General features: G+C 38.1%; 7 protein-coding genes and 1 pseudogene across 21 annotated transcripts; 7 read left to right on the forward strand and 1 right to left on the reverse strand.

Moving 5' to 3' along the window:
• Positions 1–7,543: 7,543 nt before the first annotated feature.
• RKF3 (receptor-like kinase in in flowers 3) lies at positions 7,544–14,878 on the forward strand. Of its 3 annotated transcripts, XM_077362540.1 has the most exons (3): positions 7,544–10,094; positions 14,497–14,601; positions 14,689–14,878. In XM_077362540.1, the coding sequence occupies exon 1, from the start codon at positions 8,086–8,088 to the stop codon at positions 9,961–9,963; it is 1,878 nt and encodes a 625-aa protein (XP_077218655.1). In that variant the 5' UTR covers positions 7,544–8,085; the 3' UTR covers positions 9,964–10,094; positions 14,497–14,601; positions 14,689–14,878. The 3 variants fall into 3 exon arrangements, with proteins under 3 accessions (XP_077218655.1, XP_077218654.1, XP_077218658.1); XM_077362539.1 differs by having other exon boundaries at positions 14,497–14,878; XM_077362543.1 differs by lacking the exons at positions 14,497–14,601; positions 14,689–14,878 and adding an exon at positions 13,354–14,490.
• A 4,735-nt stretch (positions 14,879–19,613) lies between these two features.
• On the forward strand, positions 19,614–48,935 carry LOC143853551 (sugar transporter ERD6-like 16; annotated as a pseudogene). The gene is made up of 18 exons (XR_013237171.1): positions 19,614–19,989; positions 20,254–20,316; positions 44,888–44,977; positions 45,118–45,178; positions 45,302–45,367; positions 45,504–45,569; positions 45,675–45,750; positions 46,054–46,118; positions 46,211–46,303; positions 46,404–46,484; positions 46,580–46,664; positions 46,759–46,805; positions 46,882–46,944; positions 47,032–47,091; positions 47,176–47,229; positions 47,360–47,419; positions 47,533–47,647; positions 48,551–48,935. The product of XR_013237171.1 is annotated as a sugar transporter ERD6-like 16 (transcript).
• LOC143853552 (uncharacterized) lies at positions 32,826–40,320 on the reverse strand. The gene is made up of 2 exons (XM_077363362.1): positions 40,226–40,320; positions 32,826–33,775 (listed from the first exon to the last, which is right to left on the reverse strand). The coding sequence occupies exon 2, from the start codon at positions 33,702–33,704 to the stop codon at positions 32,868–32,870; it is 837 nt and encodes a 278-aa protein (XP_077219477.1). The 5' UTR covers positions 33,705–33,775; positions 40,226–40,320; the 3' UTR covers positions 32,826–32,867.
• Positions 48,936–62,343: 13,408 nt separating the features above from the next.
• Positions 62,344–77,829, forward strand: LOC143853324 (sugar transporter ERD6-like 7). Of its 3 annotated transcripts, none has more exons than XM_077363052.1 (19): positions 62,344–62,942; positions 63,934–64,123; positions 71,260–71,322; positions 74,193–74,282; positions 74,725–74,784; positions 74,906–74,971; positions 75,099–75,164; positions 75,262–75,337; positions 75,490–75,554; positions 75,649–75,741; positions 75,981–76,061; positions 76,176–76,260; positions 76,342–76,388; positions 76,462–76,524; positions 76,603–76,662; positions 76,751–76,831; positions 76,939–76,998; positions 77,104–77,218; positions 77,465–77,829. In XM_077363052.1, the coding sequence occupies exons 2-19, from the start codon at positions 63,947–63,949 to the stop codon at positions 77,599–77,601; spliced, it is 1,485 nt and encodes a 494-aa protein (XP_077219167.1). In that variant the 5' UTR covers positions 62,344–62,942; positions 63,934–63,946; the 3' UTR covers positions 77,602–77,829. The 3 variants fall into 3 exon arrangements, with proteins under 3 accessions (XP_077219167.1, XP_077219165.1, XP_077219166.1); XM_077363050.1 differs by having other exon boundaries at positions 63,938–64,123; XM_077363051.1 differs by having other exon boundaries at positions 63,938–64,123; positions 76,751–76,804.
• A 3,167-nt stretch (positions 77,830–80,996) lies between these two features.
• Positions 80,997–112,296, forward strand: LOC143853325 (sugar transporter ERD6-like 7). 6 transcript variants are annotated; one of them, XM_077363054.1, is made up of 18 exons: positions 80,997–81,306; positions 81,925–81,987; positions 83,221–83,310; positions 83,422–83,481; positions 83,606–83,671; positions 83,807–83,872; positions 83,970–84,045; positions 84,239–84,303; positions 84,397–84,489; positions 84,586–84,666; positions 84,800–84,884; positions 84,968–85,014; positions 85,088–85,150; positions 106,591–106,650; positions 106,738–106,791; positions 106,929–106,988; positions 107,106–107,220; positions 107,676–108,072. In XM_077363054.1, exons 1-18 carry the CDS (start codon positions 81,112–81,114, stop codon positions 107,789–107,791), a joined length of 1,455 nt encoding a protein of 484 aa, XP_077219169.1. In that variant the 5' UTR covers positions 80,997–81,111; the 3' UTR covers positions 107,792–108,072. The 6 variants fall into 6 exon arrangements, with proteins under 6 accessions (XP_077219169.1, XP_077219173.1, XP_077219168.1 ...); XM_077363058.1 differs by lacking the exons at positions 106,591–106,650; positions 106,738–106,791; positions 106,929–106,988; positions 107,106–107,220; positions 107,676–108,072 and adding exons at positions 85,229–85,288; positions 85,376–85,429; positions 85,567–85,626; positions 85,741–85,855; positions 90,527–90,657 and having other exon boundaries at positions 80,998–81,306; XM_077363053.1 differs by lacking the exons at positions 106,591–106,650; positions 106,738–106,791; positions 106,929–106,988; positions 107,106–107,220; positions 107,676–108,072 and adding exons at positions 85,229–85,288; positions 85,376–85,429; positions 85,567–85,626; positions 85,741–85,855; positions 86,453–86,707 and having other exon boundaries at positions 80,999–81,306.
• Positions 112,297–116,951: 4,655 nt separating this feature from the next.
• Positions 116,952–122,798, forward strand: LOC143853327 (sugar transporter ERD6-like 7). 3 transcript variants are annotated; one of them, XM_077363059.1, is made up of 19 exons: positions 116,952–117,074; positions 117,160–117,356; positions 118,297–118,359; positions 119,558–119,647; positions 119,745–119,804; positions 119,929–119,994; positions 120,130–120,195; positions 120,293–120,368; positions 120,559–120,623; positions 120,717–120,809; positions 120,905–120,985; positions 121,117–121,201; positions 121,285–121,331; positions 121,402–121,464; positions 121,543–121,602; positions 121,690–121,743; positions 121,875–121,934; positions 122,049–122,163; positions 122,464–122,798. In XM_077363059.1, exons 2-19 carry the CDS (start codon positions 117,162–117,164, stop codon positions 122,577–122,579), a joined length of 1,455 nt encoding a protein of 484 aa, XP_077219174.1. In that variant the 5' UTR covers positions 116,952–117,074; positions 117,160–117,161; the 3' UTR covers positions 122,580–122,798. The 3 variants fall into 3 exon arrangements, with proteins under 3 accessions (XP_077219174.1, XP_077219176.1, XP_077219175.1); XM_077363061.1 differs by having other exon boundaries at positions 122,049–122,117; XM_077363060.1 differs by lacking the exon at positions 116,952–117,074 and having other exon boundaries at positions 117,081–117,356.
• A 2,261-nt stretch (positions 122,799–125,059) lies between these two features.
• Positions 125,060–132,120, forward strand: LOC143852571 (sugar transporter ERD6-like 5). 3 transcript variants are annotated; one of them, XM_077362007.1, is made up of 18 exons: positions 125,065–125,378; positions 125,650–125,712; positions 128,254–128,343; positions 128,439–128,498; positions 128,654–128,719; positions 128,906–128,971; positions 129,044–129,119; positions 130,217–130,281; positions 130,354–130,446; positions 130,535–130,615; positions 130,701–130,785; positions 130,856–130,902; positions 130,998–131,060; positions 131,141–131,200; positions 131,292–131,345; positions 131,448–131,507; positions 131,616–131,730; positions 131,821–132,120. In XM_077362007.1, the coding sequence occupies exons 1-18, from the start codon at positions 125,226–125,228 to the stop codon at positions 131,952–131,954; spliced, it is 1,431 nt and encodes a 476-aa protein (XP_077218122.1). In that variant the 5' UTR covers positions 125,065–125,225; the 3' UTR covers positions 131,955–132,120. The 3 variants fall into 3 exon arrangements, with proteins under 3 accessions (XP_077218123.1, XP_077218122.1, XP_077218124.1); XM_077362008.1 differs by lacking the exon at positions 129,044–129,119 and having other exon boundaries at positions 125,060–125,378; positions 130,240–130,281; XM_077362009.1 differs by lacking the exons at positions 125,065–125,378; positions 125,650–125,712 and adding an exon at positions 127,928–128,026.
• Positions 132,121–136,668: 4,548 nt separating this feature from the next.
• LOC143853219 (proline-rich nuclear receptor coactivator) lies at positions 136,669–137,202 on the forward strand. Its single transcript, XM_077362955.1, has one exon. It carries the CDS (start codon positions 136,669–136,671, stop codon positions 137,200–137,202), a length of 534 nt encoding a protein of 177 aa, XP_077219070.1.
• The last annotated feature ends 6,658 nt before the right edge of the window (positions 137,203–143,860 follow it).

The raw sequence follows: 143,860 nt of genomic DNA on the forward strand, positions 1-143,860 counted from the left end.
CTTATCCATTTACAGTCTGAAAACCAGAGAGTTAGGAACTAGGATCACTGATTGGGATATTTTCAGTCATAGACCATCCACAATGGGGTCTACCAGATGAATGGTTGAATTATGAAAAAATGATGAATAGAAATTACATTAAAGGCAATATTCTTCTGCTGACTAGCATTATCGTTTGGAATAATATGACAGACCACTTGATGAATTCTGCATGAAAATTGTGTCAGATGTATCAGTTTGATATTAGAACCAGAAATGATGATTGCATTTTCCTATTAACATTGGTGTTTCCAAGTCTTAAATGCCTATGTACTAAGTTGCATGGGTTTGGTTTGGTTTTAGAGTGGTTATATGATTTACATGTAGATAAAATTTTATACCGATCATCAGAGAGTTCTTGGAGCTAACCTGTTGGGACCCTGTTTCAAGAGAACCTGACATTAAACTGTGATGTTTTGATGACACAGAAGAAAATAATAAAGATCGATCACAAACATGTTCCTTGTGGCTGATAATGAAATTGAATGTCGTCTTGGTGTCATTGATGTAGAAGTTCTTGTTGGTGAGACCGAAGCTGAAAGCCATGGTGGGGAATCTGGAGGATTAAGTCTCGGTGTACTACTATGTGATGCTAACAAAAAACCATTTGATACGCCATGTCTTGAGGCTGCCAACATAACCCAAGTAATAAGAAGAAAAAAACATAAATGCACACCAAAATATATTCTCGGCATCTCCAATATGCTTTACCATCTGACTCAATGAGGCCACCATCTTCTGAAAATGAACTTCCTGTTTCTGAGAAATGACTATATATATATATATATATATATATATATATATATATATATCAGGGTACACGATATATTACTCAGTAATACCAACAATTGGCAAACAATGAATGGGTTATGTAGAGAGTAACCCACATCTTAACATAATATTTCAAAAATTTTAATGAACAAGAAATAATTACAAATTTCATGATAATAAACAGTCAAGGTATTGCATATAAGTAGTGGTTCAACACATCAAAGGAGTGATCCTGTTGCAAAACTAGTGTTGTTTGATATTGTCTTCACCACAACATGGGGAGCTCCTGTTTTCTATACAAAGATGATTAATTAAACTACCAAAATTTGATTCTAAGGCCATGTCTGGGATCCAAGAATTTTTTTTCATGATAAATCAGTGTCTCCAAAGTGGTGAGAGAGGGGGCAGGATGGGTGAAGTGCTAAAAATCAGGAAACAAAAAACTCTACTCACAATAGGATTGAATTTTTGCTGATTTTAGCCAAAATAGGGTCAACTTTTTCCTATATTTTAGCCACTTCTAACCCTCATCCCAATCATGCCCTCTCAAATCTCTCTCCTTCTCCCACTGCCCTACCCCCTAACTCAACTTATAGTGTAAGCATGGGGCAGAAAACAACTAGCCAGTGTCATCAATTTCTTAAATTTGTTTTATCAAACATGACACTCAAACTCAAATAAGATATTTAAAGTCACAGAACCTTCTTCTGCCTCTTGAAGTGACTGCATGAGCGTTTTTCTGAAGACCTCCAACTGCGTATGTTGACAACAGTAAAATCTCACATAACAGAGGAGACATAATCTCCAACACTAGTTCGATAGAATCACATAATGCTTTTCCTTTTCCATTTTTCTAAGTATTTCATGTGTTTAAAATTTAAGTATGATGTTGATGCATCAAATCTAGGAAGCAAATAGCTGAGGAAATAGAATTCATAAATAGATGGTTGATGCAAACAGAAAAATATTGGTTACATATCTATTAAAACTAGTTCCACTGATCATGCCTCAATACTTGCAGCAATGAAGTTATTCTTATGGGGAAATTAGGTAGGTAGTGTACTAAGGAAGTCCGCGGCAACACATTTACTAGAATTTGATCGTACTTCAACACTTGCAGCAACACTTACTAACCATCTCCAATATGGAGATAAAATTATTCTCTTTATTGAGAGTTAAGACCAACCTACTCAAGGTGAGAACCATCTTGTCTCCCTCCTTTCCCTTGATAAGTCATCTCTGGCCAGTGCACAATATCATAAAATGTCTAGTTATGGCATAGATGTCTGAGTACATTTTTGTTCGGGCCATTGCAGAGTTTATTGTCTTGGTCGTCTCTCAAGTTAGGGAGTCTATGTCAGCAAGAATATGATTATTAAATGTTAATACACCATGCTGATTATTAAATGTTAATGCACATAATACAACTTTTAGTTGCCAGGAAACTGGAAAAAGTATGGAGTCCAGACAAACATTGGTTGGAGTGGTGAAAGTTGTGAGGCAAAGTAGAACAAAACGACGAAGATGGTTTAGGGATTATAAATTTTCATACCTTCAATCTAACAGAACTGCATTGGTGGTGATAAAAAATTTAAAGTGCAACAACAGATCTTTGGTTTGATAGAATAAGCATGAGAAGTGTCTCTATATATAGCCTCTGTGCCTTGACAGATGGAAGTCATTGGAAATGTTAGATACTTATCAGCAATTCTCTAAGCCTTCAGTAACTAAAAGTAAGTGATGGTTTTCAGATCCTTTTCTGGCAATACACCAAGGTGGAATCCCTAATTTTTTTTATAGGGAATTTGAGCAAACCCAGACTCCACGCAATTACGAATGTAAGCCCACACCTTGGACCTCTGGTTGCCATCTTGCAATGTACAAAGACATGGTTTTCCCGACTCCTTCGCTTTCCTGCACTGTCTAAACTTCTATTTCTTCAACATGTCACAATTGTTAATACTTCCCCTCCAGCCATCGCATAAAAAGTCACAACACAGGTAGGTACTAGTGTAACCACAGCTTGGAAAGAGGATTTGAAGGCCATCAAAGAGAAGGAAGAAGAAAGATCTAACCAAGAAGGTACCATCACTAGTATTCCAGTCTCAACATCTCCATTTTTAAAAGGAGACACATAGGACAGTTGTCACACGCCTTATGACAAGGTATAGGAGGTGACAAGTGTCACGGGGAAACAGTTCAGGACGCAACCGGTATTAAAATCCATCCCGTCTTGTCTCGTTGCGTCTTGGAAATGCGTTGTTTATAGCACCTTTGGTCGCCACTCGCCGCTAAGCTGGTTGGTTGGCCAAACTCTATAGGAGGAGTTGACCCCGTGACTTGCTGACTCCTCTCCCGTTAGGCCCAGCAGGTGTGGGCAGGAGCCTTGGTGGCTTGCTCATGGGTTGCAAGAGGACTTACTTGTGCATCTGTTGCACACAGTAGGAAATCATACTTCAACTCGTAGGCGTGCCCTAAGGGAGCTTTGGGTGCAGACTGCGAGCTATCCATAGGGATGCTCCAGTTTCTTTGGTCGAGGATGGGGGCCAAAGACAGTGCATGTAGGGTTGGGTTCCCACATGTATTGCGCGTACGGACCGGTGCAGGGGGCTACCTATACTGTTTGCCCCTCTGCACCGCGGTACGTCTTGTGGGTAGGCCATTCTCTAGGTCTTCCATGGGTTCGTGCCGGGGCGACTTCGGTTGCCCTAGCGAGGTGTACACCTTGCGGATCAGTCCATAGAGCATCTTGCTCCTTGGATGACCAAGCCCCAGCGCTTGGCGGATTGGTGCGTGGCATCGTCATGCCTCGTACCCGATGGACTTTGGATTAGGCCCCAAGGCCTTATGTTCGATGTACTCGTGATGCAGGCTGATCATGAGTGTGGGTATCTAGAAGTGCATGTCAAGATCTGAGCCAAGTAGCCTGTTGAACAGCTTAGAGTCTGTGTGCTCATTCGAAGCATCAAGGGGTGTTGGTGTGTAGGGCCTTTAAAGCCTTGCACGATTGAAGGCTTGCCCTAGCATCGGTGCATGTTAGGGCGCCGCACGGGTTATTCCGTTGCTCAAATATTTGGCCCGTGACACAAGGCTCCCATTGTCAATCTATAAATTCATAAGGAACTTTAACCAATGCTCGTGCATTTGGTGTCACTATAAAAAAAATGTAGTGTAAAATCTGCTAACTCTGAAGAGTTAATTAACATATTTCAGTATTAATAGCTTAATTCTAAAAAATTTCATCTATAAAAACATAGCAACTAAAATGTATGTAGGTCATCTTCTACTAAGAGGGTTTAGAATTCTGATATACGGTCAATAAATTTATTTGATCTTCAGCTTCTCCTAGGTTCCAAATCTATGTCAGTTTCTTTCATATCTCGTTTCTTCCTTTCCAATTCTTGCTTTCCCCCTATTGGAACACTATGAATGCTAGATGCAAATTCAAATTAGGGTTCTATGGTTTAATCCATGTAGATTTTTTAAGAGTAAACAAATCATCAAAAAATTTTGGATTGTCCATGGAGCCAAAATCCACCCTCATTGGATGCTTCCTTGCCTTTAATTTGGAGAGGTTTTCTTAATGAATATAGATTGTTGTTTTTTATTTTCTCACTGTCCTATTAGTGGCCACAAATTTGAGGGTTAAAACCATGGTTTTAAATTTCGACCGAAATTTCGGATTTCGGTGGAGACCGACACCGAAACCACCAAAAACCGAAACGGTCATTTATTTCGGTTTTTCCAAAATTTAACCCAAAAAATCAGTTTTTTTAACATTAAGTTAATATTTCACCGAAATTTCGACCGAAAATGAATATTGAATAAAATATTGGTTTCGGGTTTTGTACCAGATTTCGACCGAAATTTCAGGGTCCGAAACCGGTACCGAAACCGAAATTTTAAACCTTGGTTAAAACCCTCCATTGGAGAGGATTTTTTTTATCTATGGCCCATCAATATCATTGTCCAGGAAATAAATATCTATGTCCAGGAAAAATATGAGTTGCCTCACTTGTACTTTTGGCACCACTCATATTTTTCATTGGAAAAAATATACACATCCACAGTAAGGTCTAGAAAACAAATAGTGTGTTTGAATGAACAAGTTGTTGTCCTCGTACTTTTGGCCGCTCATATTTTTCCTCGTGTAACCCAATTACGAATGTCAAAAGCAGTAACTATGGAAAAACTTATGATTCTACAAAAATTGAGGAATAGAGAGAGCTCAGAGAGAAAAATTAAAAGAGTTATAAGTGAGACAAACAGAAGGATAAAATATTTTAAGATTAAAGCGTCCAGGATTAGCTTATCTCAATTTGACCTCTTACCATTTTCAATTTAAGTTGCTTTTCAATATTATTTTGAGACTATAGCCATTTCACAGGAAAATAAAATAAAAGGAAAGCCTCGTCAGGTAACATTGGTCAATTCATAAGAACAAACACAACCAGCAAGGACCATCTTAAAAAAGAAAGCATGTTCATGAAAAAGAAATAAGAGTTTTAACACCCATTTTTCCTCTTAAAATTGGGGGTATAAAATTTGTTTTACACCCATTTTACGTAGCCTTACGGAAAATGATAATTTTTAGGGGTAAAAACATCATTCCCTGAGCTATAACGACGGCATTCCTTTTAACTAAATTGTTATCTTGTTTTAGCGATACAAGGTTTAATTAGCAATATATTATACATATACATAAATTTCATATATTCATGGTTTTATTGGTGATATTGGCTGATACAAATTCAAACTTAGAAAGTCATTGCCGATGATTTAAAGTCAATATTTCTAACTTATCAGTTGATTTCTAAGATTTATCAGCTGTATTTTCCTCCAAGAAAAGTCCAAAAAAAGCTTTTTCAACCAACAAATCGCTATTAGCAATGTGTCCATGATACAAATGGAGTTAATATATTTTCAATTTAGGCGGCAATGCGGACGACTCACTCACTAGCTACAAATGGCCATCGAATCAGCCGCATTTACAAACTGGTTTTAAGTTGCAAAATAGACAGAGAGAGGGAGACGTGCTTCTCTTAAGGTCATGTGTAATAACTAATAAAGGTTATGTTTGTTATTTGGAAAAATGATAGGAAAACGTGCTTGCATCAAGGTTGTCCAAAACAACACTCCTACTTTATCATGTGCATGGTTTTAAATTTCGACCGAAATCCGAAATTTCAGACTGAAATTTCGGTCGAAATTTGACCCAAAAAATCTATTTTTAAAAAAAAATTAATTTAATATTTCACCGAAATTTAATATTGAATAAAATATTGTTTTCGGTTTTCGTACGAGATTTCGACCGAAAATTTGAAATTTCATGGGTCCGAAACCGGTATCGAAATTGCAATTTTAAACCTTGATCATGTGTACCTAAATATGGGTATATTTGTCATCTTATAAAAGATGTAAGAGTATTTTTGTTCTGCTAAAAGGGTCATTAACGCGTCATGGGAAAGTGGCATAATAGGGAGGGTTGTTAAGAAACTCCCTAACACACTAACACATGAGGTGTCTTCCTAACAATTCTATTGCGTGTACTCTATTGTTATTCCTTAAGCACTTCTAAATAATGAGAGATAAATATTGTGTTTTTCTGTAAGAAAGTGAGTTAAGAGCAATGGTAGATGCAAGGGAGCCCTTGCATAAAGAGCTAGAAAAGGGCCTTTGATTGGTTCCGCATCATTAAGTGTAAGTGAATTTACTTTTTCAAGTGACGTGGAACCAATCAAGGGCCCTTTTTCTGCTCTTTATGCAAGGGCTCCCTTGCATCTATTATTCCTCGTCAGGTAAATACAAAAAAAAAAAAGGATAAAATGTCTCACTTCAAAAAATGGGATCCCATTCTGAAAATGACTGATTTAGTGAATTGGTCATCTTCACATGTTTTTTTTTATTTGGGGGATCAGTGTTCTCCTTTTTATTTTCTTGTGCACATGTCACGTAGAGGATCTCGTGCTTTTGTGCTTCTTCTTTTTTCCCATAATGGATTTTCATTTCGCCTCCTAAAAAGGTCAAAACTAGCCTACCGATGAAGAGTCAAAACTTGAATTTGAGAATCCTGTTATACCTGATAGATTACATCTTCGCCACAATATTTACACCACAATGTTTTGATAATGGGCCGAACTCACCTTATCTTTTACTATTTAACCAGCTCTCAAAGGCTATTATAATTTCCTTAATAGTAATGCTAGGGAGACCGAGAGTACGACGGAGAAGGGGACCGAACAAATGGCTTTTTACCGTAACATCAAAGTGACATAAGCTAGGGATGCAACCCGGGTCGGGTTCAACCCGATAAAACATCGGGTCGGATTCAAGTTCCGGTTAAGTTTTCCCAACCCGGGTTGTGTTCGGGTCGGGTTGGAAAAAAGGGCTCCTCAGGTCAGGTCGGGTCGGGTTGAACCTCATCGGATTGGAACTCGGGTAAGATTAGGGTTGACTAAATGGTTTCTAGGGTCGGGTTTGGGTTGGCCTCAACCCAACCGAACCCAACCCGACCCGAGTTGCACCCCTACATAAGCCCAGCCAATAGTATGAAAAATCTATAAAAAAGCAATTTTTTTGCATTCTAATTGTTTAACTCGTACCATTTTCATTCTCAAACTGCTCTCAGAAGCCAAGCAAATAATAAAAGACAAGGCAAGTTCGTCCCGTTATTAAAACAAACATAGTAATGAAAATGTCAGTAGATCATTCATTCTAAAACATTAGTTGTTGAATTTGAAACTGTCCTATTTGAAATGGAGCGTGATCAGTAGATCATTCACTTTTTTGTCTTGTCTCAATAGCTTTCCACTCTTGAATCATTTTTTTTTCCCCAAATTGCATTTCTATATTCTGCCCACAACCACCTTACCACCCACCTTGGTGTGCTGGTTTCAGGAATACCCACCTGGCGCGTCTTGGCATTTCCCCTCTACAGTCTCAGAGATAAGATCTTATCACTGCTTCTGAGAAGCTGCCCATTTCTCTAGAACCTTTGCCGGCTGAAGGTAAGACTACTCACTTTCTCTTTGTTTTCTCTCACAACTCAAAACAGTAAAACCCTAGAAAAAAGAGAGTGAGAGAGAAAATATAGTTTTTCTAGGTTTTTATCTCTCAAATCCCACATGAAAACAATTCAAAATTCGGCTTCTGATTATGATTGGAGGTAAACCCCTTCTTCATCTTCCTTTTCTTTTCTCGTTTCCTTGCATTTTGAGTTACATTCAAGGAACAAAAGAAAACCCTAGTTCTAGAAAACCCTAACCCTAGCTATCGATGTCGGTCTGCATTCAGTCTATTTTCCTTGTATTCTTCCTTTTAGGGTTTTCTGATTTTAGTGCAACTGTTAATGGCTACAGACCTTTGAATCGGAAACTCGCCGATTCGGGCTGTCCGATGAATTTTGGGGTTCTCCAGAAATTCATCGAATCCGCTCCTTCGAATTCTCAAAATTTAAATCTTTCCACACGGTGTCAATATGTTCTTCAGGGTCTCCACCTCGTCCAAGCTGAATACCTAAAAACTAATGGCCTTTTCCTCCCCCCTTTAAATTCATCCCAAGCCTGTTGGGATTCTTATCAGACCCTAGCCAATGGGTACTTCCCAGATTTCAGCATTCGATCTCGCTGTGGATTTCAAACCAATTGGATTTCAGAGGGCTGCATGAACATAACATCTCTGACCCAGTTTGAATCCATAGTCCCACAATCGTCCCTCCAGGACGTGCAGAATTCGTGCAATCAGTCCCTTTCAAACAATTCACCCTGTTCTTCGTGCACTACAAGCTTGTCTAGGCTCCAATCGTCCTACCTTCCCGGCCCTGAAGTTGGGAATGTGACGGAATGTAGTGCGTATCCCTTCATATATGCTGCTGGTGTGGTTAATCAGTTTGGGCCCACGGATGATGGGACCGCCATGTGTATGTTCCTCCTTAGTGCTTCTTCACCTTCTTCTAATAAGAGTAACACGGGTTTGATTGTTGGAGTCGTGGTAGGTTGTGTTGTCGGCCTTCTGGCCCTGATTTTAGGGTTTTGGTTTTTGTTGAGAAAATGGAGGAAATGGAAGAGGAAAAAGAAGTTGGCTAAATTCGATACGACTCTAGTTTCGGGGTTGGACTCTATGAGCGCAAGTACGACTCTTGTTAAGTTTACATTCGAGGATATCAAAGTGGCGACGAAGAATTTTTCTAGGGACTATATAATTGGCAAGGGAGGCTATGGGAATGTGTACAAGGGAGTTTTATTGGATGGGACTGAGGTGGCATTGAAAAGATTCAAGAACTGCTCTGCTGCTGGGGATGCGAGCTTCACGCATGAAGTGGAGGTTATTGCCAGTGTTAGGCATGTCAATCTTGTTGCTTTAAGGGGTTATTGTACTGCAACGACTAAATTTGAAGGCCACCAGAGGATAATTGTATGTGATCTAGTGCATAATGGAAGCCTTCATGACCATCTATTTGGATCAATGGAGGAGAAGCTTAGTTGGCCGATACGCCAGAAGATTGCTATTGGGACAGCACGAGGCTTAGTTTACTTGCACTATGGTGCACAGCCAGCTATTATTCATAGAGATATCAAGGCTAGCAATATTCTATTGGACGAGAGCTTTGAGCCCAAAGTGGCGGATTTCGGCCTGGCGAAGTTCGCACCGGAGGGGATGACTCACCTGAGCACAAGGGTTGCAGGTACTCTTGGTTATGTTGCACCGGAATATGCTTTGTATGGGCAATTGACTGAGAAGAGTGACGTTTACAGCTTTGGGGTTGTGCTTCTTGAGCTTTTAAGTGGGAAGAAGGCACTCATTTCGAGTACCGATGGTAAGTCGTGGCTCGTTACAGATTGGGCTTGGTCACTAGTGAAGAAAGGGAGAGCGTTGGATGTTATTGAAGATGGTATGACTGAGTGGGGTCCAGTTGAAGTCATGGAAAAATATGTATTGCTCGCCGTTCTTTGTTCTCATCCACAGTTGCATGCTAGGCCAACAATGGATCAGATTGTGAAGATAATGGAAACTGACTTACCGGTCCCTTCAATTCCAGAGCGTCCCATCCCTCTTGTAGCGCATATTGATGACATCGAGAAATCAGTGAGTAGCAGTGGCTCTGGTCATATCTCCAGTTCTGCTGGATACCAGTCGTTTACCAATACCACTTAGAACGATAACCTAAGCTCTTATTATAAGGAAAAGGAATAATCCTTACCACAGCTGAAAGTAACTGAGCAGAACTTGATGTTCTGATTTAAAGGGATCGTCTAAAGTCACAAAGTGCACTTGTTTCCCCTCTGGTATGAGCCTGTTCTTCCATCGTGGATCCATATTTTCCACTTCCTGAATTTGAATTGTGACCATCTTTGTAAATAATATTTGATTCTTTTCGTTATAAGAGGTGGGTCGTTTATTATATGTTTTTTTAGTTCTTTTTTTTTTATTATCAAATCATGTAACATAGATTTACGATGGACATAGATTTACGATGGAACATGATTCTTTATCAAATCATGTAACATAGATTTAGAGGACGAGCCTTCACGCAGCGGTAAGGTTGCTCCATTTTGACCTGGTGGTCATGGGTTCGAGTCACGGAAACAGCTTCTCTGCAACGCAGGGGTAAGGCTGGCGTACATCTAGCCCTCCCAATGTTGGGACCCTCGTGCACTGAGCCGCCCCCTTTTTTTTTTAAAATCATGTAACATAGATTTCCATTTCATTCAAGGGCTTGCATTTTGTGGTTTCATGCTATATGTTAAGACTGCAAGCTTGACCTAATGGTATTTGGAAGTGCTAGTTTTGCAGTTTTATCACTAGTTGCTAATATATGTTTTGAGAGGATTAGTAGAGCCTGAATGATGTCTAATGTTTCATTTATGCTGTTTTCCAATAAATAATCCAGTGATTTACATTAAATGGCGTGCCCTTTTTTTTCTTACAAAACTGTAGTGGCTTAGAATATCTTGATTTATGATGAAATTGGTAAGATTTCTGAGCCAAGAATATTACTTATGCTTGGTGTTGTGTATTGATCTAAGATGTTTTGGAAAGAATGTTTGACTTGTATGACGTGGTGTTGTGTATTGATCTTAGAAGTTTTGGAAAGAATGTTTGATTTGATAATTCAGCAGCAACATTTCACATTTTTAATTAGAAATTTTGTGCTTTTCTATCGCGCTTCGGTGTGTGTTGGGTTTTTCCCAACTCCATCTCTGATTTGATTAAAAGTTGAGAGCTGTGTCCGTGGAAAAAGAAAGGGAAAGTGCTTTGGAAGATTTGTCTTCTAGCCACTTGGTGGGTTATTTGGAAAGAAAGGAATTCTAGGGTGTTTGAAGGGGTGTCTAAAACCCCCTATTGGTTGTATGTAAAGATCATAGTTGCTTGTATTCTGTGGGCTAGAAGTCTTCATCTCTTTAGGTTCGTTTCGGCTTTTGATCTTTGGGAAGGGTGGCAGATTATTTGTAATGAAGGAGTGAGTAAAGTTCAAATATCACAATAGTGGGAAGCACCTATGTCTGATATGGGAAAAATGAATTTTGATGGATCGAGCTTAGGTAATCCCGGTCCAGCAGGTATTGGCGGCTTGTGCAGAGATTCAGAGAGTGCGGTTCTGTGGGCCTTTTCGGGGCCCATTGGTTTCTCGGATTCAAATGAGGCGGAAGTAAGGGCCACATACTGTGGGATAAAGCATCTGGAAAGTGGTTCTTACGATAAGGTCATTGTGGAGGGCGACTCTTCAAATGTTATATCTTGGCTTTCGGGACTTGCAGCTCCTCCCTGAAGTTCCTATCTTTAATTGAGGAAATCTCTGATCTAGTGTTAGGTTCCTCTATTATTTTTAAGCATGAAAGGAGGCCTGCTAATAGTGAAGCAGACTCTCTAGCAAGAGCGGGTGTGAATAGGTTAGAATTGGAGTGGTTTGACTTCCTTTCTTCTTGACTTTGTTTTATTTTTTGATCGCTTAATGTAATCTTTATGGACCATCTCGGTTCTATATATTAATATATTTAATGTTGCCATTTACAAAAAAAAAAAAATTTGTGCTTTTCTCCATATACACAATTATTAAGAAATTATCTGTTAAAAAACAGAAAATACAAAGAACTAAATATGAAACCATGAACTTATTTTTTAGGGAAAATTACATTTACACCCCCTCTAGTTTCTGACACGTCCACTTCTACCCCTATAGTTTAAAACGTGACAACTACACCCCCTGTAGTTTCAATTTGTGTAAGGTAGGCCCCCTCAGTTGACGGTTCGTCCACAGATTGATGGGTTAGGATGATCTGATGGAGCTGATTTTTTGGGCACACCCTATCTATGTCAGGGCCCATCAAATGAACGCTTTGGATCATCCAAACAATGTGGGCCCATACCCGAATCCAAACACTACCAAAAACACAGTGGGGCCACATTGTTTGGATGATCCAAAGCGTTCATATGATGGGCCCTGACATAGATAGGGTGTGCCTAAAAAATCAGCTCCATCGGATCATCCTAACCCTTCAATCTGTGGACGAACCGTCAACTGAGGGGGTCTACCTTACACAAATTGAAACCACATGGGGTGTAGTTGTCACGTTTTAAAATATAGGGGTAGAAGTGGATGTGTCAGAAACTAGAGGGGGTGTAAATGTAATTTTCCCTATTTTTTAATGGCCACATATCTGAAATAACTATATTTGATTTGCCATTCCTTGTCATTGTATTGTTGTAAACGAGGCAATACGCAATGGGGAATGCCAATACTAGTGAATTTAGTTAGGGGTAGAATATTTCTTTATGCATGTAGTCACAGTGATGCCATCTTCGAGAGCTCGAAATTATCGTCATATTTTTTTTTTCTATACATTCAAGAAAAACGATTTTCCCAATAATTTCAAATGTTTGATTACGAGTTTTCCAATAATTTCAAATGTTTCATTTTCCCAAGTTCTAATTTTTTCATGATAATATCATAACATTTTTTTTTCCTATTGCAAAGAAAGCTTTAAGTGAAAAATGGAAACAAACAATTAAAAATTTATTAAGTGAAAATGGAAGGAAACATACAATAATGACTCAGATGGATACCAAAGAGACACAGAACAGCTGAAAAACACTGCTTATCTCCATAATTGGAAAAAAAGGGCTGACAATTAGCTTGCCATAAAACTCCATCTCGAGCCATCGCATGTCCAGCTTGATACTGGCCTCGCAAGGAGAATGGTGAAAAGTCACTCAAAGCAATCAGGGCTTCCTCTATTGAAATAGCTATTCCCCAAAGATACTTCTCCTTGGACTTCATCCACTCGACAACATTCAAAGAATCACCCTCCACAACTAATGTACCCAAGAACTAAGAAGCCATAAACTTGGGGTTTCCATTTTGTTATTTATCTGTTTTAGTTTTTACTCCTGAAAAATTCTTGAGCTGAGAAATTTGTAAGAATGGTAACAATTTGTTCAATTGATCATCACATCCTTTACATACAGATGCTTTTGAAGAACCTTTTATTTACATGTTCTTGCAAACTCAGTATTGTAACTGGTTAGTTTCCTTTTCGTCTGCAGCCGCAAGCCCTTGTGCAGATTAGGTCCTAGATTTTACAGTTTAAAGTTGGTTGGAGCCATGTTCTCATGCCCTAGATTACCTGATTATCACAAGTTGCGTCAACTTTTTGCTTGGTTGCAGTTGATTCTTCAATTCATCACTATCAGGTTCTATCTATTTTTACTCTCATCTCTTCTTCCCTTTGCCCATCTTTGCTAAGTATCAGTCCTATCTCCTGATATTTTGTTAGAAGTCTTCACTGAAGTAATTCACTGAAGCACCAAATCAATGATCCGTGATTAGGGGGGTGGGAGACTAGAATGCAGATGTATGTGTCCCTGTATGGGCATATCCACAGGCAGACGAGCTCTTCAACTGAGCCAGATATGCATGCTTTCTAGTTCATCAGGGACCATCATAGAAGGAGGAGCATAGATTGTGGGATATGCTTCCTAGGGATGCACCAGTAAGATCTCAACAATGTCCCCTATAATGTCTTCTTTGGCCACTATAAGTGCATTTCAGCTTATCCTGTTCCTCGGAGAATCTTCTTTCTCCCCCTTTATTACCCTTTTGGAAACTACCGGTGGATGCAAGGGATGATTTCTCAATATGAGGAGAGTAATATTGTTTTGCTAATGCAAAACAATAAATGACAACTCTTTTGGTTAATGTGATAGAATGGGATCTTTTTCAACTTTGAAGACAACTCCGTCAGTCTAAAAATGACAACTCCCTCAGTCTAAGAAGGGGATCCATTACTACAGACATTATCACAGGTTCTAGGATTTCTGTAGCTTTTTTTTTTTATTGAATGGTTAGGATTTCTGTAGCTCATTAGTAGTTAATAATACTGAATGTCGGTTACTCTTTGTGAATAATATCATGGGAAAAAATTGTGATTTTGTTTGATAAAATGTGGTTATGTTACTGGTGAGACCAATCCAATCCTTTTCAGTGCTGCTTGCATTTACATTGAGTCTGGCTATGTGGACCATCACCGTAAGGATCAACATTTGGTCAACTACATCTGTATGTATTCTGAACCGTTAATCTGGTGGGCCATCATGAGGCGACCTACTTGGTACTGGTCTGATGCAGGTAAACAGCCCATCCATAAGATTAAGGTCTACCAAAATCAACACTTCATCTTGTCTTTGCAGGGACTAGGATTATCCGATCAAGATGGGTCCAATGTGCGGAACTTGTTTTCTTCAGTTGGATCAATCAACCCAATCCCATCCAAGTGTCACATGTGGGGCCCAAAGGTGATCATTTAGAAAAAAAATACTTAAGTGATCTTCTTTTTAGCTTTTTTCTTTATACAATTGTTTGTTCTGTTTTCATGGGATAAGATACTCCGCCATTTCATTGGGAAAGTGATGGGACCTGGATATGAAATGGGGCACCCTCTTGTTCTCTTCTCAAACCTGTTCACAGGAGTTTGTCCTCCTGAGTACTGAAAATGTGCTCTTATGAATATGTTGATATTATTATTGTTGGAGTACATTTTGCTTTAATAAAGCATTTGAGATTCTGGATGCATATTGAATAATGCAGTTGATTTGTGGTGAGACTTTAACTGAATAATCAAAATCTGGTACTAATGTTGCTTATTTTATAAGTGTCATAAATTTTCTGAAAGGATTTTCAAAAGATTATCCTTTCAAGTTTAACAGATCGATTGATTGACATGCACTTTGTTTCGAACAGCTTAATTACAAATGAAAGATGAGACACCTAAACATCACGCCTAAGTCTGTCACCCTTTGCACAAAGACCTGCAATGATCAAAGTGTTTTATGGGCCAATCAGAAATGTTGATTTTGATGAGTATGAATCGTTGGTATCAGAATCGATAGCCCTCCTAACCAGTTTCTTCACCTTTCACTTAGATCTGTCACTCATTATTAGTGGAAGAATGGTCAAGAATGTGATCACATGGCCTTTTTAAGTTTTTTCCAGGTTCATGGAAATTCTTAGTATGTGTTCTATCTGATTTAGTTACTGATTTTTAATTTTGCTGTGAGAACGTCTCTGCTTTAATTATTACAGTGGATGCTTTCAATCCATTGATTTTCTTCCTGCTTGTAGGTGGTTTGTTGATCCAGCTCCAGACAGTTGCCTGCGCATAACTGCATAAGATAAGAAGAGTCATTAAGTGGGGCGGGGGGTGTCTGTTAAGATAGGGATTTGCTAGTCTCGAAAGATTTTTTTTTCTCCCTGTATGCGTGAACATTAATGGGAAAAATAAATAAATAGGTGAGTGATAAATCGACCCCTTTTAACAGAAAAGTTGGGGCGTGTGAGTTGTACACTTGTACGGTGTTTAGCGGCAGATGAAAACTTTATTCACAAGCCGTAACGTTTTCCGTTAAAAGGGGTTGATTTAAGATATACGGGGTCGGTTTGTCACTGCCCAAAAAATATCAATATCTTATGACAAATCTTATGAGCTAAAAGAGAGCCACATCCTTGAAATGAATGTATTTAATAGGTATAAAAAAAAGGCTACTGATATCAGACCATGCCATGCTTTGACAATGGGTCGAACTCAGGGTCGGGTTTTTCAAAACCCTAATCCAACCCTGGATCCGCCCTAACTCGCCCTAACCTTGAGTCAGGGCCGAAAAACCTCAACCCATTTCCCGCCCTACAGGGCTCAGCGTGGCCCTGGCCCGCCCTGATTGGACCCTAGTGAAAATACCTGTTAAGAGTGCCAAAAATAAAGCAACGACATATCATATAAAAGTATAGAACAAAATGATCAATAAACAGAGAAGGGGGAACAAAATAAGACAAAATGAATTCAACAACATGTCGGGCAGCAGAGACAATTAACAACAATAATCTAAAGAAACATCAATCCAATATATAGAAAACATTAGCAAAAGAAACATGCACAGATTGTTCAATTCTATAATAGAAAACTTAGGGTCGGGCCGGGTCAGGGTGACCCGAGGCATTAACCCAGAACCCGACCCGACCCTAAGTCAGGGCCTAAAAAATGAACCTTGACCCGCCCTCAGGGTCGGAAAATCCAGCCCAGACCCTGTTCGGGCTCAGGGCGGGTCAGGGTTGACAGGGCCAAACTTGCACCCCTAGGTCGAACTCACCTATTTTACACTCTGAATTGGCTGTTGAGAGCTTTTTGGGAATTAAATAGCCTTCGAAAGCCGGTTAAACAATTTTAAACAAGGTCAGTTTGAATTAAACAGGGTCATGTGGTATCGTGCAGCAGATATCCGTAGCCTAAAGAAATTTACATCTAGAATATATTTAAGAGATTGACATATAGAAGATACTTAATAGCTATGTAAAATGCATTTATAAGGTAGTAACAGTCAAAAGTTCTACATTTGTATAGTTTTATAGGGTCATCCAAATTTCTCATTAGATACAGGGTAACGATTTCTGCTTGCCATATTTTGATAATGGAACTATTCACTTTGATGAGGAAGTCTAAAATTAAGGGAGCCCTTGCAAAAAAGAGGTGAAAGGGCGCTCTCTTATTGGCTACACATCACCATCATACATTAATAACGGCTGAAAAGTAAAACATGCTGCTGGTGTCACCTCTTTTTTACAAGGGCTCCCTTCAGTCTAGAATTCCTCCACTTTGATTTACACTATTAATTAGCTTTCGCCTTTCAATGTCACACTCAAGATCCTATCAACATCCAATCAAGAAGATAACTAGTCTTATCTATAATTATGTATAAGGCCAAGAAATCCAACCAAGATTTTGAAGATTAAGAAGTCAAAATACATGGTCATCTAAGTACTAAAAAGATGAGATCACAAACTTTATAGTTCCCTTCACACGGCTGGTTACTTACTTAGCCCTTTTTAGCCCCATCTTCTTCAAGTACAGTGAGGTCAACAAGTTAATGCCATGTGTGGGCACACAGGATGTCATCACGCTTTATGCTCTGTTTGGTTGCACAAAGGTGGCTGGGAGATTAGGAGATTCACAAATCAAAGCAGAGTCCTGATCATAACTGCATTATTTATATTGATGATAAATGCACCCATTTTGTTTACTTGGAATGTGCACTTTTTAGTATTTTATCGAGTGAAGACAAAAATTGTTCAATCAAATTTCTCTCTAGATGTTAAATATCTGACCTAACAAATAAGTCTGCATTACTGTATACCAGGTTGGATCTAACATATGTTATAAGCTTTCAGTACAGCTCACAAGCTAAAAGGAGAAAATAAAAATGGTCCCTATAGTAAGTAGCCCATGTGTTGCTGCTCGGAGAGATTTCTGCCTTCAATTATTTTCTACGACGTTTGTCACTAAGCTTACACATCTTCTGTTTCTATTGAGATGTGCAGAAAAAAAATTTACTAGAAAAAATTTACCACGGAAAATGAATTTTTTAGGCTTTAGTTAACTCATTTTATATGAAAATTGCAAACTCTTATAAATAGGAAAAGGATAGTGTAGGAATTATTGGAGCAGGTCACCATTCATTTTTTTTTTCAATGGTCTCATGTCACCACCATCCATTAGAGATGCAATTTATGGATGACATAACAGATGATTAAATTTTTTTTTTACAAATGATTATTAGACTTTCTATGAAAGTTCCTGCCGACAGAGAGGAATTATTTAGGCTATGTTCCATTCAAATAAAAACAAATTTTCCTCTCATTTTTAACTGGAAATATGGACATAAAATTTGTTTTACGCCCATTTTACATTGAAATAAATGCAGCCTCAGGAACAAGAGACTCCGCAGATGAAGATGAAATCATTTAAGTCATAAACCTATCCAAGTATCAACTAAGAAAAATACAAAATACATAGACCCTCCTTAGCATGGTTTTAAATTTCGACCGAAATCCAAAATTTCGGATTTCGGTCAACCCCGAAACCGAAATCGGGTATACCCGAAACGTTACATAATTTCGACCGAAATTTGCAATTTCCGAAATTTTATCCGAAATTTCAGGTATTTCAACTAAAAATCTCGATTCTTTTAATTTTTTTAAATTTTTCCTAAAAGGTTAAATCGTGTGGGAGAGAAAGAGGGGAGAGACACGTGGATAGGTTTTATCATCTACCAAAGGATGAGGACAGAAGTTTCGAGAAAGGGTTTTGGATAGAGGGATAGAGACGCGTGGAGGGAGAAACTTCTCACTGGAATATGATATATTAAGGGGCTGGACGGTTAAATCACATGAGACATAGTGTGTTTATAATTGTTTAATTTTTATTAGCGGGTTTAAAAAATGAAATTTCGACGAAAATTACCGAAATTTCGATAATTTCGGCCGAAATTTCGATAATTTCGGCCGAAATTTCAACCGAAAGAAAATGACGCAAGTGCTTGATTTCGACCGAAATTTCAGAAAATTAAAGGCCCGAAACCGGTTCCGAAACCGAAATTTTAAACTATGCTCCTTAGTATGGGAAGCTGTCCCATCCATTAGAAAATGAACTAAACGAAAGTTTGATAAAACAGAATACCCTTCTTCAACAAACAAAATAAAGGATCAGACTTTTCAAAAAGTTTGCCATCAACCAAAAATAACTATTTAGGAATGACACATTCAACAAATGAAGATGAGATAGATTGACAGGTAAACATCTCCAAGTCTATCACTATGTGGGGCTACAAATCAAAGATATATAAAAGGTAGTCTTGTCATGTTTCTATGTTTATATTGTTATTATTCCAAATATTTACCACCATGTGCTGAATTCTGATCATGACTAGGCCAACCTAGATGGGAGCATCATCACTACCTGATTGTGAGTATATAAGCCAAAGGTTTAGTGTATATCTCTTTAGAATTATAATTTCATAATGTGTTTTTCACTCCAAATTTACTTCGGAATGTTAAAGATAATGCTATTCAACAACCTTCCGTGTATTTTCGTTAACTCATTTTTGACCCGTATGTATCATGTTGCCATTCGTGACCGGCTCCAAAACATTAGCCCATGGTATTCAAGGTGGTAGGACCCATAGATGAACGGTCTGGATCTCTTGCACATGAACGGTTGTGTATGGTAAAGGACCCAATGATGATGAGATTGTAAAGGCGGACCCAATGTTTCAGTTGGACAATTTTTAGATTAGGGAAGTAAGTTAGATGAGGTAAGGAAGATAAATTAGTCAACTAGATTAGAATAAGATTACGTATAATAAATGATCCCCCTCCAATGTGATAAGTACAATCCCTGTTTTAAAAAAATGATTAGACATCTTTGTCAAATCTACGTCAGGCTGTCAGAGTGAGCTTATTTTTAGTGTAAAAATGGGCCAACAATGTTAGAAGAGAACCCATCTCTAGTGTTGACAGCTATGAAACACATGCTCTCCCCCCCTCTCTCTCTCTCTCAGATATATCAGACCTACATCCTTAGCCATTTTTTCTGAGACAATAGACTCCTCTCACACTACTATTTTTGGGTTTGAATTCAGCCTCTTTGATCATTCTATTTGTTCTTTAGATAGGTTGATAAATTGATTGATATGGGTACTCCCATAGACGTAGAAATTGGAGAAGATGGGATGAGAGAGCCTCTCATCGAGACCCATAGCCAAAAAGATGAGTCACAGGGCAACAACGAATCCATATACATGGTTCTCCTCAGTACTTTTGTTGCGGTTTGTGGGTCTTTCGAATACGGAATATGTGTGAGTACTCAGCTTTTTTTTGGACCCAAATCCTCCATTCATCATGAATTTTTTTTTTTAAAAAGTACTCTTTATTTGGGATTTGATAAACCCACATCCGGTTTTGATTACATTGGTTGAGATTAAGCTCGACTCGGTTGGACTATATTGGTGCCATGTTTCTAGGACCAACTCACTGAGTCAAATTGAGGGTCTTCACCCAGTTTTGTAGCTCTTTTTTTCTTCCTACAATGTTTTTCTCACCTTGATTCTTTTGTTTTACAGATGGGGTTTTCGGCACCTACTCAATCTGGTATCAGTGAAGATCTTCATTTATCTCTTGCACAGGTTTGCTCATGGCTATGTTTTGCAAGTAATTAACAGATGGATCTGATATTTCCAATTTCCAGCTTTGATACTTACATCCTATTCTTTAAGGGATAGATACATTTACACCCCCTCTAGTTTCTGACACATCCACTTCGACCCCTGTAGTTTAAAAATTGACAAATACACCCTGTAGTTTCAATTTGTTTAAGGTTTGCCCCCCTCAGCTGAAGGTTCGTCCATAGATTGAAGGGTTAGGATGATCCGATGGAGCTGATTTTTTGGGCACACCCTATCTATGTCAGGACCCATCAAATGAACGCTTTGGATCATCCAAATAATGTGCGCCCATACCCGAATCCAAAAACTACCAAACACTTTGGATTCGGGTATGGGCCCACATTATTTGGATGATCCAAAGCGTTCATTTGATGGGTCCGGACATAGATAGGGTGTGCCCAAAAAATCAGCTCCATCGGATCATACTAACCCTTCAATCTATGGACGAACCTTCAGCTGAGGGGGGCAAACCTTAAACAAATTGAAACTACAGGGGTGTATTTGTCAATTTTTAAACTATAGGGGTCGAAGTGGATGTGTCAGAAACTAGAGGGGGTGTAAATGTATTTATCCCATTCTTTAAATAGAGGGGGTGTCGATATTAAAAAGGTGGTACCATATCTGCTAATATATCTAATATGATGAATGATAAAATGAAGGGCGCCGTTGCAAAAACCAGCTACAAGGGCGCCCCCATTGGTCCATCTCATTAAAGAGCATTTATAAGGGCACATAGAAGTATAAACTTAAATGGAGCAATAAATGCACTTTGATGTGATTGACCAATGGGGGTGCCCTTTCGCCTGATTTCTGCAAGGGCATCCTTGAGTCTAGCATTCCTTTTTAAGGGCGCCCTTGCAGAAATCAGGTGAAAGGGTGCACCTGAGTTTAGCATTCCTCTTTTTTTGCTTGTCATTTGATTGATTACATACTTAGCAATGTTGTACTTACTTGGTTAATTCGGTTCAAATTTTATTTTAAACATTTGGATTAAATCATAACGAACAACCTTGGGTCCCACATGGGACATGTGTGTGATCGGAACTCTTGATCTTGTGGGCCATAGTTTCATCCTGAACAGACATCCGATATGTATGACGAAACCGTGCCTTATAGCTTAATCAAAGGTCTAGGATCATACAATCGAGGTTGGACCCACAGAAATGGATCGCAAATCTGGACTCCAGGCCTCCAGCCACATCAATGGATGAGATAATTTACGATTGGAGGCTCTTAACCAATAAATGGGCAGGCAGTAAATGGACATTTAAAGCAGGAAAACACTTGTTGTTTTAGTGGTTCGATTGGAGACCACTAATTGGATGGTCCAGATCATTTTGTTATCCTGAAAAGATCGTCACCTTTATCCACTCTAATCTTTACTTACAGTGCGTGGAAACAGGTTAGGTGTTTTTACATGGTACTTCCTGCAAATCACCAAATAAGCATGCACCCTCCCCCCTCAATGTAATCAGAAACTGTTACAAATTTTAAAGTCAAAAGTTACTTTTTGAACTTAAAATTTGGAGGGAAGATTCAAAATTGAAATCTCCCTCTTGTTATCAAAGCTCTTATCTTTCGTGGTTTGTTGTGACTTGAACCCAATACCTAGGGGTGTGTGGAGTGGGTTTCAACTCCAATGCAAGAATGTTTAGTCCCACATTAGAACTTTGAAGAAAGTTTCACCTCCTTATAAGAGGTGGAGTGGAGGAAAGGCTTGAGCCTTTCCGGGGGCATTGAAATTTGTTGGGTGACCTTGTTTTACATGAGCCCAAGTTCTTATAAACAAGCGGGCTGGGCCGTGGTCCAAGTTTTGGTGTGGGTTTGGGTAAATAAAAAATAATTTTTTGGTAAAAAAATATTTTTTCCATTAATTCCCAAACACTTTAACCCCTACACGATTTTGTATTTTTTTTGGGGGGAATGGTAAGTAGAATATATTGAAAAATAGATCGAGAAAGTCTGGGAAAATGATACAAGAGAAGCTACAATACAATAGATAAAGAGGGAAAAAAAAATCAAGGGAGTAGATAGTCAAACTTCTCCAGACTATCCCTGAGAACCCCATCCTTGGCTAGCTTATCCACTATTCCATATGCAGACCTCCTCACATGATAAGAATTTATATGTGCATCACCAACTCTATCTTGGATTTCGTAAAACAAAGCAGCAAATCTCCTGAATTGAGTGAGTCTCATTGATCCAACTTATTGTTTGAGAAAATCCGTGAAGTGGTTGAGAAGAAGATAAGAAGATGCTTCAAGGCGCGTAAACACTCTCCTTAAGACGATATTCGCCCCCGCCAGTAGTGTGCAAAGGGGACCACGGACTCGCCTCCAAGATACAATGAAGCCCGGTTCCAAACCGATTGCTTGACGACATTCTGCACTGAACGGAATCAAGCCCTGAATCACCTTTGAATTTTGCAAGTATTTAAGACACAAGTGTCTGTTTCTGCAGAAAACAGAACACTTGAACAAAACTTCTGAAACAGTAAAACAGAAACTTTGTAGGGGATTATAGAGAGAGAATTGTGCTGGAAATAACAATTTTGGGTATTGTGGGAGCCGATCCCGCGAGAGGGGTGGGGCGCGAGCCGCCGCGCCCTCTCTCTTGGTCTCTCGTACCCACGCGATTGGCGTGTGCATTTTATTATTTATTCGTCTTTCATGTGAACTTGGGATCACTAAGGCAATCCGAATTCCACACGAAAGAGACTGACAGAGTCGCCACCTAGATGTGGGATCTAGGACCCGAAATTAACCAGAAATCTAGACTCGCTACCTGGTTACAAGAATGGAAGGTGTGGGGAGTTATCCACCACATGCACCATTCCTGCCAGATAATCGGTCTAGTCACCATGGTTCAGAAAACCCTCTATGACTCAATGTAGAGTTTCTCCTGTTATCTGCCCTATTTCTGGCTCTTCATCACCTCTGACAGTGAACAACTTCCCATCTTTGATGAACTTCAGTTTTTGGTGAAGAGTTGAAGCAACAGCACCTTCCTTATGCAACCAGGGACGTCCTAGAAGCATATTGAACGAGGCTTTGATATCAATAACTTGAAACTCAACCTCAAATTCTTGACCGCCCATAACGATCTTGGTGGTGAGGATTCCGACCACATTTCTGCGGGTGTTGTCATATGCGAGGATACCAAGGGTTGATTCGGCAAAATCAGTGGGACCGAAACCCAAGGTAATGGCAGTTCTTAATGGACACACATTCAACGCCGATCCGTTATCTACCAACACAGATGATACTTTCTTGCCTCCACAGACAATAGTGACATGAAGAGCTCTAGCATGATTCCGACCTTGAGGAGGCAGCTCTTGATCTGAGAAACTAATGGCCCTGGTGGCCTGGGTTAGAGCAACAACTTCAGCCAGTTGCTCCGGAGATATCTCTGAGGATACCTGTGTTGTATTCAATTCTTTTAACACAGCCTCTCTGTGTTTCTTTGATGCTATCAATAATCCCCATACAGATATAACAGCCTGAGTTTTCTTTAACTGCTGCACAACCTATTTGCGATGGCCTTTGTCATGTTTCTTTGCCAATTTTTGACTTGGGCTGGAGGGGACTTTTTGAAATCTCTGGGGTTTGGGTTGCTACGGTTGAATACACCTTGAGCCATAGCCTCCTCTATCTGGGTGCCAGCCACAATGAAGTGTTTGAAGTCTGGATAGTATTGCAAAGACATGTGATACTGGAGCTGGGGGGAAATATTTTTCATGATTATCTGGACTTGTTCTTCCTCAGACGGGCGCTCCATCATCTGAGCTGCTATTCTCCTCCATCTTTTCACAAAAATCAAAAAGGATTCCCTCAAGTTTTGCTTTGTTCTCTCTAAATCCTTTCTGGTGATTTCTGTCCCATCATCATATTTGAATTGCCTGATGAACTGCTCGCCGATATCCTTCCATGTCCTGTAACGAGTCTTGTCCAAGACCATGAACCATCTCCTCGCAACCTTGGTTAGGGAAACTGGGAACAATTGAGTCATTTGCTCAGAAGATAAGCCTTGAGGCTGACACATGATGGTGAACATTTGCAAATGTGTGATTGGACAACCCACACCATCATATTTGTCAAAATCGGGCATTTGAAAATTGGCAGGAAGGCGAATTTCAGGAAATAAAGTAAGATCACCGGGATTGAAACCACCCTGGTCTTGAAACTGAATGCCTTGAACTTTCCTGGTAAGAGTCTCTAATTTCTCCATAACAGACTTATCAACCATGGACTGAGAAGGCCTACTGTGATTCTCGCTGTACTGCTCTTTTTCTAAGTCTTCTTCGACTTTATCAGGGATATTGATGAACACTGTTTGGGCAGGTGCTACTGGAGTGGCTGCTTGGTGCATAGGCCCTTTGTCTTTGGACAACGACGGTCCGACCTTCTCAGAGAGCTGAGCCTTGATAACTTGGTTCTCTTCTTTGAGCTCTTGAAGCTGCCGAAGAATCAAGGTGAGAGTATCGGTGATAGCAGCGGGTGGAGGACCATCTTGGTTGTCTGCCATTGGTGAGGATGAGGACGGGAAAGAAGGAGATGCTGGGGTTCTTAAAGAAGGTGGCGGGGATACAGATTTCCTCTCCAATCGCGAAGAGACCCGAACCCAAGGAGTAGTAGGGTTAGCTATGATGTTTACTGCCCTGTGATATCCGAAAGACATATTTTAAAATCAGAAAGAAGAATAGACGATGATGCACACATAGACAAAGATAATGAAAGAGAAGGATGGACTTTATTGATCAATCATTAAAATTTGAGTACATGGTTCAATCTTTCAAAGATAAACATGGAACTAAGCATTCTTTTTAGACTTCTTCTTCGGACGACAATCTTCCTCAACTGACTCCTTTAAAGGTTTGATGATTCTGGCATCCCAAGCAGATGAAACAGCTTTGACAATCTTGGGCTTGAGACCCTCAGGCGGATAGAAATGATGAAGGGGAGGCACAATGGATTGCTCCCTTCCATACTGACGCTGAATCCTGGCAGGAACATAAAAGGAAGTCTTTTTGAGACCAAGAAGGCGAACGTAGTTAGCTTCTCCGGTGTTGAAGATAGCTTATTGGATTTCAGGAATTTGCCAATAAATCTGATCTTCTTGGCGAGAATTTAACCATTCAACCCAATCGCTTTTACGATCGAAAGAAACATCATGACGCCATTCACTGAAGGTGTATAACGTATGATCAAAATGGACAGGAGCTGCAATTTTTAGCTTGTGGCATAACCACACTTGAAGTAATGCAGGACATCCTGAGAAAGACCCAACGAAAGAGCGAATATAAGAGCTTGGAGTATAAAGATAGAGTATTTCCAATTCGTATTTCCTGTATTAAATCTTCTGTTCCGATGTTTATAATTTTGATTTCATCTTTAAGAGGCTGGGCTCGGCGCTCCTCCTCTTGTTTGAGCATATGCTGCAATTCAATGGGAGTTTCGTCGATCCCCCCTTCCTCGTCTGAGGAGGGAGTGTTATCATTATTATTAAAGTCAGAAGCAAACACAGAGACATACTGAGAATCAGATTTCATTGAATTGAAAGAAGTTACATCATTATCATTGGACTCATCCCTAACAAGCCAATGATTTCAAAATCCCATCGCAAATAGGTTCTAATGACCCTAACACATTAATTATATTTAGCATAAGTGAGAACATGACAAAGGCCAAACCGGTACGAAATTAAACATGACAGCAACCAAAATATACGCAAAACAACACTCAATCATACAAATATAGAAAAGAAAATAAAATTCCAAAAGGCATACCTTTTTGTAGACGATATTCCATGCAAACTTATGGAGAAGAGGGATTCGGTCTAGAGAGAGGGCTTGAATTTTCTAAGAGAGGGGTTCTCTCCTTTCCTTCCTTTTTTTTTCTTTTATTTTGCTCTCTTCAGTGACGATTCGATCCGAAGCTGAGAGCATGAGAGTCCGAAAACATCCTTTCGATGATTACACCAAACTTAACGAAAATAACCGCCCCTAAGATCTTGATCCACAAAAAATTAATCCATCCAAGTTTGGTTCTTAAGAACTAGACCACGAAGTTTCGGATCCAAGGATTGCACCACAAAGGTTCGGCAACCAAGTGGATTCGATTCCAAGAATCACACGATTTTGTACATAGGGATGAGAGAGTGCGTAAGCTTATGAGGAAAGGGCTGCCGATATCAAATCGATAAGAGGGCTGCCAATATGCAATTGATCGAAGAGTTGCAAATATCCAAGGGATGAGAGGAGAGGGAGAGTTGTATCCCTTTTGCAAAGCACCGGTGTTAAATTTTTTTCGATGAAATAAAGAGGGTCAAGAAGAGAGAGATGGAACAGGGGTATACATGATCTTGAGTGGAGAGATCGGCTACTGTTGGAGGAGATGGGTATAGGTATAGCATGGATGCATGGGACGATGGGGTGTCAAGATCATGAGAAAGAGAGTGAAGAAGAGTAACTGAGGGAGAGAGAGATAGAGAATCTTGTTCCCCCCAATCAGAGAGAGATCTCTCTTCTTCAACTTAGTCACCTGCTATACGCCTCCTGCCCCTTTTAGCAACCCACGATTGCCCTTTTTATTGAACCCAATTGACAATAAAAAATGATACCCACCTACCCCCCTCAAATGGCAGACACGTTTTGAGAAAACGTGTAATATTCTTGGTCAACAAAGAGGCACATTATAAAATTGATTTCCAATCTCTTACCCTCCTTCTTAAAAAAATATATTTGGAATCCTTGCAAACGTGTAATATTCTTGGTCAACAAAGAGGCACATTATAAAATTGATTTCCAATCTCTTACCCTCCTTCTTTGGAAAAAAAATATATTTGGCATCCTTGCAAACGTGTAATATTCTTGGTCCACAAAGAGGCACGTTATAAAATTGATTTCCAATCTTTTGAATAAACCGAATCTCCTCTTCCTCTTTTTATTTGTATTGGGCCCTACTTCGAATTCCCAAAAACACATATCCTTCTGCCGAATTACATTTCTAAAAAAAATTGGTTTCTTCAAAATATTGCGGGTCCCACTTCGGGTGAATTATTCTTGAATTGCAATACTTACATTCAAATCCCCTCCATGAAATGATCCAATCCGTCCAGTGATACCGGGGCATCCATTGCTGCTTTACTTGTCAGTAACAGAAACCACAATGGGTTGTATGTTAGCACAGCAAGATCCAGAAACCAAGCATGAAAAGGCTGTGTATTATCTTAGCAAGAAGATGTTGGAGTATGAAAAGAAGTATACTGTCCTAGAAAAAACCTGCTTAGCCTTGGTTTGGGCCACTCAGCGACTTAGGCATTACCTTTTATCACATAAGGTCCTGCTTTTGTCGAGGATGGATCCTCTGAAGTATCTATGTTTGCGCAATCTATGATGCCTCCAGGTTTTGTTAGATTAAGTTCAAGTAAAATGTGATGAGAAAATAAAACAAGACAAACTAATCTAACAAGTATAGAGTTTTTATGAGCCAGTTAAATTAAATTCAAATGAATTATCTTTTGAAGTTTTAATGAAGTTAGGTGATCCCCAGCAGAGTCGCCAGACTGTGGGAGCCGATCCCGCGAGAGGGGTGGGGCGCGAGCCGCCGCGCCCTCTCTCTTGGTCTCTCGTACCTACGCGATTGGCGTGTGCATTTTATTATTTATTCGTCTTTCATGTGAACTTGGGATCACTAAGGCAATTCGAATTCCACACGAAAGAGACTGACAGAGTCGCCACCTAGATGTGGGATCTAGGACCCGAAATTAACCAGAAATCTAGACTCGCTACCTGGTTACAAGAATGGAAGGTGTGGGGAGTTATCCACCACATGCACCATTCCTGGCAGATAATCGGTCTTCGATTCCAAAAGCTAACTCTTTTAAATTTATTTTAAATGGCTCATTCAAGTGAAACTAAAACCTTCTAAATAAACAACTTTAAAAGCTACCAAACACACTAAATACCTTCAGATAATAAAAGCTTCAAGAAAACTCTAAAAGTTTCCACAAACCCAAAAGAATTCGAGATTCCCAAGAGCCGGTGGATTTAAAATTCCTTTAGGAACCCTTAGAGCCCAATTTAGGAACACTGGTGTCGTGTCGTGTCGTGTCCTAAGTTTTAGGGAGTCTTAGGTTTTAGGGAGTCCTAGATTTAGGAGTTCAGCCTCATCACGGACGCTTGCTATGGATAGCAACCGTGCCATAGGTCTAGTTACACTAGTCACCCAATCTTTCCTTAGGACAAGCCTAGTAAGCTAGGATGTAGGCTAACCTGCATTAGCCTAAGGAACAACTTGCATTTAGATAAGAATCATATAGAATCTTAAATGAAATCCTAGGATAATAAAATCCTCAACTTGAATTAAATAATTCCTCTTAAAACTGTTGAAACAGTCAAATCCAGTCTAGATCGGTGTCCTAGTTAAGTTAGGCATAAGTAGCTTAGCTTAGGTGCACCGAACTACGTCGACTCTGATCCCAGTGAGGCTTGGGTACGTAGGCAGCTTGGATGTTTGATGACATACCACCCGCGAGTCGGCACCACAACAAATTGTGGTGTTTTGTATATTAATTTTCTTGTAAATGCTTAATCAAATCACTTAAGACTTTCCATGAAATTAGAATTCTAGGAGAACTTTCACTTAGAATGAATCCAGACAAATACGTCATCTCTACCAAAGAGGGGCATCTGTAGACACCCCATTTTGCTCCGCTTTAATCAACAACGAAGTTAGTGTTTTGCTATCGGTTTTCTACCGTTTTCTATTTCCGTGTCCGTTTCTCGCGTTTTCTCAATTTTTTTATCATTTCTGTCGCATTTCGCATTTTTCCGCTAAGGGTTGAGAAGGGTTATTCACGAGAATCCGAGCAGGAGAGAATTTGGACCCACTGGGTGACCGTGCATTGAACATTTCGATTAGATTTTTGATCAAGCAAGTGTGAACTGCGTTGTTTTCATAACGCACATAGTGTATTTCGGCCAACGGACATGGCAGCCCGGTTTGGATCATTTGATGGAAAAGGTTTAAGGGGGCACGGCCAATTTGCTTTGTGATCCATTAATGGGAAGTTCTCGATTATTATAAGGAGATGAGTTAGGGGGCGCAACCAATTCACATCTAACTCAGCATTTGCTGGATCGGATTAGCCCATGGAGATCATTATGGAGCACAACTAATTTACATTATGTTGCATCAAGTGGACGGATTGGATCATTTCATGGAGGGGATTTGAATGTAAGTATTGCAATTCAAGAATAATTCACCCGAAGTGGGACCCGCAATATTTTGAAGAAACCAATTTTTTTTAGAAATGTAATTCGGCAGAAGGATATGTGTTTTTGGGAATTCGAAGTAGGGCCCAATACAAATAAAAAGAGGAAGAGGAGATTCGGTTTATTCAAAAGATTGGAAATCAATTTTATAACGTGCCTCTTTGTGGACCAAGAATATTACACGTTTGCAAGGATGCCAAATATATATTTTTTTCAAAGAAGGAGGGTAAGAGATTGGAAATCAATTTTATAATGTGCCTCTTTGTTGACCAAGAATATTACACGTTTGCAAGGATTCCAAATATATTTTTTTAAGAAGGAGGGTAAGAGATTGGAAATCAATTTTATAATGTGCCTCTTTGTTGACCAAGAATATTACACGTTTTCTCAAAACGTGTGCCATTTGAGGGGGGTAGGTGGGTATCATTTTTTATTGTCAATTGGGTTCAATAAAAAAGGCAATCGTGGGTTGCTAAAAGGAGCAGGAGGCGTATAGCAGGTGACTAAGTTGAAGAAGAGAGATCTCTCTCTGATTGGGGGGAACAAGATTCTCTATCTCTCTCTCCCTCAGTTACTCTTCTTCACTCTCTTTCTCATGATCTTGACACCCCATCGTCCCATGCATCCATGCTATACCTATACCCATCTCCTCCAACAGTAGCCGATCTCTCCACTCAAGATCATGTATACCCCTGTTCCATCTCTCTCTTCTTGACCCTCTTTATTTCATCGAAAAAAATTTAACACCGGTGCTTTGCAAAAGGGATACAACTCTCCCTCTCCTCTCATCCCTTGGATATTTGCAACTCTTCGATCAATTGCATATTGGCAGCCCTCTTATCGATTTGATATCGGCAGCCCTTTCCTCATAAGCTTACGCACTCTCTCATCCCTATGTACAAAATCGTGTGATTCTTGGAATCGAATCCACTTGGTTGCCGAACCTTTGTGGTGCAATCCTTGGATCCGAAACTTCGTGGTCTAGTTCTTAAGAACCAAACTTGGATGGATTAATTTTTTGTGGATCAAGATCTTAGGGGCGGTTATTTTCGTTAAGTTTGGTGTAATCATCGAAAGGATGTTTTCGGACTCTCATGCTCTCAGCTTCGGATCGAATCGTCACTGAAGAGAGCAAAAAAAAAGAAAAAAAAAAAGGAAGGAAAGGAGAGAACCCCTCTCTTAGAAAATTCAAGCCCTCTCTCTAGACCGAATCCCTCTTCTCCATAAGTTTGCATGGAATATCGTCTACAAAAAGGTATGCCTTTTGGAATTTTATTTTCTTTTCTATATTTGTATGATTGAGTATTGTTTTGCGTATATTTTGGTTGCTGTCATGTTTAATTTCGTACCGGTTTGGCCTTTGTCATGTTCTCACTTATGCTAAATATAATTAATGTGTTAGGGTCATTAGAACCTATTTGCGATGGGATTTTGAAATCATTGGCTTGTTAGGGAATTTAGATTTGTTTTGGGAAAACAATTCAATAAAAAATTTTAGACATATAAATAAAGGAAAACTTGAATTTCACATGAATCATTGAATCCCATTTAATTTGGCTTACAAAACCTCCATCTTTCAATTGATAACAACAGCCCCCACTCCAATTTGATAACAACAGCCCCACTCAATCTCAAGAACCCAATATCCATACCCCACCTTTTCAAATCAACCCATTACTAGAGGTTCTTGAGACCTAGAGGATTGAGCATTGGAACGGGAAATGCTATTGACTTGGGCTGGAGGGGACTTTTTGAAATCTCTGGGGTTTGGGTTGCTACGGTTGAATACACCTTGAGCCATAGCCTCCTCTATCTGGGTGCCAGCCACAATGAAGTGTTTGAAGTCTGGATAGTATTGCAAAGACATGTGATACTGGAGCTGGGGGGAAATATTTTTCATGATTATCTGGACTTGTTCTTCCTCAGACGGGCGCTCCATCATCTGAGCTGCTATTCTCCTCCATCTTTTCACAAAAATCAAAAAGGATTCCCTCAAGTTTTGCTTTGTTCTCTCTAAATCCTTTCTGGTGATTTCTGTCCCATCATCATATTTGAATTGCCTGATGAACTGCTCGCCGATATCCTTCCATGTCCTGTAACGAGTCTTGTCCAAGACCATGAACCATCTCCTCGCAACCTTGGTTAGGGAAACTGGGAACAATTGAGTCATTTGCTCAGAAGATAAGCCTTGAGGCTGACACATGATGGTGAACATTTGCAAATGTGTGATTGGACAACCCACACCATCATATTTGTCAAAATCGGGCATTTGAAAATTGGCAGGAAGGCGAATTTCAGGAAATAAAGTAAGATCACCGGGATTGAAACCACCCTGGTCTTGAAACTGAATGCCTTGAACTTTCCTGGTAAGAGTCTCTAATTTCTCCATAACAGACTTATCAACCATGGACTGAGAAGGCCTACTGTGATTCTCGCTGTACTGCTCTTTTTCTAAGTCTTCTTCGACTTTATCAGGGATATTGATGAACACTGTTTGGGCAGGTGCTACTGGAGTGGCTGCTTGGTGCATAGGCCCTTTGTCTTTGGACAACGACGGTCCGACCTTCTCAGAGAGCTGAGCCTTGATAACTTGGTTCTCTTCTTTGAGCTCTTGAAGCTGCCGAAGAATCAAGGTGAGAGTATCGGTGATAGCAGCGGGTGGAGGACCATCTTGGTTGTCTGCCATTGGTGAGGATGAGGACGGGAAAGAAGGAGATGCTGGGGTTCTTAAAGAAGGTGGCGGGGATACAGATTTCCTCTCCAATCGCGAAGAGACCCGAACCCAAGGAGTAGTAGGGTTAGCTATGATGTTTACTGCCCTGTGATATCCGAAAGACATATTTTAAAATCAGAAAGAAGAATAGACGATGATGCACACATAGACAAAGATAATGAAAGAGAAGGATGGACTTTATTGATCAATCATTAAAATTTGAGTACATGGTTCAATCTTTCAAAGATAAACATGGAACTAAGCATTCTTTTTAGACTTCTTCTTCGGACGACAATCTTCCTCAACTGACTCCTTTAAAGGTTTGATGATTCTGGCATCCCAAGCAGATGAAACAGCTTTGACAATCTTGGGCTTGAGACCCTCAGGCGGATAGAAATGATGAAGGGGAGGCACAATGGATTGCTCCCTTCCATACTGACGCTGAATCCTGGCAGGAACATAAAAGGAAGTCTTTTTGAGACCAAGAAGGCGAACGTAGTTAGCTTCTCCGGTGTTGAAGATAGCTTATTGGATTTCAGGAATTTGCCAATAAATCTGATCTTCTTGGCGAGAATTTAACCATTCAACCCAATCGCTTTTACGATCGAAAGAAACATCATGACGCCATTCACTGAAGGTGTATAACGTATGATCAAAATGGACAGGAGCTGCAATTTTTAGCTTGTGGCATAACCACACTTGAAGTAATGCAGGACATCCTGAGAAAGACCCAACGAAAGAGCGAATATAAGAGCTTGGACCTGAACTGGCACGAAGGTGAGCCATATCATCCAATCCATTGAAAGTTTCTGCAAGCATAGTAGGAATTGGATTGGCGCCACGATCCATTTGATCAACGAGGTCCAGAAGAACAGCTGACGCAAAGCGAGAAGGCTGGACAGTGAGGAACCTAGCAAAGGAGCAGAATCTTAAAGCGCGCCGTCGAGCTTTTTGAATATCAACAGCACCAATGTGCCCAACAGGAGGGTAAATGTCAATCAGTTGCTGCATGGACACTTCTTGGCCTTTCATTAAAGAGTTCATGGATTCATCTGGATTATCAATCAAGCAAAGGAACAAATGACGATAATCTGGGACACAGGATGGCTTCACTAGAGGGCCATCCACAGGATATTCCAATAAGGCACACCATTCTTCAAAGGTGGGACACATTTCTTGGTTACCAAAATGGAAGACATGATGATCGGGATCCCAACACTCTGATGCGGCATAGAGTAATCCCCAATCAAGCTTGATGGTTGCCACGTAGCCGAAGAGATTTTTCTCTTGTTCACTTATGGCGTAGATATGAGATTCTCTTAATGTACCACGGATCCAATCAAGAATTGTACGAGTAGACATAGTGCCCGTAAGCCGAGAGAAGGGATATAAGAATGATCAGGATTACATGAACACGAGATTGTGATAAGTTCCTGCCAGTACAGGGAAAGTATGAATACATGATCGAATCACACGATAGAAGAATGAAAGGCATACGATAGAAAGATTAGATGAGATAGCATAAGATTGCTTTCAACGGGTAGATCATGAATGACTAATCCTATGAGATCTTTGGAAATGATAGGATTTATATCCTAACCCCTAAAGGGAAATTTTTTTTTTTAGTCTCGCACATTTTAACAGTGTGACCTGAAGGCATCAACCCTAATCCTAATCAAGCGGAATGGAGAGAGGATCTCGACTCATGACTTTGTTCGTGTATCTAAGGACCGATCGTAGCCATTGGAAGATGGACTACGGCATAATCTAGACATAAATGGGTAGGATATCCTAAACTAGGCTTACACACGTGATGTACATGTGTTCATATACTACATGCATGTGTGGGTTAATCTAGGGGTAAGGCCAAGAGTTCCCTTAGCGCGAATCCATGTTCGATATACTGTACCAGTGTCCGGCGTATCAGTACGTGAACAAGGGATCCGTTTACGCACCATAAAGGTACTAGGCTAAGGGTGGAATGCTTCTCTAGCACAGAGGCACCAGGTGATGAAATCCCAGTCAACCATGCTAGATAACACTCCGGGTTCCTAAAATAGGATGTGTGTGCACGTGAGATGCAGAGTTTAGATGCAAGCGATGTAAGTGTGTGCAATATGTTTGCGCAATCTATTATGCCTCCAGGTTTTGTTAGATTAAGTTCAAGTAAAATGTGATGAGAAAATAAAACAAGACAAACTAATCTAACAAGTATAGAGTTTTTATGAGCCAGTTAAATTAAATTCAAATGAATTATCTTTTGAAGTTTTAATGAAGTTAGGTGATCCCCAGCAGAGTCGCCAGACTGTGGGAGCCGATCCCGCGAGAGGGGTGGGGCGCGAGCCGCCGCGCCCTCTCTCTTGGTCTCTCGTACTCACGCGATTGGCGTGTGCATTTTATTATTTATTCGTCTTTCATGTGAACTTGGGATCACTAAGGCAATCCGAATTCCACACGAAAGAGACTGACAGAGTCGCCACCTAGATGTGGGATCTAGGACCCGAAATTAACCAGAAATCTAGACTCGCTACCTGGTTACAAGAATGGAAGGTGTGGGGAGTTATCCACCACATGCACCATTCCTGGCAGATAATCGGTCTTCGATTCCAAAAGCTAACTCTTTTAAATTTATTTTAAATTGCTCATTCAACTCTATGTTAATGTGCGAACTAAGTGACATGCATCCTATGATCTAATTTCAATGTGAATCCTGGATGTGTATCTTGATTTATTAATTTGTCTGGATTCATTCTAAGTGAAAGTTCTCCTAGAATTCTAATTTCATGGAAAGTCTTAAGTGATTTGATTAAGCATTTACAAGAAAATTAATATACAAAACACCACAATTTGTTGTGGTGCCGACTCGCGGGTGGTATGTCATCAAACATCCAAGCTGCCTACGTACCCAAGCTTCACTGGGATCAGAGTCGACGTAGTTCGGTGCACCTAAGCTAAGCTACTTATGCCTAACTTAACTAGGACACCGATCTAGACTGGATTTGACTGTTTCAACAGTTTTAAGAGGAATTATTTAATTCAAGTTGAGGATTTTATTATCCTAGGATTTCATTTAAGATTCTATATGATTCTTATCTAAATGCAAGTTGTTCCTTAAGCTAATGCAGGTTAGCCTACATCCTAGCTTACTAGGCTTGTCCTAAGGAAAGATTAGGTGACTAGTGTAACTAGAGGGTTTTCTGAACCATGGTATGACTCAGTGACAGGGATCATGATACCCGGTTTTGAAATATTCAGTGGCCTTGCTCTCCCAGAAAAAGAACCGCCGATATATTATGTTGAGAAAGCTGTTGATGACTGGTTAGTCTACCTTGAGCCAGATGTGCTGGAATCTGCCCTATTTCTGGCTCTTAATCACCTTAGCTTCAGAATACTCTGCATTGACTAGTGTAACTAGACCTTCCCGATCATCATGATGCCCCTTAGCTTCCATGATTGACATACCTCACAATATGAAGATGAGGCCCATCACGGTTCAAGAGCAATGGGCTCCTGCATATGTTGATGCTATAGAAATAGCTGCAAGATGTCCCGATGGTAAACCATGGTATACGGACATAAAGAACTACATCTCATGCCAGGGGCATCCCAATGAGGCGTCGAGTAAAGAAATAAGGACTTTGCAGAGATTGGCAGCTAATTTCGTCATTTGTGGAGGAGAGCTGTATCGACGGTCTTTCGATGGAATTCAACTCTTATGTGTCACTGAAGATCAGGCAAAAGAAATTCTCGCAGATATTCATGAAGGGGTGTGTGGGCCTCATATGAATGGGAAGATGTTGGCAAGGAAGATCCTACGTCTGGGGTATTATTGGCCGACATTAGAAGCAGATTGTCACACATTTGTGAAGAAATGCTATAAATGTCAGATACATGCGAATCTCATCCATGTACCACCCACCGAATTGCATTCTCTTACCTCTCCTTGGCCGTTTTCGGTATGGGGAATTGACATCATTGGCAAGATTTCTCCCAAGTCGTCTAATGGTCACGAGTACATACTCGTTGCTATTGATTACTTCACCAAGTGGGTTGAGGCCGCTTCTTATGCAAAGCTTACATCCTCATCAGTTGCTAAATTCATACGCACCAACATCATTTGCAGATATGGAATTCCCCATAACTTATCTCAGATAATCGATCTCATTTCAAAAAGGAAGTAATCTCTCTTTGCGAAGAGTTCAAGATTAAGCATCATAAATTCTCGCCTTATCGTCCGCAGACAAATGGAGCGGTAGAAGCTGCAAATAAAAATGTCAAGACTATCATTAGCAAAATGTCAGAAACTTATAAAGATTGGTCGAATAAGTTACCATACGCCTTGTGGGCTTACAGAACATCAATTAGAGCTTCAACTGGGGCAACCTCCTACTCTCTTATTTACGGGATGGAAGCAGTGCTACCTGTTGAGATCCGTGTACCTTCGCTCCGAGTATTGACTGAAGTCAAGTTGCCAGAAAATGAATGGGCAGATGCCAGGTATAAAGAGTTGAACATGCTGGATGAGAAGAGATTAAAGGCGCTTTACCATGTGCAAGGTTATCAGCGCAGAATAGCCCGGGCTTTTAATAAAAAGGTTAAGGTCAGAGATTTAGAAGAAGGCAATCTTGTTCTAAAAGAGAATCGAGCACCAATGTTTGACCCAAGGGGCAAGTTCAAACCAAATTGGTCAGGACCATACATTGTGGACCAAATCTTACCCGGAAAAGCCGTCAAGCTCCGTAATTTAAATGGAGAAATATTGCCAGAACCAACAAATCTTGATCAACTCAAGAGGTTCTATGCTTGAACATCAGAAGGCCGTCCTTTGGCCGAATAAATCCCAAATTCATAACCAAAAATCAAAAAATTTATAACCTTTTGCAAACCCTTTTGAGCCTAAATAAAATTTTCCTTCAAATCCCAATATACTAGGGGCATTCGCCCTGAACTACGCATGACCTGATTCCTACACTGGGATACGTAGGCAACCTGTTCATAGGTTCGGTCGAGACCCTTGCAAAACCTTAAGCCATTCTTTGAAAAGCCCTACCTCACCTATAAAGTCCTTTTGGTGTTCAAATAAAAAGAAAAGAAGATAAAAAAATAATAATAAAAAAGAAAAGAAATGGAGCTTGAAGATCCGCTAGATTGAAAAACCTGAAAAGGCGATCTAGGCAAAATTTAGGATCATTCCCCTGCTAAGTTGAAAACCTGAAAGGGCGGCTTAGGCAAAAGGTAAGGGGGTGGCCCGCTGAGTCGAAAACCTGAAAAGGCGATTAAGGCAAAAGTTAAGGCCGAGCGGTCCACCAAGTTGAAAATCCGAAAAAGGAAGACTTGGTCGTGGTAAGATTGGATTCACGCCAAAAGAATTACATCGGTCTCTGAACTCGCGGTAGGTCGGGCGAAGCTAATACACAATGATTCTCGAAACTAGGGGCATTAATTTCGAAGCAATCTGAAAGTTGATAGAAAGATATATGAGGTATCACTGTATTAAAAATAAGTGAAGATGTTTATCAATGGAGAAATGTTCTCTAAAAGAGGCTAGTCTAACCCAAAAGAAAATACTGATAAGTCAGAAGCATCACGAGATTACTGGAGTAATCTTTCTTATTTTGTGTTTTTATTACAAGTGTCTGTAATTCTATTTAAAAAAAAAAAATTTTATTTTTAGAATTGTTGTAGGGTGCAATCACTCTGAAGGCAGGTTCATTAACAGGTTCTGAGAAACTTGGAAAAAGGTGACACTGTCACGAATGACGAAGATCTTTGAAAGAATAATCTCTGGTCAATGAATAGAAGAAGGTTAGAATGCCTCAAACTGGGGCAGGTTGCTAATGAAGTGGCATCCCATATTTAAGCCCTGAAGTTCTTTTGCTGCATGGTGTTATTAAATCCTTTGCTTCTAAAGTTGTTAATTGGAAATTTCGATTTCTCTCAAAGCTCAAATCATCATATCTCTCTGAATCCATTTGAAAAAGATATTTTCTCTCTGAACATCACACAAATATGATATCTCGCTTCCTTGGAATCCGTACAAATACGGTATTTCATCATCTTCGAGTCCGTACAACTATGGTCTCTTATCCCCTTTGAACATCATACAACTATGATGTCTCATTTCCTTGAAATCCGTACAAATACGGTATTTCATTCTCTTCGAGTCCATACAACTATGGTCTCGTATCCCCTTTGAACATCATACAACTATGATGTCTCATTTCCTTGGAATCCGTACAAATACGGTATTTCATTCTCTTCGAGTCCATACAACTATGGTCTCTTATCCTCTTTGAACATCATACAACTATGATGTCTCATTTCCTTGGAATCCGTACAAATACGGTATTTCATTCTCTTCGAGTCCATACAACTATGGTCTCTTATCCCCTTTGAACATCATACAACTATGATGTCTCATTTCCCAAAAATAAAATTAAAAAAAAAAAAAAAAAACTCATCAAATCCAATCCCCGATTCAAAAAAAAATAAAAAAATAAAAAAAATCCAATCCTACGTCAAATTCAAGCTCATGAAAAATCTCCAAATTCTTCGAGCCCGTTTGAGAAAGGTGCCCCTTTTCTTCGAGTCCATACGACTATGGGTTTTCTGAACCATGGTATGACTCAGTGACAGGGATCATGATACCCGGTTTTGAAATATTCAGTGGCCTTGCTCTCCCAGAAAAAGAACCGCCGATATATTATGTTGAGAAAGCTGTTGATGACTGGTTAGTCTACCTTGAGCCAGATGTGCTGGAATCTTTGTTTGCAGAAAATGTGCCTGATGTTGATTACTATTCTGAAGAACAAGAAGAGACAGATTGTGAAGATGTGCTGGTGGCAGTTATTCAGAGTAATGAAGCTTTTATTATCTAAAGGTATTTAGTGTGTTTGGTAGCTTTTAAAGTTGTTTATTTAGAAGGTTTTAGTTTCACTTGAAATTTTTAGTGGTCTTTTGCTTAATGGCTTTTAACGGATTTAGAGCGATGGTTTTTTTTATATGGGTAAATTTTAGATTTGTGACTTTAAGGTTGGGTATATTTTAAATTAATGTCTTTTAATTTTGGTTTAGTGAATGATATTAACACAAAAATATTTTGACAATTGCACAAATTCGACAAAACCTTAACCATTTAAAGATTTAGCAAATGCAGCCCACTAAAACTGTCATAACTCTTTAACCGCTTAGCCAAATTGAATGTGCGAACATGCGTTGGAAAGATATTTTAAAGGGCTTCAACTTTGTAGTTTACCATTTTCTATGAATCTGTGGTTTAGAGGTTCGAAATAGGGTCGCAAGACGGGCAGCCAGCACTATGGCGGGAATGATATTGGCACCACAACGTTTTATCATATAACTTCTTCTGTTTTAATGGTTAATGGGCTGTTATTATCAAAAGTGGCTTTATTGTTGTGATTGGATTCTAATGGGATGTTTGGGGATGATTTGAAAAGGGGCTGCATTTATCAATTGAAAAGGTGGGGTATGGATATTGGGTTCTTGAGATTGAGTGGGGCTGTTGTTATCAAATTGGAGTGGGGGCTGTTGTTATCAATTGAAAGATGGAGGTTTTGTAAGCCAAATTAAATGGGATTCAATGATTCATGTGAAATTCAAGTTTTCCTTTATTTATATGTCTAAAATTTTTTATTGAATTGTTTTCCCAAAACAAATCTAAATTCCCTAACAAGCCAATGATTTCAAAATCTCATCGCAAATAGGTTCTAATGACCCTAACACATTAATTATATTTAGCATAAGTGAGAACATGACAAAGGCCAAACCGGTACGAAATTAAACATGACAGCAACCAAAATATACGCAAAACAACACTCAATCATACAAATATAGAAAAGAAAATAAAATTCCAAAAGGCATACCTTTTTGTAGACGATATTCCATGCAAACTTATGGAGAAGAGGGATTCGGTCTAGAGAGAGGGCTTGAATTTTCTAAGAGAGGGGTTCTCTCCTTTCCTTCCTTTTTTTTTTCTTTTATTTTGCTCTCTTCAGTGACGATTCGATCCGAAGCTGAGAGCATGAGAGTCCGAAAACATCCTTTCGATGATTACACCAAACTTAACGAAAATAACCGCCCCTAAGATCTTGATCCACAAAAAATTAATCCATCCAAGTTTGGTTCTTAAGAACTAGACCACGAAGTTTCGGATCCAAGGATTGCACCACAAAGGTTCGGCAACCAAGTGGATTCGATTCCAAGAATCACACGATTTTGTACATAGGGATGAGAGAGTGCGTAAGCTTATGAGGAAAGGGCTGCCGATATCAAATCGATAAGAGGGCTGCCAATATGCAATTGATCGAAGAGTTGCAAATATCCAAGGGATGAGAGGAGAGGGAGAGTTGTATCCCTTTTGCAAAGCACCGGTGTTAAATTTTTTTCGATGAAATAAAGAGGGTCAAGAAGAGAGAGATGGAACAGGGGTATACATGATCTTGAGTGGAGAGATCGGCTACTGTTGGAGGAGATGGGTATAGGTATAGCATGGATGCATGGGACGATGGGGTGTCAAGATCATGAGAAAGAGAGTGAAGAAGAGTAACTGAGGGAGAGAGAGATAGAGAATCTTGTTCCCCCCAATCAGAGAGAGATCTCTCTTCTTCAACTTAGTCACCTGCTATACGCCTCCTGCTCCTTTTAGCAACCCACGATTGCCCTTTTTATTGAACCCAATTGACAATAAAAAATGATACCCACCTACCCCCCTCAAATGGCAGACACGTTTTGAGAAAACGTGTAATATTCTTGGTCAACAAAGAGGCACATTATAAAATTGATTTCCAATCTCTTACCCTCCTTCTTTGAAAAAAAAATATATTTGGCATCCTTGCAAACGTGTAATATTCTTGGTCCACAAAGAGGCACGTTATAAAATTGATTTCCAATCTTTTGAATAAACCGAATCTCCTCTTCCTCTTTTTATTTGTATTGGGCCCTACTTCGAATTCCCAAAAACACATATCCTTCTGCCGAATTACATTTCTAAAAAAAATTGGTTTCTTCAAAATATTGCGGGTCCCACTTCGGGTGAATTATTCTTGAATTGCAATACTTACATTCAAATCCCCTCCATGAAATGATCCAATCCGTCCACTTGATGCAACATAATGTAAATTAGTTGTGCTCCATAATGATCTCCATGGGCTAATCCGATCCAGCAAATGCCGAGTTAGATGTGAATTGGTTGCGCCCCCTAACTCATCTCCTTATAATAATCGAGAACTTCCCATTAATGGATCACAAAGCAAATTGGCCGTGCCCCCTTAAACCTTTTCCATCAAATGATCCAAACCGGGTTGCCATGTCCGTTGGCCGAAATACACTATGTGCGTTATGAAAACAACGCAGTTCACACTTGCTTGATCAAAAATCTAATCGAAATGTTCAATGCACGGTCACCCAGTGGGTCCAAATTCTCTCCTGCTCGGATTCTCGTGAATAACCCTTCTCAACCCTTAGCGGAAAAATGCGAAATGCGACAGAAATGATAAAAAAATTGAGAAAACGCGAGAAACGGACACGGAAATAGAAAACGGTAGAAAACCGATAGCAAAACACTAACTTCGTTGTTGATTAAAGCGGAGCAAAATAGGGTGTCTACAGGTATACCAAAGTAGAAATCCGAATTCTTTTTAGAATGGACAATTTCTACTGTTGTTATAGAGCTTCTCCGCTCATGCATTATCCATTGGAGCCCCTAGGCCGTGCAAAGTGCGCCTAAAAAAGCGCCACTATGCGCCCTATAGCCCATTGCCCACGCCGCGCGTGCGCGTGTGCGAACGGTGCGTTACACCGTCCCGCGGTTCAACCCATGGCTAATACCCGTTGTGCACCATACTAAAGAAGAGAAAAGAGTAAAGCTTTATAAGCCCAATTTTTCTTTTCTTATGAGTCGGTAAGGGACTATTTTTTTCACACTAATTTTGCACTCTTCTTTTTCTCTTGCAAAAAGCAAATCTTTCCAAAGAAAAGTTTTTCCTCTTCCAAAGCACACTTAAAAAACATTTTCCAAACAGTTTCTTTTGAACAAAAAATAAGATTTTGAAAATCTAAATCTAACACTTATGGCATTCTTTGAATCACCTTCTATCTCAACCTTTTCCAAGTCAATATCGGTTAAGAGCTTAATCCCATGGTGGATGGCACGCACCTCCGCCTCATTTGCATCCACGACTCCAATGGGACCCAAGTAGAGCCCATATAACATTTTCTTAATCATCTCTAAATACTCCCCCTTTCCCAGAAGGTCCTGGACTTCCCATACTAGAACCATCGAAGTTAAGTTTAAAAAAGCCTTGAGCAGGCGGTTCCCATACTGGATTCATTTTTGGCTAATCCCTAGCACCACGTGACTATTGGGAGAGAAACGTTTTCTCCATTGAATGGTGTTATTACTATTCTAAGGGGTGTGTTCTGTCTATATAAACAGAACAGTCCCACCACCCAAGACATAGATTTCTTACACAGAAGTTTATAGCTTCGCAGAGAAAAGAAGCATATTGTTTTGTTACAGAAGCACACTGTTCTAGAGCATATTGTTTTACACAGGAAAAAATACAGATTTCTCTTATTCCTTCCTCCTCCATTTCATTCTGTTCCATGTCTGAGCACAGTTTCAAGGTGATTCGAAGTGGACTAGTTAGTAAGTGCACGTGGACGGGAGTCTGTTTGGGCTATTTTATCTTGGAGTGTCAATTCACAGATCCCAGTTGCACCATAGGGACGGATACGATTCTTAAGGAGAGTGACTATATCGCACGACTCGGCCTTCCTTCATCGTCAACAATCTAATTTTTGCAAAGGGTTTTCATAAAAAAAAATACTTGTAATATGTTTTCAATTCTATTTACATCCTGGAATTTTTAGCAATACATAAACTATTGGGTTCAATAAATCCAAATTATGGTTCGACTAAGCAGATTTGGGTTCGAGTAAGCCAAGATCAGTCCCTTCATCATATCACATTTCAACAATCTTAAGAATCACAGTATTCTGATTGTCATTTTTCCAACAAATTTAAGAATCATAACATTAAGATTTACTACTCTTAGAAAAACTATAGCCTCCCTATCGGTTGCTAAAGCTATAGGCTCGGATATGCATGGCACAATGACTCTTTTAGCCAAGGTCTGCCAAAGTCTTGTCCCCTCCACCCCAACCCCCCACTACTACTAACCTAATCAAGGATTACATAAACCTGGACTCACATATAGACTTCCATGCACCCGAGTCTTTTCCTAATGACCGGTCTCTACTCTCCCAATTCCCCAACTCTCCCATATTTTTTCCCAATGATCTGATGCCACAATGAATTTTTTAACCATTTTCTAAGAAGAAACTTATTTCTCATTTTATATTGCTAATGCCAAGCCCACCATACTTTCTTCAACCTGCTTACCCTTTTTCTTATTGTCTCCTTCCCATAAAAAGACTCTTTGCAACTTTTCGATTTCCTTATTCACTTTGGCCGGTACTTTGTAGAGTGATAAGAAGTATACCGGAAAATTAGCCAGTGCCGCTTTAATCAGAATAATTCTCCCACTAAAAGACAAGCATTATTTCTTCCAAGCCGCAAATGTCCTTTCCATCCTTTCAATAACTGGGCCCCATAGAACGGCTTTGGGCACAATAAAACCCAACAGTAGTCCAAGATGGATGGTAGGAAGTTTTTCGACTTTGCACCTCATTATAGCTGCATATACTGACACTTCTTCGAGTTGCATGATGATGTTGTCAAAAGAGCTTTTAGAGAAATTAATCTTTAATCCCGAAATCATCTCAAACTATTTGAAAACTCTCTTTAAATTTCTCACGAATTCCCCCTCCTCTTACAAGAAGATCAGGATGTCGTCGGCAAACTGCAAATGGGATATGGACTGGCTGCATTTACAAGGCTCCTATCCTTTGATGAATCCTTTCTCCTCCACCTTTGCCAATAATTGATTGAGGGCTTCTGTCACCATAATGAACAAGTATGTGGAGATTGGAGTCCTCTTGTATTGCCAAAGAAGCCTGCCGGGGATCCATTCAATAGGATCAAGAATGATGCTGAAGGTAGTCACTCGCTAATCCAGCTTTGTCATCTCTGTCTAAAAACCCATCTTACTTTGTATGAAACCGAGGAAATTCCTATCAACATGATCATAGGCTTTATCCATGTCAATTTTACGTAGATCCCCCTTTTACCTTCTCTTTTAGTTGAGTCGAGGAGCACCTCATTCGCAACGAGAATGTCATCCAAGATCTGTCTTACCATCCAACGTTTATGCTATGCATATTAGTTTGCTCCAGTGATAAATCACCTCCAAATACAAGACTTCAGCACAAGATTTTCTAATGTTATATCATCTCAATAGGCATTGGAGGGTCTTGTGTTTACAGTAATCATTTATGGGTGCATTTGGATATTCACCCAAAAGTTTCAAATTGATTTGCCTTATGCCCTGAGTTCCCTGTAAGCATTCAGATGACTACATCGAAGTGTGATATTTCCAGCACTGATATTTTTTGCCACTATGCAGTATTCAGTATTCGGTTCCATAGTGACAATTGGTGCAATGATCGGTGCAGTAACCAGTGGGCGCATAGCTGATTTCATTGGCCGGAAAGGGGTAAGAACACAATTAAGATTGGCTTCGAACATTATCCGAGTGTAACTATCATTCTGAGATGCCATCTTTTCATTTTTCAAGCACTTCAAAGCTAAATTGCCCCTTCTCTTCTTGCAACTTGATTTGTTACATGAATGCAGGCAATGAGAATGTCATCTATCTTTTGCATAGCAGGATGGCTTTTTTGTTTATTTTGCACAGGTTTGTAATCTTCTCTTTAGCGATTTGAGTGCATGAAAAACTTAAACTCTAAATAACATTTTAAGGAATTAGTTTCATTCATTTCAAACTGTATTATAACATCTCTATATTGATTCTTAATAGGGTGCTTTGTCGCTCGACATTGGAAGATTTTGCACAGGATATGGAATTGGAGTTCTTTCATATGTGGTATGCATCTGTTAACAATTTCTTCTTCCCTGACTATTATTAAAAGTCACTAGACACTCAATAAATCTGAATTGAATGTTTTCATAGTTTTGTTAATCTTTAAATACTCTTTACTATTGAGCTTTTTCATGAACAGGTACCAGTGTTCATAGCTGAAATTACACCCAAGAATCTCCGAGGAGGTCTCACAACGATAAATCAGGTGGAAGAAACTTAGTTAAGAGCTGATCATTAGGATGATAAACTAAACATTAGTGGGTCTGATTAGTGTAAATTTGAATCTAATTACTATTTTCTTCTTTCCCAGCTCATGATTTGTACTGGATTATCTGTTGCCTACATAGTAGGAACAGTTGTAACGTGGCGCACTTTGGCACTAACTGGTAAGTTTTAAGAAAAGTGGTAGCCACTTTCGCACCATTGCAATTTTGCACGGTGTTTTTGCCTGTGAAAGCTCACATAACAGACAAAAATGACCACCTAGTTTTCAGGAGAAGTTGTGGCTTCTACATGCAAAATCATCCTACAACTTTTATGTGATTATGTTTGGTGTTATCTAAGCCTGTTGAGAAATTAGGCTATCTTAAAAGCAATAAGAAGAAATGGAGAGAAAATAAGGGGAGAAGAAATGGACTAGAGAAAAGTCGAACCATGATGAGGGATTCATTGTGGACTTTTGCATGCAGGACTTATTCCATGTGTGATTCAACTTTTGGGTCTATTTTTCATTCCAGAGTCTCCTAGATGGCTGGTAAGATATTAAATGTAAAGAATTTTACTACTGATGTACGGCAGATAACATTAAAGAGGATGCCATACATGACAAATTATACCTTGTTTCAGGCTAAGGTTGGCCGCCAGAAAGATTTCGAAGCTGCCTTGCGTCTTCTTCGCGGGAAGAATGCTGATATTTCTCATGAAGAAGCTGAAATTCTAGTCTTAATTCTAACTCTAAACATCAACACCCTTTGATAATGCGAATTTTGAAATAAAGCTGATCATGAACTGGTTATGATGGGCTAATGTTGTTGCACAGGACTATATACAAACTCTTGACCAGCTCCCAAAGGCTAAAATACAGGACTTGTTTCAAAGGAGATATGCCCATCCATTAATTGTAAGCAACTTAATGATTTAGTACTTGTTACTCTCTTGCAAAGGACGTGCCAATTACATCAGATCTTTCTAGCATAACTGAATTTCATTTTGCAGGTCGGAGTCGGATTGATGGTGTTTCAACAGTTTGGAGGGGTCAATGGGATCGTGTTTTACGCAAGCAAAACTTTTGAGAATGCTGGTACGGGGAGCTTGCTTGAAATACTTTTTACTTAATATTTTTCCCAATTTTTTTACAAAATTATATAAAGTTTATTATCTATCTGTAATCTTAGGATTTTCTTCGGGCAAGGTTGGGACTATTGCCATGGGATGTGTTCAGGTGCTCAACACTGTCAATGTCCTTAGATATTTTAGAAATTTCTATCCAAAATTACTGAGATTTTAGTGTTTTACAGGTTCCTATAACTGCATTGGGTGCAATCTTAATGGATAGAACTGGAAGAAGACCTCTTCTAATGGTAGTAAACAGTGTAAACTCTTTTATCTTTGAAAATCAATCACACACGTCCTTGATAAATAATCCCTTGCTTTGTTTTGCATTTCAGGTGTCTGCAACAGGGACATCCATAGGTTGCTTTCTAACTGGGGTCTCATTCTTTTTTAAGGTAAGTTCAATATATCAAATCCCAAATGCCTTAGTCCCCAGGAAATTTCTTAATATTGTACACTAAGATCCTTATTTGAAACAGGGCCATGAACTTTTACTAGGTTGGGTACCCATACTAGCTCTCGCAGGCATACTGGTAAACTAATACTACATGACAAAAAAAGTGCATTGTAGCCATGTTATACAAAATAAGAAAATGGTTGTAGAGTTGCATCTTTTTATAAAATCTCTTATTTGTTTGGTTTTTGTTTTTTAATTGCAAACAGGTATTCATAGGGTCATTTTCTTTGGGAATGGGAGCAGTTCCTTGGGTTATGATGTCAGAGGTAGGAGAACTCTAAAGCCCTTTGATTTTTTTTCGGCATAACCTGTTCTGCATAGTTAGTAAGACCAAATCCCAAGTTTTTGATGATGTTGCCTGAGAATTGCTTTGTTTCAGGTATTCTCGATAGAGATAAAGGGAATCGCTGGAAGCTTGGTGACTCTGGTGAACTGGTTTGGGTCTTGGGCAGTTTCATATACTTTCAACTTTTTTGTGAGCTGGAGCTCATCAGGTAAAGGAAATCCATGTGGCCCCATTTTCAATCATCCATAATTTACCGTGGACTAGTATAGGTTTTAATGATCTATTTTTGCATCTAGAATTAACAGCATCTGGGAAGTATAAAACCATTTTCCGTGATCAAATCATAAGCATGTGATTGAATAAATTAAATGCAAGAAAAGATCTGACATAAATAACTCCGTCCATGGATTTTAATCTTTTGGCAAAGATGATTCCTCTATCCTGGGATGATTTTGATCGTCTACAAATTGAAGAACGATCTGGGGCGGTCTTATTACTCTCTCCACACTTCCTTATGTGCGGTCCAACAGAGAGAAATAAAAACCTTGTGTGAGAGTAGGGACCAATCCCATATTTCTAATAAGGGTATTGCTAGCGTCCATCGCAAAAGGCATTTCGCGGCTGCTCTGTTGCATGTTAGACCAGCCACCTCATGAATGGAGACAAAAGCTGTTGTCTTCATTCACGAGGTGGCTGGTCTGACATGCAACAGACAAGCCGCGAAATGCCTTCTGAAATGGATCTTAGGAAATCCCTTATAATAATAAAGGAAACCCTGGAATCCACCAATTATGGACATTAAAAATAAGTGTTATGCAAGTACATTAAAAATCTTATAGAAAGTGCTCAATATCAGTAGTTTGAGTTCTTTATGGATGGGTCACTGAGACTGAAAAAAGCCTTCACAGAGTACAGAATGCGTGGATTGCTTTGTAGTTATCGATGCAAAAACCATGTTCATTTTGCAAATTTGTGCTTGAGTTATGATTTTTATTTCTTGGCACTGGTTATTAAATGGAAGTTACAATTGCATCCAATTGCAACCCTTCTAACTATAAGATTCACTTCAAAATATAATGCTCAACATGTTTTTTTTAAATTCTGGTTTCAGGTACTTTTTTCATCTTCTCTGGAATTTGTGCAACAACTGTTCTATTTGTTGCAAAGGTAGTGCCAGAAACTAAGGGGCGAACTCTTGAAGAAATACAGACATCCATGAGGTCCTAGAGAGCAAAAAGGAAAAGAAGAACATTACATCAGTACTTGTTAATGAAGCATTTTGAAAATGATGATGGTATTTAATTATGATTGTAGCATCCTTTTTGACAGAGTCCAGTTAAATTGATTCTCCCATTGTAATCGCATTGGACAAATGTATGATAGAGTGATTTTTGTAGCATAAAGCAATTGAAGTGCTCTTTTGGAAATGGGATTTCAGTAATGTGCCGAAGAATTGATTTAGAGATCAAAATCATGATTGATATATTGTTTTTATAGGTTTATGATTGTACCTCAAATAAAATGCGTTTTGATATTTTCTAGACAAATAATATGTCTATGTGCTCCATGATTTCCTGTTGATTGATTAAGGGCTAATCGTGTATTTTTTCCCAGAATCATCCTAGACCTTGATTCTTCCTTATTTTATCTTAAATGATGGTTAAGGAGAGCCCTCTAGTTTTGTTGCCGCTGAAATCTGACCTAATGTTGAATGGGTCCCAGCTGGAAGCACACATGAGGAGGTGACCAGAGCTCACGAGCACACGGTCAGAAAACCACCTAGAGTTTGGACTCCAAGGAGGCTCTCCAATCAGAACTGGCAACACTGAAATGAGCTTTCTGATGAGAACTCTTGAGCTGACTGAATGCAAAAATGGTAAAAAGTCTCATACCTTGGAGATGGTGCCTAAATTTATAGGTGAGATAGAGACCTCACTCTCTATTGGTTGGATGCTTGCCATGTGTCCGTTTCTGACTAATGCCACGTGTTTACTTCCGATTGGTGGCGAATTTTACCCTCATGAGCAAACGATTAGAAAACCACCTGGAGTTTGGACTCCTGAGAGGCTCTCCAATCAGAATCGGCAGCAATGAAATGAGCTCTTTGATGAGAACTCTTGAACTAATGCAAAAAAGGTAAACCGCCCCATACCTGGGAGATTGTGCCTATATTTATAGGAGAGATCGGAGTCCTTACTTGCTATTGGTTGGATGCCAGCCACATGTCCATCTCTATTTGTGACAATTTTTTAATGGGTTTCATGATCAATGGAGGAGATTAATGCTACATGAAACTAGTTTAGAAGGTGGGTGAAAAAGCTAATGATGCTGAAGAATATTTTCTATAATTGAGAATTGAATTCAAAAGGCATTCTTGAAAAGCTTTAGTGATATTTGAAAAATCAGAGACGACTGGGATTAGTTTAGAAACATTTTTTTGCCCTCATGTCAGAATTTTATTGCTTCCTGATAATTCAACGGTCCTGATATGAAGCATTTTTAATTGGGCCAACTCAACGATCTTAGATTGGATAGACTAGCAGGGTGATTTTGATGGCATAATAAAGGCAGCTTTCAAGGAGGGTGATTTTATTGAAGCAAAGTCTAAATGGGAAAATTGTCTTCTGGGTTATTTTCTTGGTCGGAGGCCCTACTTCACTGCTCTTAAAAATCACTTATTGAGAATCTGGCAGCTGAAAGGGGACTTTGATCTAATTGCTCTCCCTAATAGCTTTTTCTTGTTCAAGTTCAACCTGGAAGAGGACTGCATTAAAGTCATGGAATACCCCACCACCTTTGGGGGTCGTGCTCTCATCCTGCAGAAATGGTTTCCAGGCTGTTCTTTGGAGAAGCTGAAACTTTCAACTATCCCAATTTGGATTAAATTCCCTGCATTGCACCTGAAATTCTGGACTCCTACAGGTATTGGAAAGCTATCTAGCATCATTGGCAAACCTTTATACATGGATTCTCACACTGCTGAGGCCTCAAGATTACAATTTGCTAGAGTTTGTGTCGAAATAACTGCCGAAAGCCCCCTTCCTGATGTTGTCCACATCCAAACCCCTACTGGAGATGAAACTCAGGTTGTAGAATATGAATGGAAGCCCAAACCTTGCAAAACCTGTCTTGATTTTAGTCATTCTTCTGAAGGATGCCCTAAGAACCAAATGCCTCCTCCCCTTCTCTCTCAGCCCATCTCGTTTCCTGTTCAATCCAGAAAGGAATGGAGGCCAATCACTAAGGATAGTGATAAAGCTATTCAGCTAAGTTCTGATTCTCCAATTGCTCATAATAGGATCAGCTTGGATCATCCTGAAACCCCTTCTACCAATAGTGCCTTATCTAGAAATAAATTCTCAGTCATTGGCTCTGATATCCCCGAGACATCTACAAAGCAGACCAAGCCTCCGGACCTTTCTCTCTCTTTATCGTCCCCATCGTCTGAAGATCCTTGGAATTTAGTTCAGAGCAAGAAGAATAAAAAGGGAAAGTCAGCTGCTTCCCTCCTTAAGCCTCCTTCTTCCTGTGTGCTGCCATCCATCTCCCCGATCCCCTCTACTGGAATAAGATCCCCATTTCGTGGGCTCATTCCGGGAGGCTGATCATGAATTGGGGTCTGCTTTTGGTGCTGGTGTTTTTGGGTCTGCTGTTAGCTCTGGTGCTGTTTGTTTTTGTGGTAGCTGTTCGAATTTTGGCAGTGTTGTGGCTGTTGTTTTCATTTTGCTGAAGCGGTTAGGTTGTTTTTTTGATAGTTTGTTTGCCCTTCTTCTGATGTGCGAGGGGCTTGCTTTTCTGTTTTCTTGTAGTATCTTTATTGATCTTTCTTAATATATCTAGTCGGGGTCCGCCTAACCCCAGCTTACCTATTTCAAAAAAAAAGATTGGATAGACTAGCACTTTGACAGTTGCTTGATCATGTTGAATTAATATGTCTGAATGTATCTGAATTCTGATTTATTGTTTATCTTGATTGAAGACTTAGTGTGAACTAGGGAAATTGAGGATGGTATGACCTTTTGATTGTCTTAATCTTATGTCACAACCAATCCATGATAGAGTGATTGTTTGTCACTGATTGCACTACACGTACATCTCTTGTGGATCATCCAACGGCTAGGATTGAGCTTGATCGATGGGCCTTCGGGTCCACAATATGATGTGCAAAGACATAGTGTAGCTCTTGTTTTTTTGGATGATGAGTGGTGTGGATTCTTCCAATGCATCGGCATGCTAATCGTGGCCACATGGGTGAGACAAATGAACGGGCGTGTCAATCGTGGCCACATAAGTGAGACAGTTAACGCCTGTTAGCTTAGCTGAAGTTGCAAGAAGTTACCAAAGTGGAAGATCGCATCTAGGTAAAGCCTTGCATCCTCAAGGAAAAAGAGAATATAGTACATTGTATTCAAGAGAGAAGAAATGAGCTTGTCTCATGACTAAAATATAATATGAGGAATGCAGGTCTTAGAAACGTCATCAAGCTCAATGTTGATAGTTGCTCTCTTGGTAACCAAGGCAAGAAAGGTATTGAAGGCATTTTTAGAAATTCTTCGCGTGAGATCATCTATTCCTTTGCTAGTCTATAGGCATCACTGACTCCACGGAAGCCAAGGTCCGTGCTCTTCACTGAGGTTTGATCAACTTCACAAATCAAATAGAGCTTGTAAGTAGAAAGCAATTCTTCTAATATGGCTTGCTGAGCCACATTGAGACTAAGACAAGGCCATGACTCCGACGGGAGGCATCGTAATGATGAAAGCCTGACTGAGCAATGCTGCGTGGATGTAGAAGGCCCACGGTTGACCGATATTTCGGTTGATATGGAAAAGGCGTTTGATTCCTTACCTTAAATATCCATGATTACCTTATTTACAATTGTTCTATGTATCTGATGGATACATAGAACAATTGCTAACCTTATAGTTGAGATCAAAGAATTATGCTTGAATGATGTTTTTTCTTTCTCTTTGATTCCTAGAAGTTCTAGCGATTTGGCTGATTGGGAGCTTCTAGAGACTCTCTTTTTTATCTTTACCAGTTGGACCATCTCACCAATTGTTATTCCTTTATTTGATATTTTATAAATGCACTTTGCTGATATGGTAATATTAGGGCACCTTGTAGATGGCTTTTGCAAGGGGCACCTTTCAGTTTAGCATTCCTCATGTAATATATGTTGCAAACTCCCAAAACCCTAGACTTAACCCTTTATGGTAAAATTTTTGAAAAAAAATAAGAAAAAACTCCCAGTACAGTGGAAACTCTTTGACCTTACTTGCCTAAATATGACTTCCTCTGAAAAAAAGACTCAAAATGGCTAAACAGAAACCTATCAAAAGCCGCAAGTGAAACTAATAATTGAGATTTAACTTTTGAAATGGCAGTTTTTGTAAGCTTGTGAGACCTAATTTAACTTCATTACAGAGCCCATTTAGACAATTCTAACAGTGTATCATTAGCCTCGATCCAACGGTCAGATCCAAAACTAATATTATTTGTACAAATATCCCATAAAAGATTATTGGGGCAATATTTAGTATTCCTCAAAACATTGATTTTCTTAGCCGTTTGGATCTTGTAAAATAATTACGAAACACTTGTAGTTTGTTTCTCTTTAGCACCTCACTCTCCTTTTCAAGCCCTTCCAAACAGCCGACGCCCCCTTTTTTGTTTTTGTCTCTGTTCGTATGTATGTATGTACATTCATAAAGAAAATGAAAAGGATTCCACATGATATAACAGAGAGAGAGAGAGAGGAGAGGAGAGGAGAATCATTCAATAGAACCACATGTTTTTGTCTTATTGGACAAACTACTTGGTCAGATTTATATTACATTTGTTTTTTAACGTTTAGTTAGTCATGGTAAGATGGACGTAACTTATGGCTGCCTTCTAGATGCCCTCTCTTTCTCTCTCTATGTTATTTTTCTAACATTAAAACATAATCAAACCTCTAGCTACAGACAATATGAGGTGAAGTTAGGTTTATATTCCCTTCATTGGTCTTTTTGTCTTCTTTCGTTTCTTGTGTTTTTGGTAGTGTTGGTCTGTTGGATTAGGTGTGATGTTTCCCACACCGATGGGACTCTCCTAGAAAGTGGATTTGAATTCTCTCGTTTAGTTTTCTATTGGGATGATTAGAAAAGATAGTCATGAAAGGTTATGATAACCATGACTTTTCTCTTGTAGCTATCCTAGTTACACCACGTGAGAGGCGGGAGACTTATATTTTATGACATAATCTATATAAAATATTGTTAACACCTCATGTGGGGAGCCCTTGCAAAAAAGAGGTGAAAGGGCTCTCCTATTGTTCACCGTCGTGCATTAATAACGGCTGAAAAGTCAAACATGATGGTGATGTGCAGCCAATGGGAGAGTCCTTTCACCTCTTTTTTGCGAGGGCTCCCTTCAGTCTAGAATTCCTCTTGGTAATTTGGTAGGCCCAAAAATATAATATTTTCTTGATTTACGGGAAGGAGATATCAAACGTAAGTTCAACGGCAAGAAGAATGGCCTTGGTTGGAGAAATCTTTGACAAAGAATGATTACGAACATCAAAGATTTGAACGCCTGACAAAGATTTTAGTGAGGGGTGGAGTTTTATGATATTTTTCATGAGATAACCTCCATTTCAAATCTCTAATATTTAGTTTTGATTTTGCATGTGTGTGGATAGGAGGAGTTCAGATTGATTAGGAGAAAAAAATGAGCAAAATTAAATCAATTTTTCAAAAAGGAATTCTTTGTACGGTCGATATCCACAACAACAGACTAATCAGTTGCACTGTGGTTGACCGAATGACTAAAGACTGATCAATCGCGCTTTGGTTGATCAGTTGAGTGTTAGTTTGATCAGGCGACCAGAGATTTTTTTTAATGATCAATATAGAACTATCTACTGTCAAGAGTGTAGAGTGATCTATGATTAAATGGCATGTGGCAAAGAGCTCAACCTCAAAAGATTAGGTGGTGTGGTATAACTCAAAGATGCAAAAGAATTTAGTGTCTCTTGGTCGGTTGGACTCGGCTAGTCTCTTTTGCAGTTGGTGCAAAAACATGCTTCTAGACTGCAAAAGATAATGAGGGGCTAAAAGGTCTTTCTAGTAGAGAGGAAAGGTTGAGGTTCCTCTCTAGAGTTAATTAAGATCCCCAGCAATTTACTTTAAATTACTAATACCCATTTATACAAATCAATTTAAATCGTCAACCAGATTGATAATAAGGCCCCACAACAACAAAAAAAACATTTTCAAGAGACTAATATGGGAAATTTGCAAGATCAATGTGGCTGAAACCAGGTGCCAATATCAAATTCTGTGGCTGACCACTCTCAAAATCCCAAAATGATATCTCTTCCCTCACTCTCACCCTCTCAATTCCCCATCTCCAGCTCAACTCTCACAATTGTCCCCACAAATATTCCATAGAATAAATTTTCATGGTGGCCAAACATGGCCTCATTGAAAATTTCCACTTCACCAATCAGCCAAGATCAATTCCTCTACTCTCCGGGCCTTGGATATAACTACTGGCTGGTCAAATTTTCAACTACTCTCTGTTCAAAGTTTCGTTTACATGAATAGGACACCAACGTAGAGCTGATTTTGCCTCCATTAATAATGACTCTGACCAATGTGGGCTTGTTTTTTGAGGGATTCTTAACTTCGAAACATTTAGCAGGCCCTCTAGTAAGATTTGTACTATGAGGGGAGTTCTTATATGGTTTTCGTGCAGACTCGCCTATGAAGTAACTCTTGTTCAATAGTCTAAAGTCATTTATCTACTAGTCCTTTCTATACTTGTACTTTTACCCGAGTCACTTGTACTTTTACCGAACCATACTTCATACTTGTACTTTTACGGCATACTTGTTCGGAGAAAAAATATGTAATGCTAAATTAAAGGGTGCCCTTGCGTAAACCAAGCCGACCCTGCATTAATCATTTCTTGAATATCGTATTTTTTAGTGCAGTCATAAATACGGGGTACTCCCAATGGGACGCTCTTGCAGGCTTGCAACTCTTTTTGCAAAAGCGCCCAGTTTAGCATTCACGCACTTCCATCATCTAACAATTAGGGATTTGCTAGGGACCATCGTGGAAGGCATTTTGCAGATTGGCTGTTGCATGATAGAATAGCCATCATGCAACAGCCGTTCTGCAAAATGCCTTTTGCGATGGTCCCAAGCAAATCCGTTACAAATAAAGGTTATAATAGTTTTATGGGAATTGCTAGCGTCCATCGCAAAAGGCATTTCGCGGCTGGTCTGTCGCATTTCAGACCAGACCAGCCACCTCGTGAACGGAGACAAAAGATGTTGCCTTCATTCACGACGTGGCTGGTCTAACATGTGACAGACCAACCGCGAAATGCCTTTGCAATGGACCCTAACAAATCCCTAGTTTTATACAATGTAGTTAATGGCTTGGAAAGAGATTTTAATGTCCCATATTTTTGCAAATAAGAATAAATCAAAATAATCTTATATCTAATTAAGGATCCACTTTGGTGGCAGTCAAAGAGGCCCCCAATGTGTAACATCAAATAAACTTATGAGGAATCAACTTCGGTCTCCCTATTCAGGGATTTGCTAGCGTCCATCGCAAAAGGCATTTCGCAGATGGTTTATTGCATCTTACAGCAACCACGTCGTGAATGAAGATAAAATATGCTGAAAAGTGAGCCTCTATGGCTTCTGTCAGATGCAACAGACTATCTACGAAATGCCGTATGCGATGGACGCTACCAAATCCCCACTATTTTCTTTTTTTGAGATGGTAACAAATCCCCATTATTAATAGCTAATAATCTTTGATATCTCCTAAATGGGAATTGCTAGGGTCCATCAGAAAAGGCATTTTGCGGCCGGTCTGTTGCATGTCAGACCACCCACCTCGTGAATGAAGACAAAAGTTGTTGTCTCCATTCACGAGGTGGCTGCTGTCACATGCAATAGACGAACCATGAAATGCCTTTTGCAATGGACCCTAGCAAATCCCCTCCTAAATGTATCTTTTTCCAAGTTACTAGCTATGATACATGTATGTGTGTGTACATATTGGTACATAGGGGGGAGACATAAGTACTATGTGGGAGTGCATCAAAACAAAAGGCGTGAAAAAGGAAGTACATGCATTTACATACTTTCTTCTTTTATGTATGTTTGTACATGAATTTACCGCAACGTAAAAAAACTAATGCTTTAATAAGGAAAGGGAAATGTTATCAGCACTAGTGTATTTTGATGAGGGCACTCCTCACTTTATTAAAAGTACGGTATGACCAGTACCATAGGATGATCCAAACCGTCCATTAGATGGGCCACAACCTAAATAGGTTGTGCCCCAAAAATCATTTCCATAGGTTGATCCTAACCCTCCGATCTGAATGTTAGAGGGTTGATCCTAACCCTCAGTAGATCGGAGGGTTAGGATCAACCTATAGAAATGATTTTTGGGGCACAATCTATTTAGGCTGTGGCCTATCTAATGGACGGTTTGGATCATCCTATGGTGATGCTCATACCATACTTCTAATAAAGTGAGGAGTGCCCTCATCAAAATACAGTAGTAGTGATAACATTTCCTTAAGGAAAATGCTAATAAGTAGGGCTGCAACTCGAGCCGGGTTTTACCCGACCCGCATCGACCCAACCCGAAAATAGCCTGGGTTGGGTTCAAGTTTCATGGGTTTTGGGTCGAGCCGGGTTGAGCATTCAAAAGCCCGCATGAATCTCGGGTCGAGCCGGGTTTGAAGGGGCCCGACCCGACCCGAGTTACATAAGTTATAGTATGTACATTTTTTTCTATTGTTAGTTAAAAGTTAAAAGTGAAAACCCACGCACCCACTGTTATTGTATGTCAGTGTAATTTCTGCTTCTATGAGTTGAGTTGATTCAAGTGTTTGATTCAGCATTGTTTGATTGTAATTACAACATTGTTTGATTACAGCATTGTTTGATTCAAGTGTAATATGAGTGTAATGACATCATTGTTTGATTCAAGTGTAATGTGAGTGTAATTTTTGCTTCTATGAGTTGAGTTGCCTCGCCAAATAAGAATTTTCCTCAAAAAATTGCGTCAACGTGAAAAAGCCCGACCCGACCCGACCCGAACCGACCTGAGATTTATCATGGGTAGGGCAGGGTTTGGGAATCGTGGGTTTTCCGAAAAAAAACCCGACCCGACCCAACCCGAGATATTTCTCGGGTAGGGTTGGGTTCTCCAAAACCCGACCCGCCCGACCCGAGTTGCAGCCCTACTAATAAGACTATGACTGTTAGGCTCATTCCTAAAAGAAGTTCCATCGGCCCCACATGCATCATGTCTACGTGATCGGATTCATTGGTCCAACCGGGGACCACAAGTCCGCCAAAAATGCTATTGAGAACATCTTGATTTTAATGATACATGCAGCCAATTTTAGGGTTCTGCCAAGGAAAACAGTCAAACACCGTTGATTTCTGTAGTCTTTTATCTTTAGCGTGGGATGTTCATCATTCGGTTTTGAACCAAGGCCATGTGGGTCGCCTATTTTAATAAAAATCTAAGTATTAAAATACTGAATTTAATAATCTCTACAAGATTAAAGCTAGTGTTTCAAAATTGCACCTATGATCAAACTAGAAAGGGCTTGGTTCAATTCAAAATGGTTTGACAACAGGTTGTATTAGGATAAATAGTTCATCAAGTGGGCCCCTTGAATGTGCACGGTGTAAAACAGTATATCATAGCACATTGATCCATTGATTGAAGGGTTCTGATCTCTTAGATTGGTGTGATTTACATACCACGGCCCCACCGAAAGAAGTTTGACCCTCTCCAATCTTCACCAGGTAAGGGACCCACAATTGATGAGTGAGATTAATAAACCAAATAGCTCCCATGTTTGTGGGTCCATGCCTCCATGGAACAGATTGGCATACTATTATAAATACAGCCCATTGATCGAACAGTTTTTATCCATTTTATCAATGTGGTTTCACATAATGGCCCACTCAAGATTTCAATGGTGGGGTTTCATTTTCTTAAAGCGATTTTTGTGGCTAGAAATTTGTTTTTAATGAAGCTTAAGTGAGGAAATCTCCTCAGGTTAGAGAGGGAGAGAGATATGAAACAAATGGATACGAATAAGAGAGATTTTAGGTCGAAAAAATTGAAAAAGAGGTGCGTGCCACATTATTAGGGAAATCTTCCGATTAGGAAATTATTAAGAGCAATGATAGATACAAGGGAGCCCTTGCATAAAGAGCCAAAGAAGGGCTCTTCATTGGATCCACGTCATTTTCAGTTACATTTTAAAATCGGTTGAAAAAGTAAAATCAATTACATTTGATGACTTGATCCGATGAAGAGCCCTTTTTTGGCTCTTTATGCAAGGGCTCCCTTGTATCTATCATTCCTCAATTATTATTAAATGGTAGAAGAAATAGTAACTTTGTCCCTATTAAACTGCTAATCCCTATTTAATAGTCCAGAAAAAAAAACAGAAAGGAGGGTGCCACGTAGATGGGGTGACTGTCCACGTCAGCGGTGAATAGTAAACACCCCTTCCTCTTTATTATATATAGATTCAGCTATTGCAATGAAACAATCAATCGATTCATAGTAATCTTTTCTTATTAGGTTGAATGTAATTTCCTAAAGAAATTAATTTAAAATATAAAAAATACAAAGATTTAAATATCACAAAAGAAACGAGCCAAGGACCACCCATAAAGTCACTTTTACAAATCAATAATTAATGGCAATTTATGGGTCCTACTGGGGCATGTATGTGAAATCATGACTGTTGATCTTGTAAAAACTAACAATGTGAAAATGGGAAGCCTTGCCGAACACGCCCTTAATTTCTAGTTGGCCCTGGACTAGGTAGAGTCTTGCAAATTAGAATTTGAAGACCCGGAAATGTTGGTCTTCTTTTTTTCAAATCTCAAGTATTATGAGTGTTTATCTAAGTAGATAAATGAACGGTCCGATTTGCACAGATCATGATTATGTTTTGGCTAATTGAGGGGGTGGTTTTATCAAATTGGACCCAAAAGATGGCGGATAATTACAAAGGACAGCAGTTGTTTTCGGTAGGTCCGAGATAAGATCAAGTAGCCTCAGTTGCAGCCAAAAATTTCTATAAATTGTGGATCAGGGATTATTTTGATAAGAACAGATGCATAGTATTAGCTGTGTCATCCTCCTCAGTGGGACCATAGACATAGATAACACTTGGGGCTTAACAACTTTACCTCCTAATATTAGAGCTATAGGTTAGAAATGGATTTATAAAATTAAATACAATTCTGATGGCACCATAGAGCGATGTAAAGCTCGTTTAATTGCAAAAGGTTACAATCAACGAGAAGGTCTCGATTATCATGAGACTTTTGCACCTGTGGAGAAATTAACCACACTTTGATGCTTACTTGCAATTGCTTCCACCAAGAACTGGTCAGAACACCAACTTGATGTAAACAATGCTTTCCTTCATGGAGACCTTCATGAAGACGTTTATGTGACCATTCCTCTTGGTTTTGCACAAAAGGGGGAGACAAGGGTTTGTAAACTCGACAAATCCCCTTATGGCTTAAAACAAGCATCATGTCAATGGTTCGCCAAGCTATCTTCAGTTTTACTCTCTCATGGATTTAAGCAATCACATGCTGATTATTCCTTATTTATAAAAATCACTGATGTTTCTTTTATGGCTGTATTAATTTACGTTGATGATATTATTGTGACTGGTTCTGACAAAAAATCCATTAATGACTTCAAATCATTTCTCAATATTAAATTTCAAATTAAAGACCTTGGAACCCTAAAATATATTTTTAGGGATTGAAATCGCTAGAAATTCTCCAGGCATTTTTTATCACAGAGAAAATACACGCTTGATATTTTACAAGATGCTGGTCTATTAGGAACTCACACTACTGATTTTCCTATGGAACAAAACTTGAAACTAAGTTCTACTGATGGGGAGCTCCTACCAGACCCTACAATTTATCGGCGCCTAATTCGTCGCCTAATTCATCGATTAATTTATTTGACTATAACCAGGCCAGATATTGTTTATTCTGTTCACATAATAAGTCGATTCATGACTTCTGCAAGAAAGCTACATCTTGATGTTGCTTTCCGAGTGCTGTGGTATCTCAAGAACTTGCCTGGTCAAGGAATTTTTTTTGTCCTCTTCCAGTAAGCTTCAACTCATTGCTTACTGCGATTCTGATTGGGGTTCATGTCCTGACACTCGAAAATCATTAACCGGATATTGCACCTTCCTTGGCAATAGTCCAATCTCTTGGAAGGCCAAGAAACAAATAACCGTCTCTCGGTCTTCCGCTGAAGCTGAATATCGTGCCATGGCAAATGCAACATGTGAATTCACTTGGCTATGCTATTTACTAAATGACTTGTTAATTCCGCATCCTCAACCTTCAAAGCTTTTTTGTGACAAAAAAGCCGCCTTATACATTGCGGTGAATCCAGTATCTCACGAACGTAGCCAAATACAATGCGGTGAATCCAGATTTATCTTTATTCTCATGTTGTAACTGACTTATCCTTATCTTTTTCTTTGGTTGTACACGATTACACTTGTAGCTGATTATATATTGTATAGAGTGAAATGAGAAAATACAGAGAAAAGTTTCATCGACTTTTACACTGTGCCAAGGGTCACCGGTCGTTGCAACTTGGGGGGCTCGACTTGGCCTGGGCCATTTTCCATCTTGCGAAAGGTACTTTTTGTCGTATGTAATTCATTTCATTGGGTTTGATTGGTAGGTAGAGATGCCAAACTAAGATATTCTTGCTATAAAAGGAGAATAAAAAAAAGAGTAGCAATATGGGATATTCACTATTGGGTAATCTGGGGATAAATCTATCACTTCAACAATATAAGTGAGATGTGATATATATCAAATAGTTAATACGAAGAAGATGAACAAACCGACAATAGTAGTATATGCAATTGTTCAAATCTGTAAGCAAGATTCAAACCAAAATATGATCGAAATAAAATAAAGTTAGAGTGGTAAAGGTAAATTACTGGTTTAACACTACCCTTAAAATAGATTATCGTTCCACCACCATAGGTATGCAACTGGTTGTTTGCAAGTGTGGGCAGGTTGACAACGATGGTTGCCCCCTGATACTATTTTCTTTGTTTTTTGGCTTCACCTTTTCTCTGATCCTGGTGGAATACGCCTCATTTAACACAACCTAGCCCTGATAACAACTAAATAAGATTTTAGTCAAGCCCATATTTTAGGTTTTCTCTTTCCCTTTATCAACTAGTATTGGCTTCGATCTATCATCAACCTTAGATGAGATTCACATAGTTCGCCATAGTCCGACCCCACCTGAGGCTAGTTTGAACTATTTTATTTGTTCACACTTAGAACGCTTAAATGAGATCACACATGAGTAGAGACCAGTTTCGACCGAGGGTGTACGTGTTCGGTGCGTAACACCTTCCAAATTCCACAATCAGAGAACAGACCCTTCTACGGATCTATGCTTGATTCTCTATGAGGTAGCCTGATTTTCCAACTCTGAATGGCAACTCGGAGTACAAGTGTTTGGTTTTCCACATTCTACACCCCTAAAAGGAGGGAAAATCCTAGAAAAGAATAGTTGTTGAACACGCCCTTAGTCCCACATTGGAACTTGTGAAAGAGTTTCACCTCCATATAAGAGGTGGAGTGGGAGGAAAGGCTTGAGCCTTTCATTAGAATTTGTTGGGTGATTCGGTTTTATATGAACACATATCCAAGCACGTGCAGAGCCAAGGTCCGAGTTTGGGTAGATTAAAATTAACTTTCTGGTGTACAAAATATTTTGTTTTTTCTAATCAATTCACAGATTGACACACAAAGAATACATACTATTTTACTACTGTTTTACGCTAGTGTTGATGGAGATGCAGTCTAGAAGCTCTATTCCTTCCTTCACTCGCACGCAGATCCTACCGGGGGTTGCCAAAATCTCCCTAGCTATTTTTCTTAGAGCAGGAGCTGTCCAGAATTTTACGTAGGAGAAGGATAGAAGGGGTTGACTTTTGGAACGTTAGTTTGTGGGAAGTTTAAAAGGCTTCATGAAAAGTTGATCGGTCGGCCCTTTTCTGGATTGCAGGAAGGAAAAACATTTCTTATGGAATTTTTTTCTTAGGAAAAAATTTTCATGCATTTCTACCTGCTAGAGGGAAATTGTATCTTTACGGCTTACTTAGAGGGATATATATGATTATTAATTTAAGGTCCATGTGAGTAAAACTTTAATTTCGGTGGTTCAAGTTATTTTTTCATATGTAATCAAACATTTCAAGAAAATTCTTATGATCCAAACCAGGCCCGAAAAGTGAGTGAGGTCCCAAAAGAGGCACGTTTTCCTCATGGAGGTTTTCTGAAAAGAATACAACTTGGGATTGGGATGGAGGGTCCGAGAGGTGAGTACGGTAGGAAAAGAAGACCCAAGAAACAGGAGGAATCAAGGAGGAAGGTGGATCTAATCTTTAGATAACTACTGTTTTTACTTCTTCATTGCATTCCAACACAAGGGAAATGATATGTTCACATTGAAAAAGAGTAGTGGGCCCCACATGAAAGATAGATATATGATATGAGAACTTATTGTTAGAGTAATTAGGTCAAGCAAGAGGTCGCTTGAAGCATTACACCTAAGGTATCAAATTTGGAATACCAAGTTTGTTGCCTCCAGCCCCTATATATATTAGATACACTAGGTTTTAATAGATTAGTGGGCCCTAGCCCAAATAGGCCCACTACACCGGTCCATTATCTTATTTGGCTTATATTAGAACATACATGGGTTATATTATATACCCAACACTTATATGGTGCCCGACCGTCAAAACATAAAGGGCGCAGTGCGCCCTTTATGTTTTGACGGTCGGGCACCATATAAGTTCTCATATCATATATCACTTCTCCACATGAATACTTGACCCAGAAAAGTAAAACATGTTTGGACGATCTAATTCTAAATTAACCATTCATTCGGTGTTCCTTAGCCGTTCCTCCAAAATGTTATCCAGAGGATGAATCCCAATTCTTGTTTTTTTTTTTACTTTCCACACCAAATATATTCTAGGGTTAGGTTCATCCTATGGAGAATATTTTTGGGGTACTACCTATCCAATGGCAAGATCATCAAATTAATGGCTTAACCTACTTTACTGGTTGCGGACAGGGTGTTATACATCACTTATAGACAAATACAGGGAATTGCTAGCGAGCAATTCCCATCTAATTAATATCTAATTAAGTGAGAAGATAATCTCGTGTATTTACAGCAAATACACAGTCGAACCACATCTCATTAGTCTAAACCATATCTCATTACTCTATCCATCTCTCTCAACATCTAGCTATATAATACACCTCCAGTTAGTGATGTGCATATAGTTGTAGTGGTGTCTTCTCATTCATCTTCATTCTTTTGCCTTTTGTTTTCTTTGTTGCGTCACTAGATAGATTATAGATATGGCCATTTCTGAAGACGTCGAAAATGGAGACAACATAGAGCAAGAAGAGATGAGAGAGCCCCTGATGAAGATCTCCTCTGCTCGTGAAGAGTATGACAACAACAAAAGTTCTATTTTCATGGTTCTTCTCAGTACCTTCATCGCTGTTTGGGGCTCCTTCGAATTCGGATCATGCGTAAGTACTTAAAATTTTAATGATTATTTTCATCAGTAGAACATATATAAATTCTTTCTCTGATCTTGCAAAGTGTGAACTAACTGAGTCTGACTCGGTGAGTCATCAAGTTTACAGCCTTTGTTTTTCTGACTTGGCGAGTCGACTCGGGTGTGTCAAGTCTGACTAGGGGGGGCTGTTTGTGAGCTGTCAAGAACGAGTTTCACCAATGAATCGCCCTCCCCTTTGAAACTGGGACCGAGTTTCATTCCAAATCATAGATGGAATTCTACTGACTCACAAGCAGCCCGAAAACCAGGTCAGTGGGATCCTGGTTCTCAATTTCCTAGAGCCACCAAATAGTGTTTTACAGGATACCCATAATCCATCTCTATCCTGGCTCTGCTATCTGCAAACAAAACAGCCCTTTAAGAACCTCGCCTGAGTTTGACTGGGTGTACTCAGTGGGTTGACTCAATAATCACTAGAAATATGCTAATTTTCATTTTTGATCTGACTGAGTCAAGATTCGAGTCGACACCTAGAGGGGTTTTGACCAATGAGGGGTGCCCTTTCCCTGTTTATTTTTGCAAGGGCTCCTGTGAGTCTAGCATTCCTCTTTGTTCAATGAAAGCAAACAAAATTAACCTAAAATGTGAGGCTAGAAGTGCAAGTGGGGGACAACCCAGTTGTTCAATGAAAGCCATTCTTTGGTTAGGTCTTGCTATTGATGTGCTAGGCATCAAATATCCTTTTATACACATAAATGCTCTGTTTCTTTATTTGGAAACATGACACAAATTTTACTTCCATTTTTACACTTAAAAATGAGCATAAATTTTCTTCTTCTTCCATTTTTACGGATAAGACCAAAAAAAAAAAAAACAAATTTAATCTAAAATGTTTAATGTCCACAAATTTGCTGGTTAGGAACTAGACCCCACTTGTACATCTACTAGCTCATAATTTTCCAAGTAAGAATATAACTCACCTAAAATGCCTGCTGAGATCTATTCACCTTTTTAAAGCAATATCTACATTGGAAGCCTATCTATCATATCCTCCTCATCTCCCCCATCCAATCCACTACACATAACAATCTAAAGTACTTTATGTTTAGTGATTGTTCTTTTTCTCTGTTCTGTTTTGTTTTGTTTTTTCATCTAGGGATGCACATCAAGCTCTTTTGTCTCTTCTTTGGCATTTTAGCTAAGAAAATGGTAAAAGGAAAGTCGCTTTTAGGAAAAGCTCCTTCCTCAAAGGGGCACTGGCCACTAGGCCCTACTTCTGCCTCAGGGCTGACGTGAACAGATCAGTTGATGTGAGCTGCAACCATAAGTCGAACCAAGTACTCCATTTGAGAACACCTCGACAAGATCGATTTCACATACACTCTATAGGCCTAGGATTTGCCTTTTATCCTGGATCAATTACCAATGGGGGACAAAAATTAGGTGGAATTATCAACAGGACCCATGCTTTTCAGAAATTATCAACGAGGGACAAAAGAGGTCTTGTCATTAAAAGCTGGACGAAAATGCCATTTTCTTAAGCAAGTTTTGCTTTTCAACTTTTCCCTCTTCTCTCTTCTTTCCCTCTTTTTTTTTACTTTTTCATTTTCAACTTTGTTTATTTTTACCTTACCAGTCATCTTCTTCATCATTTAGCCACCATTGGAGGCGGGAAAACTCAAAAATTTGAAACGTGAATTCATTCTCATCTATCTCTCAATATCTAGGTTTTGCATTTCTCCTTCTCCCTTTCAACGGAGGATGAGGAAGACGAATCGTAGGGTAGAAAGAAAAAAAATGTGAAAATGAACGAGTGAAAAAAAACATAAAGTAAAAACGTGTTCATAAGGGACTTGATAAGCTCATTCGGAATTTGGTAACCCCATTTTGATACTAGATAACCCAATCCCAAATACTTGAAAACCCCCTTCCAAAACTCTAGTACCCTCGGCCAATTTTCAGGGACTTAATAAGCCCATTCAGAAATTGGTAACCAATTTTGATACTTGATAACCCCAATCCCAGAGACTTGAAAACCCCCTTCCAAAACTCCAGTACCCTCGACCAATTTTCAATGACTTGATAAGCCCATTCAGAAATTGGTGACCCCATTTTTTATACTAAATAACCCCAATCCTAGAGACTGAAAACCCCCTTCCAAAACTCTAGTATCCTTGGCCAATTTTCAGGGACTTGATCACCCCATTCGGAAATTGGTAACCTCATTTTTTATACTAGATAACCCCAATCCTAGAGACTTGAAAACCCTCTTCCAAAACTCCAGTACGCTCGGCCAATTTTCAAGCACTTGATAAGCCCATTCGAAAATTAGTAACCCTACTTTTGAGAGTTACTAACCCCCTTCCAGAGAGTTGATAAACCCTTTCTGCTACAAAACCCTCTGCCTATAGTAACTCTTCTAATGTCATTACAGTTCTGCTCATGATAGAAATAACAAAAGAAATGGATGTTGTTTTTATTAAATGTACTTCATGTATTACATCCCAATTTGTGTGTTACCAAAAAAAAATTTAAGTAAATCAAAAATTGTGTAGCCATCCATTCATGTATTACATCAACTTTTTCTTATACAACCACTTGTCTTCCAAAAAAGTGAGTGAAGCCATCCATGCATTATCTCCAGAACTCACCCTAAAATACAAATCGCTTAAACCTAAACAAGATAAATCAGGAATGAAAAATAGTGCAAAACCATTAAAAAAAAGAAAAACAAAACCTAAATACAAAGAGATAGATGGCAAGAACTCAACATTCAAGTTTTCAAGATTTGCCAGCAACAATGGTGGCTGAACAAGGAGGAAGATGACTAGTGGGGTAAAAAATCAAAAAGGTGATAATGGAAAAGTAAAAGAAGAGGGAAAAAGGAAAAAACAAAGTCAAAATGTGTTGTAAATGCCAAAGGGCATTTTGGTTCAGCTTTTACCGACAAGACCTCTTTCGTCCCTCGTTGATAATTTTTGAAAAGCATGGGTCCTGTTGATAATTTTGCCTAATGTTTGTCCCCCATTGGTAATTGTTCCTTTTATCATTGATTATAAGTCATTTTCGGAGTGGTAGTTCTCTTTTAATCATCTTTATGTTACTGTATTTTCAAAATCAATAGATTTTGAAAAGTATTTACAAGAAAAGGTGCTCTTGTTTTGCAAAAAGAGTTGCTTTTTGAGGAGAGAGAAAAAGGTCATTTGGAAAGATACTCCCACATTGATTGGAGAAAAAGTTGTAGAAGGGTTTAGATTATATATGGACCGTTGGGTTAGTGTATGGGCTAAGTGGTTTGGTCGGGTTGGGCTTTGAGTTCGGACCGAATGGTTGGGCCCAATGCGCTCTTTTCTGCATGTTGACAAAATTCGTTCTAGCATATTGTTTTCTGCAGAAACAGTGGTTTGTTTCCGCTTACTGTTTGGTGGAGATTACACCTGGCTTGGTGATTCTTGGGTTTGTTTCCGCTTACTATTTGGTGGAGATTACACCTACTTGTTCCATTCGTTCTAACTAGCAAATACTTGTTCCATCCGAGGGTGATTCTTGGGTTTGTATCTTGGAGGCAAATTCGTGGTACCTCTTGCACACTTACTGGTTGGGGTGAATATTGTCTCAAGGAAAGCAACATCGCGCTTTGAAGCATCTCTCTCTCTCACATCTCTCATTTCTGTTTTACCATTACCACAAGACAAGATTTCCAACACTTTAAAGCTCTAAAGTTTGGTTATATTGATGTGGACTCGGGTATAACGCACACTAAAAAGCTAGCCGTTAAGGGGAGGGTGCCCAAGTAGTTCTGAGCCCTTCCACATCCATTCACTCTTCCGAGATGGGATCTTTGCTTTCGACTAGAACCGCAACAATCTCCCCTCCATGCATAAGCAACGCTGGAATTTTCTCCGTCCTAGAGGGTAAACTGGGATTATCATGTCCTAGCTACACCACATGTTAGGACCCAAGTAGAACCCATCCTTAAAAGCTAGCCGTTAAGGGCAGGGTGCTCCATTCATTCGCTCTTTTTGTTTTTTTAATCCACTTCCATTTTTTCTTCCGAATCTTTGCTTTTGAGTGGAAGCCCCAACAACTGATTAATGTTAATGAAAATTCCTAAGAAACCCTAGGACATCGATTAAGGATTGGGAACTATAATGTCTCCTTGATAGACCCTTTGAAGTTATTCTACTAGTGACTGAATCTTATCAATCTCTAATCATATGATTCAGTTTAATAATTTTTTTTTATCACCCATCAAAATATTGAAGTTAGGCTTAAGGATGACAACAATGCATACCTTTGTTATCCTCTCTTCCCTCTTCATATGAGCACCTTGGAACTAGTCTAATTTCACATATCCTTTTTCTAATAAGATGTTGTTCTATCTTTTCGGGGAGGGAACTCCATTGCCATGTTACAAAATCAAATTGTGGAGAACTGGGTTCTGCTCATCACCTGTTTACCGTGTTAAGTGTATGCCCAGGGCGGTGAGAGAGACAAAGCACGGCGAGTGTTTGATGAAATGCCTGAACGAAAAGTGGCATCCTGGAACGCAATGATTTCAGGGTGCTCACAATGTGCAATTTGCACAGAGACTCTGGTGCTGTTCAAGGAGATGGTTGGCCATGGAATCTGTGAAACTACCAATTACTACAAAGGTTTAAGCTGTTAGAATTGGTGTTATTTAATCATTTTTACTTCAACAGAATCATGCCCAATGAGCCTGCATTAGTTAGCCCTGTTTCGGTTTGTGGGCAAAGGGGGCCTTGGAAGGAGGGGAATGAGTGCACCTCTGGATAAAAGTACACAATGTTGATATTAGTGTGACCTTAGGGACAGACCTTGTAGACATGTATGGTAGCTGTTGGAGCATTGGTAGCATTTTCCCGGTCCTTAATGTGATGTTTGTGAAGAACTTGTTCTCATGGAAATGTATGATCACTGGTTTAGCCTTGAGTGGATGTGGTAAACAAAGCACTGGTACTATGTTGTGGCATGCGTTTTCAGAGATGAAGGTTTTGCCTTGAATGGATGTGGTAAACAAGTTCTCTGTTCTATGTTGTGGCATCCAGTAAGGCAAGTGGTTTGAACATCTGTCAATTTCTTTGACATCAATAAAGCTAAGCAGAGTTGAAGTTATCTTTTGGGCTGACTTGAAAATTCCTGCTTCTTTTTCGAAATTGAAAGTGCATTTGACACAACAGATAGGCCTCTCTTGTTCTTTTCTGACTGTCAAAGGCTTTGACTCCAACCATTGAGATGGGCTTAAAGGCCTATTTGGAATTGAGATGTTAGATTTAAAAACCTTTTTCATTTTCTCTTTACATATAGCCTGTTCCTTTTCTTTTCTTTTCTCTTGACATGGACCAGAACAGAAAAGTTTTAGAATCAGAACATTTGGGAAGTGATAAATGCGCCCCTTTTCATCACTAGGGACATCCAGCACCTTTTCAGTCATAGATACACTGTAGCTGGGTGTCCCAAGTGATGAAAAGTGGCGCATTTATCATTCATGTGTACAGTAGAAGTGATGTGCCATCATATATGTCTCTTGCTCTATCAATACTACTACTTTCCTCCTCGATTCACTAAGGCCACCGGTCTAAACAATAGACCCGTGGCACAAGTGAGACCAGAAAGTGTTTGAATATTATTTTACCACAATTTTTTAGACTCACAGTGATCAACTTGAAACTGTCCTAATTTTCCAAATTTGTCTTGAATGACTATTAAAAGCTCTTTTTAAATTAGTCATGGTGATTTTTTAGGACAGAAAAATTGCACGCTATGATCTGTTATAAGTTAGAAAGAGATCTAACTTATAACAGATCATAGAACAGATCAACAGGCAGCAACTCTTGTATTTGAATAATAACAGCTCTAAATTTTGAAGTATCAGTTTCAAAGGGAAAAAGATTAAAGAGTTAGGATTAGATGTAAGCGTGTGATTCGAATCATTAGATTACATTGAAGTATCCAGAATTTTTTATGAAAGCCTGCTATATATATGTATTTATTTATTTATTTATATATATTTGCAGAAATTTAATAAACAATCAACACATCTTTATTCTCCTATTCTTGTCATGTTTTCTGTAATTCTCAAATCAGTTTGATCTATTCTAAGATACAAAATCTCTCCTCGTATCGCAATTTGTGCAGTCTGTTTACTGATTTAATCACTTCCAAAGCTTCTAGATGTTGGATTCCTAACTCTAGCACATTATGTTTCCCAGTGTATTCTTAATATAAAGTGCTTTGACGTGTTTTGTTTATGACATGTTCTGTTTTGAAACAAGATGAAGAATAGGATGATGAATGTTTTTCTTGAATATTACTATGAAATAGATCATGCTGTGAGGTCCAGTCATTATGACATTCTAAACCACTCATTTAGTATTCTCCATCATACATAAGATGCGGTACTGAAAACTTCTTGAGATGATGAGTCTAGCCCTCTGATCTAATTGGAGTAAAATGAAAATTTTAGAGAAGTTATACATTTACCCCTTCCGATATGTGGCACTAGAACACTAAGATCAAATAGCCCCTTAGTTTACCCTTTATATTGGAACAACAGAAATAAAATCACGGGTAGACTAATGCAAGGTAAGTAGATTACTCTGAAATGGTTTTCCCTGAAATGGATTACTCTCGTATTTACCCTCACTTGAACAGACCCTTAACAGAAGGTGTTCCAACACAAAGCACCTTCCAACTAAGATATGGGCCGAATTGCCTAAACCTGTAAGGGCCACTTTTAGTGGCATCTAAAACGGCTGTAAATCTCTTTTAAACCTTGCATGATCTAGTTCTTGAATGTCGACATAATTAGCCCATCCAAAGTGTGAGAAGAAATTCCATATTATTCGAACTCGGATAACAAGGCTTTCCTGAAATCGAAGGGCCCCACGCTACTTTTTAAGGGATCTAGGTAAAATCAATTTCCTCAGTGGGTGGTATTAAATAAGTAGCAATAATTCAAATAATTTTGGAAGGCTTTAATTCGTATTTTCACCGACGTATTAACTCGCATAGGTCGCAAGATTTTGATGATTTACAGGCTTCTAGGCGTAGATTTTATGTTGCTAATGAAGTTTGGAGGCGAGTTATATGGTTTTTGCTAATCATAAGTGGCTGGTTTTGCAGGGGGGATACTCTGCGCCTGCTCAGTCGAGTATCACAGATGATCTAGGTCTCTCTGTAGCTGAGGTTTGCTTCTGCCTTCTATAATTTAGGTCATCCGCTTTTACTTCAATTAATCTATAGTTCAAGCTAGTTATTATTTTCACCCTTTGTGTTTTCTCAACCAATCTCTTCATCTCTGTCTTGGAAGAAAAATGCTAAAAAATGGTGGCTTACTCTCTTTCCTAAGACCCATGGAGGATCCATCACATGAATTATCTGAATCATGCTGTTTCTTGGTTGTCAACTGTCATACAATTTTTTTCAACAGGGAATGGAATTTTGCAATTGATTTTAACATTACACTAGCAGCCTCAATTATGAAATTTCAAACATTTAAGTTGCTAGGGTATTGAGTTAGGCTTGGAAAACAACATATCCTATTAGAGAATGAGTAGGCAAAGAGTCACTGTTTGATGGTTACTCTTCAATAATAATAAGAAAAAACTACTAGTTAGGAGCTGTAGTTGTAATAGAAATAGGTTCTTTACTTCTTTTGAGATTTATGTATACGAGTAGTAGTTGTTGTTTTTTTACCCCAGTAAGAAAGAAAGAAGTAGAGAGTGTGTTTTATCTAAGAGAAGCTATTGTATGTGTAGAAGCTTTCACAATAAATATGTTTTTTCTTCTTTTTCAGAACTTTCACAACAAATCTTTTTTTCTTTCTTCTCCTGTTTTAGGTAGTAGTTGTAGTTGTAGTATGTTTGGACAAATTTGTATGGTGAATGATCTAAACGGTGGAGATGCAAATAATCAAAGTAAGAAACACAGAGAGAATGTAGAAAGAGGGTTAGAAAATTGGGAGCTAGGAAAGGCAAGCCAAGGCTTTCTCTTAAAGACTTCAATTTCCTCACCTATGCAGATGGCTACCAGGACATAAGTCCCAAGGGTACAAAGCTTATGCTAAGAACAAGAGCTTCACCCAAATTCAAAGCCACCATATTGCTCGTACTTAGAGAAAAAGAGGAGAGTGTCTTTTGAAAATGAGACCCTTAGCCATCTTTTATAGAAGATAAAAAGACAAGAAGTCTCCTTGGAAGATATATCCACATACAAATGTTTCATAATATGGTCACCTTCTAGATATCATAATTAGATGGTGCCATATTTTTAATCAACTCAGTACCTCTGCAAATGGAGTTGTCCATTGCATTTGACATGTCTATTTTAAATTTCTTCAATACCTTTTTTTGCGATAAGCATAGAAGTTTGAACTTTCTATTTCTTATTAGGGATTTGCTAGGATCCATCGCAGAAGGCATTTCGCGGCTGGTCTGTTGCATTTTAGACCAGCCACCTCATGAATGAAGACTGTTGCTTTTGTTTCCATTCACGAGATCAGCCTCGAAATGCCTTTTGCGATGGACGCTAGCAGACCAGCCACCTCATGAATGAAGACAACAGCTTTTGTCTCCATTCACGAGGTGGCTGGTCTGACGTGCGACAGACCAACCGTGAAATGCCTTTTGCGATGGACTCTAGCAATTCCCTTTTTATTATTTTAATTCCTGAGAAAAATGAAGATTCACTCGTCATTCCTTTTGAATTGGGATTTTAACCAAGATTTTGTTTTGCCAATCATAGACAAATAATTTGTCAGCTAGTAGAATGCCGTCAACATATAATGACATGTCACAAATAAGCTCCAACTAATCTAAGTACATACTCAATGATCAAAGTTGTTTGACCTAAAACCAATTTTTATCCTAGCATTGTGAAACATGTAATACCACTTTCTTGAAGATTTTATTTAATCCATATAATGATTTCCTTAGTTTGTGGTCTTTATCTTCTTGCCCTAAATTTCATATCCTCTTGGTTGAATAGTACATTTATTTATCTTCGTCTAGTTTTCTGTTGAGAAAAATAATACATTTACCTTACCGTTGCGAGCCTTGGCGCAATGGTAAGGGTTCTCCATTGTGACCTGATGGTCACGGGTTCGAGTCACGGAAACAGCCTCTCTGCAAAGCGGGGGTAAGGCTGCGTACATCTAGCCCTCCCCAGACCCCGCAATGGTGGGAGCCTCGTGCACTGGGCCGCCCCTCCTTTTTTAAGTTTTCTGTCGAGAAAAATAGTCTTAGCATTCCTTTGATAATGTTCTAAATCAAAGTATGCCATCGTTGATGTAATTATTTTTATGGATATGAATTTAGCTACCAGAGAATATATTTTTTCATAATTAATCATCTCTTTTAACTAAATTCTTTTGCCTCTAACCTCGCATTGTATTTCTCTATCGATTAATATGGTCTGAGTTTTTTTAAAACTCCATTAGTTTTATTTGCAAATGTATAATGATGCATTAATGGCGATTGTCTATTTCTTTGTATCCTTAGGCCCTGTTCATTTTGGATTCTAAAAACCGATTGTGAGCCCCAAAACAATTATTGGACTCAAAATTAAATGTAATTTTGAGTCCAATAATCGGTTTGGGTCTCACAATTGGTTGTCACAATCTAAAACGAACAGGGCCTTAATGTTATATCGGGTTGAGATACTGTCAATTTTCAATATCATCACTAACCAGATCATTTTCTTTTGATATTTCAATTAACTCGACTAACTTATTGGAGTTTCTTGTAACTAAAGATTCTTTTAGTAGAGAAATTATATGATGCACGACCTTCAAGTCACGTGATGGTGGTACTTCAAAAGTAGATCCAACAGCAGCCTCTTAAAAAGTGGGTAGCTGTTGGATCAAATATCAAGGGGGGTACCCTTTTGACGGTACTTGATGGTCGGTCACCATATAAAAACTCCTTTTAGTAATAGGCATCTGCAGTTTCAATTATTCTCATCGATCCATTATCATGATGAATTACAATTCTATAATCCTTAGAATTTTCAGGGTATCTTGTGAATGTAGACTTAATAATTATCGTCTCACCACGCAGTACTCCTTCTTCGGTTCCATATTGAATATCGGTGCAATGATTGGTGCAATCACGAGCGGTCGTATCGCTGATTTTTTTGGTCGGAAATGGGTAAGGAGCACAATAGAATTAGACTCATGTATCAGGCGTGTGCAACCTATGTCACAAATATCTCTTACATTTTTTAAAATATCGCATTTCGATCACGACTTTTGATAAAACGAAATAATCCCGAAATAATCATGAGATTTTAAAAATATAGCGATATTTTCATTGTTATTGTAAAAATATCGCAATAATATCATGATATTATCCCGATATTTTTACAATATTTTTATTTTACATTTTTTCTTAAATTTTATATATTTATATATTTTTTAAATAATTTTAATTTTATCATTTTCCCCCGACATAAGCCTGAAAAAATAAGAAAAAAAAAATCTATCCCAAAATTTTCCCTTGCTGAGAAATTCCTGAGAATGATATTTATGGCATAGTGTGCAACATGTTTTGAAACTAACTCTGCGAACTTTGATTTGTTTCATGAATGCAGGCAATGAGAATTTCCGCTACTTTCTGTGCTGCAGGATGGATTGTTATTTACTTTTCTAAGGTTTTTCATCTCTTTTCCTTGAATTTGGAAGATTGGAATTTTGGATCCAGATGAACTTCTCAATTGGCAACTTCATCCATTTAAAACTGCTTTATGACCTCTATTATGGACTGTTACGAAGGATGCTTGGACTCTAGACATCGGACGATTTTGCACAGGATATGGAGCTGGTGTTGTATCTTTTGTGGTATGCTTCCATTGTTAACAAAAAATTTCTTGCCTAATTATAGTATTAAACTTGATAAATCTGCATTTTTTACAGTATTTTTGTAAACCTTTCTATACTGTTTATTGGTAACCTTGGTGATGAACAGGTACCGGTGTTCATAGCTGAAATAACACCTAAGAATCTCCGAGGAGGCCTTACAACGTTAAATCAGGTGGGAGAAAGACTGTTACAAGGGCTGTTTAATAAAATGACCAGCTAAAAAAATTAGTCACTAATTGAAATCTTCTTATGATCTACTTATTTCACAGCTTATGATCTGTACTGGAGTATCTGTTCTCTACATAATAGGGACATTTGTATCATGGCGCACACTGGCACTAACTGGTAAGTTCTACTCCATGTAAATGTTGTTACTCCTATTGATAAGATGCCTTGAAAATTTTTAAAAAGTAAAGATGGAAAAGAAAAGTGAAAAGTGAAATCGTAGATAGAAAGTGTCCAATAAGAAGAGACTAATTGTCTGGTTTTTCGTGCAGCAATTATCCCATGCATCATTCTACTTTCGGGACTCTTCTTCATTCCAGAGTCCCCTAGATGGCTAGTAAGTTATAAAATATACGAAAGATCATTATTTGTATTCTGTGTGGAACACTAAACAGGATCGTATGAATTACAAATGCATTATCTTGTTATAGGCAAAGGTTGGCAAGAAAAAGGAATTTCAAGCAGCACTCCAGAGGCTCCGTGGAAAGGATGCTGATATTTCTGAAGAAGCAACTGAAATTCAAGTTCTCACTTTAACTCTATACATCAATGTGATTGAGACTGTTAAGGCCCTGTTCGTTTGAATTTTGAGAATGGATTTTGAGTCCAAAACTGATAATTGGATTCAAAATTGCAATAAATATTTTTGAGTTAAATAATCAGTCTTTGTCTCGAAATCAATTCTCAATATCCAAAACGAACATGGCCTAAATATTAGAATTAGATCATGGATTGGTGATGATGGGCTAATGTCACTACACAGGACTATATTGAAACACTTGAGAAACTTCCAAAGGCTAAGATGCTAGACTTGTTTCAAAGGAGGTATGCCCGTTCAGTAATTGTAAGTGACTTTCTTATCTAAACAACTTGAAATATGTTTTCTAGTTTAATTACTGTATTATAATGGACTTTTTAGTTATGGGTAAGCATCACATTACTAAGTTTCAATATGCAGATTGGAGTCGGATTAATTTTCTTTCAGCAATTTGGGGGTATCAATGGATTTTCGTTTTACGTGAGCAATCTTTTTGTGTCTGCTGGTATAGATCTCTTGCTTGAGATTGACTTCCCTTGAATTTTTTAAATGAAAATGTATATTTATTGTCTATTTGTAATTTCAGGATTTTCTTCGGGAAAAGTTGGGACTCTCTTGTGGGCTTGCATTCAGGTGATCAACTCTCTCACTGTCCCATCTTCAGTATCCTTTAATCCATATTGTTGTATACAATACTATTTTGTAGGTTCCAGTAACTGTAATGGGTGCAGTCTTCATGGATAAAATGGGAAGGAGGCCTCTTTTACTGGTAGGCAATAAATACCTTAATCTTTGAAGATCAATACCATATGGGTCTGGAATTATTAAGGCTTGTTTTGCAATTCAGATTTCTGCAACAGGGACATTCTTGGGTACCTTCTTAGCCGGAATTTCATTCTATCTCAAGGCAAATATCAAAACACCAGCCAAAACAAATTTATTGTGAATGGATTCCTCTTTTGTTTTTCATAAATTAATATCATTCTATGAAACAGGACCATGGATTTTCAGCTGATTGGGTGCCAATCCTAGCTCTCGTCGGCATGTTGGTAAACAAACAATACATTCCAAGAATTGTATTTTTCCTTGTAACTCTGTTTTCTAATTTCGCAGTAATTGGCGAAGACTTGTACTTTCTTTAGTGAAATTTCTAATTTGCTTTGTTTTTCTTTCCCATTGTCAGATTTACGTAGGGTCCTTCTCTTTTGGAATGGGACCAGTTCCTTGGGTTATAATGTCAGAGGTAGGGGACTTGCAAAGCTTGTTTTTCTATTGGAATGATATCTTCTGTATATTTTCAAATTCCTTGTCGTGCTGTGATGTTGCTTGAAAATTGCTTTTGTTACAGATATTCCCGATAAACGTGAAAGGAACTGCTGGAAGCATGGTAACTCTGATGCACTGGTTTGGGGCTTGGGTGACTTCATATACCTTCAACTTTCTCATGAGCTGGAGCTCTTCAGGTGAAGGGAATTCATATATATCTTTTCAATTCACTCCAATCTAAGATGTGTAATGGTACATACTATCTAGCAATATAAGAATTAATTGCAATAAAAATACTCAACAAACCATATGCACATTCAATTCAGTTGGGACTACCAACATCTTATCATAAAAGCTCATGTTTTTGTGTGGTGTTGTGCTTTTATCAGATCATGATGTTTTGATTTTAAGAGCCATGGCTTACATGTTTTTTCTGGTTTTAGGTACCATGTTCCTCTTTGCTGGAGTTTGTGCAATAACTGTTCCATTTATCATAATCTTAGTACCAGAAACAAAAGGGAAAAGTCTTGAAGAAATACAGGCTTCCATGAACTCTCAGAAAGAAGAAAATGCTAAATAGACGTATATCAGCAAAGCATTTTTGGAAATTTTTTGAATCTCAATTTATTGTTAAGAGATGAAATGCCAGTTGCAAACATTGGGAAGATTTATGTCGACATCATCCTCAACACAATTTCCGGACAATTCAATTCTGCAACTATTGTTACATTGTATGAACGCAATTTCGAATTATTTCTGCAACAGGTGATGGGAGGATTCATTTAAGAATCAATGCCATGAAAAACAATATTGTTTTGGAAGTGTGTTTGTATGGCACACTTTAAACGTGAACCCAATTGCGAATCAGGTTCCATTTCTGTCTAAAATAAACCCCAGCTTGCTATCCTCACGAAGAACAGACCCTTTGGGTTTAACTTTTTAGTTAAGCTTTGAAAAGATTTAAACTACTGTCTAGAGTTTTAAGACTTGCAAACAAGTAGATTATGTCTTCTGGTTTCAAATTTCAACTTGGGTGTCTATTTAGGTAAATTAATAAACTACCCAATTTGAAAATAACTGTCCAGTTTAAATGGTTAGAATGGCTCACCCATCAAATGGGGTGATTTAATTTGAATTTCACTGATTGGAGGTGGCAAGTATTTCCAACCCTCTTGTTTGTCTTTTTTTGGCAAACAAGAGGCTATGAAAATGGAGAGAAAGGGTAGTGGAAATAACATAGAGGGGGATGGAAAAAAACATTCTTTCACTTGTTTGGTAGGTACGACTGTGAGGTATCTCTAACACGAGGATTGTGATAAGAACGACTGTCAGCTATGAACACTGGATCCACTTCAGTGGAATCTAGCATGCCTAGCGTGGGCCATTTATGTATTAGGTGAAGGAAACTAATATTAAGGCTAGTGTATATAAAATTAGGGGTGCAATGGACCCACATGATTCGATGGATTCAAAGAAACCAGGACCTTAGTGGACAAGAGTTAGGCACAACTATCAGATCCAAACCGTGTCCATTGGATCCTTATCTTAAGGTCCCAAATTATTTTGGAGCGTAACTAAGAAAATAACCACAAAATCGGATGGATTGTCCTAGATATGAATGGAAGGTGCCAATGTCCAAAAATACCTTCATGTTTTTGTATTTATGTCATACATGTAACACTAAAAAAATCCTACTCAAAATGACACACAACATTTCATTTTCTGGCTCGATGATGATTCTCCCATCTCTTTCAAGTTTCTTCCCTCTTCCTTCCTTTAACCCCAAACTCTAACGGATGGTTAGAATGGATCATGACCCAAACTTAGAAATTAAGAATCAGAAAGCACTTGAAAAGGATTTGAGACTCAGTTTGGTTGCAGTTGTTTACCATGAAGAGTAGTGGTATAAGTAGTCAACAGGGAGGAGACAAGCATTGGATTTACGTGGAACTTACCTCGTAGAATAGTGGTAAGTAGTGTTTGGTTGTCAAGCTCATGTAGTAGCAGGGAGTGTCATTACTCATTAGTAATATATATGAGAAAACGGTTTCTACACACAAGTGTAGATAAGTTATCTACACACTAGCTTAAAATATAGTGGAGGGCATCTTGTTTAGGTCATCCAAACCATTCATTTGATTGGCCCTCACATAGATAGGGTGTCCACAAAAAATCAGCTCCATAGGATCATCCCAACCCTAAGATTTGTGGAGGTAAAATGGACGTGTATAAACCTTCACAAATCTGTCCATTTTTTGCCTCCACGGTTCGAAGGGTTAGGATGATCCTATGAAGCTGATTTTTTGGGCACACCTTATCTATGTGAGGGCCCATCAAATGAATGCTTTGGATGACCTAAACAAGATGCCCTCCACTATATTTTAAGCTACTGTGTAGATAACTTATCTACACTTGTGTGTAGAAACTGTTTTCTCATATATATTACTAATGAGTAATGACACTCCCTGCTACTACATGAGGTTGACAACCCACATATTTGCAATACTACCCCCTTCTTTATGCTTTTTCACAAAGGCACCCCATGAGGGCCACATAATTACAATCCTACCCCATTCCTTTATGCTTTTTATCAAAGACACCCATTAAAGCCACGTAATTTTGATCCTACCCCCCTCTATGCTTTTTTTTTAAAAAAAAATCTATAGGGTGATCTTAACCATCAGATTTAAGAGGAGCAACATTTTATGGAAACTTCTATAGATTGGAGGGCTAGGATCAGTCTATAGAAATGATTTTTGGGGCACAGCCTATTGATGTTGTGTTCCATCACATGGACGGTTTGGATCAACCTAGGCTGTGGTCCGTACAGTTATTTGTTGGCCCGTGCATCGCACAGAGTTTTTTACTAGTATATATACTATCTAGCAGAAGAGAAATGGAGAGAATTATTTGAATTTCTCCGAAAATTCTAATAGAATTATACATCACTTTTTTGACTTTTTTTAACAAATGCACCCATTCAACCCACATATTTTCAATCCTACCCCTTCTTTTATGCTTTTTAACAAAGGCACCCATTAAACCCACATAATTTCAATCCTACCCCCTCCTTTATGCTTTTTTAATAAAAAAGAGTGGACAAAGTCAACGTAGTGAAGTTTTTTCTTTGCAAAATTACAGATTGGGTACATATGTTATATAATACTACGGATGTTTGTGAACAGATTACATAATACTACGGATTTAGGATGCCTTTCAAAATATTGACGAACCTGATTATTTTTCATACAGAACGTGCTCATTTAGTACATAATACTACAGATTTCAGCCACCTTTCAAAATATTCCGGGTCTCATTCGAATGCATGGATTTGGCTATAGATGGTGAATGAGACCCACCTGTCATGGGGGGTGATCCGGGTCCCATTCGAATGCATGGGTTTGGCTATAGATGGTGCGTGGGGCCATTGGGGGGGGGGTGGTCCTAAGCATTCATTTGGAAGGCCCTATCATGGATGGGGGGCCTACCAAAAATCAGCTCCATTGGATCACCAATGGGTGTCCATTTGTGGGGCAAAAAATGGACAGATACTGTTTGTCCACAAATCTGTCAATTTTTAGCCCCCACAAATGGACACCCTAAGGTGATCTAATGGAGCTAATTTTTTGTGGACACCCTACCCATAAAAGGGCCCATCAAATGAATGCTTTGAATCCCACCCAAAATGTGGCCCCACCCTGTTTCTGTGCTCGAGCGCAGCAAATGCATGCTTTGGATCATCCAACCAAAGTGGGCCCCTTATGTTTTTAAGCGCCACCTCATATAAGCTATATGAGGCGACACCTTAGGAACTCTATTATATATATACTGACAAGTCGGGACATATATACTGACAAGACATCCTGACTTTTGTGCAACCAAGGGACCCAAACGAATAGTGACTGGTACGCATGGATACAAAGTGGATCCATTAACACCCCTAACTATAATTTAGAAGGGCTTATATATCACATCAGCGTGTAGTAGTGAACCACATCTCATTGTTTCTCACGGACACACTCTCTTAGTTTTGAATTCATATCTCTGCATTCTGTTTTGTTTATTGTATAGGTAGATAGATTTAATTGGTATGGCCATCTCTGGACAGATGGAAAGAGGAGAAAACATGGAACCAGAGGAGATGAGAGAGCCTCTGATGAAGGGAGGGAAGAGCTCCTCTACTTGTGAAGAAGATGGGTCTCCTAACAACAACAAAGGCTCTATATCCATGGTTCTGTTCAGCACCTTCATCGCTGTTTGGGGCTCTTTCGCATTCGGATCATGTGTAAGTAATCGCATTTTAATGGTTTCTTTGATAATTAAAACAGATATAAATCCTTTTTCCTGATCTTTCAACTTGGCACACTACCGAGTTGACTCGGCTCACTGGTAAAACGAGTTGACTCGTCAACAACTCATCTAAAGTGTTGAAACCTACAAGAAGATTTGAATCCACGGCCTCCTTTTTAAAGTGACCCTAACCACTCCACCTTGCTTCTTCTATTAATTAATATATAAGCAAAATATTTATGCATCAATAGAATAATGTGCTCAAGATTTAATCTGAATAGTAAATCGTTCGAGTTGACGCTTTCAACCGAGTTGAGCCTACTTTTTAAGGTTTTTGAACTATGAAGCTGAATCTGATCGGGCGAGGACATTTTTGTTAAGAGAATTATGATAACAAGTTTAACATAACTTTGAGTCTAGTAATCAGTTTTGTCTCACAATCGGTACTCAAAATCCAAAACAAACGGGGCCTAATTACTCTGAACTAATATTAGGAAGGTTGAAATGCATTATTTTCACCTACTTACCAAACTAATCATAGATGGTAGTAGCTTATGGAGATTGATAGAGAAAATATATGGGTTTCCTTAATCTTACTTTGCGGGTTTTGCAGATGGGCTATTCCGCGCCTACTCAGTCTAGTATCATTGATGATCTTGGTCTAACTTTAGCAGAGGTTTGCTCATGCCTTTTACCATTAACATTTACAATTTACTTCAATTTATATTACATTCTTACTTCAAGTCAAGGAAAATGTTATTGACACCTCCCATTTCTTTCTATATGCACCACATCTTTTTCTCTTCTTAGAAACATTATTTAAATGCACACAACAGTGAAAGGTGCCATGATTAAAATGTACAAAAATCATTATTTAACAACTCCAACTCACCCGAGTTGACTGGGTTTTACCCTGGCTGAGTTCTCGGCCGAGTTTTTTTCCCTACCAAGTCAATGTAGAACTCCTTTAACTCAACTGAGGTAAATAAAAAATTCGACATAGAGGCACTGATATTTCTATTCCCTTGTAGCATACCAACCCAAAGAGCAGGTGATGAGATCATAGGTACAAAGCAGATCCTCAATAACCTGACAATATGCGAGAAGAACTAGAAGAATTTGAAGGGTCACGTCATGAAGAGCCTCCACTTGTTGAGACTCAAACATGTTAAAGTAAGCGTGAAAGGATTCCACGCCTCTACCTACATTGAAATACTATGCCACATCTATCAATCCTCAAGCTAATAGTGTTAGTTCTTATGTGTGCCTTTCAAAAGAAAGTGAGGCATATTATCACCGAGAAGCTTGTGAGACATTTGATGCTAGTGAATGGAGAAGTTCCACAGAGGAGGAGATGGAATCCCTGCGTAAAAATAAAATGTAAGATTTGGCAGAATTATTAAAGAGGCGTATGGCAATGGTTATAGATGGGTTTACAAGTTGAAGGACTCAAGGACAATGTTGAAAGATACAAAGCTTGGTGGCTGATTATTGATTATGTTCAGAAGACATGCATTCGTTTTAATTAAATTTTCTCTCGTGTTGTTTGTTTGACTATTGTTAGAGTTGGCTTGACTGTGGCAGTTGTGCTCAACTTAGAGTTAAAATAATTGAAGGTGAAAATGATATTTTGACATGGAGAGCTCAAAGAAGAACATATATAACACAATGTAAAGACTTTGTTGAGAAAAATAAAGGAATATGTTTGTCGGCTGAATTAGTCAGTTTATTTTTGTTTATATTTCTCTACATCATTTTTTTTTTTACCAACACCTTCAAGCTCACAATGTAATCATAAAAGGACATGGATGTTATATAGAATAGAATTCAAGACAATAAAGTATAACACTTTACTAGGACCCTTTTAACATCATTAATTTTAATTTTTTTTTATCTTTTCTTTATGCAGTACTCTGTATTTGGGTCCATAGTGAATATTGGTGCAATGATTGGTGCAATCACAAGTGGATACATTGCCGATTTCACTGGACGTAAAGGTGTAAGTAGCATACTAAGATTACACACGACTAATAGGCAAGTGCAACCATGTTTTGAAACTATAACTCTTCTCTTCCCTCCTTCCAGATTTTGGTGTGTTTCTTGAATGCAGGCAATGAGAATATCAGCTATTTTCTGCATGATTGGATGGCTTGTTGTTTACTTCTCGAAGGTTTTTCACCTCCTTTCCTTTAACTAGGAAGATTAAGAATTTTACTCTAAATAAACTTACTCAATTAGCAATCTCATTGATCGAAAACTGCATTATGACATTTCTATTGTTGACTCTTTTGAAGGAAGCTTGGTCGCTCGATGTTGGAAGATTTTGCATGGGATATGGAATTGGAGTTGTTTCATACGTGGTATGCTTTCATTAACAATTTTCTTCTTACCCAACTGTAGTATTACTATTCGGAAAAGATGGTGGATCTCAGTGTTGTTATAATAGTTTTGTAAGCCTTTCTGTACTTCTTATTGATAAACTTTATGATGAACAGGTACCAGTGTTTATAGCTGAAATAACACCCAAGAATATCCGAGGAGGGCTTACAACATTAAATCAGGTGGTAGAAGATGACACAAGCGTTGGTCGTTAAAAAGAATTAGTGGGTCATTGATTAAATTGTAAAAATTGCATCTTACAATCTATTTATTTTGCAGCTAATGATCTGTACTGGAGTATCATATGCCTACATAGTAGGGACATTTGTAACATGGCGCACGCTCGCACTAACTGGTAAGCTCTACTATATTTAAATACTCTTACCTAATGGCTGTTTTAGAAATTAGGATACCTTAGAAAAATATAAAAGAGGAGAAGATGAAGAAATAAGGGAAAATTTTAGAAAAAAGGGTGCAAGTAAAGGAAATCTGCTGTCAAAAGTTTGACGTCCAATGAGAAGGAACTGACTGGAGTTTTTTTAATACAGGACTTATCCCAAGCTCCATTCTACTTCTGGGACTCTTCTTCGTTCCAGAGTCTCCTAGATGGCTAGTAAGATCTTAATGTAAAGGGGATCACCCTTTGTGTTCTATGTAGAACAATAAAGAGGATAACATACATTACAAAATGCATGATGTGTTACAGGCAAAGGTTGGAAAGCATAAAGAGTTTGAAGTGGCATTGCAGAGGCTCCGTGGCAAGGATGCTGATATTTCCGAGGAAGCAACTGAAATTCAAGTTCTTTCTTTAACTCTAAACATCAATGTGTTTGGGAATGCTAAATATTAGAATTAGAGATTGAGTTGATGATGATGGACTAATATTGCTACACAGGATTATATTGAGACGCTTAAGCACCTTCCAAAGGCTAAGATGCTAGACTTGTTTCAAAGGAGATATGCTCGTTCAGTAATTGTAAGTGACTTCCTTACCTAAACAACTTTGAAATGTGACTCCATTTATCTTTAAAGTAAAAGCTATACGTTTCCAAGGTTATTCAATTGAAAGGACTAATTAGTTTGGTAAGCACTACATTTCAATTTTGCAGATTGGAGTTGGATTAATTTTCTTTCAGCAATTTGGAGGAATCAATGGATATTTATTTTATGTAAGCAACATTTTTGAATCTGCAGGTATAAATCCCCTTACTTGAGATTATTCCTCCCCTGAACTTTTAAAAAGAAAATGTATGTTTATATCGCAACTGTAATCTCAGGATTTTCTTCTGGCAATGTGGGGACTATCTTATGTGCTTGCATTCAGGTGACCAACTCTCCCACTGCCCGACTTTCCAAACCCTTTAATTGATATTGTTGTACATGATACCATTTTGTAGGTTCCAATAACTGCATTGGGTGCTATGTTAATGGATAAAACTGGAAGGAGACCTCTTATATTGGTAGGCAGCAAATACCTTAAGCTTTGAAAGTTGATATTATATGCATTCAGAATAAGTAAGGCTTATTTTTCAATTCAGATTTCTTCAACAGGGACATTCTTGGGTTGCTTTTTAGTTGGAATTTCATTCTATCTCGAGGTAGATACCAAAACATCACAAAAAACAGCTCTGTTTCCAATGGGTTCCTCTCATGTTTCTTATAAACAAGCTCATTTTCTGAAATAGGGCCATGGAGTTTCGTCTGGGTGGGTGCCCATACTAGTTCTCATCGGCATATTGGTAAACAAATAGTACATTCCACTAAGTGAATTTTTCCATGCAGCAATTTTTTCCACTTTTCACTAGTTGGTGAGGAGTTATATTTTCTTTAGAGTGATTTCTAATTTTATTTCTTTATGTTTCTTTCCTGTTATCAGGTGGACATCGGATCATTCTCCTTGGGTATGGGGTCAGTTCCTTGGGTTATAATGTCAGAGGTAAGATACTTTGCAAATCATTTTATTTCTATTGGAATGATCGGTTCTATATATCAACAAAAATTAAATTCCTTACCTAGGTGTGATCTTGTGTGAGAATATCTTTTGTTATAGATATTCCCGATAAATATAAAAGGAACTGCCGGAAGCTTGGTGACTCTGATGCACTGGGTTGGAGCTTGGGTAATTTCATATACTTTCAACTTTCTCATGAGCTGGAGCTCATCAGGTGAAGAAAATTCATGTCACTTGATTTTTTATTCACTGTAATCTAAAGTGGGCCGTGGGTGCACATTTAACTATGACTAAAGTCTATCCAGCCATCAGATAATTAATTGCAATGAAAAATGCTAAACTAACCATATGGAAATCCAAAATTCGGTTGCATCTACCAAAATTAGCATAAGAATCCCATGTTTGTGCATTTGTGAATGTGCATGTCACTTGATTTTTTATTCACTGCCATCAGATAATTAATTGCAATGAAAAATGCTAAACTAACCATATGGAAATCCAAAATTCAGTTGCATCTACCAAAATATCAGCATAAGAATCCCATGTTTGTGCATTTGTGAATGTGTATATCACTTGATTTTTTATTCACTGCCATCAGATAATTAATTGCAATGAAAAATGCTAAACTAACCATATGCAAATCCAAAATTCAGTTGCATCTACCAAAATCTTAGCATAAAAATCCCATGTTTGTGCATTTGTGATTGTCTCAAGATTTTAAATTTGTATCCAACAATGGTATAACCATATCATATTACTCTGATCTGTTTGATTATAAGAGCCATGGGCTTACATGTTTTTCTGGTTTCAGGTACCTCTTTCCTCTATTCTGGAGTGTGTGCAGCATGTGTTATATTTATCATAATGGTAGTACCAGAAACAAAGGGGCGAACTCTAGAAGAAATACAAGCCTCCATGAACACTTAGCAAAAAAGAAATGTTAAATAAGTGTTTATTTAGTAGAGAGTTTTCTGGGATATGTTGAATCTCTAATGTTTTGTTGGTAGAGATGAAATACCAACTTCAAACATCATAAAGATTTATAGTAGCATAGTCCTTGAGTCAATTTCCAGCCAATTCAATTAGGGCCCGTTTGGATACCCCTTGGATTTGGAGGTGAATTTGGATTTTCAAAATCCATGGATTTGAAACCAAGAATTTTAAAATTCACAAATTTATAAATAATGCCATTTGGATGACCATGTATAGATTTGGATTTCAAATCTAAATTATTATTTTTTGTTTGGATGATCTTTGGATTTGAATTTGAAATCTAACAAAACCAAAAAGCCCTAAAATACTTGATATTGGGGCATTTCAGCATTTTTCCATGATCCAGGGGTATTCTAGTCATTTTACCCTATATGGGGGTATTTTGATCATTTTTTATGTAACAAGGGTGTTTTAGTCATTTTCCATGACTCAGGGTATTTGGTCATTTTCACCCGGTATAGGTGTATTTCGGTCATTTTGTTTGACCCCGGGGTATTCTAGTCATTTTACCTAATATGACGTATTTTAACATTTTTATCTCATGAGGGTTTTTTTAGTCATTTTAGTCATTTTTCAAGAGCCATAGGTCATTTTTACTTGATATAGGGGTATTTCGATAATTTTTCATGATCTTGGGGTATTTCAGTCATTTTACCCTATATGAGGTTATTTTGATCATTTTTTGTCATAAGGGTATTTTAGTCATTTTGCACGACTCGGGGGTATTTTGTCATTTTTACCTGCTATATGGGTATTTCTAGTCATTTTACCTAATATGGCGTATTTTTATCTCATGATGGTATTTTTAGTCATTTTTTATGAGCCATGAGTCATTTTTACTTGATCTAGGGGTATTTTAGTAATTTTTCATGATATTGGGTATTCTAGTCATTTTACCATGTATGAGATTATTTTGATCATTTTTATGTCATAAGGGTATTTTAGTCATTTTGCACGAGTCGGGGATATTTTATCATTTTTACCTGGTATAGTGGTATTTCGGTCATTTTGCCTAACTCGGTGGTTTTCTAGTCATTTTACCTAATACGATATATTTTGATCAGTGTTTAATGTCATGTGGGTACTTAAGTCATTTAACACTTTTTTAGTATATTTTGGTCATTGTAACCCCTTATGGGTCAGATTTAGATTTATAAATAACCTCTCGCAGAAAGGATTTATAAATCCAAAAAATTACACTAACATGAGGAATCTGTAAATCTTGTGGATTTCACTCAAATCCAAATCCAGATGTCATAAAGGCTTGCCAAACGCCGAATTTGGATTTAAAAATCCAAATTCACCTCCAAATCCAAATCCAAGGGGTATCCAAACCGGCCTTTATGTAAATGTAACTAAATTTGAATGATTTCAGCAACATTTGCTTCTGGATTCATTTAATAATCAATGCCAAGAATGCAATTTTGTTCCGGAAAAATGTTTGTCTTGCATTTTTTAGTACTTTCAACACAATTGCATATCAGGTTCTGTTTCTATGTAAACTTGCAATCTTGAAAAAAAATGGATTCTCAGTGGCCATCATCACCTCTAGTGGGACATTAATTAAATTGTGAGAGTTTCAATTTGTTAAGAAACCTTCATATAGTGTTAAGTAGGTAGAATTTTCCTAGATGGGATTAATGAATCAAATTGCACCTCATGGAGTAATACTTACTGTTTTTGCCGGGTAAGCAAGAAATTATTAAAGAGAAAAACAAGAGAAGACACAGAAGATATGGAACCACCTCAAGACACAGGAAAACGAGAGTCAAAAGCCAAAATAAGTCCAACTTGAGTATTCCCGTCCTACTAGCTTACCCTCGGCATGTGTATCTTTAAACCTACATCTCGTGATCTACTTGCATCATGAACCATTCAAACACAAAACCCTCTAGCCTTGTGCAAGTGTGAGAGACATCTATGCCACATACTAATCCACCAAGTCTCCCAACCTGACTATTCAAGCCACATGCTCTTGCTATGAACCAATTAATATGCATAACCAAGGTCCCGCATAGCAGCTAAAGCCCACTAGAGGTTCCGAAACAACCGGTTACTCCAAAAGTTAAGCTTTTGGAGAAGTTGATAAGTTAACATGGTATCAGAGCCAAAGGTCCTGAGCTCAAACTCCTTGATAGCAAAATCCACATGCAATGGCAAAACCCAAAAGAGGGGCCACATGTAGGCCAACCCTAAAATGAGGGGCCACACGTGAGGGGTGTGTTAAGGTATAAAAGATTAAATACTGTCTTCTCCAACAGAAAGTGAAAAAATGGCGATGAAGCTTCCCTTCGCACTTACAGACCGTCGACGGTGAAGAAGGATCTAATACCATTGGACCCATCAATCGGTCATCAATCTTACGCTCTGGATGATTCAGCAAAAAAAGGAAAGGATCCCATGGCAGAGAATCCTAATCAAACCTGCGAAACAATCCAGACCACAATTTCAAAAATTTTCAAAAAGGGTCTGAGGGCGGGCTTCTCTTGAATATCCATCAGTCATCGAGATGTGGTAGCCGATTTGAGGACATTTACCTAGGACCATGACGTTAGGTGTACGAAACCTTTGGCGGTGAATAAAACAAGGCGGGATGATGATCCAACGGCTGCAAATCCGGTGGGTCCTTCTGGATCCAAATCAGATGGCGTGTCGGAGAAGCTGGTCAGAAATGAGATCACGACAGCTCCTCTCAAGTCATGCTTGCGCCGAAACTTGGCGGGAGGTCCCGGGAACCAAATCAAAAAGCGTAACGTGGCATGGATGACTGACGCTTGCCCTGCCTATCACGATGATATGCATGTTGGCGACATGTCGCGGATAATGAGGAGACTGCCAGGAAACTGATACTCAAAATTTTAGAGCTGTTATTGTTCAAATACAGTAGTTATGACTTCTTAAAAAGCATGAAAAGTTCTCAATTTGAACTCGAAAGCGTCCACTTTTACTTCCACTCAAACTAGATCTCTTTCTAACATATAACAGATCATATTGTGCAATTTTTCTTTCCTAAAAAATCACCATGACTAATTTAAAAAGAGTTTTTAGTAGTCATTCAAGACAAATTTGGAAAATTAGGACAGTTTCAAGTTTATCAATGTCAGTCTAAAAAATTGTGATAAAATAATATTCAAACACTTTCTGGTCTCACTTGTGCCACTTGTACGGGTCTGTTGTTTAGACCGGTGACCATGATTAATTAAGATTAGTGAATCGAGGAGGAGATTAGTAGTATGGATAGAGCAAGAGACATATATGATGGCACATCATTTCTACTGTACACATGATAAATGATTACCATTCTTATTCTAAAACTATTCTGTTCTGGTCCATGTCAAGAGAAAAGAAAAGAAAAGAAGCAGGATATATGTATAGAGAAAATGAAAAAGGTTTTTAAATCTAACATCTCAATTCCAAATAGGTCTTTAAGCCCACCTCAATTGTTGGAGTCAAAGCCTTTAACAGTAAAAAAAAAAGAACAAGAGAAGCTTATCTGTTGTGTCAAATGCACTTTCAATTGCTTTTGTTACAGATATTCTCGATAAACGTGAAAGGAACTGCTGGAAGCATGGTAACTCTGATGCACTGGTTTGGGGCTTGGGTGACTTCATATACTTTCAATCATGAGCTGGAGCTCTTCAGGTGAAGGGGGAATTCATATATATCTTTTCAATTCACTCCAATCTAAGAAGTGTAATGGTACATACTATCTAGCAATATAAGAATCAATTGCAATAAAAATACTCAACAAACCATATGCACATTCAAAATTCAGTTGGGACTACCAACATCTTAGCATAAAAGCTCATGTTTTTGCATGGTGTTGTGCTTTTGTCAGATCATGATCTTTTGACTTTAAGAGCCATGGCTTAAATGTTTTTTCTGGTTTTAGGTACCATGTTCCTCTTTGCTGGAGTTTGTGCAATAACTGTTCCATTTATCATAATCTTAGTCCCAGAAACAAAAGGGAAAACTCTTGAAGAAATACAGGCTTCCATGAACTCTTAGAAAGAAGAAAATGCTAAATAAATGTATATCAGCGAAGCATTCTTGGAATTTTTGTGAATCTCAATTTATTGTTAAGAGATGAAATGCCAGTTGCAAACATTGGGAAGATTTATGTCGGCATCATCCTCAACACAATTTCTGGGCAATTCAATTCTGCAACTACTGTTACATTGTATGAGCGCAATTTCGAATTATTTCTGCAAGAGGTGATGAGAGGATTCATTAAGAATCAATTCTATGAAATACAATATTGCTTTGGAAAAGTGTGTTTGTATGGCACTTGTTACACTTTTAACCCAATTGCAAATCAGGTTCAATTTCTGTCTAAATTTGCCATCAGAAAAAAGCAAATTGATTTTTAAAGTTCTGACAATGATACTCTGGTTCTGTGTAAACTTCCATGATTGGTGGAATCAATGGAGCACACTCAAATTTCTGATAATGACAGCCCCAGTATCGTTGAAGACACTCGATATTTTCGCCCGTGGCAGCAGATCTGGAGAACCATGTAGGCCACAAACTTACATAGAGGAGTCCAACGAATAAGTGATGGAAATATATATATATATATATATATAATATATATATATATATATATATATATATGAGGAAAGTGTTTCTACTCGGTCCCCTAGATAAGCTTATCTACTCCTCCCTTTAAAAAAATACAGTGGGCCCACGCTGTTTGGATGATCCAAAGCATTCATTTGATAGGTCTTAACATAGATAGGGTGTGCCCAAAAAATCAGCACCAAAGGGTCATCCTAGCCCTTCGTTTTGTAGTGCCTTGTGGTGCCCAGAATGGACACATATAAACGTCCACGTTTATATGCGTTCATTTTGGACACGGTGTGCCCAACAAAACGAAGGGCTAGGATGACCCTTTGGTGCTGATTTTTTGGGCACACCCTATCTATGTTAAGACCTATCAAATGAATGCTTTGGATCATCCAAACAGCGTGGGCCCACTGTATTTTTTTAAAGGGAGGAGTAGATAAGCTTATCTAGGGGACCGAGTAGAAACACTTTCCTCTATATATATATATATATATATATATATATATATATATATATATATATATATATATATATATATATATATATATATAGAGAGAGAGAGAGAGAGAGAGAGAGAGAGAACATTTCCTACACTTGTGTAGGTAAGTTACCTACACACTACCTTAAAATACAGTGGGGCCCACATTGTTTGGGTGATCCAAACCATTCATTTGAATGGTCCTCACATAGATAGGGTGTCCACAAAAAATCAGATCCATAGGATCATCCTAACCATTCAAACTATGGAGGCAAAAAATGGACTAATTTGTGAAGGTTTATACACGTCCATTTTTCCTCCACAAATCGTAGGGTTGGGATGATCCTATGGATCTGATTTTTTCTGGACACCCTATCTATGTGAGGACAATTCTCACCCAAACAATGTGGGCCCCCACTGTATTTTAAGGTAGTGTGTAGGTAACTTACCTACACAAGTGTGTAGGAAATGTTCTCTCATATATATATATATATATATATATATATATATATATATATATATATATACACACACACACTAGTAAAAAACCCCGTGCGATGCACGGGGCGACAAAGAACTGCATGGACCACATCATAGGTTGATCCAAACCGTCCATGTGATGGAACACAACATAAATAGGTTGTGCCCTAAAAATCATTTCCATAGGCTGATCCTAGCCCTCCAATCTTTCGAGGTTTCCATAATATGTTGTTCATCTTGAGGTGCCCGGAATTCATAAATATTTTTCAAGGTGTCCCTAATTCGTCATATCCTCAACATATTAATTAGGAAAAATAATTTTTTCGTAATTTTCATATTTCAATACCTCTTATTGGTAGTTTTTTTAGTAATTGTCATATACAGGTACCCATTAGTTATCCATTGTCAGTAATTTTCATACAAAACTTTAGTAAGTAATGATTACTATTGCTAGCACCTTTACAAACATAGTATTTCCGCTCATTTTTTCACCAAGTGTAATAAGACAAATCTCTCAAGACATACAATTGCAAAGGACGGGAGAGAAAATTTTGAAATAATTCAACATTTTCTCTTCTGCTATATTGTAGTAGATATATTTTTAGGGTGCTATATGATGATCCTAACTCTAGAAATTACAAGATGATAGTGAATCTCCAAAACTTCAATGGCAATCTTTCGAGAATTTTCTTGATTCGCTCTTAGAATTTTAACATTATTTTATCATGTGAAGATTCCTGAAGTGAAGAAGGTCAAGCTTGTAGCATACAGGGGAGGGGGGGCTGTTCATAAAATAAATCCTAGCTTGCTATCCCCACGAAGAACAGACCCTTTTGGGTTTAACTATTTAATTAAGCTTTGAAAAGCTATAAACTACTGACTAGAATTTTGAGGCTTACCGACTAGTAGATTGTTTTTTTGGGTTTCAAATTTCAACTTGAATGTTTATTTTGGTAGGTACGACTCTCAGGTATCTATAACTATTAAGACTATAACACGAGGATTGTGAAGAACAGAACTTGTGGGTGCGAACACTGAATCCACTTCATTTGATTCTCACTGTCATTTTTCCATGTCATCATCCTCAGTCTGTGGCTATTCTTCTTGCCTCTCTTGTTGCTAGTATACATTGTCTATTGTGGGTCACATTGCTTTTCAGCCATTGGATATAGGAAGCCAACTAAAGTTGGCGGAATCTAGCATGAGTTGGCCATTTATTTACAATTTCAATCTCTCTTTTCGTATTAGATGAAGGAAAATAATATTTCAGTATTTGATCCACATGTTTATTTCTGGGAAATGTTATCAGCACTACTGTATTTTGATGAGGGCACTCCTCACTTTTGCCCTCATCAAAATACAGTGGTGCTGATGTCTTTTTTCTAAAAATGATTTCCGTAAAAGACAACCAAAAAGAGGTCTAAAATGCACCTAGTTTTTTTTTTTTTTTAAAAGATAACAAAAAGGAATGGAAATATCATTTCCTAAGGTGAGTGAATATAATTAGGGGTGATAATTAATGGACCCAGTTGGTCAGATGGATTCAAAGGATCAGAACGTTAATGGGCAAGAGTTAGGCACAACAAGCAGATCCGAACTGTGTCCATTGGATCCTTATCTTAAGATCCCAAATTATTTTGGAGTATAACTCAGATATAACCACAAAATCCATTGAATCATTGAATCGTCCTAGAAATGAACGGTGGGTACCAATGTCCAAAAATACACTTCATATTTTTCTATATCCTACTCAAAATGACAAACAAGATTTCATTTTCTTACTCGATGGCTATTCTCCTATCTCTTTCAAAGTTTCTTCCCTCTTCTTCCTTTAACCCCAAGCTCTAATAGAGGGTTAGAATGGATAGTGGCCCAAACTCAAAAAGAAGGATTCAAGAAGCACCTGAAAAGGATATTTGAAACTCAGTTTGGTTGCAGGTGTTTACCTTGGAGAGTAGTGGTATTATAAGTAGTCAAAAGGGAGGAGAGAAGAATTGGATTTACCTAGAACTTACCTCGTAGAATAGTGGTAAGCAGTGTTTGGTTGTCAACCTTTTGTAGTGGCGGAGAGTGTCATTAGTAATATATAAATCGATATATAGAGCGAGCATCATTCTCAAGAGATTCAAGCAAAATTCCACATTTTTGTGGTTTTTGGCTTGAGTTTCTTTGGGAGGAGACAAGGGGGACACATACATGCAATGATTAAGCGGGTGACAATGCTATATTGGCAATTCCAAACAAGCAAAACCCGTAAGCCATCCTGGCTTAATGGCTTTTGTGCAACCAAGGGACCCAAACGGATAGTAACTATAAGGCACCGGTGGATACGAACTGGATCCATTAACACCCCTAAATGTAATTTAAAAGGGCTTATATATGTCACATCAGTTGGGTCTAGCAGTTGTAGAATTTTTATGAATAAAATGAAATATACAAAGCAAAAAGAGAAGAGGAGCAACAATGGACGTTTTTTCTTTCTATTGCTTTTTTCCATATATCAATAATAGTTAATACATGCGAAAATTCTCAAAAAAAATAAAATGATTGTTATCTGAAAATCTCAATATATCAATAATAGTTAAAACATGCGAAAATTCTCAAAAAAAAAAAAAATGATTGTTATCTGAAAATCTCAAAAAAGGGTAAAGTTGGCTAATTTCTCAAAAAGGGGTGAAACGCATCCCAATGAGTGTTTTAGGACAAAAATGCACTTGTGTTGGTTTTCCCTCCAAGAAAGTAAGCAACAGATCCCAATGCATTTCACCTAACTTTTTTAACCTTTTATCTTATTCTTCCCCATGCCCAAACGAAACTCCATTATTTGTTTTAAAACTCCATTGTTTGTTTTAAAATTCCATTGCAGAGAGGTGAAACTTTCCTCTCCTAAAATCTAGCATTGGATCTCTTTATTTTTCTTTGGCTATCAAACCTATAAGCTTCTCTAGTAGGTCTATTGTGATACATTTGCATACATTTAACATGTTCCTTACAATGCTATGGTGTATTGTCATCATCTTGGTTATTTGTTTGGGATTTGTTATGTTGTTAGGAATTTGTTAATGGCATCATTATCTTTACAATGTTATGGTGTATTGTCATAATCTCTCTATCTCTATTGCCCTCTATGTTTTTATGTAGAGTAAACCCGGATGAAACTCATGTCTATACAATTACAACCACTATTTAAATGTGTAGAAGCAATATTTTGTTCTCGGAACCACTGTTGATATCTGGGAACCAATATTTAAACACTCAGAAGCAGCACTTATACCTAGGAACTACTATTTACCACTATATAGTGGTTCCGATGGAGGAATTGTGGTTCCAAGGTATAAATAATGGTTCCATAGTAGAAATATTGCTTCACACAATCTAATTGGGTGTCAATGTTGCAATGAATTTATGAACAATGGTTTAAACAGTTTTCTAAACACTCATATGTTATGGTGGTTCATAGTTTAGATGGCCTAATACTTGTGAGAATGACTCTATTTATAAGGTTTTAAACACTCATTATACCTAAGAACCAATAATTATACTTAGGAACCACTATTTACCATTATATAGTGGTTCCAAGGTTTAAATAGTGGTTCAAGAGTAGAAATATTGCTTCACACAATCTAATAGTACTTCATTGGGTGTCAATGTTGCAATGAATTTATGAAAAATGAGTTAAATAGTTTTCTAAATACTCAGATGTTATGGTGGTTCATAATTTAGATGGCCTAATACTTATGAGAATGACTGTATTTATAGAGTTCTAAATACTCAGAAGCACTAACTATACCTAGAAACCACTAATTATACTTAGGAACCACTATTTACCATTATGTAGTGGTTCCAAGCTATAAATAGTTGTTCCAGAGTAGAAATATTGCTTCACACAATCTAATAGTACTTCATTGGGTGTCAATGTTGCAATAAATTTATGAACAATGGTTTAAATAGTTTTCTAGACACTCGGATGTTATGGTGGTTCTTAGTTTAGATAGCCTAATACTTGTGAGAATGACTGTATTTATAGGGTTTTAAACACTCAGAAGCACTCACTATACTACATAGGAACCACTAATTATACGTAGGAACCACTATTTACCATTATGTAGTGGTTCCAAGGTATAAATAGTTGCTCCGAGGAATAAATAGTGGTTCCAGAGTAGAAATTGAGGGGTGGCGGTGTGGAAGTGGTCTTTATGGGGAGTAGTTTTCGCAAACGATGTTTGGGTTTAAAAAAAAAAAATCGCATCGAACCGGTCGACCCCTTTTCACTTGTTTTACACCTGTCTGATGGAATGGTGGAAAGGTTGACCTGTAATTGGTCTTCCTACCTGTTTGGTCAAATGGTGAAAATGTTGACCTATCAAGACAAATTCCCACCTGTTTGTACATTTGCTACAGAGGTCGACCCATTAAACCAATTTGTGCAACCCTCCAAAAAAAAAGTCACGTTTTCACTTTTCTTTACTTGTAGTTTAATTCTACCTCAAATAGAGAAATCCAGTAGCTATAAAATAGCTTTTATCGTCTATCTCTTAACTAAGCCAAATATAATAAAGAAATCCTTTTTCAAGACTAACTCTAACTCACGGTCAATTCTTGTCTCTTGGAACGTTACACCTCTTGAAACGACTAAAATAAAGATAGCTTTGGGTGGGACCCACAAGCTATTTGGGTTTATCTCTCCCTCGGTTTTGAATTCGTACCTCTGCATTTTGTTTTGTTTGTTGTATTGGTAGATAAATTTTATAGGTATGGCCATCTCTCAAGAGGTGGAAAGAGGAGAAAACATGGAGCAAGAGGAGATGAGAGAGCCTCTGATGAAGGAAGGGAAGAGCTCCTCTACTTGTGAAGAAGATGGGTCTCCTAACAACAACAGAGGCTCTATATCCATGGTTCTGTTCAGCACTCTCATCGCTGTTTGGGGCTCTTTCGCATTCGGATTATGCGTAAGTAGTCGCATTTTAATGGTTTCTTTTATAATTAAAACAGTTGTAAGTCATTTTCCTGATCTTTCAACTTGGCACACTACCGAGTTGACTCGGCTCACTTGTAAAACGAGTTGACCAGTCAACAACTCATCTAAATTGTTGAAACCTACAAGAAGATTTGAATCCATGGCCTCCTTTTTAAAGTGACCCTAACCACTCCAGCTTGCTTCTTCTATTAATCAATATATAAGAAAAACATGTATACATCAATAGAAAAATGTGCTCAAGATTCAATCTTAGTCAATAGCAAATCGTTCAGTGACTTTTCACTGACTTTTATCGCTAGCGAGATGAAATGAAATACCTGAACTATTACATTACAGTGGGGTTCAAAGCGGCTTTCTATAACGAAAGTCAGAATTCGTCGTTGAATGAATTCGAATTTGTTTTCAACTCGAATTGGTAGAACATGGTATGAAAGACGACGCACACTTTCTAAGAGAAAATCCGGTATAAAATAGCTCCTTGAGTTAAGTACTAAAACAAGTGGAAGAAGTTGTATAAAACCTCAATCATTCGAAGTGGGTGACAGGAAGAAATACCATTGACTTGTGGAAAATTGAGTACAAGATGCCATTTTGAGTTGACTCTTTCAACCGAGTTGAGTCTACATTTTAAGGTTTTTGAACTATGAAGCTGAATCTGATCGGGTGAGGACATTTTTGTTAAGATAATTATGATAACAAGTTTAACTTAACTTTGAGTCCAGTAATCAGTTTTGGACTCACAATCGGTTCTCAAAATCCAAAACAAACGGGTCCTAATTACTCTTAACTAATATTAGGAAGGTTGAAATGCATTATTTTCACCCGCTTACCAAACTAATCATAGATAGTAGTAGCTTATGGAGATTGATAGAGAAAATATATGGGTTTCCTTAATCTTACTTCGCGGGTTTTGCAGATGGGCTATTCCGCGCCTACTCAGTCTAGTATCATTGATGATCTTGGTCTAACTATAGCAGAGGTTTGCTCATGCCTTTTTACCATTCACATTTACAATTTACTTCAAATTTATATTACAGTCTTACTTCAAGTCAAGGAAAATGTTATTGACACCTCTCATTTCTTTCTATATGCACCACCTCTTTTTCTCTTTTCTTAGAAACATTATTTAAATGCCTACAACAGTGAAAATGTATCATCATTAAAATGCACGTTATTTAACAACTCCAACTTGTTGGAGTAATTAGGTCAAGCAAGAGGTTGCTTGAAGCATTACACCCAAGGTATCTAATTTGGAATACCAAGTTTGTTGCCTCCGGCCCCTATATATAGAGATACACTAGGGTTATAAGAGGTTAATGGGCTCCAGCTCAAATGGGCCCACTACACCTGATCCATTACCTATTGGGCTTATATTAGAACATACATGGGTTATATTATATACCCAACAATCTCCTCCTATGTTCTACATATAGCACAATCCAATAGATAGTTAATGTGATGACCAAACAAAATTATTGAATCATCCATATCAGCATATCAATAAAGATCTGTAATCCAACTGAAAACAAAATACTTTAAAGAATAACCAAGAGTTTTAGAAATAATCTAAACTCAAACATAAGCAGTTTCACATGTAGGTGAACTATTTAATCAACTGAAAAGAAAATAATAGTTCCCACTGCTCTATAAGGATTCACTCATCAAGTAAATCATCATCATCAAGATCCAAATTGAGGCAATCTCCTCCATTTTCACCAATTCCTGTAAATTACCAAATATGAATTTCATTAAAAATGAATCCAATCATTTGTGTATTTTACTAAAGGTATCTAGTTCTACCAGAAGAACTTAGTACAATTTCATAATGACTGAAAAAACAAATATCAATATCAATAAGCATCAATGTCAAGTTTCAATAAAGAACAAGACCTAAACAATTTCTTTTACAAAGAACCATTCCATGTTTCATTTGAAATGTTACAGGCATCATATCCAAATTGAGTTAAGCTGTATCATCAAATTTGGAATGAAACAACCTTTCCCAAGAAGGACATGTCATCAAATGTGGAATGACATAAAGATAACTGTAAACATCATTGAAACATATCAAGTGCTTATCTTGGCCAAGATATAGAGATTTGAAAAATTCAAAATAATATGAATGTAGGTTAAGACACGTCTACACAGTCTTTAACCCCATCTCCCCCGTAGTTTTGAATATTCGATCTTTGTTCAGTCCCTTCATAAGAGCATCGGCCATATTATCCTTTGATCTCACATCAACCAAAGTGATAATACCTTGTTCTAGAAGATAATTCAGCGTGGCATGTTTCAGCCTGACATATCTCCTCTTACCATTAAAGAGTGAGTTTTTCACAATCGTAATTGTAGCTTGATTATCACAGAACAAACTTAAAGAGTTAATCTTTAAATGGGTCAATGGAATGTCCAGGATCAGATCTCTTATCCACTCTACTTCATCTCCTGTAGAAGCGAAAGCATAAAGTTCCGATTCCATAGATGACAGAGCAATACAAGTCTGTCTCTTTGACTTCCATGCAACAGCGGCTCCACCCAGTGTAAAAACATAACCACTGGTAGATTTACTGTCTCCTAATTCTGAGCCCCATGATGCATCAGAATACTCTTCCAGTATTGGAGGATGGCCATTATAATATAGAGCATATCCTTGAGTACCCTTAAGGTATCTCATCAGCCTCATAAGGACATCCCAGTGCTCATGGCCAGGATTACTAGTGAAACGACTCAGCATGCCAACTGTAAAGGCTATGTCTGGCCTAGTGCAACTCATAGCATACATGAGACTACCAATCAGTTTAGAATAATCTAACTGATTCACACTGTCTCCTTCATTAAAGATCAGTTCTTGGTATAATCAAATGGTGTCTCAATCGGTTTACACTCACTGTATCCCCATGTAGAAAGTAGTTTTTCAATATAATGGGCTTGGCTAAGAGTAATCCTTTGCCTTTCAAAACTTACTTTCATACCAAGAATGGTGTCAACGACACCAAGATCTTTCATGTCGAATTCTTGAGCCAAAGTGGTTTTCACGTCACTCACTACAGAGAGATCAGACCTAAGAATCAACATATCGTCTACATACAAGCAAATAATCACAACCTTATTCGACACAGAACGAAAGTAAATGCATTTATCTGAGTAACTGGTCTGAAAACCAAAGCTCTTTACTATCTTGTCAAATTTTTGATGCCACAATTTAGGTGCTTGTTTAAGACCATACAAAGATCTGTGTAACTTACAAACTTTGTTCTCGAAACCCTCCATGACAAACCCTTCAGGTTGGTTCATGTAGATTTCCTCTGTGAGGTCTCCATTAAGGAAAGCCGTTTTTACATCCATTTGATGCACAACATACTTCTCAATAGAAGCCAAAGCAAGAAGAATTCTTATCGTTGCCAAATGACAGACCGGTGAGTAAAAATCAAAGTAATCTATCCCACTGACTTGAGTATAGCCCTTAGCTACTAAACGTGCTTTATACCGAGCTATGGATCCGTCAGGATTAAGTTTCTTCTTCAATATCCACTTACAGCCCACAGTCTTAGCCCCTTTTGGCAAATCGACTAGCTGCCAAGTTTGATTTTGTAACAGAGAGCTCATTTCATCATCAATGGCTTCTGCCCATAACAAAGAGTCCCTAGATCTCATCGCTTCCTTATAGGTTGACGGATCAATCTCTACATGGTAGGTCACAAAGTCCTCACCAAAGTTCTTGGGTACTTTATCTCTTGTAGAAACTCTTAAAGGTTCTGATGTAGAAATCAGTGTAGGACAGGTGTCAGAAATATTCGGTTCAAACTCTACATGCGATTCTGTAACCATCTCAGTATCGCCAGGTAGGTTCAAACCATGATCTCTAAGAAATTTATTCTCAAAGAATACTGCATCTCTAGATTCTATAACCAAATTGATAAATAGATCCAAAAATCGATCAGCAGCACTATCTGCTGCACCACCTAGATAAACACAAGTGTTTGTTCTAGGTCCTACCTTAGGTCTCCTAGGGTCTTGTATCCTCACATAAGCAATATAGCCCCAAGTCTTAAGAGTGTCATATCTACAAGGATGTTTATGCCATAACTCATAAGGAGTAGATGTCAACTTAGAGTGTGGTACTCTATTCAGGATGTGATTTGCAGTTAAAGCTGCTTCTCCCCAATAGCTAGTAGGCATGCCAGCTGTCAATAACATAGAGTTTAACATTTCAGTTAACGTCCGGTTCTTACGTTCAGCTATGGCATTAGATTGAGGTGAGTAAGGAGCAGTAGTTTCAAGTATTATGCCCTGAGAGGCACAGAATTCCTTGAACTCTGTCAAAGTGTATTCTCCTCCTCTATCACTCCTAAATCGCTTAATTTTCAAGTTCAATTGATTTTCAACACGATTCTTGAAAATTTTAAATTTATCAAAAGCTTCATCTTTCGATTTTAGGAGATAAATATGACAATATCTAGAAAAATCGTCTATAAATGTGATTAAATATTTCCGACCACCTCGAGTAGTGAAATTTTTAAAGTCACAGAGGTCAGAATGTATTAACTCAAGAAGTTGTGTGCTCCTAGAAACCGAACGAAAATATTTTCTAATGATCTTGGTTTGTGCACACACTTCACATCTGTCAAATCTAATTGATGTATCTAAAGGTATATTATAAGTTTTAGCAAGTTTGACCATTTTTCTATAGTTCACATGTCCCAATCTAGTGTGTAACAACTTAGGATCAATCAAAGTGGAACTAACCTGACTAACGGTTTCATTTGCTAAACTCAGTCTATACATACCATCGATTAAGAAAGCACAACCAAAATAATAAAAGTTAACAGTTAAAGTTACTCTACCACCCAAAAAAGATGAACACATTCCAGCATTGTCCAAAAGACTAATAGAAATTAAATTCTTTTGAATAGCAGAAACTACTTTAACATTTTTTAAAGTTAGTATTTTACCTGAAGAAAGGACCAGGTTCGCAATTCCAGTATGAGTCACCTTTGCCTCAGCTCCACTAGCCACTGTAACGGTCTCTTTCACGCCAACAGCATCCGTAAGTAGTTTCTTCGAGTTGCAAACATGGCAGGTGGCTCCTGTATCTAACCACCAGTCTGAAGAAGTACTGGCCTTACCAGTGCCTAACATGGCAATAAAATTCTTAGGCGCAACACTGCCCACCATCATATGAGCTTCCTTTTGTGGTGTGTCAGATTTAGCCTTCTTAGGTTGTTTACACTCTGCAGCAAAGTGACCCCATTTCCCACAGTTGTGGCACTTGCCCTTCTTTTTCTGAAAGATAGTCTTTTTGGCCTCCAACTTGGAATGTTCACTTTTAGGTGACTTGGATTTCCGAGGAAATTTCTTGGGATATATTACCGCGTTAGCAGCAGATTGTTGCTGTCTAACCATCTCTAAGTTATTCCTCGCTCGATTCTCATCTTCGATTCGAATGAATCGTTTGAGATCCTCCAGTCCCACTTGCACCTTTTTCCGATACATCTCGGTTTTGAAAGAATGCCATACAGATGGTAACTTATATATAATTGCACCCACAAGAAACGAATCACAGACAACTATTTTTTCATTATGCAACTTAGATCTCAAATTCTCTAGATCATTCACTTGAAGAGTGATTTCCTTGTCCTCTTGAATCTTGAAATCCATGAATTTGTCCACAAGATGGGTCTTGGACAATTCCTCCTCCTTCTTGAATTGAGCATCTAAGTTGTTCCATATTGCTTTAGCAGTGTTAAATTTAAGTTTAACCATCTCAACGGTTTGTACTAGAAAAGGGATTTCGGCCAACAATGGTTTGTAAGATTGGGGGGCTTGCCAAAAATTCGCCTTGTGTAACTTCCTCTATGAATAATTTGATTAGAGAGTAGTGTTGACCAAATCTCTTTTGCCAAGTAGAAGATCCACGGTCTTTCCAAAGACGAGCAAAAGGAGGGTGGTGATATCAAGAACGGATTGAGAAATTCATACCAAAAGATCCAAAAATTTTTTTTTGAGAGGGACACACACCTCTGTGTGAATCTGATCAAGAGACAGACGAGCGTTTGATATGGGTATCACTTGAACCGTTTTAACGAGAGACAGACGTAGACAGCCCCAAAAAAGCCAAAGTCGTTCTCTTTTCTTCTTCGCCAAGAGTATACCATCCAATCAAGAACACAGTACCCACGCCCAAAACGATTTCCAAGAAAGAGAGAGACGGCTAGGGTTTTTTTTTTTTTTTTTTTAATAATGCTTCAAGATTGTTGAAGTAATTAGGTCAAGCAAGAGGTTGCTTGAAGCATTACACCCAAGGTATCTAATTTGGAATACCAAGTTTGTTGCCTCCAGCCCCTATATATAGAGATACACTAGGGTTATAAGAGGTTAATGGGCTCCAGCCCAAATGAGCCCACTACACCTGATCCATTACCTATTGGGCTTATATTAGAACATACATGGGTTATATTATATACCCAACACAACTCACCCGAGTCGACTAGGTTTCACCCTGGCTGAGTTCTCGACCGAGCTTTTTCCCCTACCAGTACCAAGTCAATGTAGAACTCCTTTAACTCAACTGAGGTAAATAAAAAATTCGACATAGGGGCATTGAGATTTCTATTCCCTCGTAGCTTACCAACCCAAAGATAAGGTGATGAGATCATAGGTACAAAGCAGATCCTCAATAACCTGATAATATGCATGAAGAACGAGAAGAATTTGAAGGTTTACATCATGAAGAGCCTCCACATGTTGAGATTCAAACAGGTTCAAGTAAGCCTAAAAGGATTCCACGCCTCTAGCTACATTGAAATACTATGCCACATCTATCAAGCCTCAAGCTAATACTGTTAGAGCTTATGTGTGCCTTTCAAAAGAAAGTGAGGCATATTATCACCGAGAAGCTTGTGAGGCATTTCATGCTAGTGAATGGAGAAGTTCCATAGAGGAGGAGATGGAATCCCTGCGTAAAAATAAAATGTAAGATTTGGTAGAATTACTAAATCGGCGTTAGGCAATCGGTTATGACAATGTTGAAAGATACAAAGCTTGGTTGCTGATAAATGAGTACGTTCAGAAGACATGCATTCATTTTAATTAAATTTTCTCTCATGTTGTTTGTTTGACTATTGTTAGAGTTGGCTTGACTGTAGCAGTTGTGCTCAACTTAGAGTTAAAATAATTGGAGGTAAAAATGATATTTTGACATGGAGAGCTCAAAGAAGAACATATATAACACAATGAAAAGACTTTGTTGTGAAAAATAAAAGAAATTTGGTTTGTCGGCTGAATTAGTCAGTTTATTTTTGTTTATATTTCTCTACTTCATATTTTTTCCTAACACCTTCAAGCTCACAATGTAATCATAAAAGGACATGGATTATATGTAGAATAGAATTCAAGACAAAGTGTAGCACTTTACTAGGACCCTTCTAACATAATTTTTTTTTTTTTTAAATTCTGTTCTTTATGCAGTACTCTGTATTTGGCTCCATAGTGAATATTGGTGCAATGATTGGTGCAATCACAAGTGGATACATTGCCGATTTCACTGGACGTAAAGGTGTAAGTACACACGACTAATAGGCAAGTGCAACCATGTTTTGAAACTATAACTCTTCTATTCTCTCCTTCCAAATTTTGGTGTGCTTCTTGAATGCAGGCAATGAGAATATCAGCTATTTTCTGCATTATTGGATGGCTCGTTGTTTACTTCTCTAAGGTTTTTCATCTCCTTTACTTTAACTAGGAAGATTAAGAATTTGAATCTAATTAAACTTACTCAATTAGCAATCTCATTGATCGAAAACTGCATTATGACATTTCTATTGTTGACTCTTTTGAAGGAAGCTTGGTCGCTCGATGTTGGAAGATTTTGCATGGGATATGGAATTGGAGTTGTTTCATACGTGGTATGCTTTCATTAACAATTTTCTTCTTACCCAACTGTAGTATTACTATTCGGAAAAGATGGTGGATCTCAGTGTTGTTATAATAGTTTTGTAAGCCTTTCTGTACTTCTTATTGATAAGCTTTATGATGAACAGGTACCAGTGTTTATAGCTGAAATAACACCCAAGAATATCCGAGGAGGGCTTACAACATTAAATCAGGTGGTAGAAGATGACACAAGCGTTGGTCGTTAAAAATAATTAGAGGGTCATTGATTAAATTGTAAAAATTGCATCTTACAATCTATTTATTTTGTAGCTAATGATCTGTACTGGATCATCATATGCCTACATAGTAGGGACATTTGTAACATGGCGCACGCTCGCACTAACTGGTAAGCTCTACTATATTTAAATACTCTTACCTAATGGCTGTTTTAGAAATTAGGATACCTTAGAAAAATATAAAAGAGAAGAAGATGAAGAAATAAGGGAAAATTTTAGGAAAAAGGGTGCAAGTAAAGGAAATCTGCTGTCAAAAGTTTGACGTCCAAGGAGAAGGAACTGACTGGAGTTTTTTTAATACAGGACTTATCCCAAGCTCCATTCTACTTCTGGGACTCTTCTTCGTTCCAGAGTCTCCTCGATGGCTAGTAAGATCTGTAAAGGGGATCATCATTTGTGTTCTAGGTAGAACAATAAAGAGGATAACATACATTACAAAATGCATGATGTGTTACAGGCAAAGGTTGGAAAGCATAAAGAGTTTGAAGTGGCATTGCAGAGGCTCCGTGGCAAGGATGCTGATATTTCCGAGGAAGCAACTGAAATTCAAGTTCTTTCTTTAACTCTAAACATCAATGTGTTTGGGAATGCTAAATATTAGAATTAGAGATTGAGTTGATGATGATGGACTAATATTGCTACACAGGATTATATTGAGACGCTTAAGCACCTTCCAAAGGCTAAGATGCTAGACTTGTTTCAAAGGAGATATGCTCGTTCAGTAATTGTAAGTGACTTCCTTACCTACAACTTTGAAATGTGACTCCATTTATCTTTAAAGTAAAAGCTATACGTTTCCAAGGTTATTCAATTGAAAGGACTAGTTAGTTTGGTAAGCACTACATTTCAATTTTGCAGATTGGAGTTGGATTAATTTTCTTTCAGCAATTTGGAGGAATCAATGGATATTTCTTTTATGTGAGCAACATTTTTGAATCTGCAGGTATAAATCCCCTTACTTGAGATTATTCCTCCCCTGAACTTTTAAAAAGAAATTGTATGTTTATATCGCAACTGTAATCTCAGGATTTTCTTCTGGCAATGTGGGGACTATCTTATGTGCTTGCATTCAGGTGACCAACTCTCCCACTGCCCGATTTTCCAAACCCTTTAATTGATATTGTTGTAATGATACCATTTTGTAGGTTCCAATAACTGCATTGGGTGCTATGTTAATGGATAAAACTGGAAGGAGACCTCTTCTATTGGTAGGCAGCAAATACCTTAAGCTTTGAAAGTTGATATTATATGCATCCAGAATAAGTAAGGCTTATTTTTCAATTCAGATGTCTTCAACAGGGACATTCTTGGGTTGCTTTTTAGTTGGAATTTCATTCTATCTCAAGGTAGATACCAAAACATCACCAAAAACAGCTCTGTTTACAATGGGTTCCTCTCATGTTTCTTATAAACAAGCTCATTTTCTGAAATAGGGCCATGGAGTTTCGTCTGGGTGGGTGCCCATACTAGTTCTCATCGGCATATTGGTAAACAAATAGTACATTCCACTAAGTGAATTTTTCCATGCAGCAATTTTTTCCACTTTTCACTAGTTGGTGAGGAGTTATATTTTCTTTAGAGTGATTTCTAATTTTATTTCTTTATGTTTCTTTCCTGCTATCAGGTGGACATAGGATCATTCTCCTTAGGTATGGGGTCAGTTCCTTGGGTTATAATGTCAGAGGTAAGATACTTTGCAAATCATTTTATTTCTATTGGAGTGATCTCTTCTATTGCAAATCAACAAAAATTAAATTCCTTACCTAGGTGTGATCTTGTGTGAGAATATCTTTTGTTATAGATATTCCCGATAAATATAAAAGGAACTGCCGGAAGCTTGGTGACTCTGATGCACTGGGTTGGAGCTTGGGTAACTTCATATACTTTCAACTTTCTCATGAGCTGGAGCTCGTCAGGTGAAGAAAATTCATGTCACTTGATTTTTTATTCACTGTAATCTAAAGTGGGCCGTGGGTGCACATTTAACTATGACTAAAGTCTATCGAGCCATCAGATAATTAATTGCAATGAAAAATGCTAAACTAACCATATGGAAATCCAAAATTCAGTTGCATCTACCAAAATCTTAGCATAAGAATCCCATGTTTGTGCATTTGTGAATGTGCATGTCACTTGATTTTTTATTCACTGCCATCAGATAATTAATTGCAATGAAAAATGCTAAACTAACCATATGCAAATCCAAAATTCAGTTGCATCTACCAAAATCTTAGCATAAAAATCCCATGTTTGTGCATTTGTGATTGTCTCAAGATTTTAAATTTGTATCCAACAATGGTATAACCATATCATATTACTCTGATCTATTTGATTATAAGAGCCTTGGGCTTACATGTTTTTCTTGTTTCAGGTACCTCTTTCCTCTATTCTGGAGTGTGTGCAGCATGTGTTATATTTATCATAATGGTAGTACCAGAAACAAAGGGGCGAACTCTAGAAGAAATACAAGCCTCCATGAACACTTAGGAAAAAAGAAATATTAAATAAGTGTTTATTTAGTAGAGAGTTTTCTGGGATATGTTGAATCTCTAATGTTTTGTTGGTAGAGATGAAATACCAACTTCAAACATCATAAAGATGTATAGTAGCATAGTCCTTGAGTCAATTTCCAGCCAACTCAATTATGGCCCGTTTGGATACCCCTTGGATTTGGATTTGGATTTGGATTTGGAGGTGAATTTGGATTTTCAAAATCCATGGATTTGAAATCAAGAATTTTAAAATTCATAAATTTATAAATAATGCCATTTGGATGACCATGTATAGATTTGGATTATTATTTTTTGTTTGGATGCTCTTTGGATTTGAATTTGAAATCTAACAAAACCAAAAAGCCCTAAAATACTTGATATTGGGGCATTTCAGCATTTTTCCATGATCCAGGGGTATTCTAGTCATTTTACCCTATATGGGGGTATTTTGATCATTTTTTATGTACCAAGGGTGTTTTAGTCATTTTTCATGACTCAGGGTATTTGGTCATTTTCACCCGGTATAGGTGTATTTCAGTCATTTTGCTTGACTCGGGGGTATTCTAGTCATTTTACCTAATATGACATATTTTTAACATTTTTATCTCATGAGGGTATTTTTAGTCATTTTAGTCATTTTTCATGAGTCATAGGTCATTTTTACTTGATATAAGGGTATTTCGATAATTTTTCATGATCTTGGGGTATTTCAGTCATTTTAACCTATATGAGGTTATTTTGATCATTTTATGTCATAAGGGTATTTTAGTCATTTTGCACGACTCGGGGGTATTTTGTCATTTTTACCTGCTATATGGGTATTTCTAGTCATTTTACCTAATATGGCGTATTTTTATCTCATGATGGTATTTTTAGTCATTTTTTATAAGCCATGGGTCATTTTTACTTGACCTAAGGGTATTTTAGTAATTTTTCATAATATTGGAGTATTCTAGTCATTTTACCATGTATGAGATTATTTTGATCATTTTTATGTCATAAGGGTATTTTAGTCATTTTGCACGAGTCGGAGATATTTTATCATTTTTACCTGGTATAGTGGTATTTCGGTCATTTTGCCTAACTCGAGGGTTTTCTAGTCATTTTACCTAATACGATGTATTTTGATCAGTGTTTAATGTCATGTGGGTACTTAAGTCATTTAACACTTTTTTGATATATTTTGGTCATTTTAACCCCTTACGGGTCAAATTTAGATTTATAAATAACCTCTCACAGAAAGGATTTATAAATCCAAAAAATTACACTAACATGAGGAATTTGTAAATCTTGTGGATTTCACTCAAATCCAAATCCAGATGTCATAAAGGCTTGCCAAACGCCGAATTTGGATTTAAAAATCCAAATTCACCTCCAAATCCAAATCCAAGGGGTATCCAAACCGGCCCTTATGTAAATGTAACTAAATTTGAATGATTTCAGCAACATTTGCTTCTGGATTCATTTAATAATCAATGCCAAGAATGCAATTTTGTTCCGGAAAAATGTTTGTCTTGCATTTTTTAGTACTTTCAACACAATTGCATATCAGGTTCTGTTTCTATGTAAACTTGCAATCTTGAAAAAAATTGGATTCTCAGTGGCCATCATCACCTCTAGTGGGACATTAATTAAATTGTGAGAGTTTCAATTTGTTAAGAAACCTTCATATAGTGTTAAGTAGGTAGAATTTTCCTAGATGGGATTAATGAATCAAATTGCACCTCATGGAGTAATACTTACTGTTTTTGCCGGGTAAGCAAGAAATTATTAAAGAGAAAAACAAGAGAAGACACAGAAGATATGGAACCACCTCAAGACAGAGGAAAACGAGAGTCAAAAGCCAAAAGAAGTCCAACTTGAGTATTCCCGTCCTACTAGCTTACCCTCGGCATGTGTATCTTTAAACCTACATCTCGTGATCTACTTGCATCATGAACCATTCAAACACAAAACCCTCTAGCCTTGTGCAAGTGTGAGAGACATCTATGCCACACACTAATCCACCAAGTCTCCCAACCTGACTATTCAAGCCACATGCTCTTGCTATGAACCGATTAATATGCATAACCAAGGTTCCGCATAGCAGCTAAAGCCTACTAGAGGTTCCGAAACAACCAGTTACTCCAAAAGTTAAGCTTTTGGAGAAGTTGATAAGTTAACATGGTATCAGAGCCAAAGGTCCTGAGCTCAAACTCCTTGATAGCAAAATCCACATGCAATGGCAAAACCCAAAAGAGGGGCCACATGTAGGCCAACCCTAAAATGAGGGGCCACACGTGATGGGTGTGTTAAGGTATAAAAGATTAAATACTGTCTTCTCCAACAGAAAGTGGAAAAATGGCGATGAAGCTTCCCTTCGCACTTACAGACCGTCGACGGTGAAGAAGGATCTAATACCATTGGACCCATCAATCGGTCATCAATCTTACGATCTGGATGATTCGGCAAAAAAGGAAAGGATCCAATGGCAGAGAATCCTAATCAAACCTGCGAAACAATCCGGACCACAATTTCAAAATTTTTCAAAAAGGGTCTGAGGGCGGGCTTCTCTTGAATATCCATCAGTCATCGAGATGTGGTAGCCGATTTGAGGACATTTACCTAGGACCATGACGTTAGGTGTATGAAACCTTTGGCGGTGAATAAAACAAGGCGGGATGATGATCCAACGGCTGCTAATCCGGTGGGTCCTTCTGGATCCAAATCAGATGGCGTGTCGGAGAAGCTGGTCAGAAATGAGATCACGACAGCTCCTCTCAAGTCATGCTTGCGCCGAAACTTGGCGGGACCTCCCGGGAACCAAATCAAAAAGCGTAACGTGGCATGGATGACTGACGCTTGCACTGCTTATCACGATGATATGCATGTTGGCGACATGTCGTCATCGGGTGAAATTCCGGATAATGAGGAGACTGCCCTCAAAATTTTAGAGCTGTTATTGTTCAAATACAATAGTTATGACTTCTTAAAAAGCATGAAAAGTTCTCAATTTGAACTCGAAAGCGTTCACTTTTACTTCCACTCAAACTAGATCTCTTTCTAACATATAACAGATCATATTGTGCAATTTTTCTTTCCTAAAAAATCACCATGACTAATTTAGAAAGAGTTTTTAGTAGTCATTCAAGACAAATTTGGAAAATTAGGACAGTTTCAAGTTTATCAATGTCAGTCTAAAAAATTGTGGTAAAATAATATTCAAACACTTTCTGGTCTCACTTGTGCCACTTGTGCGGGTCTGTTGTTTAGACCGGTGACCATGATTAATTAAGATTAGTGAATCTAGGAGGAGATTAGTAGTATGGATAGAGCAAGAGACATATATGATGGCACATCATTTCTACTGTACACATGATAAATGATTACCATTCTTATTCTAAAACTATTCTGTTCTGGTCCATGTCAAGAGAAAAGAAAAGAAAAGAAGCAGGATATATGTATATAGAAAATGAAAAAGGTTTTTAAATCTAACATCTCAATTCCAAATAGGTCTTTAAGCCCACCTCAATTGTTGGAGTCAAAGCCTTTAACAGTAAAAAAAAAAGAACAAGAGAAGCTTATCTGTTGTGTCAGATGCACTTTCAATTTCGAAAATGAAGGAGGAATTTTCAAGTCAGCCGAAAAGATACCTTCAACTCTGCTTATCTTTATTGATGTCAAAGGAATGGGACCAGTTCCTTGGGTTATAATGTCAGAGGTAGGAGAATTTCAAAGCTTGTTTTTTTCTAGTGTAATGATTTATTCTGTGTTTTTTCTGAAATCAAATTCCTTGTCGTGCTGTGATGTTGCTTGAAAATTGCTTTTGTTACAAATATTCCCGATAAACGTGAAAGGAACTGCTGGAAGCATGGTAACTCTGATGCACTGGTTTGGGGCTTGGGTGACTTCATATACTTTCAATCATGAGCTGGAGCTCTTCAGGTGAAGGGAATTCATATATATCTTTTCAATTCACTCCAATCTAAGATGTGTAATGGTACATACTATCTAGCAATATAAGAATCAATTGCAATAAAAATACTCAATAAACCATATGCACATTCAAAATTCAGTTGGGACTACCAACATCTTAGCATAAAAGCTCATGTTTTTGCGTGGTGTTGTGCTTTTGTCAGATCATGATCTTTTGATTTTAAGAGCCATGGCTTAAATGTTTTTTCTGGTTTTAGGTACCATGTTCCTCTTTGCTGGAGTTTGTGCAATAACTATTCCATTTATCATAATCTTAGTCCCAGAAACAAAAGGGAAAACTCTTGAAGAAATACAGGCTTGCGTGAACTCTTAGAAAGAAGAAAATGCTAAATAAATGTATATCAGCGAAGCATTTTTGGAATTTTTGTGAATCTCAATTTATTGTTAAGAGATGAAATGCCAGTTGCAAACATTGGGAAGATTTATGTCGGCATCATCCTCAACACAATTTCCGGGCAATTCAATTCTGCAACTATTGTTACATTGTATGAACGCAATTTCGAATTATTTCTGCAAGAGGTGATGGGAGGATTCATTTAAGAATCAATTCTATGAAATACAATATTGCTTTGGAAAAGTGTGTTTGTATGGCACTTGTTAGACTTTTAACCCAATTGCAAATCAGGTTCAATTTCTGTCTAAATTTGCCATCAGAAAAAAGCAAATTGATTTTTAAAGTTGTGACAATGATACTCTGGTTCTGTGTAAACTTCCATGATTGGTGGAATCAATGGAGCCCACTCAAATTTCTGATAATGACAGCCCCAGTATCAGTGAAGACACTCGATATTTTCGCCCATGGCAGCAGCAAACTGTCCATGTGATGGAACACAACATAAATAGGTTGTGCCCTAAAAATCATTTCCAGAGGCTGATCCTAGCCCTCCAATCTTTAGAGGTTTCCATAATATGTTGTTCATCTTGAGGTGCCCGGAATTCATAAATATTTTTCAAGGTGTCCTTAATTCGTCATATCCTCAACATATTAATTAGGAAAAGTAATTTTTTCGTAATTGTTATATTTGAATACCTCTTATTGGTAGTTTTTTTAGTAATTGTCATATACAGGTACCCATAGTTACCCATTGAGTAATGGTTACTATTGCTAGCTTCTTTCGGTACTCATTATTGCTAGCCACCTTTACAAACATAGTATTTCCGCTCATTTTTTCACCAAGTGTAATAAGACAAATCTCTCAAGACATACAATTACAAAGGATGGGCAAGACGTAGCCTTTGGAGAAGGTGGCTAGCAAATGATGACTCAAAATCACCCACGACGTGTTAATTCCACAGAATTTTGAAATAATTCAACATTTTCTCTTCTACTATGTAGTAGTAGATATATTTTTAAGGTGCTATATGATGATCCTAACTCTAGAAATTACAAGATGATAGTGAATCTCCCAAACTTCAATGGCAATCTTTCGAGAATTTTCTTGATTCGCTCTTAGAATTTTAACATTATTTTATCATGTGAAGATTCCTGAAGTGAAGAAGGTCAAGCTTGTAGCATACAGGGGAGGGGGGGCTGTTCATATGATAAATCCTAGCTTGCTATCCCCACGAAGAACAGACCGTTTTGGGTTTAACTATTTAATTAAGCTTTGAAAAGATTTAAACTACTGACTAGAATTTTGAGGCTTACCGACTAGTAGATTGTTTTTTGGGTTTCAAATTTCAACTTGAATGTTTATTTTGGTAGGTACGATTACCAGGTATCTATAACTATTAAGACTATAACACGAGGATTGTGAAGAACAGAACTTGTGGGTGCGATCACTGAATCCACTTCATTTGATTCTCACTGTTATTTTCCCATGTCATCATCCTCAGTCTGTGGCTATTCTTCTTGCCTCTTTTGTTGCTGGTATACATTGTCTATTGTGGGTCCCATTGGTTTTCAGCCATTGGATATAGGAAGCCAACTAAAGTTGGCGGAATCTAGCATGAGTGGGCCATTTATTTACAATTTCAATCTCTCTTTTCGTATTAGATGAAGGAAAATAATATTTCAGTATTTGATCCACATATTTATTTCTGGGAAATGTTATCAGCACTACTGTATTTTGATGAGGGCACTCCTCACTTTTGCCCTCATCAAAATACAGTAGTGCTGATATCTTTTTTCTAAAAATGATTTCCCTAAAAGACAACCAAAAAGAGGTCTAAAATGCACCTAGTTTTTTTTTTTTTTTTAAAGATAACAAAAAGGAATGGAAATATCATTTCCTAAGGTGAGTGAATATAATTAGGGGTGATAATTAATGGACCCAGTTGGTCAGATAGATTCAAAGGATCAGAACGTTAATGGGCAAGAGTTAGGCACAACAAGCAGATCCGAACTGTGTCCATTGGATCCTTATCTTAAGATCCCAAATTATTTTGGAGTATAACTCAGATATAACCACAAAATCCATTGAATCATTGAATCGTCCTAGAAATGAACCGTGGGTACCAATGTCCAAAAATACACTTCATATTTTTCTATATCCTACTCAAAATGACAAACAAGATTTCATTTTCTTACTCGATGGCTATTCTCCTATCTCTTTCAAAGTTTCTTCCCTCTTCTTCCTTTAACCCCAAGCTCTAATAGAGGGTTAGAATGGATAGTGGCCCAAACTCAAAAAGAAGGATTCAAGAAGCACCTGAAAAGGATATTTGAAACTCAGTTTGGTTGCAGGTGTTTACCTTGGAGAGTAGTGGTATTATAAGTAGTCAAAAGGGAGGAGAGAAGAATTGGATTTACCTAGAACTTACCTCGTAGAATAGTGGTAAGCAGTGTTTGGTTGTCAACCTTTTGTAGTGGCGGAGAGTGTCATTAGTAATATATAAATCGATATATAGAGCGAGCATCATTCTCAAGAGATTCAAGCAAAATTCCACCTTTTTGTGGTTTTTGGCTTGAGTTTCTTTGGGAGGAGACAAGGGGGACACATACATGCAATGATTAAGCGGGTGATAATGCTATATTGGCAATTCCAAGCAAGCAAAACCCGTAAGCCATCCTGGCTTAATGGCTTTTGTGCAACCAAGGGACCCAAACGGATAGTAACTGTAAGGCACCGGTGGATACGAACTGGATCCATTAACACCCCTAGATGTAATTTAAAAGGGCTTATATATATCACATCAGTTGGGTCTAGCAGTTGTAGAATTTTTATGAATAAAATAAAATATACAAAGCAACAAGAGAAGAGGAGCAACAATGGACGTTTTTTCTTTCTATTGCTTTTTTCCATATATCAATAATAGTTAAAACATGATTGTTATCTGAAAATCTCAAAAAAGGGTAAAGTTGGCTAATTTCTCAAAAAGGGTGAAACGCATCCCAATGAATGTTTTAGGACAAAAATGCACTTGTGTTGGTTTTCCCTCCAAGAAATTAAGGAACAGATCTCAATGCATTTCACCTAACTTTTTTAACTTTTTATCCTATTCTTCCCCATGCCCAAACGAAACTCCATTGTTTGTTTTAAAATTCCATTGCAGAGATGGTGAAACTTCCCTCTCCTAACATCTAGCATTGGATCTCTTTATTTTTCTTTGGCTATCAAACCTATAAGCTTCTCTGGTAGGTTTATTGTGATACATTTGCATATGTTTAACATGTTCCTTACAATGCTATGGTGTATTGTCATCATCTTGGTTATTTGTTAGGGATTTGTTATGGTTTTGTTAGAAATTTGTTAATGGCATCATCATCTTTACAATGTTATGGTGTATTGTCATAATCTCTCTATCTCTCTATTGCCCTCTATGTTTTTATGTAAAGTAAACCCGGATGAAACTCATGTCTATACAATTACAACCACTATTTAAATGTGTAGAATCAATATTTTGTTCTCGGAACCACTGTTGATATCTGGGAACCAGTATTTAAACACTCAGAAGCAGCAATTATACCTAGGAACTACTATTTACCACTATATAGTGGTTCCGATGGAGGAATAGTGGTTCCAAGGTATAAATAGTGGTTCCAGAGTAGAAATATTACTTCCCACAATCTAATTGGGTGTTAATGTTGCAATGAATTTATGAACAATGGGTTAAATAGTTTTCTAAACACTCATATGTTATGGTGGTTCATAGTTTAGATGGCCTAATACTTGTGAGAATGACTCTATTTATAGGGTTTTAAACACTCATAAACACTCATTATACCTAAGAACCAATAATTATACTTAGGAACCACTATTTACCATTATGTAGTGGTTCCAAGGTTTAAATGGTGGTTCAAGAGTAGAAATATTGCTTCACACAATCTAATAGTACTTCATTGGGTGTCAATGTTGCAATGAATTTATGAACAATGAGTTAAATAGTTTTCTAAACACTCGGATGTTATGGTGGTTCATAATTTAGATGCCTAATACTAATGAGAATGGCTGTATTTATAGAGTTCTAAACACTCAGAAGCACTCACTATACCTAGAAACCACTAATTATACTTAGGAACCACTATTTACCATTATGTAGTGGTTCCAAGGTATAAATAGTTGTTCCAGAGTAGAAATATTGCTTCACACAATCTAATAGTACTTCATTGGGTGTCAATGTTGCAATAAATTTATGAACAATGGGTTAAATAGTTTTCTAGACACTTGAATGTTATGGTGGTTCATAGTTTAGATGGCCTAATACTTGTGAGAATGACTGTATTTATAGGGTTTTAAACACTCAGAAGCACTCACTATACTTAGGAACCACTAATTATACACAGGAACCACTAATTATACGTAGGAACCACTATTTACCATTATGTAGTGGTTCCAAAGTATAAATAGTGGCTCCGAGGAATAAATAGTGGTTCCAGAGTAGAAATTGGGGGAGGGGGGGTGTGGAAGTGGTTTTTATAAGGAGTGGTTTCCGCATTTGGGTTTTTTTTAAAAAAATCGCATCGAACTAGTCGACCCCTTTTCACTTGTTTTACACCTGTTTGATGGAATGTTGGAAAGGTTGACCTGTAATTGGTCTTCCTACCTGTTTGGTCAAATGGTGGAAAGGTCGACCTATCATGGCAAATTCCCACCTGTTTGTACATATGCTACAAAAGTCGACCAATTAAACCAATTTGTGCAACCCTCCAAAAAAAGTCACGTTTTCACTCTTTTTTACTTGTAGTTTAATTCTACCTCAAATAGAGAACTCCACCAGCTATAAAATAGCTTTTCTAGTTATCTCTTAACTAAGTCAAATATTATAAAGAAATCCTTTTTCAAGACTAACTCTAACTCACGGTCAATTCTTGTCTCTTGGAACGTTACACCTCTTGAAACGACTAAAATAAAGATATTTGGGTTTATCTCTCTCTCTCTCTCTCGGTTTTGAATTCGTATCTCTGCATGTTGTTTTGTTTGTTTTATTGGTAGATAAATTTTATAGGTATGGCCATCTCTGAAGAGGTGGAAAGAGGAGAAAACATGGAGCAAGAGGAGATGAGAGAGCCTCTGATGAAGGAAGGGAAGAGCTCCTCTACTTGTGAAGAAGATGGGTCTCCTAACAACAACAGAGGCTCTATATCCATGGTTCTGTTCAGCACTCTCATCGCTGTTTGGGGTTCTTTCGCATTCGGATTATGTGTAAGTAGTCGCATTTTAATGGTTTCTTTTATAATTAAAACAGTTGTAAGTCATTTTCCTGATCTTTCAACTTGGCACACTACCGAGTTGACTCGGCTCACTTGTAAAACGAGTTGACTAGTCAACAACTCATCTAAATTGTTGAAACCTACAAGAAGATTTGAATCCATGGCCTCCTTTTTAAAGTGACCCTAACCACTCCAGCTTGCTTCTTCTATTAATCAATATATAAGAAAAACATGTATTCATCAATAGAAAAATGTGCTCAAGATTCAATCTTAGTCAATAGCAAATCGTTCAGTGACTTCTCATTGACTTTTATCGCTAGCGAGATGAAATGAAATACCTGAACTATTACAGTGGGGTTCAAAGCGGCTTTCTATAACGAAAGTCAGAATTCGTCGTCGAATGAATTCGAATTTGTTTTCAACTCGAATGGGTAGAACATGGTATGAAAGACGACGCACACTTTCTAAGAGAAAATCCGGTATAAAGTAGCTCCTTGAGTTAAGTACTAAAACAAGTGGAAGAAGTTGTATAAAACCTCAATCATTCGAAGTGGGTGACAGGAAGAAATACCATTGACTTGTGGAAAATTGAGTACAAGATGCCATTTTGAGTTGACTCTTTCAACCGAGTTGAGTCTACTTTTTAAGGTTTTTGAACTATGAAGCTGAATCTGATCGGGTGAGGACATTTTTGTTAAGATAATTATGATAACAAGTTTAACATAACTTTGAGTCCAGTAATCAGTTTTGGACTCACAATCGGTTCTCAAAATCCAAAACAAACGGGTCCTAATTACTCTTAACTAATATTAGGAAGGTTGAAATGCATTATTTTCACCCGCTTACCAAACTAATCATAGATAGTAGTAGCTTATGGAGATTGATAGAGAAAATATATGGGTTTTCTTAATCTTACTTCGCGGGTTTTGCAGATGGGCTATTCCGCGCCTACTCAGTCTAGTATCATTGATGATCTTGGTCTAACTATAGCAGAGGTTTGCTCATGCCTTTTTACCATTGACATTTACAATTTACTTCAAATTTATATTACATTCTTACTTCAAGTCAAGGAAAATGTTATTGACACCTCTCATTTCTTTCTATATGCACCACCTCTTTTTCTCTTTCCTTAGAAACATTATTTAAATGCCTACAACAGTGAAAATGATTCATCATTAAAATGCACGTTATTTAACAACTCCAACTCACCCGAGTCGACTAGGTTTCACCCTGGCTGAGTTCTCGACCGAGTTTTTTCCCCTACCAGTACCAAGTCAATGTAGAACTCCTTTAACTCAACTGATGTAAATAAAAAATTCGACATAGGGGCACTGAGATTTCTATTCCCTCGTAGCTTACCAACCCAAAGAGAAGGTGATGAGATCATAGGTACAAAGCAGATCCTCAATAACCTGATAATATGCATGAAGAACTAGAAGAATTTGAAGGTTTACATCATGAAGAGCCTCCACATGTTGAGACTCAAACAGGTTCAAGTAAGCCTAAAAGGATTCCACACCTCTAGCTACATTGAAATACTATGCCACATCTATCAAGCCTCAAGCTACTACTGTTAGAGCTTATGCGTGCCTTTCAAAAGAAACTGAGGCATATTATCACCGAGAAGCTTGTGAGACATTTCATGCTAGTGAATGGAGAGGTTCCATAGAGGAGGAGATGGAATCCCTGCGTAAAAATAAAATGTAAGATTTGGTAGAATTACTAAATAGGCGTAAGGCAATCGGTTATGACAATGTTGAAAGATACAAAGCTTGGTTGCTGATAAATGAGTATGTTCAGAAGATATGCATTCATTTTAATTAAATTTTCTCTCATGTTGTTTGTTTGACTATTGTTAGAGTTGGCTTGACTGTAGCAGTTGTGCTCAACTTAGAGTTAAAATAATTGGAGGTAAAAATGATATTTTGACATGGAGAGCTCAAAGAAGAACATATACAACACAATGAAAAGACTGTTGTGAAAAATAAAAGAAATTTGGTTTGTCGGCTGAATTAGTCAGTTTATTTTGTTTATATTTCTCTACTTCATATTTTTTCCCAACACCTTCAAGCTCACAATGTAATCATAAAAGGACATGGATTATACGTAGAATAGAATTCAAGACAAAGTGTAGCACTTTACTAGGACCCTTCTAACATAAATTTTTTTTTTTTTAATCTGTTCTTTATGCAGTACTCTGTATTTGGCTCCATAGTGAATATTGGTGCAATGATTGGTGCAATCACAAGTGGATACATTGCCGATTTCACTGGACGTAAAGGTGTAAGTACACACGACTAATAGGCAAGTGCAACCATGTTTTGAAACTATAACTCTTCTATTCTCTCCTTCCAAATTTTGGTGTGCTTCTTGAATGCAGGCAATGAGAATATCAGCTATTTTCTGCATTATTGGATGGCTCGTTGTTTACTTCTCTAAGGTTTTTCATCTCCTTTACTTTAACTAGGAAGATTAAGAATTTGAATCTAATTAAACTTACTCAATTAGCAATCTCATTGATCGAAAACTGCATTATGACATTTCTATTGTTGACTCTTTTGAAGGAAGCTTGGTCGCTCGATGTTGGAAGATTTTGCATGGGATATGGAATTGGAGTTGTTTCTTACGTGGTATGCTTTCATTAACAATTTTCTTCTTACCCAACTGTAGTATTACTATTCGGAAAAGATGGTGGATCTCAGTGTTGTTATAATAGTTTTGTAAGCCTTTCTATACTTTTTATTGATTAACTTTATGATGAACAGGTACCAGTGTTTATAGCTGAAATAACACCCAAGAATACCCGAGGAGGGCTTACAACATTAAATCAGGTGGTAGAAGATGACACAAGCGTTGGTCATTAAAAAGAATTATTGGGTCATTGATTAGATTGTAAAAATTGCATCTTACAATGTACTTATTTTGCAGCTAATGATCTGTACTGGAATATCCTATGCCTACATAGTAGGGACATTTGTAACATGGCGCACGCTCGCACTAACTGGTAAGCTCTACTATATGTAAATACTCTTACCTAATGGCTGTTTTAGAAATTTGGATACCTTAGAAAAATATAAAAGAGAAGATGAAGAAATAAGGGAAACTTTTAGAAAAAAGGGTGCAGTGAAAGGAAATCTTCTATCAAAAGTTTGACGTCCAATGAGAAGGAACTGATTGTGGGTTTTTTCATACAGGACTTATCCCAAGCTTCATTCTACTTCTGGGACTCTTCTTCGTTCCAGAGTCTCCAAGATGGCTAGTAAGATCTTAATGTAAAGGGGATCCCCATTTGTGTTCTATGTAGAACAATAAAGAGGATAACATAAATTACAAAATGCATGATGTGTTACAGGAAAAGGTTGGAAAGCATAAAGAGTTTGAAGTGGCATTGCGGAGGCTCCGTGGCAAGGATGCTGATATTTCTGAGGAAGCAACTGAAATTCAAGTTCTTTCTTTAACTCTAACATCAATGTGTTTGGGAATGCTAAATATTAGAATTAGAGATTGAGTTGATGATGATGGACTAATATTGCTACACAGGATTATATTGAGACGCTTAAGCACCTTCCAAAGGCTAAGATGCTAGACTTGTTTCAAAGGAAATATGCTCGTTCAGTAATTGTAAGTGACTTCCTTACCTAAAAAACTTTGAAATGTGACTCTATTTATCTTTAGAAGAAAAGTATACGTTTCCAAGGTTATTCACTTGAAAGGAATTGTTAGTTTGGTAAGCACTACATTTCAATTTGCAGATTGGAGTTGGATTAGTTTTCTTTCAGCAATTTGGAGGACTCAATGGATATTTATTTTATGTAAGCGACATTTTTGAATCTGCAGGTATAAATCCCCTTACTTGAGATTATTCCTCCCCTGACCTTTTAAAAAGAAAATGTATGTTTATATCCGAACTGTAATCTCAGGATTTTCTTCTGGCAATGTTGGGACTATCTTATGTGCTTGCATTCAGGTGACCAACTCTCACACTGCCTGGTTTTCCAAACCCTTTAATTGAAATTGTACATAACACCATTTTGTAGGTTCCAATAAGTGCATTGGGTGCTATCTTAATGGATAAAACTGGAAGGAGACCTCTTATATTGGTAGGCAGCAAATACCTTAAGCTTTGAAAATTGATATTATACGCTTCCAGAATAAGCAAGGCTTACTTTTCAATTCAGATATCTTCAACAGGGACATTCTTGGGTTGCTTTTTAGTCGGAATTTCATTCTATCTCAAGGTAGATACCAAAATATCACCAAAAACAGCTCTGTTTCCAATGGGTTCCTCTCATGTTTCTTATAAACAAGCTCATTTTCTGAAATAGGGCCATGGAGTTTCGTCTGGGTTGGTGCCCATACTAGTTCTCATTGGCATATTGGTAAACAAATACATCCCACTAAGTGAATTTTTCCATGCAGCAATTTTTCCCAGTCTTTCACGAGTGAAGAGTTATATTTTCTTTAGCGTGATTTCTAATTTTATTTCTTTATGTTTCTTTCCTGTTATCAGGTGTACATAGGATCATTCACCTTGGGTATGGGGTCAGTTCCTTGGGTTATAATGTCAGAGGTAAGATACTTTGCAAAGCATTTTATTTCTAGTGGAGTGATCTCTTCTATATATCAACAAAATTTAAATTCCTTACTTAGGGGTGATCTTGTGTGAGAATATCTTTTGTTGTAGATTTTCCCGATAAATATAAAAGGAACTGCCGGAAGCTTGGTGACTCTGATGCACTGGTTTGGAGCTTGGGTAATTTCATATACTTTCAACTTTCTCATGAGCTGGAGCTCATCAGGTGAAGAAAATTCATGTCACTTGATTTTTTATTCACTGTAATCTAAAATGGGCGCACATTTAACTATGACTAAAGTTAATCGAGCCAGCAGACAATTAATTGCAATGAAAAATGCTGAACTAACCATATGCAAATCCAAAATTCAGTTGCATCTACCAAAATCTTAGCATAAAACTCCCATGTTTGTGCATTTGTGATTGAGTCAAGATTTTAAATTTGTATCCGATAATGGTACAAGTCATATTACTCTGATCTGTTTGATTATAAGAGCCATGGGTTTACATGTTCTTCTGGTTTCAGGTACCTCTTTCCTCTATTCTGGAGTATGTGCAGCAACTGTTATATTTATCATAATGCTAGTACCAGAAACAAAGGGGCGAACTCTAGAAGAAATACAAGCCTCCATGAACTCTTAGGAAAAAGGAAATGTTAAATAAATGTTGTTTAGTAGAGAATTTTCTGGGATATGTTGAATCTCTGACGTTTTGTTGTTAGAGATGAAATACCAAGTACGAACATCATAAAGATTTATAGTAGCATAGTCCTCGACTCTACATTCGAATGATTTCATCAACATTTTCTTCTGGATTCATTTTAATAATCAATGCCATGAATGCAATTTTGTTCTGGAAAAATGTTTTTCTTGCATTCTTTATACTTTCAACACAATTGCATATCAGGTTCTGTTTTATGTAAACTTGCAATCTGGAAGGAAAAAATGGATTCTCAGTGGCCATCATCCCCTCTAGTGGGTCATTGCTTAGTTTCAATTTGTTAAGAAACCTTCATGAAGTGTTAAGTAGGTAGAAGTTTCCTAGATGGGATTAATGAGTCAAATTGCACCTCATGGAGTGATACTTACTCCTTTTGCCGGGTAAGCAAGAATTTATTAAAAGAGAAAAACAAGAGAAGACACAGAAGATATGGAACCACCTCAAAACAGAGGAAAACAAGAGTCAAAAGGGCCATGGAGACTTCAAAACCAAATTTCTGAGATTAAGGATCTGGCTGGTATGATGAATATCAAAATCATTCATAGAAGGCGATCAGCGAATGAAATGGCGGATGGTTTGGCGAAGCAAGGCGTGCTAGCGGAATCAATGATGGTCAGCATAACACCTGTGAATGAGCATCCTGAAGCTTAGACTTCCTTTGGTGTTATCTTTATATTTCCCTTTGTAAGGTTCCCGGAATCCTTAACGGGCCCTTTGTATTTGGGGACTCCTTGCCCCTTGCTTTATGGTGATTAATAAAGTTGTCAATTTTTTTTTTAAGAAGCCAAAAGAAGCCAAACTTGAGCATTGCCATCCTACTAGCTTACCCCCGTCATGTGCATCTTTAAGCCTAAATCTCGTGGTCTACTTGCATCATGAACCAATCAAACACAAAACCCTCTAGCCTTGTGCAAGTGTGAGAGATGTATATGCCACACAGTATTCCACCAAGTCTCCCAACCTGACTATTCAAGGCACATGCTCTTGCTATCAACCAATTAATATGCATAACCAAGGTCCTACATAGCAGCTAAAGCCCATGCGCAAGGCAAGGTCAGGTCTAGCCACACTTTGCTTCACCCAAAACTCCCTTAGTGTACTTTCGATCCTCACTATGGTTCTTCCCATGCTTTGCGCTAGTCGAGGTCCCTGAATGACCCTTCTGCCAACCACCAAGGTCCTGACCCCTCATGGGTCCAAGTAGTTGATGCAACCACCCGACCTTTTAAAGAGTGCCCTCCAAATACGCTATCGATACATAGTCCCATATTGGTAATGACAACCATCTGGACTAGCACTTCCCATGCTAGCCTCAGTCCTGACCAAGGACCCTCAAAGCCCTAGCATATAGTCATCTAGCTCATGCAATGCACCCATCATTGGACCTAGCATGGCTCTCCAATACGCAATGACATCGCCCGTGTTTCGATCATGGTAAGTGAATCATATGCACTGAGTTGAGGCTAGATACTTGACTGAATGGTGGTGACAAAGGCAGAGCATGAATGAGGGATTTGAATACACTGAGACACCCCGAAGCATCTCTTAGGACACCCCTCAAGTGCCACTTCATGGACCAGACATCTCTTGCCCAAAAAGACGTTGATCATGACAAATGAGATTAAACACAATTAAAAGTTTAAATTTGAATTACAACCGTTGGGTTTCAATGGACAACCGTTTCTAAAACCAAGATTAAAATTTAATTTTGAACTAAAACCCATTGGATGCAACCATTATCAGAGGGAAGAGAACAACACCCTCTTATCCCTATTAAGTTGGGACTAAAATCTCAAAGTTGCTTTTTCTCCCTTTCTTCTTCTTTGAATTTTTGTCTTATTCTAACATATCCTCTTCTTTTTAACTTTCACCGTTTCATTTTTATCTTTCGAAACTGCGCCGATGGAATAAACATGTAGAGGATGAGACACCCGTAAAATGACACCGAGAGGAAAGTTCCAAGCACCTCACGAAAAAAAGCAGACAAAATAAAAAATGTCCTCTTCCCAAACAGCTCAGATCTCCGCCATTTTTAAAACCACTCTCCTCACGTCATCAATCAACCCTGACCTCCCAACAAAATAAAATAGGGAAAAATACACTTAGACCCCCGTGGTTTCAATTTGTATAAGGTAGGCCTCCTCTTTTGAAACACTATCAATGGTAACGAAGACCCCATACACCCCTCTAAACTCCATACTAGAATCCAAACACTACCAAAAACACAGTGGACCCACATTGTTTGAATGATCCAAAGCGTTCATTTGATGGGCCCTGACATAGATAGGGTGTGCCCAAAAGATCAGCTCCATCGGATCATCCTAACCCTTCAATATGTAGACGAACCGTCAACTGAGGGGGCCAACCTTATACAAATTGAAACCACGGGGGGTCTACTTGTAACTTTTTAAACATGAGGGGTTAAGTTGAATTTGTGAGAAACCACAGGGGTTCTAAGTGTATTTTTCCCAATAAAATACTTCTCCAGCTGACTCCTCTTTCTCTATAACAAGAAGCTTTCAATCTCCTGTTCTGTTCTGACTCTAATCTTTAGAGAAGAAGGTAGAAATGAGAGGAGAGAAAGGCAATAGAGATGAAGAAAACATGGAACAAGGAGAAATAACAAGGCCATTAATGGAGAAAGGAGTTCCGGGTTCTATATGGATGGTACTACTCAGCACCTTAGTTGCGGTTTCGGGCTCTTTTGAATTCGGAACCTCTGTAAGTCGTAACTTATTTTTACCATATTCCATTTCTATATACAACTATAGTTTTTCTTATTACTCACTCTACCGTCTTAATCTTTTTGTTAATTTAATTTGACAATTAAAAAACTGAAACAGAGGTGGGTGAGTATATTGTTATTTGTTACTAGTTCTTATTATTTGCTGTTCTACTTATTACATGATGCCCCAATTTAATTTCATAGTTTTAACAATATATTTGCTGACTGATTATGTGGATCTACTGCTTTTTCTCTTTATTTTTTTAGGTGGGTTATTCATCACCGACTGAGCCTGGGATTATGGATGATGTTGGCCTCTCCTTAGCCCAGGTATGTTTTTCTCCCTAATATAGAATTAAGTACAGGGGAGTGATGTTAAAACAGTGCTTAGGAATGGGGTGAGATGAGTCGACTCACCCAACTCTTAACTTTACTGGGTTTCATTAAAATTTTTGGATTTGATGCATAAAAGCTTGTGGGTATTAGCCCTCCTAAATGTAGACATTTTTCATCATGATGCCAAGTCCACGTGGGAGAACACAATCTTCCACTATGAGAAAACAAAATTACATAGAGTACAACGGGACTAACCTGCAAACCTGCAACCCTTTCTGTTGCATTCTCAACCAAGACCGTACACAACAAGAGAAACCTGAGAAAAAACCCAAGAGAAAAACCCAAGATGAAACAACCTTCTCTCAGCAGAATAACCCATGCGGCGCCCCAACATGCACGAATGCTAGGGCAAGCCTTCAATCGTGCAAGGCTTTAAAGGCCCTACACGCCAACACCCCTTGATGCTTCGAATGTGCACACAAACTCTAAGCTGTTCAACAAGCTACTTGGCTCAGATCTTGACGTGCACTTCTAGATATCCACACTCATGATCAGCCTGCATCACGAGTACATCGAACATAAGGCCTTGGAGCCCAATGCAAAGTCCATCGAGTACGAGGCATGACGATGCCACGCACCAATCCGCCAAGTACTGGGGCTTGGTCATCCAAGGAGCAAGATGCCCCATGGACTGATCCGCAAGGTGTACACCTCACGAGGGCAACCGAAGTCGCCCCGGCACGAACTCATGGAAGACCTAGAGATTGGCTTGCTCACAAGACGTACCGCGGTGCAGAAGGGCAAACAGTATAGATAGCCCCCTGCACCGGTCTGTACTCGCAATGCATGTGGGAACCCAACCCAACATGCACTGTCTTTGGCCCCCATCCTCGACCAAAGAAACTGGAGCATCCCTGTGGATAGCTCACAGTCCGCACCCAACTTCTCCAAGAGCTTAAGCTATTGGAGAAAGGCGTTATTTATCTTTTATACTTTAACACTCCTCCGCACGTGTGGCCCACTTGGCAAACACGTGGCACATGTGATCCCACTTTGGGCCGACCATCGCATGTGGATTTTTGCTATCCGGGAGGTTTGAACTCGAGACCTTTGGCTTTGATACCATGTTAATTTACCAACTTCTCCAAGAGCTTAAGCTGTTGGAGAAAGGCGTTATTTATCTTTTATACTTTAACACCCCTTTCTATCTTTTTCCCTCATTGGCTATGAGGGCACTGTCTAGAATTTGCCACTTTCGAACGAATGTTGACCGATTGCTTGAGATGATCTTTGGAAGCACCTTCTTCAAGCATTCCGCCAAAACTTTGGCCTACACTTCGTAGAATCATCCTATACTCACGGCCCCTTTAACTTTAGGGATGAGTGTAATGAAGGCAGCCTCGATCTCTTTGTCTAGCTCTAGACCATCATAGAACTCCTTGAAGAAATTTAGTAGATCCATTTTGATAGCCTCCCGGCAGCTTTGGAAGAATGCCAAACAAAAAACCATCAGTCCCAAGAGCTTGGTCACTGCCTAAGGCAAACAAGCCGAATCTGATCTCTTCTTCCTCAATGGGTTTCTCTAAGGAAGCCCTATCTCTATCGCCCAACAAACTAAAAGGTACTCCGTCATGGAATAAAAAACCTCTTTCTCCTTCACTATCATCTCCTTCTCTTTCCTGGGAGCTCCCCCCCCACGATGTAACATAGTTATCCGGTTACCTCTCTTCCTTGCGCTAGCAATCCTGTGAAACTAAGCTGAATTTTTTTCGCCTTGTAGCCATTGTGCTCGCGATCTTTGCCTTCGGTATATTTCCTCCTGAATTAACACTTTCTTTTGACAAGGAGACACTCATTTTTATGACAAAATGACAAGCATGTCCCTACTTGAATACAGATGGCAATTTTAGGAGGGCTGTTTGAGACAGTCCCGACACAAGCGTGTCTTCATAGTTCATACCATTTCACTTCTTTATATCAGTAATTGAATTGATCCCTATTTTCACATAATGAGTTAGATTTTCTCTCTCTCTCTTTTCCCTTTTCTTCACAAATCTAAGGGTTTACTAAAGCCTTTTGTCATCATCACCATAGTCATTAGTCATTAACTCTCTGAACAGATAGCTATCGGCGTAGTTATTTAATTGAATTTTGTGCCTTCAATAACCTTGGGCTAGAATTATCATTTCACTTTGTTACTTATGCAGTTACTATGTATTGAGCTCATCCAAATTGTAGAATATTTCTCTTAAAGTGTCAAGGGGAGAGGATTCTTTGCTTTTGTCAGCAAGTCACATGATTTATCAAGGTGGTGCACACCTCCTTCCATCCATTATATACACTTTTTATAGCATGTTGAACTATTCTGTTGTAGCTCAGACATTCAAAGTTCAAACCACCACATTTTAGAGCAGCTTTTATTGTCAGAAAGAAGAGGAACCCAAGTTAATCTCTTAATAAGGGCAAAGAAAAAAATGGAAATAAATATTTTACTATCAGAATGAAAAAAGGAGTTTACTCTGTTTTCTTCTGCAGTTCTCTGTTTTTGGCTCAATATTGACAATTGGGGCAATGATAGGTGCCATAATGAGTGGGCATATTGCAGATTTCCTTGGTCGGAGAGGTGTAAGTAAACATGCCTTTTGTGTTTTTGAAGCATGGTTGAGAAACTATAACACAGACTCATTCCAATTTTCTTCAAATTTTGTGTTGAAAAGCAGGCAATGGGCTTGTCAGATATTTTCTGCATCACAGGGTGGCTTGCCATATTCTTCTCCAAGGTTTATAATCCCACCTTAGCACCTTGGTTGGATGGATTTCAGCTGATAAAAATATTGAGTATGAAGATCTTCTTTTGGAAGTTCCCAATAGATGTGCCCCTTATAACTTTTTACTCTTTTTTTATTTGGATATATGTCTATACTGAATATGAAAGGCTGCTTGGTCGCTCGACCTTGGAAGGCTCTCCGTGGGATATGGGATTGGGCTTCTTTCTTATGTGGTATGTCCATTAACATATAATTGCTCGCCCATATGGACTAACATACTACCAGTTTCTAGACAACCTTTCGTCTACAGTGATTTCTGCATACAAACCCACCAAAAACATGCACAGAGAAATAATTTTTTTCCATAGTTGTCATTTATTATGCCCTGATGAAATTTATGCCAATAAATGGCTAAACAGGTTCCTGTGTACATAGCAGAAATAACACCCAAAAATCTTAGAGGAGGATTTACAGCAGCAAATCAGGTAAAGAACACGTCATTTTACAAATCTCTCTCTGTTGTTAAATATCTATCTGTGCTTCTGGTTCTTCTGCAGCTAATGATATGTTGTGGTTCATCCCTTACCTACCTACTGGGAACTACAGTTACCTGGCGTACCCTAGCACTAATTGGTAACTTCTTATTATCACTGATATTATCTGACTTAATTATTCTCAATATGCAAGATATTGTTTTGTGATCCATTTAATTTGAACAATTATCATCTCAAAGGATGAAGAGAGATTGTCATGAAATAGTTGAGCATCATCTCAGACAACCTATTTTTTCTTTTACAACACTTTAAACAGTAAACTGAGTTTCTGGAGGCAAATGGCAGATGTAATCCTCTAGAGAACTGTAAGATTTGAAATAGTATTGTTCAGATTCTTCAGATTTTGAAGTTTAGTGATTGGACTTAATACTTAGGAGCCTTAAAACTCAAGCTAGAGGTTGATTATTTATACATTTAATGCAAGTAACAAAATTAGTTGTTGCTGGATTAAATACCTTTTTGTATGATCCTGAAAATCATTCTGATCATGCACTTTTGGGATCCCTCAAAGCATACTAAAAGGAAATTGATTTATGGAGTTAAAATTTTTAACCTAGTTTAATTGTTATTAGTCAAAGTTTCCATGTGAAAACAAGAACCTAATTCTTATGGTTTCTGACTTGCAATATTAGATATCTTACTGAATGTTGAATGCTTTTGAAGATATAAATAAGGCCCAGAAGAAATGGGAAAACTACATGGTAGTACAATGTTCTCATAATGGATACTTTTGATTAAGATAAATTGAAAAAAGGAGATGCCCCATGAGTAATTGTAATGTTTCTAACTTGTATTTCTGCTAAATGTAGTGCATCAAATAAATCTAATCAAGCCCGGTAAAATTGGGGCCAGTATAAGTGACACCTAATCGGCTAATCCCAATCAAAGAGAACATGTTTTGTATACAGTGAAATATTTTTCTCAGATGTGGTTTGTTCATAGCATAAAGGTGAAAAAAAGGCTTATTTAGCTTACCACTAGATAAATTAGGCCTAGCATTAGGTGATAGACAGACTTAATCCCCGATTTTCAAAAAAAAAAAGGACTTAATCCCTGTCCAAATGAGAATTTGCTTATACAGTACTTCAAAAAGAAAAGAAAAATAAATATATCTTTTTTATTGCGTATATCATACTACAAGCAATTGTTCTTCTTCTAATTCTATTTCATTTACAGGAACTATTCCATGCTTTGTGCAGCTTCTAGGCCTTTTCTTCATTCCAGAATCTCCTAGGTGGCTGGTTAGTAAGAATTTGACATTATGTTGATATCCGAATTTATAAAGCAGATGTTATGATAGAAATCATGACCAGGCAAAGGTTGGTCACCTAAAAGAGTTTGAAGCAGTATTACAGAGTCTTCGAGGGCAGGATGCAGATATTTCTCTCGAAGCTGCTGAAATCACAGTACATATTGTTTAATTTCGCTGCATAAATAATTGTTTGTGAGTAGAATGATTTTTGGAAAGGTATGATATGGATTTCTATTATGCAGGATTATACCATAACCCTTCAATCCCTTCCAGAGGCCAGAATATATGACTTATTTCAGAGAAAATATGCACATTCAGTCATTGTGAGCTTTCTTTTAATTCAATATTTTATCGTGAACTATCCACCATCTCTCTTATATTTTCTGAATCATCCAGTTTAATATGTAGGTTGGAGTTGGGCTAATGGTACTTCAACAGTTTGGGGGAGTGAATGCCATTTGTTTTTATGCAAGTTCAATTTTTGTGTCAGCTGGTAAGGAAAATCTCAACTTAACGCTCGAAACTTTTAATAGCCACATTAATCTAATGTTCTATTATATCAGGTTTCTCTTCGGGTAGTATCGGAACAATAGCAATGGCTGCAGTTCAGGTCAGCAATGATCAAAATCTCATTGGATTCTCAATTTTATTGCAATGCATTTGTAACAGATATAATGCAATTGTAACAGATGATGTTATTTGCAGATTCCAATGACGACATTAGGTGTGCTTTTAATGGATAAATCTGGAAGAAGATCGCTACTAATTGTAAGAATGTTGGTGGGTTTGTTTGAGGGTTTGACAATGTATGCACAAAATCTCATTTATCAAAATATTATGCTTAACAGGTTTCTGCAGCGGGAACATGCTTGGGTTGCTTTCTAGTTGGAACCTCATTCATCTTGCAGGTTTCAGTAATATTTTTATTCACAAAAAAGCAATAATTATGTATAGTTTTTTTTTCATTACTATAACAAAAATTACCTTTCTGTTAAACAGGACCATGAATGGTGGAAGGATCTGATTCCTTTAACTGCCCTTATAGGCGTACTGGTAAAGCCATAAAAGCATTTAGTTTTTTTTTCTTTTTCTTTTTCTGTTTTGTTTTCAAGGATATATGAGTACTGATTTCCCCCCTTCTATCTCTGACATTAGGTGTACACAGGATCTTTCTCCTTGGGGATGGGTGGGATACCATGGGTTATAATGTCCGAGGCAAGTTATTTATCACAATAATTCGGTATCATTGTGAAAAATAATAGTGAATGCAATCCAAATAACCAAAAGATTTTCTGTTGAGCCTGATATTGGTTCCTTTTTCAGATATTTCCCATAAACATGAAGGGTACTGCAGGAAGCCTTGTGACTCTTGTGAGCTGGTTTGGTTCTTGGATTATTTCCTATGCTTTCAACTTTCTCATGAGTTGGAGTTCAATAGGTAAGAGTTCAACACTATTTACTAGCTGAGAAATGGGTAATTTTTAGTTTCCGGGTTCGATTTATTGGCCATATTCTTTTCTTCTTTCAGGCACCTTCTTCATATTTGCTAGTGTGTGTGGCATAACTGTTTTATTTGTGGCAAAGCTGGTACCAGAGACCAAGGGACGAACTTTGGAAGAAATACAGGCCTCAATGAATTCTTTCTCCTCAGAAGGGAAGTAAGAATTGTGAGCTCCCACCTTTCTAATGAGTCTATAGTTTTTTGTAACTTCTTGTTTTGACAGGGCGTAGTAATCCATCCAGTGTAACCCAAATGGATATCCAGCCAACCCTGCCCCTTATTATTAACAAATAAGTCCTTGGTTTTTCTAAACAATTTTCCTCTAGAGTTGCAGTCCATCCACAGTATTTATAACAGACACTCCACGCCCTCCTTTGGCAAAACATTCATAGGACTGAAGGATTGGTGGGCCTCAAATGGCGCCAATGTTGATTGGTGGGCCTCAAATGTCACCAAAGTGGACTGAAGGATTGGTGGGCCTTAAATTTAAGAGAATTGGTTTTCCACAAGGGAAGTGACATTTCTGCCCCTTTGGATTACTTGGGACACCCAGTAGCAGTATATCAATGACTGCAGAGGGGCTGATGTACTTCACGTCAGAAGGATTCAGTGGGGCTGATTGCCTCGTACACTGCTACTGGGTGTCCCAAGTAATAAAAAGGGGCGGAGTTATCACTTCCCTTTCCACAATTATAATATTTTTTCTTGTTATTCTTAAATTTCTTGATTCCCCATTCCTCTTTCTTCTTAAAAAAAACTTTGGTTTTGGGTTGTTTGTTTACAATTGGGGCTTAGTGTTTTTCTTCTTTAATCTTCTTATAGCTTCTACCATTAACATAAAGGGAACATTTTCATGTTTACCTCCTAAGGAGAAAAAATTGATGAACGGAGTCAACTACTCATTCTCTCTTTTTCTTCTTAATTGAATTAAAATTTTCTATCAATAGTTAAATGTATGACTTAGTCTACCATAGGCTTCTACATTTGCACCAGACATGAGTTATAGTTCCATGTTCTTCATATGATTTATAAGTCAGGTTCCATAGATGTTAGCATGCTAGCTGTGACACTTCTATTAGCATCTAAATTTTTTTAGCAATTAATCTCAATGCCTTAGTAGGTTTTCTAATGGAGGATCGGAACTAGTGCATTATAGCCTTGTCTTGCTTGAGTAAGTGAGTAATTCTTCATTTTCAAATAAAAAATTAACCCCATTAAGTTTCAGTATTACTAAGTTCAACGCTAACAACATTGGTTGTTATCATTCTCCAAATTTATTAGTTGAGAAATTCTTTTCTTACAGTGGCTTGATGCTGTCATACGGCAATTTTCCATGATGAATTGACCTTTAATTTAATCATACAATTTAAGTATAAGATTAGTTAGAGAAAGACTACCCAACAAAGCTCTTTACACGATCAATGGTAAAAGGCAATTTTTGGGTCCCACAAGGGGAATGTATTTGAAATCATGACCATTGATCTTGTGGAACATCATATGGCAATTCTCTTGGTCCCATCCCGAACGGAGGTCCCATTCCTAAGAAGACAACAAAAATCAACACTTTAACTTTTCTTCAATTTACCCTAAACAAAGCTTGATGGACGAGGGGCCTACTGTTCTAGGATCATCCAATTTCATCTGCCGGACTTACAGTTGCAGTTAGCATCAACGGATCTGATCACATGCACGAGGCGTCTTTTAGGAAGGAGCGTAACGGCCTCTTCTATTTTAACATTTTCCAATTAGTTAACACCATACAAGTAGTGAGTAACTAGACTTGTAGGGTACATTTTCATGTTTACTTCCTAAACTTGTAGGGGTTCCACGCGAATGAATGTGGATGTGCTTATAAGGGCTTGGGCACCCTCCCTTTAAAGGTTAGCTTTTAAGGATGAGTTCTACCAGGGTCCCTACAAGTGGTATTAGACCCGACTCCTTTGTATCCTCCCCTCGGGGAGGATCTCGGTAACCCATATGTACGCCTTGAGGCTGGAGAAAATCCGTAGGTGAAGATCCCGTAGTTCCCACATTGCTTCTGTGTGGAGGGGGAGATTGTTAAGGGTTCCACGCCAAAAGCAAAGATCCCACATCGGACAAGTGAATGGATGTGGATAGGCTTATAAAGGCTTGGGCACCCTAGCTACTCTAAACCACAAGGCGCTCCCATTGGATCCACATTGACATAACTTTAATGATTCCTTTGATTTTTCATTTTTCAGTGCCCTTCCACTGGATTTTTGCAAGAGATTTATAACGTTTTGGCTCGTCATGAAGTTATTCTACGACAAGGATGCAATGGGATCAAAATGATTTGGACCTAGGATCTCCACTATAATCATATCTACAGGGATCTTAGCCATTGATCTGTTGATCTATCAAGCAAATGAATGGTTTAGATCACCAAATAATATAGAATTCACTGTATACTTTTCATAGCTGAACATTAATGCACTACTTTTCACGCTATTAAAACTCATATCTATACTAAATATGGACAGTTGCTTGAGATAATGCACTATTAGACCTCAACTTTACTTATCGGACCACTATCCTTTATAGAGATGTTTTTTTGGTAGTTAAGTTTGGTCGGATCTCGACCAAGGTTGGAGAACAAAGCCTTAAACAACTGAACTAAGAGGCTCAACCCATTTTTAAGAGATGAATTCACCTCCAGAGCGATACTGCCTTTCGAAAAAAGGCGAGATGCTGATTTTTTGGCTACTTCAGTTGAGACTGAGGTGAAACAACCTCAAATTTATATTGAACACTTCATTATTTTGATAATAATACTTCTCACTTTATTATTATTATTATTTTTATTTTTTTGGAATGGTGAATCTTTATTACTTAGAGCCGACCACAACCAAGTCGGTCATGGTCCTAAACTAAAAAAAAAAAACTTGGCTGCGCAACGTTGCGCAGGAACCTCCTCCGCAATGCCCTAAAATAAAGAGGAAACAGGGGGTGTGGAAATATCAAACATGGGGTGTGAAAATATCAGACAATGGAATTGAAATTGCCACGCCCCCTGCTTTTAGTGTATTTTAATGCGTTGCGTTGCGTAGCCAAGTTTTTTTTCTCCTCAAGGGGAAGAAAAGGTTGAGGGACAGGATTTGGGCACAACAATTGGATCCAAACTATATCAATTGGATCCATATCCTATGATTTGAAATTATTTCATCTCATGATCCGGACCTAGCTGTAAAATCCTTATGGACCATTCCTAGATCCGAATGGATGGATCCAATGTACAAAAATATCCTCCATATCTCCAATAATGGTTATTTTCATTGTATTTAAAAATCCTACTAACAATATTTTCGTAGATTGCCGAGATGGATTGTCCCGTTTAAAGTGGATCCGTTGACACCCCTTCTTTATCGATTGACTATTTGATAATTTTGGAGGAATTCCAATAGGCTCTGTTCACTTGTTTTCTATCTGCAGGAAAAGAAAAGAAAGGAAAAGAATCTGACGCGAAAAACTGGAAAAGAAACTGTGAGAAAATTCCTTTTGTGAGAAAATTCCGTTGTTCACTTGGCCGAGAAAGGAAAAGGAAGTATGCAGGCAAAGTGGTTTTCTCAGGAAAGTGATATTCCCATCCGTTTGGTGAGAAAATTTAGAGGGAAAGTGCAAAAAAGTTGGTTTTCCATGTCATTATTTATATGTTCCACCTGTGTAATTCCGCTTTTCCGAGAAAACAAGTGAACTGCAGAAAATGTCAAATCATGTCCAATCGCAGGAAAATTCGGCTTACTTTCTTCTCCTTTCCTTTCTCAAGAAGGCAAGTGAACAGAGCCAGGGTTGAAGAGATAGATAGAGAAGTAGGAAAAAGAAGAGGGGAGTGGTATTATCAAAACAAAGCCGATCAAATATCGATGATTCCCTTCCCCTCAACTAAAACAAATCCTCTTTAGCTTTTATGGCTTTAAAGTGGGCATTGTTTCCCACTCCCTTCCGTCACGGCAACAAAAAGGAGAAAGAGACGTGAGCATTTGCTTCCTGGAAATTGATTAAAGAAAAGAAAAGAAAAAGCCCCTCTCTCTCTTTCTTTCTTTCTCTCCATAGTGGACGAGAATAATACGCGCTTTCCGACCCCTCTCCTTTTCTTTATTATTACTTCTGAAAGAAGGTGGGCCCAAGACATCTCAAAATTGCCTATTGACAATTTAACAAGGTATGACCGGGTCAAGCTAACGCAGAGCAATAGAGGCTATGGATTTTATGCGGGATTTTGTCTGCATTCATGAGGTGGTCGCTGTCACTTGCGACAGAGCATCCGCGAAAAGCCTTCTGCCATGGACGCTAGAAAATCCCTTCATTTTTAAAATTCACCTACTATATTCATCAAAAGCGCTCTGATAGAGTAAAATGAGATTAGCTTTTCATTCTACTTTTCTAGGTCCCACAGAGAAATCATTCAGGGGCCCACATTGTTTTAGAGCCACAGAGACATTTTTAACATTTCACCCCTTATTTTTGTCTTTTCCCAAAATAACACACACAGAGAAGAGATGAGAGTACGGAGTTAACGGAATCCGTCGAGTATGGACCCCGACGTTAACGTGGACTGACGATTCAAACGAGGAGGCTACGAATTTTCCACGCGTACTCACAGAAATGGTCATTCTTACGCCAACCCTCAACCACCCTTCTCCTACATAATGGACCGAACCAACCCGGAAAATACCAAAGAAAAAAGACAGAAGGAAAAAAAAATCCTCCTCAAGGAGGAAGAAGAAAGGAAAAGGGGGAGGTGGAGATATCAAAAAACGACGAAGACAAAATACACCCCTTTATCTCCTTTTTCCCCCCCTCCTTCCTCCATTATAAATTCCCACCCGCCTTGTCTGTTTTATCACACGAATTACCATGGGTACCGAGATCTTACGTCCTCAAGATTGCCTCATCGAACGGCTCAGATTAACCGATCCTCTCATCATTTACCCTCGCCGGAAAACCTACCCTAGACCTGGCCGGAAATCTGACACACGGCCGGAAATTAAGAAACGCGTCCAAACGAAGCAGAATCTGTCCGTCGCGACGGATGATTCGAGATCGGGAAAAAATCTGGTATTAGGTCAGGTGACGATCTTGAAGAGAGGGGAATCTCTTGATTCGAAGAAGAAAAACCATGGGTTTGAGACGAGGAGGACTGTTTCTGGTGGAGATTTAGTTGTTTTTGGTACGGAGAGGATCGGGCCGGATCCGGATCTGGTTCCGAAACAGATCCGATTAACGGATCTGAAATCGGCTTTGTCTCCGGTATATGCGGGTTCCGCTTTTTCTTTCTCTCCTTCTCCGAGTTCTTTGCCTTTGCCTTCGTTCTCGAAGAAAAAAGAGGGTAAATCAATCATTAATGACTCGGCCACAAAGGATCTGAGGCGTCTACTTCGTCTTGAATAATTTAATAAGAAAATGTTAAAGAGGTATATCTGGATCTAGATCTGAACCTAGATCTACATCTTTTCTTTCTTCCTGTTCCCATCTCGATGATCTGGATCTGAACCTAGGTCTAGATCTTTTCGTTCTTCCTTTTTCTATTCTCAATGATCGATTGCTCTTTAGAGGTATATCTGGATCTGGATCTAGCTCTAGATCTTTTCTTTTCTTTCTGTTCTCATCTAGATGATTGATCGCTATATCTGGATTTAGATCTAGATCTTTTCTTCCTTCTTTCTGTTCGTATCTCCATGATCGATCGCTCTTTTTCTTTCTCCCTTATTTTCAGACCAAATCTTCCTGTATTTTTTTAAACGGGAAAAAGATCTGTGATTTGGATATATAGGGCAAAGAAAATAAAGAACGCTTGGAGCGATTGTTATATTCCTCTTCTATCTAGAGGGTTAAGATCCATGGCAAGAATTTGTGGTAGGGATGTCTGTAAAATTCGATGTTGATGAAATGTTTTGGAGAAAGACTGTTTACGTTTGTTGAATCTTCGATGTGTAGAAAAATAGGGATGAAATTAGGGCTTTTCCTTTCCTCCCTTTCTTCCTTCCTTCATATTTAGTGGTCTTCTGTTTTTCTGTGTAATTGAATACTGTCTGTTGAATCTTCTATGTATAAAAAAATAGGGATGAAATTAGGGCTTTTTCTTTTCCTCTATGTAGTGATCTTTCTGTATTTCTGTAATGAATTGTAAAAGAGATAATGCCTAAATTGGCTTCTGATGTTTAATGTTCTAGAGAAATTCCTCTTTTATTCTCTCTTTTGTGTGCTTAAAATAGATGAAAATGGAAATTACGGGTTTTAATTCTGAAGAAGAAAGCCTGATAATTAATTTATTTTCCCTACTGCACTACCATGTTTTGATAATCGCACTCATCTTGTCTTTTAGCTATAAGTTGCTGGAGGGAGCTTCTTGTGAATTGTAATAGACTTTGACAGCTGATTAAATAATGAAAGGCAAGGTGAGTTCGCCCCAGTATTAAAACATGCTAGTGCGAATATTCGTATCTTGTTTTTATGGGAAATGTTATCAGCACTACTATATTTTGATGAGAGCACTCCTCACTTGATTCAAAGTACGGTATGGCCCACACCATAGGATGATCCAAACCGTCCATTAGATGGGCCACAGCCTAAATAGGTTGTGCCCCAAAAATCATTTCCATTGGTTGATCCTAACCCTCTGATCTGATGTCAGAATGTTGATCCTAACACTCTATAGATCGGAGGGTTATGATCAACCTATGGAAATGATTTTTGGGGCACGACTGTGGCCCATCTAATGGACGGTTTGGTTCATCCTATGGTGCGGGCCATACTGTGCTTTTAATAACCCTCATCAAAACACAGTAGTGCTGATAATGACCAGCTCTTGTATTAGTTGGGTTGGGCTGAGGACAGATGGGAGTTCATTAGCTGCTATAAATGAGGTTTAGTTTTGGGCCAGATAAAATTGCCTTCCCTTTTTCCAACATTTCACCCCTACTTATTTGTCTTTTATGAAAAGGCTAATATAAATTACTGAGCTGCCCAGAAACGTGCCCCTGCATGTGTGGTTGGTTGGGAGATAGGAAAAGCATGGTTTGGATTCGATTTGGTGATTGGTGGGCCCGGATAATCGAGAGTCATTGGTGTTCATTGCTGTAAACTGGGGTTCGATTTTGGGCTCAAATAGTGCCTTGATCAGATTGAAATCTATCAAAACTCGGATTGCAAAAACCAGTTGAGTCGATTGGTTTTTTGGGTATGAGAAAGAAGGTGACAACCCTCTAGGCTTGGATACATGTAGTTAGTTACCTTGTAGATTAGCGGTATAAGCAGTCAATAGGGAGGAGACCAACTTTTGATTTACCTAGAATTCACCTTGTAGAATAGTGATTAGTAGTGTTTGGTTGCCAACGTTGCCAATCATTGGGAGTGAGGTGTCATTACCAATATAGAAAGAGAAGAGGGAGAAAGATAAAAAGCATTGATGCCAATTCACGAGAAATTTGGCTTGAAAAGTTTAAGGAGGGGACATTGATGCCACTTCACCAGACATACAATTCCCCGTCACTAGACATACAAGTATTACCTTTGAGACTTGGCTGGTAGTCTCCAGGGATTTCGATACCACTGCGATCGGTTTCTCAGCAATGCATGTTCGTGCGGAACTGATTGGTTTTAGGCTAAAACGATCAGTTTCTCAGCAATGTATGTTCGTGGGGGAACCGACTGGTTTTAGGCTAAAAGAATTTTAGAGTTGATCTATTTTATCAATCTTTTCATATTGTATGCACTAGTCATGAAATTCATTTATCATTGTATCACACACTTTGGTTTATTTATCACATCTATTTCATCAAATTCTACTCATTTATCTTTTCATATTGTATGCACTAGTCATAGTTCTCCCCTATCACATAAATTAGAGTTGATCTATTTTATCAATCTTTGTATCATACACATTTATCAAATATTCTTACTCATTTTTATAGTTCACCTGTATAAGTTCCACTACAACAGAACATTTTTCTATGGATTTAGTACTTCTTTACCTTTATGGTTATTTAGTTTTCTAAAATTACTATAAATGGTATTTTAAAAGCAAATTTAGTAGATTGAAACGCCTATCATGGTACTTCTCAGTTGCAACATTTGCCAAATCGACATGAAGATCATACTTCTACTAATATTTGGTATTTGTTTTTTTCCCATTTTCTTTTGATTTTTTCTTACTTTGTCACTTAGATTGTCTACCTAGCACTTCCCAGCTTTAGTTTGTTCATCTTTCCACCTATCTTCTTGGATATCCATGCTCCTACATGGGGCGCCCAAGTGGGACTTCCTTCAAAGAATCACACCTAAAACTATTTTCCTAAGTCTCGTCTTTCCAATTTTGCAAACAACAAGTGACAAAGAGAACAAGTTTTTTTTTTTTTTTTTTCTTTATTTATTTGAATCATAAAGAATTATACTAGAAAAGATAAAGAACCGAGGGATCAATTCGATAATCGAGATGATCAAGCTACAACCAAGAAGTGGGAAAGAAAAACAAAGAAAACAAGGCAATACACATCAAGGGGGGAGGAAATCAAACATTTTCAAGGCCGTCCAGGAGGCTCCTTCGCTCGCTTGCCAAACCGCCTCACTATTCGACAACCTCCTTACATGCTGGAAAGAGAGGATTACCCTTCAACCACTTCATTACATTTAGGGAATCCCTTTCCACTATAAATTGATCAAGGATATTATGATCAAGCAACCTCATCGGAATATGCAATCCCAATAAGGCCTGAGAATGGCTAGCTTGTTTTGCTTCAATGATCACGAATAAGACCACCTATTCCCGTCGGCCAAGGATTCCCTAAGCTAGAACTACAGCCGCAACTTGGGTCGAGCAGATCGGGTTTTGAAGAACCCAACCGTACCCGAGAAATATCTTGGATCGGGTCGGGTTTTTTTTTTTTCCGGAAAACCCACGATTCCCAAACCCGGCCCTACCCATGATAAATCTCAGGTCGGATCGGGTCGAGTTCTTTTACGTTGACGCAATTTTTTAAGGAAAACTCTTGTTTGGCAAGGCAACTCTGATAGAAGTAGAAAAAACGAAAGCATGGCAAACTCTTTAGTGCATTAACTAATAACTAGTCCAAAGAGAATAAATTGATGCATTACCAAATGAAAATGATTATACTCATATGAGATAAACAACAAACTATTTAGTGCATTAACTATTTAGTTGAAACTTGAAACCCTAGAGCTAAAGGGGGGGGGGGGGGAAACAGAAGATGGAAAGAGTCCTCATGATTGCATGCGTGCGTGAGTTTTACTTTTAAGTTTTCACTTTTGAAGTTACAAAGTTTTAGAGAAAAAAAATACATACTATAACTTAATTAGCTCAGGTTGGGTCGGGCCCTTCAAACCCGGCTCGACCCAAGATTCATACAGGCTTTCGGATCGTAGCCCGGCTCGACCCGAAACCCAAGAAACATGAACCCAACCCAAGCTATTTTCGGGTCGGGTCGATGCGGCCCAAGTTGCAGCCCTAGCAAGAACCATCGAAATTCAGCTTATAGCAATCGTCCATGAGCAGGACCCATGATTGGATCCATCTCCCTTCATAAGTCATCTATTGAGACGAATCTGAAGCTGAGTAGCACCCTAACCTATGCAATGATCAACACTATCACCTTAATGAAGAGGTATTTGTTAGTGTAATTAGGGTTTAAGCTAGGATGCTTAAAGCATTACACCCAAGGTATCTAGTTTGGAATACCAAGTTTGTTGCCTCCAGCCCCTATATATAGAGATACACTAGGGTTATAAGAGGTTAATGGGCTCCAGCCCAAATGGGCCCACTACACCTGATCCATTACCTATTGGGCTTATATTAGAACATACATGGGTTATATTATATACCCAACAATCTCCTCCTATGTTCTACATATAGCACAATCCAATAGATAGATAATGTGATGTCCAAACAAAGTTATTGAATCATCCATATCACCATATCAATAAAGATTTGTAATCCAACTGAAAACAAAAATACTTTAAAGAATAACCAAGAGTTTTAGAAATAATCTAAACTCAAACATAAGCAGTTTTATATGTAGGTGAACTATTTAATCAACGGAAAAGAAAATAATAGTTCCCACTGCGGTATAAGGATTCACTCATCAAGTAAGTCATCCTCATCAAGATCCAAATTGAGGCAATCTCCTCCATTTTCGTCAATTCCAGTAAATTACCAAATATGAATTTCATTAAAATGAATCCAATCATTTGTGTATTTTACTAAAAGTATCTAGTTCTACAGAAAGAACTTAGTACAATTTCATAATGGCTGAAAAATAAATATCAATATCAATAAGCATCAATGTCAAGTTTCATTCAAGAACCAGACCTAAACAGTTTCTTTGCAAAGAACCATTCCATGTTTTCATTTGGAATGTTACAGGCATCATATCCAAATTGAGTTAAGCTGTATAATCAAGTTTGGAATGAAACAACCTTTCCCAAGAAGGACATGTCATCAAATGTGGAATGACATAAAGACAACTGTAAACATCATTGAAACATATCAAGTGCTTATCTTGGCCAAGATAGGGAGATTCAAAAAATTCAAAATAATATGAATGTAGGTTAAGACACGTCTACACAGTCTTTAACCCCATCTCCCCCGTAGTTTTGAATATTCGATCTTTGTTCAGTCCATTCGTAAGAGCATCAGCCATATTATCCTTTGATCTCACATCAACCAAAGTGCTAATACCTTGTTCTAGAAGATAATTCAGCGTGGCATGTTTCAGCCTGACATGTCTCCTCTTACCATTAAAGAGTGAGTTTTTCACAATCGTAATTGTAGCTTGATTATCACAGAACAAACTTAAAGAGTTAATCTTTAAATGGGTCAATGGAATGTCCAGGATCAGATCTCTTATCCACTCTACTTCATCTCCTGTAGAAGCTAAAGCATAAAGTTCTGATTCCATAGATGACAGAGCAATACAAGTCTGTCTCTTTGACTTCCATGCAACAACGGCTCCACCCAGTGTAAAAACGTAACCACTGGTAGATTTACTGTCTCCTAATTCTGAGCCCCATGATGCATCAGAATACCCTTCCAGGATAGGAGGATGGCCATTATAACATAAAGCATATCCTTAAGTACCCTTAAGGTATCTCATCAACCTCATAAGGGCATCCCAGTGCTCATGGCCAAGATTACTAGTGAAACGACTCAGCATGCCAACTGTAAAGGCTATGTCTGGCTTAGTGCAACTCATAGCATACATGAGACTACTAACCAGTTTAGAATAATCTAACCGATTCACACTGTCTCCTTCATTAGAGATCAGCTTCTTGGTATAATCAAATGGTGTCTCAATCGGTTTACACTCACTGTATCCCTATGTAGAAAGTAGTTTTTCAATATAACGGGCTTGGCTAAGAGTAATCCCTTGCCTTTCAAAACTTACTTTCATACCAAGAATGGTGTCAACCACACCAAGATCTTTCATGTCGAATTCTTGAGCCAAAGTGGTTTTCACGTCACTCACTACAGAGAGATCGGAACCAAGAATCAACATATCGTCTACATACAAGAAAATAATCGCAACCTTATTCGACACAGAACGAAAGTAAAGGCATTTATCTGAGTAACTGGTCTGAAAACCAAAGCTCTTTACTACCTTGTCAAATTGTTGATGCCACAATTTAGGTGTTTGTTTAAGACCATACTGTAGACACCCCATTTTGACAAGGCCCTAAACCTGCATATTCGAATAAAATCCCGAGGTCAGGCGGAAAATGAATGAAATTAATCCGAGCAAAAGAGAATGTGGGGCCCGCTTGTGTGGGGCCCGTTTGATGTGGGACCCGCCTGTGTGGGACCCGCTGATGTGGGACCCGCTGTGTGTGGGACCCGCTGGTGTGGGACCCGCTGGTGTGGGACCCGCTGACGTGTGGGGCCCGCTGATGTGGGACCCGCTGATGTGTGGGACCCGCTGATGTGTGGGGCCCGCTGCTGTGTGGGGCCCGCTGTGTGTGGGGCCCGCTGATGTGTGGGGCCCGCTGATGTGTGGGGCCCGCTGTGTGTGGGGCCCGCTGTGTGTGGGGCCCGCTGATG

This window comes from Tasmannia lanceolata, unplaced genomic scaffold (assembly GCF_043159265.1).
Source record: "Tasmannia lanceolata isolate RefF3 unplaced genomic scaffold, GAP_Taslan_0.1 ptg000019l, whole genome shotgun sequence".
Classification (NCBI taxonomy): Eukaryota; Viridiplantae; Streptophyta; class Magnoliopsida; order Canellales; family Winteraceae; genus Tasmannia; species Tasmannia lanceolata.

What these genes read in the sequence shown, in the direction of transcription:
- RKF3 (XM_077362539.1), top strand. Translation starts at nt 8,086, where the DNA reads ATGTCGGTCTGCATTCAGTCTATTTTCCTTGTATTCTTCCTTTTAGGG.
- LOC143853324 (XM_077363050.1), top strand. Translation starts at nt 62,874, where the DNA reads ATGGAGGGTCCGAGAGGTGAGTACGGTAGGAAAAGAAGACCCAAGAAA. An exon ending in AAGAAGCAACTGAAATTCAA is followed by an intron (nt 75,742 to 75,980) that starts GTTCTCACTTTA and finishes GTCACTACACAG; the next exon opens with GACTATATTGAAACACTTGA. An exon ending in CATGAGCTGGAGCTCTTCAG is followed by an intron (nt 77,219 to 77,464) that starts GTGAAGGGAATT and finishes TTCTGGTTTTAG; the next exon opens with GTACCATGTTCCTCTTTGCT.
- LOC143853325 (XM_077363054.1), top strand. Translation starts at nt 81,112, where the DNA reads ATGGCCATCTCTGGACAGATGGAAAGAGGAGAAAACATGGAACCAGAG. An exon ending in AGGAAGCAACTGAAATTCAA is followed by an intron (nt 84,490 to 84,585) that starts GTTCTTTCTTTA and finishes ATTGCTACACAG; the next exon opens with GATTATATTGAGACGCTTAA. An exon ending in GAATTTCATTCTATCTCAAG is followed by an intron (nt 106,651 to 106,737) that starts GTAGATACCAAA and finishes TTTCTGAAATAG; the next exon opens with GGCCATGGAGTTTCGTCTGG.
- LOC143852571 (XM_077362007.1), top strand. Translation starts at nt 125,226, where the DNA reads ATGAGAGGAGAGAAAGGCAATAGAGATGAAGAAAACATGGAACAAGGA. An exon ending in TTGGCCTCTCCTTAGCCCAG is followed by an intron (nt 125,713 to 128,253) that starts GTATGTTTTTCT and finishes TTTCTTCTGCAG; the next exon opens with TTCTCTGTTTTTGGCTCAAT. An exon ending in TTGGGCTTCTTTCTTATGTG is followed by an intron (nt 128,720 to 128,905) that starts GTATGTCCATTA and finishes ATGGCTAAACAG; the next exon opens with GTTCCTGTGTACATAGCAGA.
- LOC143853552 (XM_077363362.1), bottom strand. Translation starts at nt 33,704, where the DNA reads ATGTCTACTCGTACAATTCTTGATTGGATCCGTGGTACATTAAGAGAA.
- LOC143853327 (XM_077363059.1), top strand. Translation starts at nt 117,162, where the DNA reads ATGGCCATCTCTGAAGAGGTGGAAAGAGGAGAAAACATGGAGCAAGAG. An exon ending in ATTTCACTGGACGTAAAGGT is followed by an intron (nt 119,648 to 119,744) that starts GTAAGTACACAC and finishes TCTTGAATGCAG; the next exon opens with GCAATGAGAATATCAGCTAT. An exon ending in AGGAAGCAACTGAAATTCAA is followed by an intron (nt 120,810 to 120,904) that starts GTTCTTTCTTTA and finishes ATTGCTACACAG; the next exon opens with GATTATATTGAGACGCTTAA.
- LOC143853219 (XM_077362955.1), top strand. Translation starts at nt 136,669, where the DNA reads ATGGGTACCGAGATCTTACGTCCTCAAGATTGCCTCATCGAACGGCTC.